At 33.4% G+C, this 131,166-nt stretch overlaps 6 protein-coding genes, 1 long non-coding RNA gene and 6 pseudogenes across 18 annotated transcripts; 11 read left to right on the forward strand and 2 right to left on the reverse strand.

Moving 5' to 3' along the window:
• Positions 1 to 5,011: 5,011 nt before the first annotated feature.
• Positions 5,012 to 6,743, forward strand: LOC144550948 (anthocyanidin 5,3-O-glucosyltransferase pseudogene; annotated as a pseudogene).
• Positions 6,744 to 13,368: 6,625 nt separating this feature from the next.
• LOC144550949 (anthocyanidin 5,3-O-glucosyltransferase pseudogene) lies at positions 13,369 to 15,081 on the forward strand (annotated as a pseudogene). Its single transcript, XR_013510729.1, has one exon. The product of XR_013510729.1 is annotated as an anthocyanidin 5,3-O-glucosyltransferase pseudogene (transcript).
• Positions 15,082 to 19,938: 4,857 nt separating this feature from the next.
• LOC144550950 (anthocyanidin 5,3-O-glucosyltransferase pseudogene) lies at positions 19,939 to 21,655 on the forward strand (annotated as a pseudogene).
• An 11,623-nt stretch (positions 21,656 to 33,278) lies between these two features.
• Positions 33,279 to 35,010, forward strand: LOC144550951 (anthocyanidin 5,3-O-glucosyltransferase pseudogene; annotated as a pseudogene). Its single transcript, XR_013510730.1, has one exon. The product of XR_013510730.1 is annotated as an anthocyanidin 5,3-O-glucosyltransferase pseudogene (transcript).
• A 6,626-nt stretch (positions 35,011 to 41,636) lies between these two features.
• Positions 41,637 to 43,317, forward strand: LOC144550952 (anthocyanidin 5,3-O-glucosyltransferase pseudogene; annotated as a pseudogene). The gene has a single exon (XR_013510731.1). The product of XR_013510731.1 is annotated as an anthocyanidin 5,3-O-glucosyltransferase pseudogene (transcript).
• Positions 43,318 to 50,003: 6,686 nt separating this feature from the next.
• On the forward strand, positions 50,004 to 51,558 carry LOC144550953 (anthocyanidin 5,3-O-glucosyltransferase pseudogene; annotated as a pseudogene). Its single transcript, XR_013510732.1, has one exon. The product of XR_013510732.1 is annotated as an anthocyanidin 5,3-O-glucosyltransferase pseudogene (transcript).
• Positions 51,559 to 58,248: 6,690 nt separating this feature from the next.
• Positions 58,249 to 61,694, forward strand: LOC144550966 (Glutathione S-transferase family protein). Its single transcript, XM_078298724.1, has 6 exons — positions 58,249 to 58,658; positions 58,911 to 59,045; positions 59,937 to 60,012; positions 60,097 to 60,191; positions 60,845 to 61,012; positions 61,377 to 61,694. Exons 1-6 carry the CDS (start codon positions 58,355 to 58,357, stop codon positions 61,535 to 61,537), a joined length of 939 nt encoding a protein of 312 aa, XP_078154850.1. The 5' UTR covers positions 58,249 to 58,354; the 3' UTR covers positions 61,538 to 61,694.
• Positions 61,695 to 65,364: 3,670 nt separating this feature from the next.
• Positions 65,365 to 70,610, forward strand: EMB2444 (RNA-binding (RRM/RBD/RNP motifs) family protein). The gene is made up of 9 exons (XM_078298725.1): positions 65,365 to 65,613; positions 67,402 to 67,450; positions 67,563 to 67,651; positions 67,755 to 67,811; positions 68,188 to 68,250; positions 68,730 to 68,795; positions 69,047 to 69,133; positions 69,355 to 69,448; positions 69,843 to 70,610. The coding sequence occupies exons 1-9, from the start codon at positions 65,509 to 65,511 to the stop codon at positions 70,301 to 70,303; spliced, it is 1,071 nt and encodes a 356-aa protein (XP_078154851.1). The 5' UTR covers positions 65,365 to 65,508; the 3' UTR covers positions 70,304 to 70,610.
• Positions 70,611 to 80,645: 10,035 nt separating this feature from the next.
• On the forward strand, positions 80,646 to 85,484 carry LOC144550970 (potassium transporter 5-like). Its single transcript, XM_078298730.1, has 9 exons — positions 80,646 to 80,923; positions 81,342 to 81,564; positions 81,857 to 82,105; positions 82,601 to 82,651; positions 82,752 to 83,012; positions 83,104 to 83,156; positions 83,276 to 83,390; positions 83,475 to 83,729; positions 84,307 to 85,484. The coding sequence occupies exons 1-9, from the start codon at positions 80,792 to 80,794 to the stop codon at positions 85,278 to 85,280; spliced, it is 2,313 nt and encodes a 770-aa protein (XP_078154856.1). The 5' UTR covers positions 80,646 to 80,791; the 3' UTR covers positions 85,281 to 85,484.
• Positions 85,485 to 87,338: 1,854 nt separating this feature from the next.
• Positions 87,339 to 89,136, reverse strand: LOC144552008 (uncharacterized). Of its 2 annotated transcripts, none has more exons than XR_013510917.1 (2): positions 88,824 to 89,136; positions 87,339 to 87,976 (listed from the first exon to the last, which is right to left on the reverse strand). It is a non-coding gene; the product is annotated as an uncharacterized LOC144552008 (long non-coding RNA). The 2 variants fall into 2 exon arrangements; XR_013510916.1 differs by having other exon boundaries at positions 87,339 to 88,019.
• A 17,904-nt stretch (positions 89,137 to 107,040) lies between these two features.
• On the forward strand, positions 107,041 to 111,533 carry LOC144550969 (potassium transporter 5-like). The gene is made up of 9 exons (XM_078298729.1): positions 107,041 to 107,272; positions 107,500 to 107,722; positions 107,990 to 108,238; positions 108,729 to 108,779; positions 108,880 to 109,140; positions 109,233 to 109,285; positions 109,405 to 109,519; positions 109,604 to 109,858; positions 110,266 to 111,533. Exons 1-9 carry the CDS (start codon positions 107,141 to 107,143, stop codon positions 111,267 to 111,269), a joined length of 2,343 nt encoding a protein of 780 aa, XP_078154855.1. The 5' UTR covers positions 107,041 to 107,140; the 3' UTR covers positions 111,270 to 111,533.
• A 1,504-nt stretch (positions 111,534 to 113,037) lies between these two features.
• On the reverse strand, positions 113,038 to 116,928 carry SNM1 (DNA repair metallo-beta-lactamase family protein). Of its 4 annotated transcripts, none has more exons than XR_013510733.1 (9): positions 116,505 to 116,928; positions 116,279 to 116,427; positions 115,983 to 116,163; positions 115,553 to 115,792; positions 115,079 to 115,223; positions 114,654 to 114,727; positions 114,430 to 114,496; positions 113,385 to 113,515; positions 113,038 to 113,264 (listed from the first exon to the last, which is right to left on the reverse strand). XR_013510733.1 is itself a non-coding variant. In XM_078298704.1 (9 exons), exons 1-9 carry the CDS (start codon positions 116,582 to 116,584, stop codon positions 113,166 to 113,168), a joined length of 1,230 nt encoding a protein of 409 aa, XP_078154830.1. In that variant the 5' UTR covers positions 116,585 to 116,927; the 3' UTR covers positions 113,038 to 113,165. The 4 variants fall into 4 exon arrangements, 3 of the variants coding, with proteins under 3 accessions (XP_078154830.1, XP_078154833.1, XP_078154831.1); XM_078298704.1 differs by having other exon boundaries at positions 114,590 to 114,727; positions 116,505 to 116,927; XM_078298707.1 differs by lacking the exon at positions 114,654 to 114,727.
• Positions 116,929 to 124,231: 7,303 nt separating this feature from the next.
• Positions 124,232 to 130,180, forward strand: LOC144550972 (magnesium transporter, putative (DUF803)). Of its 4 annotated transcripts, XM_078298734.1 has the most exons (15): positions 124,245 to 124,564; positions 125,216 to 125,457; positions 125,559 to 125,646; positions 125,800 to 125,861; positions 126,410 to 126,495; positions 126,860 to 126,933; positions 127,020 to 127,122; positions 127,309 to 127,437; positions 127,527 to 127,626; positions 127,885 to 128,004; positions 128,246 to 128,336; positions 128,773 to 128,830; positions 128,931 to 129,030; positions 129,182 to 129,295; positions 129,672 to 130,180. In XM_078298734.1, exons 2-14 carry the CDS (start codon positions 125,365 to 125,367, stop codon positions 129,290 to 129,292), a joined length of 1,215 nt encoding a protein of 404 aa, XP_078154860.1. In that variant the 5' UTR covers positions 124,245 to 124,564; positions 125,216 to 125,364; the 3' UTR covers positions 129,293 to 129,295; positions 129,672 to 130,180. The 4 variants fall into 4 exon arrangements, with proteins under 4 accessions (XP_078154858.1, XP_078154860.1, XP_078154861.1 ...); XM_078298732.1 differs by lacking the exon at positions 129,182 to 129,295 and having other exon boundaries at positions 124,232 to 124,564; XM_078298735.1 differs by lacking the exons at positions 129,182 to 129,295; positions 129,672 to 130,180 and adding an exon at positions 129,429 to 129,665.
• Positions 130,181 to 131,166: the final 986 nt, after the last annotated feature.

Consider the following 131,166-nt stretch of genomic DNA (forward strand, 5'->3'; position numbering starts at 1 on the left):
CCTCCGTCTCAGCATGTAGGCCTTGGCCTGTTGTAAATTGATGGGCTCCAGTTTTTGTCGATGAGCATTAGATTGAATCTATTTTATATTTTTTATTACTTGTGGTCCACAAGCCTCTTCATTCGTAACAAGTTTTACACCTTGTTTGGAATGGAGAGTAGAGGAAAGGAGAGAATGGAAATGAATAAAAACTTTTTATTAAATTGTGTTTGATTGATAAAATTATACCGGAGTGAAGAGTGCAACTGAGGGAGATTTTGATAATTTGAGATATAGTTATTAAAAGACAAATAATATTTTCAAAGTAAATTTATAAATATTTTATTGGAAATAATGGGTAGGCTATGTATCAAGTTTCATATAATTTAAGTATTATTTCATAAGGATTATTAATTTGTTGAAATTTTAAGTCACTTAATATACAGTAAAATATATAGGACCCTCATAATAGTTCTCGTACTGCAATTTCTGCATCATAACTATTATAATTGTTTGGGGTATCGTAAAAACTTCAGTGCTAATTTTTTTTCTCTAAAGTATTAATACTTATGCATGAAAGTATTTATACCTACAGTGCACATTATTATACCTATGATGTGAACAATTTTTATGTAAATTAATAATGGTCCTCCAACCAAATCCTCCAAACGTTCCTGCATTGTTCTCGCACCATAACTACCATATCCCTGCACCATAACTACTGTAACTGCCTGGAGAGACCGCAAAAACTCCAACGTTGAATTTTTTTTTTGTAAAGTATTAATACCTATGCACAAAAGTATTTATGCCTATGGTGAACATATTTATACTTATGAGGTGAATTTTTTTTTACATAATAATAATTTTTTCAACCAAATCACCAAACGTTCCTGCACCATAAATATATGTGGGAGACCACTCAAACTAAATGGGGGGGGGGGGGGGGGGGGGACCATACACGTTTATAAAAAAAATTAATATTGCCATAACTATTTGCAAAGACCGCAAAACTTGATATTTTTTACATACGGTGTTGGATGACGTCTGAAAGTATTAATATCAAGTATTGCAAGTACTTTACCTATGCACTGAAGTGTTTACATGTATATATATTATACAAAGTTTAATCTTCACACGTTCTATCATATCGAGTTACGCATCAAGTATTAATATCTTATGTTTATCTTATTTTGAAAGTATTTATACCTGCGCATTGAAGTATTTATTCCTATAAGGATAACTATATATTCCTACGATTGGGGAAGATTGATGCGGGGATACAAGATCCCCACTACTTTTATTAGAGGAAGGTTGACGCGGGAACTATTGGGGAATTGAAATAGAAATGATGATCATTACAAGTTACACATCAAAATATTAATATTTTATTTTTTAGTATTAATATCTTATCTTTCAAGTATTTATACATACCAACGTTGATGTGAGACGAGTGCATGACTGAAAAAGGAAAACCATATAATTACTGAGAGATCATAGTACAACTTTCCTCTAATATTGCTGCGAGAACATAGAGAAGACTGGAATGGGAAATTCATATAATTAGTCAAACATATATCAAATGCCATTGTCTTTTGTCAACAAGCATGTAGATTCTACATAAATAGATTATATCTATAATGTTGAATTTCAAACTTAATTTTTTTTAATCATTAAATATAGTTAAAATTGTCAATTATAATATCCTTGAACAATTTTCAAAACATTACGATGTTATAATAATTTGAAATCTTTGAGGTCAGCATTATTGCATCTGGAACTATTATCTTACTTTTTGTCGTTACTATGTCTTATCAAATATAAAAGAGTCTATTATTAGATTGTATTTATAATTATGGGACTAAATCAAGTGAAGACTGCTATCTAGTGCTACTTCAAAAAAGAAAGACAAAAAAAACTAAGTGAAGAACGAACATATATAGCAATCATTCAACTTTTGATGTGCATCCAAAATGAATTTCAATCCTAACTGCAGTAATTAATCCAACCTCGAAATTAAAGATAACAGAATCTTCCACTACAAACTAAGTCAGCACTGCGGCATAAATGATTTGTGATTCACCACAAGCCCACAACCAAACAATGATTTTGGTTTTGTCTTTTCTCTTTTATATAGCACATACTGGTAGTGGTTGTTTCCTGTTCGCAACTCGCAATCGAGGTACATTCTTATCTGTACTTGACTAGTTGCATTTGTTGACGTCACAGCTGACATGCATGCCCACATTACCACATATGGCAAAAATTTTATTCATAGAAAAATTAAAAAAAAAGGAAAATAGAAAATGTTGAGTGAGAAATTGAAAAATAAAAAGGTAGGAAGGAGTTATGACGTCTCTGCGAAACGCCATAGCACTTTTCAAACAAGAAAAAAAAATAGACTGTCATGAATCATCCATACTTGTAGAGTTTTTACTTTATGAATTTTTTTACTTCTATTATTAAAGTCTATTATGTTTGTCATCCCTTTAATTAAATTTATGGATATGAATGGAACATGCATGGCAGTCTCTTTTTTATTTTCTTTTTTCCGGTTTAGATGAGTCATGGTGTTTAATGAGTAATTTTTTTTTTTCTAATTTGAGATGTCTTTTGGTACGCCATAACTCATTCCTATCTTTCTATTTTTGAATTTCCTACGCAACATTTTTTATTTTAAATTTTTTCTTTTTCATTTTCTTATAAATAAAAATTTCGGCTATATATGCATGTGGCCGTATAAAGTTCAAAGATTGTTTGTCCACATAAATATACGCAAGTTATACTTTCCCAAGTTGCACCCCATGACCTCAGGGTAAATTGATGGAAGATATAAACATCTCCTTTTTTCTTTTTTCTTTTTGGATGAAGTCATTTTAGTAAGAACGCGAATAAAATGAATATTATTTTTTAATTTATAAGGATGTAGAACAGTAGAGGTGTACATGAAATTTCTGTTATTGGATATATATAGTTCAATAAAAACACAAACATGTGTATTAAAATAGTTATTAATATCAAATTGATATACTTGTCTTAATATATCTTTTGCGGCTTTGTTATTTTTTTTCTTTTTGATTCACAAGTGACTAACCTTTTCAGTTTTCACCATCATTACTAAATTTAAGCTGGCTAGTTGCACGGAAATAAATCTACTGTAATTATAAAATCCTGTGATTCCAAATCCACCCCTTCATTTGTTGAAACGTACGAATCTCAAAATCACATATTTTAAAAACACGAATTTCTAACCAGATGAATGAATAGATATGAAATAGCAGTCCTGTGATTCCAAAGAATCACAGCAGATTTGTACCTAGTTGCACAATTCAATTCTAACAAAATAAAATAGAGCAGGCTCAAGATTTACATTATAGTTTTGCACAATGTTATCAGAACCGGACCGGACATCAACTCGGAAAAGTTTCGGGTCAACGGTTTACTGGTCGGACCGGTGGGCCAACCGGTTCAATTGCTGGTTTAATTAAACATTGACATGGATATGAGATATGAGAATTATTATACAATGTATATTCAAATAATATAATACAAGGCTAAATTATAATATATATGTGTGTATATATATATATATATTTCAAACTTAATATTTAAATAATATAAAATACTAGTTTTTATTAGAGATGACTGAATATATTTTTTTTAAGGCGGAATAATTTAGCAAACAAAAAGTTTCATTTTTATTTGAATAGTACTAGGAATTTTATTTTGTAATAGCAATAAATTATATCCTAATGAAAATGAAAAAGGACTTCAATAAAAAAAATAACGACAATTAAAATACATAATATAATAATAATAATTGTTAGATTTCAAAAAAATATATACACACAAAATTTTATACGCATGATTGATACTTAAGAATATGTAAAATTTAAGGTTTAATGTGTAAATTTCATAAAAATAAATAAAATATGTGAAATGAATAAAGTTTAAACCTAGGCCACAGACTTGTGTACAGTACAGGCCTACTAGTCCTTTTTTTAGAAGAATACAGGTCTACTAGTCCTTTCATTTGGTACTATGTCGCATTTAATGCATGACAGTGTAAAAGATTGAACTTTGAACCGTTTAAATCGTTTTTTTCTTTAAAACCGAGTTGCTGGTTTTTGAAAAACCGGTCTATTAAACCGGATTTTATCGGTTCAACAGCAAAATCAGTCTTTAAAATGAACCAAACCAGAAAGGCATCCGGGTCCGTTTTTTTTTGGTTAAACCGCTGGTCCGGTCCGGTCCGGTTCTGATAACACTGGTTTTGCATGTATAAAAATTAAATTCCAAAATTAGCTACTAATTAATATTAGATAGTTTCAAGCTACCACACGGACCGATTAATTTCAAGGATAATGAGAATTTTGATTCAGAAGCTAATGCATTTCGTTCCTTCTTTATTTTTTAAATATTCAAATTGGCCAAGATTTGGTGTTGAAATTGGAGAATATATTCAATTTTATTTTGGCTGTTTCTTAAATTATAATCTACTATTTGTTTTTTTAATCCAAAGAATGACCTTTAAACTCTTTTCTTCTTTATACAAGACTTTATATAAATATATTTTTATTGAAGAAGCATCCAAGGTTTTATATTATTAGATGGACAAGACTCCCGAGTTATAAATCTAGCCTTCTCTAAGATTAACAACATTTTGTTACATAACTATATTTGAAATTAGTCATTATTAAACAATTCATCACAATTTTTTTAAATATGTGTAATCATTTTGGTATATTTTTAAGGTCAAACACTAAAGTTCTCGTTTGCTCTCATTATTAACTAATACATAATTGTGCAATCAATCATTAAATTAATCATATTTAAACAAATCGGTCAAAACAGACTTTCAATCCCCACGGCAATATGTGACCAGCACTTGACTAATTAAAAAAAAAAACTCTTGCATGTATGCAGCAGATTGCATATTCATGGTGTCTGACGATGGTAAGATTCGGAGATGAGAAGCAATTCCATGTATCCATTGTCTTCGTATCGTATTAATTGCGTGTGCAGCTATGCTTCTTTCCACTGACAGAAACAAATTCTTGGCCACAACAAATTGCTATAAGAGAAGCCCCAAACTTGCAAACTTTTCTCAAACCATAGTGTTACATAGCAAATCTCTTAATCAACCAATTATTGATGAAGAGCAAGAAGGTGGTTTTGTATCCCTCCATGGGTGCTGGTCACCTTGTGCCAATGGTAGAACTAGCCAAGCAGTTTGTTCGCCGCGGCATCTCTGTCTCCATACCGGTGATGACTGTCGGACCCGTATCAGACTTGGTCTCACAAATTTTCAATTCCAATCCAAGCATCTCATTTCACATCCTCCCACAGTCTCCTCCGACAAATCCGCACCCAGTACGAATTGTCAACTTATTCAACATGTTGAAACTCAACAATGACAGTCTTCGCTCGTTTCTGGTAGAGCAGTCTGAAACCTCACTGATCTCCGGTGTTGTTCTAGACATGTTTTGTGTCGATGCACTAGATGTGACTTCTGAGTTAGGCATTCCTGCCTATTTTTTCTTCACATGTGGTGCTGCAACCTTGGCTGTACTTTTGCAACTTCCGACGTATTTTGCCACAAGCTCTATTGGTGCTCTAAAGGACATTGGTAAAACCCCACTAATCTTCCCTGGTGTTCCACCATTACCAGCATCGCATCTCCCGAAAGAATTTTCTGACCCCGAAACAGAGCAGTATAAATTTATCATGCACCTCTGCGATCGATTGCCAGAGGGAAAGGGAATACTTATTAATTCATTTGAGTCATTGGAGCCTCGAGCTGTCATGGCTCTGAAAAATGGGCTCTGTTTGCCGAATCGTTCCCCACCATCTATTTATTGCATCGGCCCATTAGTTGCTGGTAGAGCAAAAAAGGAAGAGCAGCATCCGTGTCTGTCATGGCTGGATGCTCAACCAAATGAAAGCGTGGTATTTCTCTGCTTTGGCAGCATGGGTTCCTTTCCCGTAGAGCAACTCAAGGAGATTGCAATCGGGTTAGAGAATAGTGGCCAGAGATTCCTGTGGGTTGTGCGGAGCCCATCAAATCCTGACCCTGCCAAAATCTCCATACCAACCACTGACCCAGATCTCGATATACTGTTGCCAGAAGGGTTCTTGGACAGAACCAGAGATCAGGGCATGATTGTAAAACATTGGGCTCCACAGGTTGAGATTCTAAAACATGAATCAGTTGGTGGTTTTGTGAGTCACTGTGGTTGGAATTCCACACTGGAGGCAGTGAGTTTCGGTGTACCGATGATATGTTGGCCGTTGTATGCAGAGCAGAAGATGAATAAGGTGTTCTTGGTAGAAGAAATGAAGGCCGGCATCGAATTGAAGGGGTATGACGAAGATTTTGTGCGGGCGGATGAATTAGAAGCTAAAGTGAAATGGATCATCGAGTCACAGGGGGCTGTGGAACTCAGGAATCGGATGGTGGAGATGAAGGAGAGTGCAATTGAGGCCATGAAAGAAGGAGGTTCATCTTTCAGTGCTTTTGCTGAGTTCTTAGAATGTTTGAACTAAGAATAATACATCCATGTGATGTACCTGATATGAAATTATAGTGTTTCAATAGATTTTGGTTAAATTCACTTCAGTTGAAAATTTTAAATTAAGAATAGTTAGATGAATTATAAGGAGGTAAATAAGAAGTACTTTATTTTTGTATTTTTGTATTTTGTATCAGAATGAGGTTAGGAACTTTCACCTCATGGTATATATTGGAGTGAAAAATAATTATTTTATTATCATTCTCAAATAAAATAAAACTTCTTCTTTTTATGCCACAAAATAATTTTATTATTTTATTATCATGCAATGCAATGGGTTAAAAAGGAAGATAAGATTTGAAAATTCATGATCAAAGTGCTTTATATGCCACAAAATAATGGACTGTGCGAGTCATAATTTTTTCAAAAGTCATTAGAAGAGTGTATATACTACAATTTTGTCAATGTTTTATGATCTGAAAAATGAGAGATGACATCACGATTAGTTTATGGGATGAAGATTGGAGAGAAGGGATCCTTAAATTGCGGTTCAAGGGTTTATGTACATTTTCATGGAGCAAGGAAGTGTCTCTTACTCCAGACTGCAAACACAAGCAGCCTGTTCAGACCGATCACCACACAAAGGGCTCATTCTAAGTTTGAAGCATTTCATCAGATAATAGACCAGTGCTCAAGGTTAATATTGTCACAAGAAAATATAGACGATGCAATGTGGAAGAGTCAACCGGTTTGTTCACTGTCAAATCTGCTTATAATGTGCTAGAGAATGGACCAAGAATCAAAAGCAAATTGCACCGTCTTTGAAAGTTACCAGCATTACCATGGTTCAGATTTTTTTTTTTTTAAGGTTAATGGTTTTACCGGTAACGTTTGTATTGATAAAAACATTGATCACAAGTTCTAGGATTATATACACCTCATCAATATTGTAAGAAAACTATAAAAAACCTAAGTTTGCCGGAAGATAGAAAAAAGTTTATATCCAAAGTAAAAATGAAGCCCTCCAGACGTCAGAGTCAGCAAATTAAAGAGCATTCAATTATGCACATCCATCGTCGCCGCATTGATGGTGGTTCAGAAATTTTGCATGGTTATTATTGTTGAATAGTCTTGACCACAGAAAATTTAAATTAAAGGGGATTCAATCTGATCAGCATTTGCTACCTGTGCCGAGTGTCACAAGAAACTTCTATGCATCTATTTAGAGAATGTGTGTTCTCGAAGCTACTATACACTCGGATTTTCAATCTACTGTTTTCTCAAAATAGTGCACAATTCGCTGGAGATGAAAACTGTGAAGTAACGTTGCTTGATAACAAGAAACCTAAGAAATTGAGGGGATTATTAGTTTATTACTAATTGCAATATTTATAATATGGCGAGAGCGCTGTGTAAGACTGTTTAGAGAACAGTTTCAAATGATTGAAGATCTCGCAGAAGAAGTGATGATTTAGAAAATCAAACAATGCAGAGATTCCTTTTTGAGTTAATGCAGAGGATACGAATTCAATGATTTGTGGTTCGCCACAAGCCCACAACCAAACAATGATTTGTGGTTTGTCTTTATCTTTTATATAGCACACATACTGGTAGTGGTTGTTTCCTGTTCTTATCTGTACTGGAACAGTTGCATATGTTGACGTCTCAGCTGACATCCATGCCCATATATGCCAACATTTTTATTCATAGAAAAAATGAAAAAAAAAAACAAAAATTAAAAATAAGAAATGTTGTGTGGGAAATTGAAAAATAAAAAGGCAGGAATGAGTCATGGTGTTCTGTAGGAACGCCATAGTACTTCTCAAACAGGAGGGAAAAAAAAAACGGAGTTGTCATGATCCATCCATACCTACGGAGTTTTTACTTGTGTTACTAAAGTCTATCATATCTATCAGCATTTCAATTAAATCCGTAGTTATGGATGGATCATAGCGGTCAGTTTTTTTGTTTTTTTTTTTCCTTTTTTCTGGGTTGGATAAGTCATGGCATTCAATGATTTTTTTTTTCTTTCTTTTCTTTTCTTTATGATTTGAGATCTCTCGTGGCGTCTTTCAAGGATGCCATGGTCTTCCTACTCATTTTTAAATTTTCCACCCAACATTTTCTACTTTTATTTTTCTTATTTTTTCAGTTTTCTATTAATAAAAATTTCGGCCATATACACACTTGGCCATACAAAGTTCAAAGTTTGTTTGTCCACTCAAATATATGCGAGTTATACTTTCCCAAGTTGCACCTCAGGGTAAATTGATTGAAGATATGAACATCTCCTCTCTCTCTGTTTTATTTTTTGTTTTTTGGATGAAGTCATTTTAGTAAGAACCACGAATAAAATGAATATTATTTTTTAATTTATAATTAAGGATGTAGAACAGTAGAGGTGTACATGAAGTTTCTGTTGTTGGATATAGTTCAATAAAGATACAAACATGTGTATTAAAATAGTTATTAATATCAAATTGATATACTTGTCTTAATATATCTTCTGTGGCTCTGTTATTTTTTTTCTTTTTGATTCACAAATAACTAACCTTTTTAGTTTTCACCATCATTACTAAATTTAATAAAAATTAAGCATATTAAATTAAAGCTGGCTAGTTGCACAATTCAATTCTAACAAATAAAACAGAGAAGGCTCAAGATTCACATTATAGTTTTGCATGTATTTTTTTTTTTTTTGAAGAAAGTGGGTGTAATTCACCGATTTCATTAGAAACAATAGAACAGTTTATCTGAAAAGAGTTTCAAACAGCTAGAATTTTGTCATAATTATTACAAAACATAGATTCATTTCAAAACAACACCTAACCTAAACAAAAGCAAAAATGTCCAAGAACCAGCCTGGAAGAAACTCAAGACTGGTACACCTATTGGTTAGTAATTGTTGGGTTTTGAGGCTATCCAATGCCATTAGACTTAAACTGTGAAAAGAACATAAAATAAAAAAAAAATTACTTTTAACTTAAGCCGAGAATTAAAAAGGGGTATGTCGGAAAGCCAACCGAGAGTTCCTTCTCCAGTCTTTCATTACAATGACCATTTTAATCATTTATAGGTCTACTCCTTGATTGATTTTTAAAACTTTAATCTACTTACAAATTAAATAGATTAATATAACATTTCTACCTTGTTTCCAAATTTCAATTGCAATGTAGACCGACTCGCTTCGGAGCACCAGACATCTGATGCCTCTATCAGTTATCCACCAGGACTAACTAGAGAGCAGTTTATTTCTTTTGCCAGAATACCATAAACTGTGGAATTATGCAAAAACACTATTCACTAGAAAGGCGTAATAACACTATTCACGACCCGCAGTTATTCTAATTCACTAATAAGCAAAAACAGAAATACTGCGACTTTCGCAAAAATACTATTCACCGATCTCGTAAATACTATTCAACAACTCAAAATATTATACGTGAGTTATGTATAAGTTTCATTTCTAACCGAAATACTATTCACGAAAGAAACCGAGAAAGAGATAAAATAGATTACCGAACTGATCAGACATATTCGATATCTCAGAAATTAGTGATTTTCCCTCTACCCCTCTACCCCTCCACCCTTATTTATAGGCATATTTGGGATTGCCAAATTACCAAAATACCCTCATGAATAGTAAGGTGGTTCCAAAGTGAAAAGACCAAAATGCCCTCGGTGGATAAGGATGATGACATGTATGGATAAGGATGAAGTCAAAAGACCAAAATGCCCTCGGTCCAAATTCAATTAATATCCATATAATTATTCTGAACAATTATATTTCTTGCGTTGTTGTTTCGGTAACTTTTATACAACGTGCCGTGCATGCTTATAAATTAACCTTTCTTTTTGCTTGTCATTTTTATATGACATTTATAATTTAATTATATCACGTATAATTAATTATGACCATCTTATTATTAATCATAATTAATTTATAATTAATCAATAAGATTCTCCGATTACATCCTATACGGTGTGACCCAATAGGATCTGTGTTATGTTGGTAAATAGAATTAAAACTGTTTTAACTTCTACAAATCATAGGAGGCACCTGGCAGATGCATTATGACCATCCAATTACACAGATAATGCTGTACTGTACAATATCACGATCCAGTAAACTATTTACTTGTGTCAATTATTTTGTCTCATAGCTATCAGATCAGTTTCAAGGTAGGTGCGTGTCATCCTTGCAAACTTAATCTTTTTTTGATCCTGAGCAGATTAGCAAATATGATTACTCTTGTAATCATATCGTTAGCAGACAATTTTACTCTATCAAGAGGCCTAGTGATACTATTACTCGTATAGAAATACGGGGAACAATAGTACTTTTGGTAAACCATCTCTTCTCCGCATAAGTTATGTGTAATGAAGTGCTATTGTTATAGCTACTTTTTACGGATAGCATTAGACAATACTCACATACACATCTCTTATGTAGGAAAGATTAATAACTCATACTTTAGAACTTAACACTGAATGAAAACATTAATGACATGAACACAATTCCATTTAATGTTTTATTCGGGGTCTGTCAAATATCATGTTTTTGTAAAACTTAACCATCTTTATTTACATACTAACTTTATAGCAGTCAATTAGTGTTCCTGCTAATTACCCCGGTTAGAGATTTTTAAGAGTATATATCATCTAAATTCACATACTAATCCTCCTTGACTCCTATAGTCACTAAATTATGACAAGAAAGATCAACAACATCCAAAGGCATAAGTAATGATAACTTAAGTAATTGATTAGTTCCCAAAGACTTGCACTAGAATGTAGCTAAAGAGATAATTTTGACACCTACTGACACCTAATTGTTTCTTTCCAACTATATGGTCCAAATGATGGTTCCTCTAACTAATTCAACCATACATTTGTCTTTGAGGGGGATTAAAGTATCAATCAACCACAAATCAACAATATTAGCACACTCAAAATTAAAATTGTCACGAGTAGCGATCCAAGTCCAAATTGAACGAATAAAAAAACAATACATAAATAAGTGATCAGCAGATTCAAAATCTTTACAGAACAAACAACTAGCGTCTCCCGACAAACCTTTTTCACTAAGAACTTCCTTTGTTAACAATTTATTTCTTTTCAATAACCATAAGAAAACTTTAATCTTAAGAGAAATTTTTGATTCCCAAATGGAGTCATAGTCATAATTGGTCATTTCACCATACTCTAACTATTTTTGTAATAAGAATGGACAGAGAAAAGCCCGTGAATTAGACAATCTCCATTGAAGAGAGTCAAGGGCTGTGGGGTCAGGGGTAAGGGCTGTAAGTTTGGCATGTAGGTTTCAAGCTAGCACACAGACCGATTAATTCAAGGATAATGAGAATTTTGATTCAGAGGCTAATGCATTTCGTTCCTTCTTTGTTAAATATTTGATTTGGCTAAGATTTGGTGTTGAAATTGGAGAATATATCCAATTTGATTTTGGCTTTTTCATAAATTATAATGTACTATTTGTTTTTTTAATCCAAAAAATGATCTTTAAACTCTCAACTTCTTCATACAATACTTTATATAAAGAGTAAGACTTGGGTGCTATGGATAGCATAAAGTCATCCATGCTACGGCTTCAAAAATCTATCGTATAAACTCCGAACTTTGATTTAAGTAGCTATCTTAGCTATGGATAGCATAAGGTCATCCATACCCTACCCATACCCGTTAAAAATATGTCTTACTCTACCCTATCCATACCCGTTAAAACTAGTGGATAACGAAACGGTAGTAGACGAATAACAAAAAAAATATAAATATAATAGTTTTATTATTTTTTTACAAATAAACCATCGAAACTTGTCATGCCATTTATAAGCAATCACAATTACTAATATCAAATTAAAATACAAATATACAATCAATTCTAACTAATAGTTTTTTATGAAGCAAAAAAAAAATCACAAGTATCTTTTCTAACAAATTCAATTTGTTAAATAACAAAACATTCAAATAAAAAGTACAATGTTTAGCATAATATTATTCTTTCAATAAAATGCATACATTTTCTCATGATATAATTACCCGTGACGCAACGGGTACGAAATAGTCTTTATCTGTACCCATACTCGTTTATCTAACAAAAAAAAAATCCTTACCTATATTCATACCCAATCAATTAACGAAAAAAAATCTTACCCATACCCGTCTTATCGAATACGATACAAATAGGATAAATGGGTACACGGATGTCATTGACACCCCTAAATCAAAGTTCGAAATTTATACGATAGATTTTTAAAGCCGTAACACATATAATCTTATGCTATCTCTAACACCCAAGCCTTACTCTTATAGCCTTATATAAATATATTTTTTATTGAAGAAGCATCTAAGGTTTTATATTAGATAAACATGACTCCATATTTATATCACTGGCCTTCCCTAAGATTAACAATATTTTGTTACATAACTATATTTGAAATTAGTTATTATTAAACAATTCATCATAATTTTTTTTAAAATATGGGTAGTCATCTTGGTATATTTTTAGGATCAAACACTAAGGTTCTCGTTTGCTCTCATTATTGACTAATACATAATTGTGTAATCAATCATTAAATTAATTACATTTAAAGAAATAGATCAAAATAGACTTTCAATCCCCACGGCAATACATGTCTGGCACTTGACTAATTAAACAAAAAAACTCTTTTATGCTGCAGTTTGCATATTCATGGTGTCTAACGATGGTAAGATTCGGAGATGAGAAGCAATTCCATGTATCCATTTTCTTATTTTCTCAAACTTGTTCCACCCCAAATAGAAAAAACTGAACCAGAGTCTTCATATCGTATTAATTGCGTGTGTTGCTATGTTTCTTTCAACTCGAGAGAAGCAAATTCTGAGCCACAACAAATTACTATTAAAGAAGCCCTAGACGTGCAAGTTTTTCTCAAACCATACTGTCACATAGCAAATCCCTTAATCAATCAATTATTGATGAAGAGCAAGAAGGTGGTTTTGTATCCCTCCATGGGTGCTGGTCACCTTGTGCCAATGGTAGAACTAGCCAAGCAGTTTGTTCGCCGGGGCATCTCCGTCTCCATACCTGTGATGACTGTCGGACCCGCATCAGACTTGGTCTCAGAAATTTGCAATTCCAATCCAAACATCTCATTTCACATCCTCCCACAGTCTCCTCCGACAAATCCGCACCCAGTACGAATTGTCAACTTATTCAACATGTTGAAACTCAACAATGACAGTCTTCGCTCGTTTCTGGTAGAGCAGTCTGAAACCTCACCAATCTCTGGTGTTGTTCTAGACATGTTTTGTGTCGATGCACTAGATGTGACTTCTGAGTTTGGCATTCCTGCCTATTTTTTCTTCACATGTGGTGCTGCAACCTTGGCTGTATTTTTGCAACTTCCGACATATTTTGCCACGCGCTCTATTGGTGCTCTGAAGGACATTGGTAAAACCCCGCTACTCTTCCCTGGTGTTCCACCATTACCAGCATCGGATCTCCCAAAAGAATTTTCTGACCCCGAAACAGAGCAGTATAAATTTATGATGCACCTCTGTGATCGATTACCAGAGGGAAAGGGAATACTTATTAATTCATTTGAGTCGTTGGAGCCTCGAGCTGTCATGGCTCTGAAAAATGGGCTCTGTTTGCCGAATCGTTCCCCACCATCTATTTATTGCATCGGCCCATTAGTTGCTGGTAGAGCAAAAAAGGAAGAGCAGCATCCGTGTCTATCATGGCTGGATGCTCAACCAAATGAAAGCGTGGTATTTCTCTGCTTTGGCAGCATGGGTTCCTTTCCCGTAGAGCAACTCAAGGAGATTGCAATCGGGTTAGAGAATAGTGGCCAGAGATTCCTGTGGGTTGTGCGGAGCCCATCAAATCCTGACCCTGCCAAAATCTCCATACCAACCACTGACCCAGATCTCGATATACTGTTGCCAGAAGGGTTCTTGGACAGAACCAGAGATCGGGGCATGATTGTAAAACATTGGGCTCCACAGGTCGAGATTCTAAAACATGAATCAGTTGGTGGTTTTGTGAGTCACTGTGGTTGGAATTCCACACTGGAGGCGGTGAGTTTCGGTGTACCGATGATATGTTGGCCGTTGTATGCAGAGCAGAAGATGAATAAGGTGTTCTTGGTAGAAGAAATGAAGGCCGGCATCGAATTGAAGGGGTATGACGAAGATTTTGTGCGGGCGGATGAATTAGAAGCTAAAGTGAAATGGATGATCGAGTCACAGGGGGCTGTGGAACTCAGGAATCGGATGGTGGAGATGAAGGAGAGTGCAATTGAGGCCATGAAAGAAGGAGGTTCATCTTTCAGTGCTTTTGCTGAGTTCTTAGAATGTTTGAACTAAGAATAATACATCCATGTGATGTACCTGATATGAAATTACAGTGTTTCAATAGATTTTGGTTAAATTCACTTCCGTTGAAAATTTTAAATTAAGAATAGTTAGATGAATTATAAGGATGTAAATAAGAAGTACTTTATTTTTGTATTTTGTATTTTGTATCAGAATGAGGTTAGGAACTTTCACCTCATGGTATATATTAGAGTGAAAAATAATTATTTTATTATCATTCTCAAATAAAATAAAACTTCTTCTTTTAGGAAATCAAAGGAAAATACATGCAATTGGTAAACTGGAGCCTTGTTTGTACTCCAAAAAATCTGGGTGGCCCTGGAATGTTAGATCATAAAAATTTTGATCAAGCGATGTTAGCCAAATGAATTTGGCAATGGGTTAAAAAGGAAGATAAGATTTGAAAATTCATGATAAAAGTGCTTTATATGCCACAAAATAATGGGATGTGCGAGTCATAATTTTTTCAAAAGCCACTAGAAGAGTGTATATACTACAATTTTGTCAATGTTTTATGATCCGAAAAATGAGAGATGACATCACGATCAGTTTATGGGATGAAGATTGGAGAGAAGGGATCCTTAAATTGCGGTTCAAGGCTTTATATACATTTTCATGGAGCAAGGAAGTGTCTCTCAGTCATGTACTCCAGACTGCAAACACAAGCAGCCTGTTCAGACCGATCACCACACAAAGGGCTCATTCTAAGTTTGAAGCATTTCATCAGATAATAGACCAGTACTCAAGGTTAATATTGTCACAAGAAAATATAGACGATGCAATGTGGAAGAGTCAACCGGTTTGTTCACTGTCAAATCTGCTTATTATGTGCTAGAGAATGGACCAAGAATCAAAAGCAAATTGCACCGTCTTTGAAAGTTACCAGCATTACCACGGTTCATATTTTTTTTTTTTTTATTAAGGTTAATGGTTTTACCGTTAAGGTTTGTATTGATAAAAACATTGATCACAAGTTCTAGGATTATATACACCTCATCAATATTGTAAGAAAACTATAAAAAACCTAAGTTTGCCGGAAGATAGAAAAAAGTTTATATCCAAAGTAAAAAACAATGGGGCATTTTAACCCTACTCTAAATTTATATACAGATTACAACCGAATACGCATATGTGGTCACGTAGATCACATTTTATTACACTGATCCTGACAGCTTCTGTCATAGATTTTTCCAAAAAAAAAAAAAAAAAAAAAAAATAAACCTCCTCCCCTGAACTCTTATGATTGAGATTAGTATATGAATGTTCGAGGAAACAATGGGGAAATTGTCCTTGATTGTTTGCATTTTGATTATATATTAATTAGTATTTAGTGTGTTACTGAAAAAAAAAGTGTTTTTAGATAATAAAAAAATAAATACATATCCAAATAGCAAAGCATCAAATGCTCATTTGTATTTTTATATTTTTCTGGTGCAGCTAATAAACACAATATCAATTAAGGAAAATGTGATTGACTTTGACGAGATATTCAAAAGGAACTGAAATCTCCTGCCCACCTGAGGGTTCATCTATCCATTCATTTTATGTATATTTCAATCTGAACAGTCATAATTAATATGGCGAATAATTCAATTTTAAAAGACATAACTCATATTTTAATTATGACCGTTTATATCAGATCAGGTATGAAATAGATGAATGGGGAAACTCCGTGAGCAAGAGATTTAGTTCCTATTCAAAAAGGCCAATTAAAAGGAAAAAATATCAAGCATAAAGAAACGAAATCTAAATAAATCTTGCTGATGTTTTACCATATTTTGCAAACATCTATAATTTTTATTTTTTATTTTTATAAATAAGTTATAAGTCAGAGAAGATCATAGTTCAAGATTTGTAATTGTACAAGAGAATTATTCATTTCTTGAAGTCCTTGGATTCATTACATCCGTCTCAGCATGTAGGCCTTGGCCTGTTGTAAATTGATGGGCTCCATTTTTTGTCGATGAGCATTAGATTGAATCTATTTTATATTTTTATTACTTGTGGTCCACAGGCCTCTTCATTCGTAACAAGTTTTACAGGAGGTCTATATGCCTTTTACAACTGAGGGAGATTTTGATAATTTGAGATATAGTTTTTAAAAGACAAATAATATTTTCAAAGTAAATTTATAAATATTTTATTGGAAATAATGGGTAGGCTATGTATCAAGTTTCATATAATTTAAGTATTATTCCATAAGGATTATTAATTTTGGATCGTTGAAGTTTTAAGTCACTTGATATACAGTAAAATATATAGGACCCTCATAATAGTTCTCGTACTACAATTTCTGCATCATAACTATCATAACTGTTTGGGGTATCGTAAAATCTTCAGTGCTAAATTTTTTCTCTAAAGTATTAATACTTATGCATGAAAATATTTATACCTATGGTGCACATTATTATACCTATAATGTGAACAATTTTTATGTAAATAATGGTCCCCCAACCAAATCCTCCAAATGTTCCCGCATTGTTTCCGCATTGTTCCCGCACCATAACTACCATATCCCTGCACCATAACTGCCTGGAGAGACCGCAATAATGCTGACCGCAAAATCTGTTTAACTGCAATAACGAGACCTCAAATAATGCTGACCGCAAAATCTGTTTAACTGCCTGGAGAGACCTCAAAGAATTTTCAAAACATTAAGAATTTTCAAAGCATTATTGCATCTGGAACTGGAAAGAAGGTGAACTATTATCTTACTTTTTGTCGTTACTATGTCTTATATCAAATATAAAAGAGTCTATTATTAGATTGTATTTATAATTATGGGACTAAATCAAGTGAAGACTGCTATAGTGCTACTTAAAAAAAAAAAGAAAAAAAAAACCAAGTGAAGAACGACTATATAGCAATCATTCAACTTTTGATGTGCATCCAAAATGAATTTACAATCCTAACTGCAGTAATTAATCCAACCTCGAAGTGGAAGATTCTGTTATCTTTAATTAAAAAAAAAAATTAAAGATAACAGAATCTTCCACTACAAACTAAGTCAGCACTGCGGCATAATAAATGATTTGTGATTCACCACAAGCCCACAACCAAACAATGATTTTGGTTTGTCTTACATAATGGTAGTGGTTGTTTCCTGTTCGCAACTCGCAATCGAGGTACGTTTTTATCTGTACAGTTGAATTTGTTGACATCACAGCTGACATGCATGCCCACATATGGCGAAATTTTTATTCATAGAAAAATAAAAAAAAGGAAAATAGAAACTGTTGCATAGAAAATTTAAAAATAAAAAGTAGAAATAAGTTATGGCGTCCCTGCCTAAAATCGGAAAAAAAAAAATTGGACTGTCATGAACCATCCATACTTATAGAGTTTTTACTTTTTACCAAGTCTATCATATCTATCATCCCTTTAATTAAATCTGTGGATATGAATGGATCATAGCGGTTCCTTTTTTTTTTTTTTTTTCTGGTTTGGATGAATCATGGCATTCAATGAGTAATTTTTTTTTTTCTAATTTGAAATGTCTCATGGCACGCCATGACTCATTTCTGTCTTTTTATTTTTGAATTTTCTACCCAACATTTTATATTTTTAATTTTTTCTATTTTCATTTTCTTATAAATAAAAATTTCGGCCATATATGCATGTGGCCGTATAAAGTTCAAAAATTGTTTGCCACATAAATATATAAAAGTTATACTTTCCCAAGTTGCACCCCATGAGGCCATGACCTCAGGGTAAATTGATTGAAGATATGAACATCTCCTCTTTTTTTTTTTCTTTTTTCTTTTTGGATGAACTCATTTTAGTAAGAACACGAATAAAATGAATATTATTTTTTAATTTATAAGGATGTAGAACGGTAGAGGTGTACATGATATTTCTGTTATCGGATATATATAGTTCAATAAGAACACAAACATGTGTATTAAAATAGGTATTAATATCAAATTGATATACTTGTCTTAATATATCTTTTGCGGCTCAGTTATTTTTTTTTTCCTTTTGATTCACAAATGACTAACCTTTTTAGTTTTCACCATAATTACTAAATTTAAGCTGGCTAGTCACACAGAAATAAATCTGCTGTGATTATCAAAGAATCGCAGGATCCTGTGATTCCAAATACACCCGTTCATTGTTTGAAACGTATGAATCTCAAAATCACATATTTTTTATGTACGAATCTCTAACCAGATGAATGAATAGATATGGAATAGGAGAGTCCTGTAATTCCAAAGAATCACAGCAGATTTGTACCTAGTTGTACAATTCAATTCTAACAAAATAAAGTGAAGCAGGCTCAAGATTCACATTATAGTTTTGCATGTATAAAAATAAAATTCCAAAATTAGCTACTAATTAATATTAGATAGTTTCAAGCTACCACACGGACCGATTAATTTCAAGCATAATGAGAATTTTGATTCAGAAGCTAATGCATTTCGTTCCTTCTTTATTTGTTTCATATTCAAATTGGCCAAGATTTGGTGTTGAAATTGGAGAATACATCCAATTTGATTTTGGCTGTTTCATAAATTATAATGTACTATTTGTTTGTTTTAATCCAAAAAATGACCTTTAAACTCTTAACTTATTCATACAATACTTTATATAAATATATTTTTACTGAAAAAACATCCAAGGTTTAATAATAACTAATTTCAAATATAGTTATGTAAAAAAAATGTAGTTAATCTTAGAGAAAGCTAGTGTTACAACACTAGCTTTCTCTAAGATTAACTACATTTTATTACATAACTATATTTGAAATTAGTTATTATTAAACAATTCATCATAATTTTTTAAATATGTGTAATAATCTTGGAATATATTCAAACACTAAGGTTCTCGTTTACTTTCATTATTAACTAATACATAATTGTACAATCAATCATTAAATTAATTATATTTAAATAAATCGATCAAAACAGACTTTCAATCCCCATGATAATATGTGGCCGGCACTTGACTAATTAAACAAAAAAAACTCCTGTATGCAGTAGATTGCATATTCATGTTGTCTGAGACGATGGTAAGATTCGGAGATGAGAAGCAATTCCATGTATCCATTTTCTTCATATCGTATTAATTGGGTGTGCAGCTATGCTTCTTTCACTGACAGAAACAAATTCTTGGCCACAACAAATTACTATTAGAGAAGCCCCAGACTAGCAAGCTTTTCTCAAACCATACTGTTACATAGCAAATCTCTTAATCAACCAATTATTGATGAAGAGCAAGAAGGTGGTTTTGTATCCCTCCATGGGTGCAGGTCACCTTGTTCCAATGGTAGAACTAGCCAAGCAGTTTGTTCGCCGCGGCATCTCTGTCTCCATACCGGTGATGACTGTCGGACCCATATCAGACTTGGTCTCAGAAATTTTCAATTCCAATCCAAGCATCTCATTTCACATCCTCCCACAGTCTCCTCTGACAAACCCGCACCCGGAACCAGTTGTCAACTTATTCAACATGTTGAAAATCAACAATGACAGTCTTCGCTCGTTTCTGGTAGAGCAGTCTGAAACCTCACTGATCTCCGGTGTTGCTCTAGACATGTTTTGTGTCGATGCACTAGATGTGACTTCTGAGTTAGGCATTCCTGCCTATTTTTTCTTCACATGTAGTGCTGCAACCTTGGCTGTACTTTTGCAACTTCCGACATATTTTGCCACGCGCTCTATTGGTGCTCTAAAGGACATTGGTAAAACTCCGCTACTCTTCCCTGGTGTTCCACCATTACCAGCATCGGATCTCCCAAAAGAATTTTCTGACCCCAAAACAGAGCAGTATAAATTTATCATGCACCTCTGTGATCGATTGCCAGAGGGAAAGGGAATACTTATTAATTCATTTGAGTCGTTGGAGCCTCGAGCTGTCATGGCTCTGAAAAATGGGCTCTGTTTGCCGAATCGTTCCACACCATCTATTTATTGCATCGGCCCATTAGTTGCTGGTAGAGCAAAAAAGGAAGAGCAGCATCCGTGTCTATCATGGCTGGATGCTCAACCAAAGGCAAGCGTGATATTTCTCTGCTTTGGCAGCATGGGTTCTTTCCCCGTAGAGCAACTCAAGGAGATTGCAATTGGGTTAGAGAATAGTGGCCAGAATTCCTGTGGGTTGTGCAGAGCCCATCAAAGCCTGACCCGGCCAAATTCTTCAAACCAACCACTGAGCCAGATCTCGATATACTGTTCCCAGAAGGGTTCTTGGACAGAACCAGAGATCGGGGCATGATTGTAAAACATTGGGCTCCACAGGTCGAGATTCTAAAACATGAAGCAGTTGGTGGTTTTGTGAGTCACTGTGGTTGGAATTCCACACTGGAGGCGGTGAGTTTCGGTGTACCGATGATATGTTGGCCGTTGTATGCAGAGCAGAAGATGAATAAGGTGTTCTTGGTAGAAGAAATGAAGGTCGGCATCGAATTGAAGGGGTATGACGAAGATTTTGTGCGGGCGGATGAATTAGAAGCTAAAGTGAAATGGATCATTGAGTCACAGGGGGCTGTGGAACTCAGGAATCGGATGATGAAGATGAAGGAGAGTGCAATTGAGGCCATGAAAGAAGGAGGGTCATCTTTCATTGCTTTTGCTGAGTTCTTAGAATGTTTGAACTAAGAATATATAATACATCCGTGTGATGTACTTGATGTGAAATTATAGTGTTTTAATAGATTTTGGTTAAATTCACATCAGGTTAAAATTTTTAAATTAAGAATAGTTAGATGAATTTTAAGGAGGTAAATAAGTACTTTATTTGTGTATTTTGTATCAGAAATTCAGAATGAGGTCAAGAACTTTCAGCTCATGGCATATATTGGAGTGAGAAATAATTATTTTATTATCATTCTCAAATAAAATAAAACTTGTTCTTGTAGGAAATCAAAGAAAAATAGCATAGAAGGAAATATCGGCCGATATTGATCCGGATCGGCCGATACGTATCTGTATCGGCCGGGACCAATCCAATACCTTGCCGATTAACGCGGATTTTGTGTTTTTCGTCAAATTTCTGCCATTCTAGTCCGATTCTGGTCATTATTCGTCTGAAATTAAACTTGAACTCGTGATTGATTAAATAGAGTATAAACTATGAATATGCTGAAAACTCGTCATATTCATTGATTAAATAGAGTATCAAGTATCAACTATGGTGAAATAGAGAACTATGAACCCATGACTAAAACTCATCACATTCATTGATTAAATAGAGTATTAACTATGAACCCGTGATTGATTAAATAGAATATCAACAATATTCTCATTTTTATCATAATACAGACGACGATGAAGTGATTCAGCCAGCACGACATAGTTTCTGGCAGTGAAAGAGTTTGTTTAATGCTTGTATTATATTGTATTAGTGGATTATTTTATTGTAATCATTTATCTAAACATAAATTATTGACAAAATATTTTTTTTATCAATTGTTTCCTATTTTTTAGTGTAAAATAAGGTTATGACTAAAAAGTCTTATTTTTCGAACCGAATCAGCCGATCCACCGATCCCGAATCGGTATTGGCCGGGACCAATCTCGATATCGATACCGATATTTCCTTCTATGGAAAATACATTTGGTAAACCGTAGCCTTGTTTGTACTCCAAAAAAGCTGGGCGGCCTTGGAGTGTTAGATTTCAAAAGCCATTTGAAGAGTGTGCTACAATTTTGTCAATGTTTTATGATCCGAAAAATGGGAGATGGCATCACGATCAGATTATGGGATGAAGATTGGGGAGAAGGGATCTCTAAATTGTGGTTCAAGGCTTTATATACATTTTTATGAAGCAAGGAAGTGTCTATCAGTCAGGTACTCCAGACTGCAAACACAAGCAGCCTGTTCAAACCGATCACCACACAAAGGGCTCATTCTGAGTTTGAAGCATTTCATCAGATAATAGACCAGTCAAGTCTAATGTTGTCACAAGAAAATATACATAGGCAATGCGTTGTGGAAGGGTCACTCAACCGGTTTTGTTCATTGTCAAATCTGCTTATTATGTGCTAAAGAATGGACCAAGTATCAAAAACAAATTGCACCGTTTTTGAAAGTTACCAGCACCACCACAGTTCAGATTTTTTTTTTTTTTTTTTAAAAAGGTTAACAGTTTTACCGTTAACGTTTGTATTGATAAAAAAAATTGATTACAAGTCCTAAGATTATATTCACCTCATCAATATTGCAAGAAAACTATATATAAAAAACCTAAGTTTGCCAGAAGATAGCAAAAGGTTTGTATACAAAGTAAAAATGAAGCCCTCCAGCCGTCAGAGTCAGCAAAAGAGCATCCAATATGTACATGCATCGTCGCCGCATTGATGGGGGTTCAGAATTTATGGATGGTTAATTATTATTGTGGAATAGTCTTGAACACAGAAAATTTAAATAAAAGGGGATTCAATTAGGGGTGTCAATGACACCCGTTTACCTGTTTACCCGTTTACCCTACCAGTATCGTATTCGATAAGACGGGTATGGGTAAAGTTTTTTTTTCGTTAGTTTATTGGGTATGGATATGGGTAAAGATTTTTTTTCGTTAGATAAACGGGTATGGGTACGGCTAAAGGTTATTTCGTACCCGTTGAGTAATGGGTAATTATATGAATATAAAATATATTATATATAAATATATATCAATATTATATCCAATTTTTTTTCTTTTCTTTTTATATTGGTGTATGCCTGTATCAATGCTAGAGACATATATATCAACGAATTCATTTCCTTGTTTTTTTCCTTATTCATTGTTATTGTCTTTTTCTCAATTCTACAAATGAAAATATTCCATGTTTCAAAGAAAATATATCCTCACCTTATTTTCTAGCAATAATATATTGTTTGGTCCAAATGAGTAATTTATTAATATCAGCTCAGGTGTTAGCGTCTGAATTTTGCATCACATGTTAGCTTTCTCAAGGTTTATACTATGAATATGTATATTTAATAATTGAACAAGATGAAATGAAATGTTAGATGAAAGAATATAACAAGTGACAAAATTGACTCTATGCTGTCCGAACCATTATATTAGTATTTTCGTTATTTGCCCACTACCGTTTCGTTACCCGTTAATCATAACAGGTATGGGTAGGATAGGGTAAGACAAATTCTTAACGGGTATGGGTAGGATATGGGTAAGATCAATTCTTAGTGGGTATGGGTATGAAAATGGTTCCACCCTCCCCGTATCGTACCCATTGACACCCCTAGATTCAATCTGGTCAGCATATTATCAGCACGACTCCTAGACTTTATAAGAATTGTAATTTAGTCCTTTGTTATCACTTTTTAGTCCCTTTTTGTGTTTCACAAAAGAGTTGGTTAAAAGATATTAGAATTCTCTCACCAGACTTCGCTCCAAAAAATTAATATCTAGTTCAGATTAATTAAGTTTTATAATTATATTTTTCAGAAAACTCTCACAGTCAAATAATTTTGGACATCAATAAATATTTCTTTATAACTCTAGATATACATCGGTGTCAATGAGTACGGTAAGGATCGAATAGAAGCATTTTCATATCTGTATCCATTACAAATTGTCCTTATCCGTCCTCTATTTTTATCCGTTATGAATAACTTTATTTGTAACCTATCCTTATTCGTTATAGTTGCCGGATAACTAAACGGTAGCGGGTAAATAACGGGTTTACTAAAATAATACATTAAAACACATTCATTTCACAAATATATATACGTGTTTAAAGATCTAAATTTTATTTGGATTTGCTGAAATTTATTTTACGTGTTTTAATGGTTAATTAAGCGTAACACAACTATCAACAATAGTTAGAGAATTAATATTCACTGCTCATTAATATATATGTGTGTGTGTGTAATTACCCGATCGGGTAACGGATACGAAATAGACTTTATATGTACCCTTACTCGTTTAGATAAAAAAATACTTATACCCATACGCGGTAAGTTTACGAAAAAAAAAAAAAATACTTATACCCATCTTATCGAATATAATACGGGTCAGGTGAACGGATAAAAGGGTACCATTGACACCCCTACATTAACATCGTGAAATCTTCTAAAAGAAATAGGAATATATGTTATCTTTTAAAAGATGAGGAAAAAGAATAAAAAAAATATGAACCCGTTGATCATATTAAACAAGGAAGGTGAGTAGAATCGAATGGATCATGAGGGTGTTTATAATGTGGAAATAAATCTGTCGTGATTCCAATGAAATAACAGGTTCTGTTATTCCGATCTCAACAATTCGAAGTTTTTTCATTCGCGAATTTCAATGAAAAAACTTTGAGTGAGTCTATGGTACTATGCATATCACTGGTTGTTACCGTGCTACGGCTTTATATTCGAGTTTTCAAATCCTAACGGTCGATCTGAATCGTTCATCTTGTTTTCCATATTAATATGTATTTGGAGACCAAATTTTACATTTTTTGAAATTTTTTTACTAATTTTTTAGATTTATTGAAAATCACTTGATCTGAAAATTCTAGACCATCCAAAAACAGTGATTTTCAATAAATCTAAAAAAATAGTAAAAAAATTTCAAAAAATGTAAAATTTGGTCTCCAAACACATATTAATATAGAGAACAAGATGAACGGTTTGGGTCGACCGTTAGAATTTGAAAACTTGAATATAGAGCCGTAGCATGATGCCAAATCGTAATATGCATAGTACCATAGACTCACTCCAAAACTTCTGTATACACGAATCTCAAGAAAGTTAAACGGTTGAGATCATAATAACAGGATCCTGTTATTCCATTGGAATCACATCAGATTTATTTCCTATGACATAAGAAAAAAAAAATATGAAACTTAACTTTTATTTCTGAAAAATATATTTGTCTGAGTTCTCGTTCTCTGTCGAATGGTGCACTAACAATTATATTTATTTTGAGTTTTGATCCGGACCATCAGAGCTGCTCTAATACGAAAAAAAATAAAAATATGTGATGGCGTTCCACCACGGACTAAATTGACCCAAATTTCTTATCGGGTGATCCAGATCAAAACTAAAAAAAATATTTTATGGGATACGGACTAATTTGTATTAAGTATGAATCATGTATAATTTTAATGGAATAATTTTATAAATTTTTCTGTCATTGAATTCTGCATCATGACCAATATTATTAAATACAATTTTTATGCAGTATGCGGAACGTCATCGCATACCGCATATGCAATATGCGGCCATATATGCAGATTTTTATGTGGACTTATATATGCGAATTTTTAAAATAAGAATTCATATATATATATATATATATATATATAAACAAGTATGCAGTAATATGCGGCAATATGCGGTATGCGGTAATATGTAGTAATATGTGGTAATATGCGATATCATACAAACAAGCATGCGATCATATACAGTAATAATATGCGGTACTAATATATGGTTGAATATGCGGCTGCATATGCGGAACCGCATATAAATTTATATACAGATTACAACCGAATACGCATATGTGCTCACATAGATCACATTTTATTACACTGATCCTGACAGCTTCTGTCATAGATATTTCAAAAAAAAAAAAAAAAAAAAAAGGAGAGAATCAACTTCCTCCCCTGGACTCTTATGAATGAGATTAGTATATGAATGTTCGAGGAAACAATGGGAAAATTGTCCTTGATTGTTTGCATTTTGATTATATATTAATTAGTATTTAGTGTGTTACTGAAAAAAAAAGTGTTTTTAGATAATAAAAAAATAAATACATATCCAGATAGCAAAACATCAAATGCTCATTTGTATTTTTATATTTTTCTGGTGCAGCTAAATAAACACAATATCAATTAAGGAAAATGTGGTTGACTTTGACGAGATATTCAAATGGAACTGAAATCTCCTGCCCACCTGAGGGTTCATCTATCCATTCATTTTATGTGTATTTCAATCTGAACAGTCATAATTAATATGGCGAATAATTCAATTTTAAAAGACATAACTCATATTTTAATTATGACCGTTTATATCAGATCAGGTATGAAATAGATGAATGGAGAAACTCTCTGAGCAAGAGATTTAGTTCCTATTCAAAAAGGCCAATTAAAAGGAAAAAAAATATCAAGCATAAAGAAACGAAATCTAAATAAATCTTGCTGATGTTTTACCATATTTTGCAAACATCTATAATTTTTTATTTTTATTTTTATAAATAAGTTATAAGTCAGAGAAGATCATAGTTCAAGATTTGTAATTTTACAAGAGAATTATTCATTTCTTGAAGTCCTTGGATTCATTACCTCCCGATTTTTTTATTTATATCCAAAATAAAATATAAATTTAAAAAACTAACCAACTAGCTAATGAAATTGCAAAACTATCCAAACCGGTTAACCATTAACCGGACTCAAATCAAATTTCCGGTTATTGGTTTCCCGGATCCATTGAAATAGTCCGGTTAACCATTAACCGGAAATTTGATTTGAGTCCGGTTAATGGTTAACCGGATTTGTGAATTTTTTTTTTTTTTTTTTTTTTTTTGAAAACAGAAAATTTTTATTTTAGTATTAAAATATTAGAAATGTTGAATATATTTCTTTGAAAATAAATGGAATACAATATAATTTGATTTATTAGAAAGACTGCAACTAATAACCCTGATCAATATTTTTCAGGCCGGATTTTTCGCGGCTGTACGAAAAATTAATATATTTCTTTATGTGCTATTGGAAAAAAATAAAAATGCTTAGATTCTGAGTTATTGATCCCGGTTCAAAAGTCACTTCTATGCAATCTAGAAAATATTGTGATCCTTCTAGGACATTTAATTTATAAAAAGTTGTATCTATTTTGAGAATTCTTTTTAAAAACAATTATTAAATTAATTAAAGTTTTTGTTTTTTTTTTCAAAAATAGAAACAACTTTTCATAAATTAAATGTCCTAGAAGGATCACAATATTTTCTAGATTGCATAGAAGTGACTTTTGAACCGGGATCAATAACTCAGAATCTAAGCATTTTTATTTTTTTCCAATAGCACATAAAAAATATATATTAATTTTTCGTACAGCCGCGAAAAATCCGGCCTGAAAAATATTGATCCGGGTTATTAGTTGCAGTCTTTCTAATAAATCAAATTATATTGTATTCCATTTATTTTCAAAGAAATATATTCAACATTTCTAATATTTTAATACAAAAATAAAATAAAATAAAAAATTTCTGTTTTCAAAAAAAAAAAAAAAAAAAAAAAGGAAAATTCACAAATCCGGTTAACCATTAACTGGACTCAAATCAAATTTCCGGTTAATGGTTAACCGGACTATTTCAATGGATCCGGGAAACCAATAACCGGAAATTTGATTTGAGTCCGGTTAATGGTTAACCGGTTTGGATAGTTTTGCAATTTCATTAGCTAGTTGGTTAGTTTTTTAAATTTATATTTTATTTTGGATATAAATAAAAAAATCGGCATTACCTCCGTCTCAGCATGTAGGCCTTGGCCTGTTGTAAATTGATGGGCTCCAGTTTTTGTCGATGAGCATTAGATTGAATCTATTTTATATTTTTTATTACTTGTGGTCCACAAGCCTCTTCATTCGTAACAAGTTTTACACCTTGTTTGGAATGGAGAGTAGAGGAAAGGAGAGAATGGAAATGAATAAAAACTTTTTATTAAATTGTGTTTGATTGATAAAATTATACCGGAGTGAAGAGTGCAACTGAGGGAGATTTTGATAATTTGAGATATAGTTATTAAAAGACAAATAATATTTTCAAAGTAAATTTATAAATATTTTATTGGAAATAATGGGTAGGCTATGTATCAAGTTTCATATAATTTAAGTATTATTTCATAAGGATTATTAATTTGTTGAAATTTTAAGTCACTTAATATACAGTAAAATATATAGGACCCTCATAATAGTTCTCGTACTGCAATTTCTGCATCATAACTATTATAATTGTTTGGGGTATCGTAAAAACTTCAGTGCTAATTTTTTTTCTCTAAAGTATTAATACTTATGCATGAAAGTATTTATACCTACAGTGCACATTATTATACCTATGATGTGAACAATTTTTATGTAAATTAATAATGGTCCTCCAACCAAATCCTCCAAACGTTCCTGCATTGTTCTCGCACCATAACTACCATATCCCTGCACCATAACTACTGTAACTGCCTGGAGAGACCGCAAAAACTCCAACGTTGAATTTTTTTTTTGTAAAGTATTAATACCTATGCACAAAAGTATTTATGCCTATGGTGAACATATTTATACTTATGAGGTGAATTTTTTTTTACATAATAATAATTTTTTCAACCAAATCACCAAACGTTCCTGCACCATAAATATATGTGGGAGACCACTCAAACTAAATGGGGGGGGGGGGGGGGGGGGGGGGGACCATACACGTTTATAAAAAAAATTAATATTGCCATAACTATTTGCAAAGACCGCAAAACTTGATATTTTTTACATACGGTGTTGGATGACGTCTGAAAGTATTAATATCAAGTATTGCAAGTACTTTACCTATGCACTGAAGTGTTTACATGTATATATATTATACAAAGTTTAATCTTCACACGTTCTATCATATCGAGTTACGCATCAAGTATTAATATCTTATGTTTATCTTATTTTGAAAGTATTTATACCTGCGCATTGAAGTATTTATTCCTATAAGGATAACTATATATTCCTACGATTGGGGAAGATTGATGCGGGGATACAAGATCCCCACTACTTTTATTAGAGGAAGGTTGACGCGGGAACTATTGGGGAATTGAAATAGAAATGATGATCATTACAAGTTACACATCAAAATATTAATATTTTATTTTTTAGTATTAATATCTTATCTTTCAAGTATTTATACATACCAACGTTGATGTGAGACGAGTGCATGACTGAAAAAGGAAAACCATATAATTACTGAGAGATCATAGTACAACTTTCCTCTAATATTGCTGCGAGAACATAGAGAAGACTGGAATGGGAAATTCATATAATTAGTCAAACATATATCAAATGCCATTGTCTTTTGTCAACAAGCATGTAGATTCTACATAAATAGATTATATCTATAATGTTGAATTTCAAACTTAATTTTTTTTAATCATTAAATATAGTTAAAATTGTCAATTATAATATCCTTGAACAATTTTCAAAACATTACGATGTTATAATAATTTGAAATCTTTGAGGTCAGCATTATTGCATCTGGAACTATTATCTTACTTTTTGTCGTTACTATGTCTTATCAAATATAAAAGAGTCTATTATTAGATTGTATTTATAATTATGGGACTAAATCAAGTGAAGACTGCTATCTAGTGCTACTTCAAAAAAGAAAGACAAAAAAAACTAAGTGAAGAACGAACATATATAGCAATCATTCAACTTTTGATGTGCATCCAAAATGAATTTCAATCCTAACTGCAGTAATTAATCCAACCTCGAAATTAAAGATAACAGAATCTTCCACTACAAACTAAGTCAGCACTGCGGCATAAATGATTTGTGATTCACCACAAGCCCACAACCAAACAATGATTTTGGTTTTGTCTTTTCTCTTTTATATAGCACATACTGGTAGTGGTTGTTTCCTGTTCGCAACTCGCAATCGAGGTACATTCTTATCTGTACTTGACTAGTTGCATTTGTTGACGTCACAGCTGACATGCATGCCCACATTACCACATATGGCAAAAATTTTATTCATAGAAAAATTAAAAAAAAAGGAAAATAGAAAATGTTGAGTGAGAAATTGAAAAATAAAAAGGTAGGAAGGAGTTATGACGTCTCTGCGAAACGCCATAGCACTTTTCAAACAAGAAAAAAAAATAGACTGTCATGAATCATCCATACTTGTAGAGTTTTTACTTTATGAATTTTTTTACTTCTATTATTAAAGTCTATTATGTTTGTCATCCCTTTAATTAAATTTATGGATATGAATGGAACATGCATGGCAGTCTCTTTTTTATTTTCTTTTTTCCGGTTTAGATGAGTCATGGTGTTTAATGAGTAATTTTTTTTTTTCTAATTTGAGATGTCTTTTGGTACGCCATAACTCATTCCTATCTTTCTATTTTTGAATTTCCTACGCAACATTTTTTATTTTAAATTTTTTCTTTTTCATTTTCTTATAAATAAAAATTTCGGCTATATATGCATGTGGCCGTATAAAGTTCAAAGATTGTTTGTCCACATAAATATACGCAAGTTATACTTTCCCAAGTTGCACCCCATGACCTCAGGGTAAATTGATGGAAGATATAAACATCTCCTTTTTTCTTTTTTCTTTTTGGATGAAGTCATTTTAGTAAGAACGCGAATAAAATGAATATTATTTTTTAATTTATAAGGATGTAGAACAGTAGAGGTGTACATGAAATTTCTGTTATTGGATATATATAGTTCAATAAAAACACAAACATGTGTATTAAAATAGTTATTAATATCAAATTGATATACTTGTCTTAATATATCTTTTGCGGCTTTGTTATTTTTTTTCTTTTTGATTCACAAGTGACTAACCTTTTCAGTTTTCACCATCATTACTAAATTTAAGCTGGCTAGTTGCACGGAAATAAATCTACTGTAATTATAAAATCCTGTGATTCCAAATCCACCCCTTCATTTGTTGAAACGTACGAATCTCAAAATCACATATTTTAAAAACACGAATTTCTAACCAGATGAATGAATAGATATGAAATAGCAGTCCTGTGATTCCAAAGAATCACAGCAGATTTGTACCTAGTTGCACAATTCAATTCTAACAAAATAAAATAGAGCAGGCTCAAGATTTACATTATAGTTTTGCACAATGTTATCAGAACCGGACCGGACATCAACTCGGAAAAGTTTCGGGTCAACGGTTTACTGGTCGGACCGGTGGGCCAACCGGTTCAATTGCTGGTTTAATTAAACATTGACATGGATATGAGATATGAGAATTATTATACAATGTATATTCAAATAATATAATACAAGGCTAAATTATAATATATATGTGTGTGTATATATATATATATTTCAAACTTAATATTTAAATAATATAAAATACTAGTTTTTATTAGAGATGACTGAATATATTTTTTTTAAGGCGGAATAATTTAGCAAACAAAAAGTTTCATTTTTATTTGAATAGTACTAGGAATTTTATTTTGTAATAGCAATAAATTATATCCTAATGAAAATGAAAAAGGACTTCAATAAAAAAAATAACGACAATTAAAATACATAATATAATAATAATAATTGTTAGATTTCAAAAAAATATATACACACAAAATTTTATACGCATGATTGATACTTAAGAATATGTAAAATTTAAGGTTTAATGTGTAAATTTCATAAAAATAAATAAAATATGTGAAATGAATAAAGTTTAAACCTAGGCCACAGACTTGTGTACAGTACAGGCCTACTAGTCCTTTTTTTAGAAGAATACAGGTCTACTAGTCCTTTCATTTGGTACTATGTCGCATTTAATGCATGACAGTGTAAAAGATTGAACTTTGAACCGTTTAAATCGTTTTTTTCTTTAAAACCGAGTTGCTGGTTTTTGAAAAACCGGTCTATTAAACCGGATTTTATCGGTTCAACAGCAAAATCAGTCTTTAAAATGAACCAAACCAGAAAGGCATCCGGGTCCGTTTTTTTTTGGTTAAACCGCTGGTCCGGTCCGGTCCGGTTCTGATAACACTGGTTTTGCATGTATAAAAATTAAATTCCAAAATTAGCTACTAATTAATATTAGATAGTTTCAAGCTACCACACGGACCGATTAATTTCAAGGATAATGAGAATTTTGATTCAGAAGCTAATGCATTTCGTTCCTTCTTTATTTTTTAAATATTCAAATTGGCCAAGATTTGGTGTTGAAATTGGAGAATATATTCAATTTTATTTTGGCTGTTTCTTAAATTATAATCTACTATTTGTTTTTTTAATCCAAAGAATGACCTTTAAACTCTTTTCTTCTTTATACAAGACTTTATATAAATATATTTTTATTGAAGAAGCATCCAAGGTTTTATATTATTAGATGGACAAGACTCCCGAGTTATAAATCTAGCCTTCTCTAAGATTAACAACATTTTGTTACATAACTATATTTGAAATTAGTCATTATTAAACAATTCATCACAATTTTTTTAAATATGTGTAATCATTTTGGTATATTTTTAAGGTCAAACACTAAAGTTCTCGTTTGCTCTCATTATTAACTAATACATAATTGTGCAATCAATCATTAAATTAATCATATTTAAACAAATCGGTCAAAACAGACTTTCAATCCCCACGGCAATATGTGACCAGCACTTGACTAATTAAAAAAAAAAACTCTTGCATGTATGCAGCAGATTGCATATTCATGGTGTCTGACGATGGTAAGATTCGGAGATGAGAAGCAATTCCATGTATCCATTGTCTTCGTATCGTATTAATTGCGTGTGCAGCTATGCTTCTTTCCACTGACAGAAACAAATTCTTGGCCACAACAAATTGCTATAAGAGAAGCCCCAAACTTGCAAACTTTTCTCAAACCATAGTGTTACATAGCAAATCTCTTAATCAACCAATTATTGATGAAGAGCAAGAAGGTGGTTTTGTATCCCTCCATGGGTGCTGGTCACCTTGTGCCAATGGTAGAACTAGCCAAGCAGTTTGTTCGCCGCGGCATCTCTGTCTCCATACCGGTGATGACTGTCGGACCCGTATCAGACTTGGTCTCACAAATTTTCAATTCCAATCCAAGCATCTCATTTCACATCCTCCCACAGTCTCCTCCGACAAATCCGCACCCAGTACGAATTGTCAACTTATTCAACATGTTGAAACTCAACAATGACAGTCTTCGCTCGTTTCTGGTAGAGCAGTCTGAAACCTCACTGATCTCCGGTGTTGTTCTAGACATGTTTTGTGTCGATGCACTAGATGTGACTTCTGAGTTAGGCATTCCTGCCTATTTTTTCTTCACATGTGGTGCTGCAACCTTGGCTGTACTTTTGCAACTTCCGACGTATTTTGCCACAAGCTCTATTGGTGCTCTAAAGGACATTGGTAAAACCCCACTAATCTTCCCTGGTGTTCCACCATTACCAGCATCGCATCTCCCGAAAGAATTTTCTGACCCCGAAACAGAGCAGTATAAATTTATCATGCACCTCTGCGATCGATTGCCAGAGGGAAAGGGAATACTTATTAATTCATTTGAGTCATTGGAGCCTCGAGCTGTCATGGCTCTGAAAAATGGGCTCTGTTTGCCGAATCGTTCCCCACCATCTATTTATTGCATCGGCCCATTAGTTGCTGGTAGAGCAAAAAAGGAAGAGCAGCATCCGTGTCTGTCATGGCTGGATGCTCAACCAAATGAAAGCGTGGTATTTCTCTGCTTTGGCAGCATGGGTTCCTTTCCCGTAGAGCAACTCAAGGAGATTGCAATCGGGTTAGAGAATAGTGGCCAGAGATTCCTGTGGGTTGTGCGGAGCCCATCAAATCCTGACCCTGCCAAAATCTCCATACCAACCACTGACCCAGATCTCGATATACTGTTGCCAGAAGGGTTCTTGGACAGAACCAGAGATCAGGGCATGATTGTAAAACATTGGGCTCCACAGGTTGAGATTCTAAAACATGAATCAGTTGGTGGTTTTGTGAGTCACTGTGGTTGGAATTCCACACTGGAGGCAGTGAGTTTCGGTGTACCGATGATATGTTGGCCGTTGTATGCAGAGCAGAAGATGAATAAGGTGTTCTTGGTAGAAGAAATGAAGGCCGGCATCGAATTGAAGGGGTATGACGAAGATTTTGTGCGGGCGGATGAATTAGAAGCTAAAGTGAAATGGATCATCGAGTCACAGGGGGCTGTGGAACTCAGGAATCGGATGGTGGAGATGAAGGAGAGTGCAATTGAGGCCATGAAAGAAGGAGGTTCATCTTTCAGTGCTTTTGCTGAGTTCTTAGAATGTTTGAACTAAGAATAATACATCCATGTGATGTACCTGATATGAAATTATAGTGTTTCAATAGATTTTGGTTAAATTCACTTCAGTTGAAAATTTTAAATTAAGAATAGTTAGATGAATTATAAGGAGGTAAATAAGAAGTACTTTATTTTTGTATTTTTGTATTTTGTATCAGAATGAGGTTAGGAACTTTCACCTCATGGTATATATTGGAGTGAAAAATAATTATTTTATTATCATTCTCAAATAAAATAAAACTTCTTCTTTTTATGCCACAAAATAATTTTATTATTTTATTATCATGCAATGCAATGGGTTAAAAAGGAAGATAAGATTTGAAAATTCATGATCAAAGTGCTTTATATGCCACAAAATAATGGACTGTGCGAGTCATAATTTTTTCAAAAGTCATTAGAAGAGTGTATATACTACAATTTTGTCAATGTTTTATGATATGAAAAATGAGAGATGACATCACGATTAGTTTATGGGATGAAGATTGGAGAGAAGGGATCCTTAAATTGCGGTTCAAGGGTTTATATACATTTTCATGGAGCAAGGAAGTGTCTCTTACTCCAGACTGCAAACACAAGCAGCCTGTTCAGACCGATCACCACACAAAGGGCTCATTCTAAGTTTGAAGCATTTCATCAGATAATAGACCAGTGCTCAAGGTTAATATTGTCACAAGAAAATATAGACGATGCAATGTGGAAGAGTCAACCGGTTTGTTCACTGTCAAATCTGCTTATAATGTGCTAGAGAATGGACCAAGAATCAAAAGCAAATTGCACCGTCTTTGAAAGTTACCAGCATTACCATGGTTCAGATTTTTTTTTTTTTAAGGTTAATGGTTTTACCGGTAACGTTTGTATTGATAAAAACATTGATCACAAGTTCTAGGATTATATACACCTCATCAATATTGTAAGAAAACTATAAAAAACCTAAGTTTGCCGGAAGATAGAAAAAAATTTATATCCAAAGTAAAAATGAAGCCCTCCAGACGTCAGAGTCAGCAAATTAAAGAGCATTCAATTATGCACATCCATCGTCGCCGCATTGATGGTGGTTCAGAAATTTTGCATGGTTATTATTGTTGAATAGTCTTGACCACAGAAAATTTAAATTAAAGGGGATTCAATCTGATCAGCATTTGCTACCTGTGCCGAGTGTCACAAGAAACTTCTATGCATCTATTTAGAGAATGTGTGTTCTCGAAGCTACTATACACTCGGATTTTCAATCTACTGTTTTCTCAAAATAGTGCACAATTCGCTGGAGATGAAAACTGTGAAGTAACGTTGCTTGATAACAAGAAACCTAAGAAATTGAGGGGATTATTAGTTTATTACTAATTGCAATATTTATAATATGGCGAGAGCGCTGTGTAAGACTGTTTAGAGAACAGTTTCAAATGATTGAAGATCTCGCAGAAGAAGTGATGATTTAGAAAATCAAACAATGCAGAGATTCCTTTTTGAGTTAATGCAGAGGATACGAATTCAATGATTTGTGGTTCGCCACAAGCCCACAACCAAACAATGATTTGTGGTTTGTCTTTATCTTTTATATAGCACACATACTGGTAGTGGTTGTTTCCTGTTCTTATCTGTACTGGAACAGTTGCATATGTTGACGTCTCAGCTGACATCCATGCCCATATATGCCAACATTTTTATTCATAGAAAAAATGAAAAAAAAAAACAAAAATTAAAAATAAGAAATGTTGTGTGGGAAATTGAAAAATAAAAAGGCAGGAATGAGTCATGGTGTTCTGTAGGAACGCCATAGTACTTCTCAAACAGGAGGGAAAAAAAAAACGGAGTTGTCATGATCCATCCATACCTACGGAGTTTTTACTTGTGTTACTAAAGTCTATCATATCTATCAGCATTTCAATTAAATCCGTAGTTATGGATGGATCATAGCGGTCAGTTTTTTTGTTTTTTTTTTTCCTTTTTTCTGGGTTGGATAAGTCATGGCATTCAATGATTTTTTTTTTCTTTCTTTTCTTTTCTTTATGATTTGAGATCTCTCGTGGCGTCTTTCAAGGATGCCATGGTCTTCCTACTCATTTTTAAATTTTCCACCCAACATTTTCTACTTTTATTTTTCTTATTTTTTCAGTTTTCTATTAATAAAAATTTCGGCCATATACACACTTGGCCATACAAAGTTCAAAGTTTGTTTGTCCACTCAAATATATGCGAGTTATACTTTCCCAAGTTGCACCTCAGGGTAAATTGATTGAAGATATGAACATCTCCTCTCTCTCTGTTTTATTTTTTGTTTTTTGGATGAAGTCATTTTAGTAAGAACCACGAATAAAATGAATATTATTTTTTAATTTATAATTAAGGATGTAGAACAGTAGAGGTGTACATGAAGTTTCTGTTGTTGGATATAGTTCAATAAAGATACAAACATGTGTATTAAAATAGTTATTAATATCAAATTGATATACTTGTCTTAATATATCTTCTGTGGCTCTGTTATTTTTTTTCTTTTTGATTCACAAATAACTAACCTTTTTAGTTTTCACCATCATTACTAAATTTAATAAAAATTAAGCATATTAAATTAAAGCTGGCTAGTTGCACAATTCAATTCTAACAAATAAAACAGAGAAGGCTCAAGATTCACATTATAGTTTTGCATGTATTTTTTTTTTTTTTGAAGAAAGTGGGTGTAATTCACCGATTTCATTAGAAACAATAGAACAGTTTATCTGAAAAGAGTTTCAAACAGCTAGAATTTTGTCATAATTATTACAAAACATAGATTCATTTCAAAACAACACCTAACCTAAACAAAAGCAAAAATGTCCAAGAACCAGCCTGGAAGAAACTCAAGACTGGTACACCTATTGGTTAGTAACTGTTGGGTTTTGAGGCTATCCAATGCCATTAGACTTAAACTGTGAAAAGAACATAAAATAAAAAAAAAAATTACTTTTAACTTAAGCCGAGAATTAAAAAGGGGTATGTCGGAAAGCCAACCGAGAGTTCCTTCTCCAGTCTTTCATTACAATGACCATTTTAATCATTTATAGGTCTACTCCTTGATTGATTTTTAAAACTTTAATCTACTTACAAATTAAATAGATTAATATAACATTTCTACCTTGTTTCCAAATTTCAATTGCAATGTAGACCGACTCGCTTCGGAGCACCAGACATCTGATGCCTCTATCAGTTATCCACCAGGACTAACTAGAGAGCAGTTTATTTCTTTTGCCAGAATACCATAAACTGTGGAATTATGCAAAAACACTATTCACTAGAAAGGCGTAATAACACTATTCACGACCCGCAGTTATTCTAATTCACTAATAAGCAAAAACAGAAATACTGCGACTTTCGCAAAAATACTATTCACCGATCTCGTAAATACTATTCAACAACTCAAAATATTATACGTGAGTTATGTATAAGTTTCATTTCTAACCGAAATACTATTCACGAAAGAAACCGAGAAAGAGATAAAATAGATTACCGAACTGATCAGACATATTCGATATCTCAGAAATTAGTGATTTTCCCTCTACCCCTCTACCCCTCCACCCTTATTTATAGGCATATTTGGGATTGCCAAATTACCAAAATACCCTCATGAATAGTAAGGTGGTTCCAAAGTGAAAAGACCAAAATGCCCTCGGTGGATAAGGATGATGACATGTATGGATAAGGATGAAGTCAAAAGACCAAAATGCCCTCGGTCCAAATTCAATTAATATCCATATAATTATTCTGAACAATTATATTTCTTGCGTTGTTGTTTCGGTAACTTTTATACAACGTGCCGTGCATGCTTATAAATTAACCTTTCTTTTTGCTTGTCATTTTTATATGACATTTATAATTTAATTATATCACGTATAATTAATTATGACCATCTTATTATTAATCATAATTAATTTATAATTAATCAATAAGATTCTCCGATTACATCCTATACGGTGTGACCCAATAGGATCTGTGTTATGTTGGTAAATAGAATTAAAACTGTTTTAACTTCTACAAATCATAGGAGGCACCTGGCAGATGCATTATGACCATCCAATTACACAGATAATGCTGTACTGTACAATATCACGATCCAGTAAACTATTTACTTGTGTCAATTATTTTGTCTCATAGCTATCAGATCAGTTTCAAGGTAGGTGCGTGTCATCCTTGCAAACTTAATCTTTTTTTGATCCTGAGCAGATTAGCAAATATGATTACTCTTGTAATCATATCGTTAGCAGACAATTTTACTCTATCAAGAGGCCTAGTGATACTATTACTCGTATAGAAATACGGGGAACAATAGTACTTTTGGTAAACCATCTCTTCTCCGCATAAGTTATGTGTAATGAAGTGCTATTGTTATAGCTACTTTTTACGGATAGCATTAGACAATACTCACATACACATCTCTTATGTAGGAAAGATTAATAACTCATACTTTAGAACTTAACACTGAATGAAAACATTAATGACATGAACACAATTCCATTTAATGTTTTATTCGGGGTCTGTCAAATATCATGTTTTTGTAAAACTTAACCATCTTTATTTACATACTAACTTTATAGCAGTCAATTAGTGTTCCTGCTAATTACCCCGGTTAGAGATTTTTAAGAGTATATATCATCTAAATTCACATACTAATCCTCCTTGACTCCTATAGTCACTAAATTATGACAAGAAAGATCAACAACATCCAAAGGCATAAGTAATGATAACTTAAGTAATTGATTAGTTCCCAAAGACTTGCACTAGAATGTAGCTAAAGAGATAATTTTGACACCTACTGACACCTAATTGTTTCTTTCCAACTATATGGTCCAAATGATGGTTCCTCTAACTAATTCAACCATACATTTGTCTTTGAGGGGGATTAAAGTATCAATCAACCACAAATCAACAATATTAGCACACTCAAAATTAAAATTGTCACGAGTAGCGATCCAAGTCCAAATTGAACGAATAAAAAAACAATACATAAATAAGTGATCAGCAGATTCAAAATCTTTACAGAACAAACAACTAGCGTCTCCCGACAAACCTTTTTCACTAAGAACTTCCTTTGTTAACAATTTATTTCTTTTCAATAACCATAAGAAAACTTTAATCTTAAGAGAAATTTTTGATTCCCAAATGGAGTCATAGTCATAATTGGTCATTTCACCATACTCTAACTATTTTTGTAATAAGAATGGACAGAGAAAAGCCCGTGAATTAGACAATCTCCATTGAAGAGAGTCAAGGGCTGTGGGGTCAGGGGTAAGGGCTGTAAGTTTGGCATGTAGGTTTCAAGCTAGCACACAGACCGATTAATTCAAGGATAATGAGAATTTTGATTCAGAGGCTAATGCATTTCGTTCCTTCTTTGTTAAATATTTGATTTGGCTAAGATTTGGTGTTGAAATTGGAGAATATATCCAATTTGATTTTGGCTTTTTCATAAATTATAATGTACTATTTGTTTTTTTAATCCAAAAAATGATCTTTAAACTCTCAACTTCTTCATACAATACTTTATATAAAGAGTAAGACTTGGGTGCTATGGATAGCATAAAGTCATCCATGCTACGGCTTCAAAAATCTATCGTATAAACTCCGAACTTTGATTTAAGTAGCTATCTTAGCTATGGATAGCATAAGGTCATCCATACCCTACCCATACCCGTTAAAAATATGTCTTACTCTACCCTATCCATACCCGTTAAAACTAGTGGATAACGAAACGGTAGTAGACGAATAACAAAAAAAATATAAATATAATAGTTTTATTATTTTTTTACAAATAAACCATCGAAACTTGTCATGCCATTTATAAGCAATCACAATTACTAATATCAAATTAAAATACAAATATACAATCAATTCTAACTAATAGTTTTTTATGAAGCAAAAAAAAAATCACAAGTATCTTTTCTAACAAATTCAATTTGTTAAATAACAAAACATTCAAATAAAAAGTACAATGTTTAGCATAATATTATTCTTTCAATAAAATGCATACATTTTCTCATGATATAATTACCCGTGACGCAACGGGTACGAAATAGTCTTTATCTGTACCCATACTCGTTTATCTAACAAAAAAAAAATCCTTACCTATATTCATACCCAATCAATTAACGAAAAAAAATCTTACCCATACCCGTCTTATCGAATACGATACAAATAGGATAAATGGGTACACGGATGTCATTGACACCCCTAAATCAAAGTTCGAAATTTATACGATAGATTTTTAAAGCCGTAACACATATAATCTTATGCTATCTCTAACACCCAAGCCTTACTCTTATAGCCTTATATAAATATATTTTTTATTGAAGAAGCATCTAAGGTTTTATATTAGATAAACATGACTCCATATTTATATCACTGGCCTTCCCTAAGATTAACAATATTTTGTTACATAACTATATTTGAAATTAGTTATTATTAAACAATTCATCATAATTTTTTTTAAAATATGGGTAGTCATCTTGGTATATTTTTAGGATCAAACACTAAGGTTCTCGTTTGCTCTCATTATTGACTAATACATAATTGTGTAATCAATCATTAAATTAATTACATTTAAAGAAATAGATCAAAATAGACTTTCAATCCCCACGGCAATACATGTCTGGCACTTGACTAATTAAACAAAAAAACTCTTTTATGCTGCAGTTTGCATATTCATGGTGTCTAACGATGGTAAGATTCGGAGATGAGAAGCAATTCCATGTATCCATTTTCTTATTTTCTCAAACTTGTTCCACCCCAAATAGAAAAAACTGAACCAGAGTCTTCATATCGTATTAATTGCGTGTGTTGCTATGTTTCTTTCAACTCGAGAGAAGCAAATTCTGAGCCACAACAAATTACTATTAAAGAAGCCCTAGACGTGCAAGTTTTTCTCAAACCATACTGTCACATAGCAAATCCCTTAATCAATCAATTATTGATGAAGAGCAAGAAGGTGGTTTTGTATCCCTCCATGGGTGCTGGTCACCTTGTGCCAATGGTAGAACTAGCCAAGCAGTTTGTTCGCCGGGGCATCTCCGTCTCCATACCTGTGATGACTGTCGGACCCGCATCAGACTTGGTCTCAGAAATTTGCAATTCCAATCCAAACATCTCATTTCACATCCTCCCACAGTCTCCTCCGACAAATCCGCACCCAGTACGAATTGTCAACTTATTCAACATGTTGAAACTCAACAATGACAGTCTTCGCTCGTTTCTGGTAGAGCAGTCTGAAACCTCACCAATCTCTGGTGTTGTTCTAGACATGTTTTGTGTCGATGCACTAGATGTGACTTCTGAGTTTGGCATTCCTGCCTATTTTTTCTTCACATGTGGTGCTGCAACCTTGGCTGTATTTTTGCAACTTCCGACATATTTTGCCACGCGCTCTATTGGTGCTCTGAAGGACATTGGTAAAACCCCGCTACTCTTCCCTGGTGTTCCACCATTACCAGCATCGGATCTCCCAAAAGAATTTTCTGACCCCGAAACAGAGCAGTATAAATTTATGATGCACCTCTGTGATCGATTACCAGAGGGAAAGGGAATACTTATTAATTCATTTGAGTCGTTGGAGCCTCGAGCTGTCATGGCTCTGAAAAATGGGCTCTGTTTGCCGAATCGTTCCCCACCATCTATTTATTGCATCGGCCCATTAGTTGCTGGTAGAGCAAAAAAGGAAGAGCAGCATCCGTGTCTATCATGGCTGGATGCTCAACCAAATGAAAGCGTGGTATTTCTCTGCTTTGGCAGCATGGGTTCCTTTCCCGTAGAGCAACTCAAGGAGATTGCAATCGGGTTAGAGAATAGTGGCCAGAGATTCCTGTGGGTTGTGCGGAGCCCATCAAATCCTGACCCTGCCAAAATCTCCATACCAACCACTGACCCAGATCTCGATATACTGTTGCCAGAAGGGTTCTTGGACAGAACCAGAGATCGGGGCATGATTGTAAAACATTGGGCTCCACAGGTCGAGATTCTAAAACATGAATCAGTTGGTGGTTTTGTGAGTCACTGTGGTTGGAATTCCACACTGGAGGCGGTGAGTTTCGGTGTACCGATGATATGTTGGCCGTTGTATGCAGAGCAGAAGATGAATAAGGTGTTCTTGGTAGAAGAAATGAAGGCCGGCATCGAATTGAAGGGGTATGACGAAGATTTTGTGCGGGCGGATGAATTAGAAGCTAAAGTGAAATGGATGATCGAGTCACAGGGGGCTGTGGAACTCAGGAATCGGATGGTGGAGATGAAGGAGAGTGCAATTGAGGCCATGAAAGAAGGAGGTTCATCTTTCAGTGCTTTTGCTGAGTTCTTAGAATGTTTGAACTAAGAATAATACATCCATGTGATGTACCTGATATGAAATTATAGTGTTTCAATAGATTTTGGTTAAATTCACTTCAGTTGAAAATTTTAAATTAAGAATAGTTAGATGAATTATAAGGAGGTAAATAAGAAGTACTTTATTTTTGTATTTTGTATTTTGTATCAGAATGAGGTTAGGAACTTTCACCTCATGGTATATATTGGAGTGAAAAATAATTATTTTATTATCATTCTCAAATAAAATAAAACTTCTTCTTTTTATGCCACAAAATAATTTTATTATTTTATTATCATGCAATGCAATGGGTTAAAAAGGAAGATAAGATTTGAAAATTCATGATCAAAGTGCCATAAAATAAAACTTCTTCTTTATATGCCACAAAATAATGGACTGTGCGAGTCATAATTTTTTCAAAAGTCATTAGAAGAGTGTATATACTACAATTTTGTCAATGTTTTATGATATGAAAAATGAGAGATGACATCACGATTAGTTTATGGGATGAAGATTGGAGAGAAGGGATCCTTAAATTGCGGTTCAAGGGTTTATATACATTTTCATGGAGCAAGGAAGTGTCTCTTACTCCAGACTGCAAACACAAGCAGCCTGTTCAGACCGATCACCACACAAAGGGCTCATTCTAAGTTTGAAGCATTTCATCAGATAATAGACCAGTAGTCAAGGTTAATATTCTCACAAGAAAATATAGACCATGCAATGTGGAAGAGTCAACCGGTTTGTTCATTGTCAAATCTGCTTATTATGTGCTAGAGAATGGACCAAGAATCAAAAGCAAATTGCACCGTCTTTGAAAGTTACCAGCATTACCACGGTTCAGATTTTTTTTTTTTTTAAGGTTAATGGTTTTACCGTTAACGTTTGTATTGATAAAAACATTGATCACAAGTTCTAGGATTATATACACCTCATCAATATTGTAAGAAAACTATAAAAAACCTAAGTTTGCCGGAAGATAGAAAAAAGTTTATATCCAAAGTAAAAATGAAGCCCTCCAGACGTCAGAGTCAGCAAATTAAAGAGCATTCAATTATGCACATCCATCGTCGCCGCATTGATGGTGGTTCAGAAATTTTGCATGGTTATTATTGTTGAATAGTCTTGACCACAGAAAATTTAAATTAAAGGGGATTCAATCTGATCAGCATTTGCTACCTGTGCCGAGTGTCACAAGAAACTTCTATGCATCTATTTAGAGAATGTGTGTTCTCGAAGCTACTATACACTCGGATTTTCAATCTACTGTTGTCTCAAAATAGTGCACAATTCGCTGGAGATGAAAACTGTGAAGTAACGTTGCTTGATAACAAGAAGCCTAAGAAATTGAGGGGATTATTAGTTTATTACTAATTGCAATATTTATAATATGGCGAGAGCGCTGTGTAAGACTGTTTAGAGAACAGTTTCAAACGATTGAAGATCTCGCAGAAGAAGTGATGATTTAGAAAATCAAACAATGCAGAGATTCCTTTTTGAGTTAATGCAGAGGATACGAATTCAATGATTTGTGATTCGCCACAAGCCCACAACCAAACAATGATTTTTGGTTTGTCTTTATCTTTTATATAGCACACATACTGGTAGTGGTTGTTTCCTGTTCGCAACTCGCAATCGAGGTACATTCTTATCTGTACTGGAACAGTTGCATTTGTTGACGTCTCAGCTGACATCCATGCCCATATATGCCAACATTTTTATTCATAGAAAAAATGAAAAAAAAAACAAAAATTAAAAATAAGAAATGTTGTGTGGAAAATTGAAAAATAAAAAGGCAGGAATGAGTCATGGTGTTCTGTAGGAACGCCATAGTACTTCTCAAACAGGAGGAAAAAAAAAAAAAAACTGAGTTGTCATGATCCATCCATACCTACGGAGTTTTTACTTGTGTTACTCAAGTCTATCATATCTATCAGCATTTCAATTAAATCCGTAGTTATGGATGGATCATAGCGGTCAGTTTTTTTTTTTTTTCCTTTTTTCTGGGTTGGATAAGTCATGGCATTCAATGATTTTTTTTTCTTTTCTTTTCTTTATGATTTGAGATCTCTCGTGGCGTCCTGCAAGGACGCCATGGTCTTCCTACTCATTTTTAAATTTTCTACCCAACATTTTCTATTTTTATTTTTCTTATTTTTTAGTTTTTCTATTAATAAAAATTTCGGCCATATACACATTTGGCCATACAAAGTTCAAAGTTTGTTTGTCCACTCAAATATATGCGAGTTATACTTTCCCAAGTTGCACCTCAGGGTAAATTGATTGAAGATATGAACATCTCCTCTCTCTCTGTTTTTTTTTTTTTTTTTTGGATGAAGTCATTTTAGTAAGAACCACGAATAAAATGAATATTATTTTTTAATTTATAATTAAGGATGTAGAACAGTAGAGGTGTACATGAAGTTTCTGTTGTTGGATATAGTTCAATAAAGATACAAACATGTGTATTAAAATAGTTATTAATATCAAATTGATATACTTGTCTTAATATATCTTCTGTGGCTCTGTTATTTTTTTTCTTTTTGATTCACAAATAACTAACCTTTTTAGTTTTCACCATCATTACTAAATTTAATAAAAATTAAGCATATTAAATTAAAGCTGGCTAGTTGCACAATTCAATTCTAACAAATAAAACAGAGAAGGCTCAAGATTCACATTATAGTTTTGCATGTATTTTTTTTTTTTTGAAGAAAGTGGGTGTAATTCACCGATTTCATTAGAAACAATAGAACAGTTTATCTGAAAAGAGTTTCAAACAGCTAGAATTTTGTCATAATTATTACAAAACATAGATTCATTTCAAAACAACACCTAACCTAAACAAAAGCAAAAATGTCCAAGAACCAGCCTGGAAGAAACTCAAGACTGGTACACCTATTGGTTAGTAACTGTTGGGTTTTGAGGCTATCCAATGCCATTAGACTTAAACTGTGAAAAGATCATAAAATAAAAAAAAATTACTTTTAACTTAAGCCGAGAATTAAAAAGGGGTATGTCGGAAAGCCAACCGAGAGTTCCTTCTCCAGTCTTTCATTACAATGACCATTTTAATCATTTATAGATCTACTCCTTGATTGATTTTTAAAACTTTAATCTACTTACAAATTAAATAGATTAATATAACATTTCTACCTTGTTTCCAAATTTCAATTGCAATGTAGACCGACTCGCTTCGGAGCACCAGACATCTGATGCCTCTATCAGTTATCCACCAGGACTAACTAGAGAGCAGTTTATTTCTTTTGCCAGAATACCATAAACTGTGGAATTATGCAAAAACACTATTCACTAGAAAGGCGTAATAACACTATTCACGACCCGCAGTTATTCTAATTCACTAATAAGCAAAAACAGAAATACTGCGACTTTCGCAAAAATACTATTCACCGATCTCGTAAATACTATTCAACAACTCAAAATATTATACGTGAGTTATGTATAAGTTTCATTTCTAACCGAAATACTATTCACGAAAGAAACCGAGAAAGAGATAAAATAGATTACCGAACTGATCAGACATATTCGATATCTCAGAAATTAGTGATTTTCCCTCTACCCCTCTACCCCTCCACCCTTATTTATAGGCATATTTGGGATTGCCAAATTACCAAAATACCCTCATGAATAGTAAGGTGGTTCCAAAGTGAAAAGACCAAAATGCCCTCGGTGGATAAGGATGATGACATGTATGGATAAGGATGAAGTCAAAAGACCAAAATGCCCTCGGTCCAAATTCAATTAATATCCATATAATTATTCTGAACAATTATATTTCTTGCGTTGTTGTTTCGGTAACTTTTATACAACGTGCCGTGCATGCTTATAAATTAACCTTTCTTTTTGCTTGTCATTTTTATATGACATTTATAATTTAATTATATCACGTATAATTAATTATGACCATCTTATTATTAATCATAATTAATTTATAATTAATCAATAAGATTCTCCGATTACATCCTATACGGTGTGACCCAATAGGATCTGTGTTATGTTGGTAAATAGAATTAAAACTGTTTTAACTTCTACAAATCATAGGAGGCACCTGGCAGATGCATTATGACCATCCAATTACACAGATAATGCTGTACTGTACAATATCACGATCCAGTAAACTATTTACTTGTGTCAATTATTTTGTCTCATAGCTATCAGATCAGTTTCAAGGTAGGTGCGTGTCATCCTTGCAAACTTAATCTTTTTTTGATCCTGAGCAGATTAGCAAATATGATTACTCTTGTAATCATATCGTTAGCAGACAATTTTACTCTATCAAGAGGCCTAGTGATACTATTACTCGTATAGAAATACGGGGAACAATAGTACTTTTGGTAAACCATCTCTTCTCCGCATAAGTTATGTGTAATGAAGTGCTATTGTTATAGCTACTTTTTACGGATAGCATTAGACAATACTCACATACACATCTCTTATGTAGGAAAGATTAATAACTCATACTTTAGAACTTAACACTGAATGAAAACATTAATGACATGAACACAATTCCATTTAATGTTTTATTCGGGGTCTGTCAAATATCATGTTTTTGTAAAACTTAACCATCTTTATTTACATACTAACTTTATAGCAGTCAATTAGTGTTCCTGCTAATTACCCCGGTTAGAGATTTTTAAGAGTATATATCATCTAAATTCACATACTAATCCTCCTTGACTCCTATAGTCACTAAATTATGACAAGAAAGATCAACAACATCCAAAGGCATAAGTAATGATAACTTAAGTAATTGATTAGTTCCCAAAGACTTGCACTAGAATGTAGCTAAAGAGATAATTTTGACACCTACTGACACCTAATTGTTTCTTTCCAACTATATGGTCCAAATGATGGTTCCTCTAACTAATTCAACCATACATTTGTCTTTGAGGGGGATTAAAGTATCAATCAACCACAAATCAACAATATTAGCACACTCAAAATTAAAATTGTCACGAGTAGCGATCCAAGTCCAAATTGAACGAATAAAAAAACAATACATAAATAAGTGATCAGCAGATTCAAAATCTTTACAGAACAAACAACTAGCGTCTCCCGACAAACCTTTTTCACTAAGAACTTCCTTTGTTAACAATTTATTTCTTTTCAATAACCATAAGAAAACTTTAATCTTAAGAGAAATTTTTGATTCCCAAATGGAGTCATAGTCATAATTGGTCATTTCACCATACTCTAACTATTTTTGTAATAAGAATGGACAGAGAAAAGCCCGTGAATTAGACAATCTCCATTGAAGAGAGTCAAGGGCTGTGGGGTCAGGGGTAAGGGCTGTAAGTTTGGCATGTAGGTTTCAAGCTAGCACACAGACCGATTAATTCAAGGATAATGAGAATTTTGATTCAGAGGCTAATGCATTTCGTTCCTTCTTTGTTAAATATTTGATTTGGCTAAGATTTGGTGTTGAAATTGGAGAATATATCCAATTTGATTTTGGCTTTTTCATAAATTATAATGTACTATTTGTTTTTTTAATCCAAAAAATGATCTTTAAACTCTCAACTTCTTCATACAATACTTTATATAAAGAGTAAGACTTGGGTGCTATGGATAGCATAAAGTCATCCATGCTACGGCTTCAAAAATCTATCGTATAAACTCCGAACTTTGATTTAAGTAGCTATCTTAGCTATGGATAGCATAAGGTCATCCATACCCTACCCATACCCGTTAAAAATATGTCTTACTCTACCCTATCCATACCCGTTAAAACTAGTGGATAACGAAACGGTAGTAGACGAATAACAAAAAAAATATAAATATAATAGTTTTATTATTTTTTTACAAATAAACCATCGAAACTTGTCATGCCATTTATAAGCAATCACAATTACTAATATCAAATTAAAATACAAATATACAATCAATTCTAACTAATAGTTTTTTATGAAGCAAAAAAAAAATCACAAGTATCTTTTCTAACAAATTCAATTTGTTAAATAACAAAACATTCAAATAAAAAGTACAATGTTTAGCATAATATTATTCTTTCAATAAAATGCATACATTTTCTCATGATATAATTACCCGTGACGCAACGGGTACGAAATAGTCTTTATCTGTACCCATACTCGTTTATCTAACAAAAAAAAAATCCTTACCTATATTCATACCCAATCAATTAACGAAAAAAAATCTTACCCATACCCGTCTTATCGAATACGATACAAATAGGATAAATGGGTACACGGATGTCATTGACACCCCTAAATCAAAGTTCGAAATTTATACGATAGATTTTTAAAGCCGTAACACATATAATCTTATGCTATCTCTAACACCCAAGCCTTACTCTTATAGCCTTATATAAATATATTTTTTATTGAAGAAGCATCTAAGGTTTTATATTAGATAAACATGACTCCATATTTATATCACTGGCCTTCCCTAAGATTAACAATATTTTGTTACATAACTATATTTGAAATTAGTTATTATTAAACAATTCATCATAATTTTTTTTAAAATATGGGTAGTCATCTTGGTATATTTTTAGGATCAAACACTAAGGTTCTCGTTTGCTCTCATTATTGACTAATACATAATTGTGTAATCAATCATTAAATTAATTACATTTAAAGAAATAGATCAAAATAGACTTTCAATCCCCACGGCAATACATGTCTGGCACTTGACTAATTAAACAAAAAAACTCTTTTATGCTGCAGTTTGCATATTCATGGTGTCTAACGATGGTAAGATTCGGAGATGAGAAGCAATTCCATGTATCCATTTTCTTATTTTCTCAAACTTGTTCCACCCCAAATAGAAAAAACTGAACCAGAGTCTTCATATCGTATTAATTGCGTGTGTTGCTATGTTTCTTTCAACTCGAGAGAAGCAAATTCTGAGCCACAACAAATTACTATTAAAGAAGCCCTAGACGTGCAAGTTTTTCTCAAACCATACTGTCACATAGCAAATCCCTTAATCAATCAATTATTGATGAAGAGCAAGAAGGTGGTTTTGTATCCCTCCATGGGTGCTGGTCACCTTGTGCCAATGGTAGAACTAGCCAAGCAGTTTGTTCGCCGGGGCATCTCCGTCTCCATACCTGTGATGACTGTCGGACCCGCATCAGACTTGGTCTCAGAAATTTGCAATTCCAATCCAAACATCTCATTTCACATCCTCCCACAGTCTCCTCCGACAAATCCGCACCCAGTACGAATTGTCAACTTATTCAACATGTTGAAACTCAACAATGACAGTCTTCGCTCGTTTCTGGTAGAGCAGTCTGAAACCTCACCAATCTCTGGTGTTGTTCTAGACATGTTTTGTGTCGATGCACTAGATGTGACTTCTGAGTTTGGCATTCCTGCCTATTTTTTCTTCACATGTGGTGCTGCAACCTTGGCTGTATTTTTGCAACTTCCGACATATTTTGCCACGCGCTCTATTGGTGCTCTGAAGGACATTGGTAAAACCCCGCTACTCTTCCCTGGTGTTCCACCATTACCAGCATCGGATCTCCCAAAAGAATTTTCTGACCCCGAAACAGAGCAGTATAAATTTATGATGCACCTCTGTGATCGATTACCAGAGGGAAAGGGAATACTTATTAATTCATTTGAGTCGTTGGAGCCTCGAGCTGTCATGGCTCTGAAAAATGGGCTCTGTTTGCCGAATCGTTCCCCACCATCTATTTATTGCATCGGCCCATTAGTTGCTGGTAGAGAAAAAAAGGAAGAGCAGCATCCGTGTCTATCATGGCTGGATGCTCAACCAAATGAAAGTGTGGTATTTCTCTGCTTTGGCAGCATGGGTTCCTTTCCCGTAGAGCAACTCAAGGAGATTGCAATCGGGTTAGAGAATAGTGGCCAGAGATTCCTGTGGGTTGTGCGGAGCCCATCAAATCCTGACCCTGCCAAAATCTCCATACCAACCACTGACCCAGATCTCGATATACTGTTGCCAGAAGGGTTCTTGGACAGAACCAGAGATCGGGGCATGATTGTAAAACATTGGGCTCCACAGGTCGAGATTCTAAAACATGAATCAGTTGGTGGTTTTGTGAGTCACAGTGGTTGGAATTCCACACTGGAGGCGGTGAGTTTTGGTGTACCGATGATATGTTGGCCGTTGTATGCAGAGCAGAAGATGAATAAGGTGTTCTTGGTAGAAGAAATGAAGGCCGGCATCGAATTGAAGGGGTATGACGAAGATTTTGTGCGGGCGGATGAATTAGAAGCTAAAGTGAAATGGATCATTGAGTCACAGGGGGCTGTGGAACTCAGGAATCGGATGATGAAGATGAAGGAGAGTGCAATTGAGGCCATGAAAGAAGGAGGTTCATCTTTCGGTGCTTTTGCTGAGTTCTTAGAATGCTTGAACTAAGAATAATACATCCGTGTGATGTACTTGATATGAAATTATAGTGTTTCAATAGATTTTGGTTAAATTCACTTCAGTTGAAAATTTTAAATTAAGAATAGTTAGATGAATTATGAGGAGGTAAATAAGTACTTTATTAATTTTTGTATTTTGTTTCAGAATGAGGTCAGGAACTTTCACCTCATGGTATATATTGGAGTGAAAAAATAATTATTGTTATCATTCTCAAAAGAGCGCCATGTAGTCTATAAATTGAGATGTTGTCATTTGTAATTTGTAGGAGAGTAAGGGAGTAAAAGAATATTGATAATTGAAGTTAAATTTGTGTTCTTCCTTTCACAAATCACTATTAAATATATTAAGTTCTTATCAAATACTAACAATATATATATACAAGTTACAACCATTTATAAGGTATCACGCTTCAACAAAAATGATAATTGAACTACATAACTGTAGTCAGTATGATAACAAAGAGAAATTTTATCAAGTAAATCTTTAAGCTCATGTGTATCGTGCTTTTGTTGAGTTCTTAGAATGTTTGATCTAGGAATATAGTGTGCAAGCTATTTTTATTTTTGGGTAAAATAAGTGCTTCTGGCTTATCTTAAAATGTCTTTTCTGACACCTCTAAATCCAGTTTCATAAAATCTAATTTTACCTTAACAACCAAAGAAACAGCAGAAAAAAAAAATCATGATCTGGAAAGTTATCTTCAAGGATTATGAAACCGGCTTTCGATATTTCTACAGATTAATTGATTCAATTTATGCCAATTTGCTATCAAATGAACGGATCCTTTGCTGATATCGGGATTCCGGACTAGATATAAGTAGTTTCTGCAAACTGTGTTCGACTAAATTCGCAGTGATCAGATCAGATTCGCTAGCCAGAATCCAAAATAACAGCGAGTGACTGAGTGTGTTATTACTGTCTGATTTTCATCAGATAAGGCCCTCAAGGTTTCTTGTTCCTAAGAGGGTCTCTGTTTCAACATCTGTATTTTGATTCAGTTCAATTTAATTAACTGCACCTTAAATAATTATTTCCAAGTTCCTTAAAACTTTTATATATTAACAACGCACACACAAATTACTAATTCCTTATTAAGAAACACTTACATGGTCACATACAAAAAGAAAAGGAAAACAATGTAAATATGGAATCAATCACACACATATACGGACACGCACACACCAAAATACTAACACCAAATACACAACGTAAACATCGATCAACACGCACGCACGCGCGCACACACCAAATACTAACACCAAATACACAATATAAATATCGACCAACACGCACGCACGCACGTGCGCGCACACCAAATACTAACACCAAAGCAGGAAGAAAGGCTTGGCCTTCCCTTAGCCCAATTGACTTGCCTCCTTTTAATTAATACGCTAATTAATTGGAAATTCTACCCTATCCATCTCTTCTTCCTCTTGCTCCCGGTCCTTAAATCCGTTCCGATCATTGTGAGGAGTATTGGTTGAGATTGGAGAGATAGAGAGAGAGGAGCTATTAACCAAATAACATCCACCTTAACTACTTGCAACCATGAGAGCTCTCCATTTATAAGCAATACTCCACCGAGAGGATCATCGCAATAATGTATCGGGTAAGGATATTGACAGAGCTCTTTCATATTTATACAGCGCAATGGTATATATTTTTCATTTTGATTATATTGATAGTACTCTGCATAAAGTCAAAATACCTCTGTCAATACCCTTATCCAACGTATAGGCAATATATATGAGAAAAATAAAATATTATGTGCATTGAAAAGCCCTGTTGCACCAATAGTGGGTTCCGCCTATCTACTACTTTTTGCTTTGTTGATTACCCAAATTAACTTGATTATACTAATTATATGGGTAACACTGTCGGTCCCTTTCTAAGATGAGAACTAGTCTTCTGCAACGTTCTGTATATGGTTGTTCTATCTGAAATAATGGTTTCATTGTTAGCATAGTCACAAGATTTGTGAATTATTTGTAAATTAAACTCGAATAATTTGTTTTTTTTGGTGATGCCAAATCGAATGCCGAATTATTTGGTTGACCGGATTTTGACCTAATTAAACCCGAATAATTCGCGAATTTTCCGAATTATTCGTGATTTTTTTCCGAATTTTTCCCATAACATTTTTTTTTTGTTTTTTTTTTTTTTTTTTTGCCCTCTTACAGGACCGAGATCTCTGGTCCGAATAATTCAGAATCATTTTCGAATTATACCCGAATAATTTCCGAATTATGAATTTTTGACCTCGTCGAACTGAACCCGAATAATTCATTTGTCACTATATATGATTGTTACATAGTGACAAGACTCGCGAGGAATTTGCATTTTATTCGCGTATTATTCGTTTTTTTGACGTTATCGAACCAAACTTTGAATAAAATGCAATAAAACATATAATATGTTTTATTTATTCGCGAGAAAAATGTCAAAAAAAAAAATTATTTTGGGGATTTTTTTTGTTGCTTCTTTATTGTACTGAATTATACTCGAATCACAAATTTTTGACATTTCCGAACCAAACCCGACTATTCCTTTGTCACTATGATTGTTACCCGAGTGGCAAATGATGATCTCGTGCGAGCTGACGGGAATTGAAATCTATTATGCATCTAAAAAAATAACAAAGTTATGAGTAACTTGATAAAAAGGAAAAACCTTGTTTCTCATTTTAGGACTAAGAAATTTCGTTCTCTTGATTAATTGAATAGATTGATGTTCATTACATTAATATTCATGCTCACAATTAATACAACGATTTTGTAGCAAATTTAATGGGAAAAAAACATCGTGATGCATAATGTTCGCAAGGTATCAACAATAATTCGAATGAGAATTATTTGATTTTATTTAATGGGAACAATAATTACTTGCTATTTTATTTGTTAGTCAATTTATTGTAATTGAGAATCAGCTGCAATGCCCTCCATACAGAAGATCGCATGCATGTTCGAAAATTCAAATGAGGGAATCCCTTGTGGATATTAAATAGTTGGACATCGATGACTTAGCCTTTAAACTTTCACTATAAAATATTTAGTTTTAAAATACTAATGCTAAAAAAAATGGTAACATTGTTCATATATAATTTTCTTTTAACTTTTTTTTGCAATACAAATGACGTTGTTTTAATGTAAATTTGCAGTAAAAAGCTATGTTAAATTTAGAATCATATGTAAACTTTCATGCATATCAACTATAATTGTTTTCTTTTATAAACATCAACATTTGATCTAGTGGTAAAGACAATGCCCTCCATACGAGAAGTTACAAATTTTAAATTCAAACGAGATAATCATTTGTAGATATTAAGTAGTTGGGTGGCTTGATCTCTAATTTTTACTCAAAATAATAGTGCAAAGAATATAAGTAACATGTACAAACTAATCATGTCTCGCATAGAAGATAAATTAAGTTTATAAACACAAACAGTTGAGAACTTTTAAACCTAATTCTATTATGAGGAGGGTTCAAATGCCTCCATTTTTGTGCCTTCATTATGCCTCCATTTTTAAAAACTTAAATAACTCAAAATTTAAAACTTAAACATCAAAATAAAACCGTTAGATGTGATCTATGTTATTTTCTATATGTGGCTATAAAAAATTATCACATTTTGATTTTTCTTTTATATGAATCAATAAGTTGAAAAATCAAGGTCTATAAATTATCTACATTAGTATACATTTTTACAAGCTCAAGATGACAATCAAAACAAAGTTGAAATGCTATAATTTGTTTACACGTGCATAGATAAAATGATGTAGTTCGTATCTAATAGTTTTATGTTGACATTTAAGTTTTAAACTTTGAGTTATTTAAGTTTTTAAAAATGGAAGCATGATGGAGGCATTTGAACCCTCCTCTTCTATTATGTATATAAAAGAAATGTGTTTTATATGAAATATATCGCATGCTCGAAATTCAGATTTTTTTTTTTTAAGAATATTATTAATGATTGAGTCTCAGAAGAAACAAATATACATGCCACTTAATTTGCCACAGAGTAGGCAACCACAAGTAACCTGAAACCATAACCTCATAGAGAGAGAGAATAGTGAAAGGGGAGAGCGTGAGCCTGAAAAGCATGAAAAGCTAACAAGTTGGAAATATTTATTTCCAAAAGCAGAAGCACACTAGATTAGATTAGGCTAATAATTAATTCCGTTTTAGCAAGTGATCAGAGAAAGGCGATGGGAGATGTCAGTCTCTTATTGGATTTGAGAGATTTTCTATCCTTTTCTTTGAAAGATAATATTTTATTTACAATTGGAAGGTAAAAGTAAAGGGGAGTGTTATTTTCAGATAAACTTTTATAATATTCGGTGAGAGAATTTTTTTCACCAAATATTTATTTTACTCTTTACTCTCTCTTCATTATCTATCTCAATTAATTTAAAATTAACAAAAAAATAATTAATAAAATAAAGAACTTTAAAAAAAATTTTGTTCCAATTCTTTTAGTTACATGAAAAAAAAAACTAAAAAAAAAGAGTAAATAAGAAACAGTAGCTGAGATTTGAGATGTAACAAAATCAAAAATAAAATATTGCAACATTCATTTTGAAACGGCGTTTGTATAATTCATTGCTAAGTACCATCATCAATACTGGCTGGTAAATGGTAAATTTGCAAGTCAGCCCTCCAATTCTTTTATAGTTTGTCTTATTTCATTTTGAAATTGAGTGTTTAATACATGCTCATCACCAGAGCATACTAGCACATTGGAATAACCATGCATCTGAACTGATTGTGTATATTATTTGTAGAGATACAATAGTTCTGATAAAGTGCTTGATCTGATTTTTATTTTACCATCTTAAAAAAAACTACTTAATCTTTTTATTTTCTTTCTGAAAAATATCATTTTTTACCAAAATCGTAGTTTGAAACTACGCTCCTATTGCTTGTACTGCAGTTTCAAATGACGAATCCAAATAAATACCACAGTTTGATCCTATTGTCGTGTACGGCAGTTTCAAACGGTCACCCCAAATAAGTAGTACCAACCTTTTTGTTGTTCTAAAATTTGAACAAAACAGTGGACCTCATGTTCAATCTAAAGTTCTAAACGCAAAAATTAAATAACTTGTTTTTATTGTGTAGCTTCTCGTAGCAATAAACTTTTTCTTTAGTACAAAATTTTAAAGCTGCCCATTAAACTGCGCTATTTTTTGTTGTAGTGAATTAGTGATCCACATCACGTCTGGACGATTTTTTTTTAAATAGTATTTCTTTAAATTATTTCAACGGAACAAGTCTTTTTTGGACGGATTTTCGAAAACTAGCCTCCACCGAGGGATCGAAGAGCGAAGCGAAGAAGGTACGCAACTGGAGAATAGAGCGTGGGACTGGAGAAGAGTAAAGGTCCAATTTTGACGGGACAACGTTTAATTAAATCTGAGCCGCAGGACCACACGACAGAGAAATTTTCTTCTCCAAACTGTAAACCTACACCGGTCCACAAGACCGATGGAGATGTTTTTTGAAGCTACACCGATCCTGTGGATCGGTGTAGGTTTTGGTGCAACATATCGGTAGCGGGGTAAATGTTGGCTCCACCAGTCCCTAGGACCGGTGTAGGTGGGGTTTTTTTGCTCCACCGATTCTAGAGATCGGTGGAGTCTAGTTTTCGAAAATCTGTTCAAAGAAGACTTGTTCCGTTGAAATAATTTAAAGAAATACTATTTAAAAAAAAAAAATCCGTCTGGACTCTGGAGTAGGGGAGTGATCTAGGGATAACGGGTCCGGATCCTTAAAAAGTAATGTAAAGTTTTAAGTTTGAATCCGGACATTGCGATCATAATCCGAATCAATTCGGATGGAGAATAATTTGAGATCGATGTCCATTGGACCGAGTCTGATGGATACTGTATGCTAATTAGTTCAGCATGTTAAAAAAAAAAAATGTTTCTTAGAGTCCATTATCTGCCTTATAAACCAGCCCAATAATAGTTTTATTTTTGTGTAATCAGCCCAATAATAGCTGACCTTTCTTTTGTGGCGTTTGTCCAAACGAAGTGTTACACGGTCAGCCATATGCAGTCCGTTCTGCTATTCCTCATCTGTTACTAAAACCATATTTCTCTTCTCAGTTCGAGTGCTTTGAGATTCGAAAATGGCCATTAAATTGATTGTCTTGTATTATTTCAGGGGATATCACACCCTTAAACTACACTCTTCGTCGTGCTTAACAAGCCACCAAATCACGTGGGGTTTAAAAGAATTCTTTTCGAGGATCCGGTCCATTCGTACATAACAAGGGTTGAGACAATGACTAGGCAGTAATAGCCTAATAGGTAGGGGTGTTTAAACGATTTCAAACTGAAGTAAAATGATTAATTCAAACTTTTTATTTTTATTTTTGAAAATAGAATCAAACCAAACTAATTAAACCTATCAACCAATTAAGAACCGAACCGAACAAATTTCAGTTTGTTCAATTCAAACTGAAATAAATCTATCATTATTAACGAATTGAATACATTGTCATACATAATAATTGAAGTTCGGTTTAGTTTAATAAAATTATTATAATACTTAAAAAATTAGAGTTAAACCAATAAAAATCGATCAGTTTGATTTGATCATTTTTGAAAAATCTAAATCGAATCCATCCATTTATACCAAAATTTTCCAGTTAAATTAAAAATCGAACCGTTTGAACAGCCTAGTAAAGGATCTACATTTTGCATCAATCTGCGAACTGCGCCAACCATTCTGTACACCAAACCTAGGCAGTATTTTCCTTCCAGGGTTTTAACTAGTCTAGCTGTCTAGGCGCTTCTTTTCATTTTGAGAGCTCGCGAGTCGCGACTGGAAGGAGAAATCGAGAGAAAAATGAGAACAGCGAGAGCAGCACAGGGTCTAATCTCGCGCGCACTTTTCTTGCCTCGAGGGATCCCTTCGTCGTTTGCTGGAGCTTCCACTGCGGCGCTAGCAGCGGAGCGGCGAAATCGATGGTGGTTCCCTCCCAATGCGGCCACTGTTAAATCGGTTCCGGTAGGAATCGCGGGAGCGGTGTCTTTTTCTTTGACTTTTTCTACTGTGGCAGAGGCAAAGGAGCGACCGCCAACGGATCGATTGCCTAAGGAGGTTGTGTTGTATCAGTATCAGGCTTGTCCCTTTTGCAATAAGGTTAGAGGTATGAATTTCCATCTATTTCTTTGGAAGTATTGGAATTGTATAATACACTAATTTGACCAAGTGTATTCTCCAACTGAAAATGTTGGTAAAGGAAAAAAAAAAGAGCCACCTCTTGCATCACTATTTGCATTGGATGGGATCTGGATTTTTCATGTTTAGGCCAATCAACTATTATGATTTTGATAGTGTCCCAGTGATTATAGTTCTAATATTTTTTTCTATTGGCCTAATTAATACTTTGATGTATCAGCATTCCTGGATTATCATGATATACCTTACAAAGTAGTTGAAGTAAATCCTTTAAGCAAAAAGGAGATCAAGTGGTCTGATTACAAGAAAGTTCCTATTTTGGTCGTTGATGGTGAACAGCTGGTTGATTCTTCAGGTACGCTCTTTTTTTTGCATCATTTTCCGTCCTAAATCTTGAATCCTATTTTGTTTTGCTAGATTAGGATAATAATGCTTTATGAGGAGGAGATTTAATTGCAAAGGTTTTGATGCCAAATCATTTCCAATGAAACTAAATATCAAATTAATGAATTTTTTAACATTCATCCGAAAGAGCCAAGTGATCGGATGTGTTAGGCATATAATGTAGTATGCTTGCAAACACAAAATATTGCATCATTTTTTTCCTAAATTTGATAGGCATCAAATGCCCCAAAATTAATGGGCCAAAATATATCAGAGTTTCCAGCTCTTGATGCCATTTAAAGCTAACAATTTTTTATATGCATGTAGTTGAGATAATCCAACTGTTTGAATTTGCTGTTTCAAGCTTGAATGAAATTTTGGCATATGACGTTCTTGTAATATTGAACTTTTGAAAATAAGTTCGTTGGGATATACTGGTATCAGAAACAAGCTGGTTCTCAGCTTTTGTTACTTTAATTGCCTTTTTTTTCCTCTGTAATCTCTGGAATAAAAGCTAGTTGGTTTTGTTCTTGTAATGGTTGTATGGATGGAATTGGTTGTGTGCCTGGTGTATCACCCTACACAGTTCATAGGAACTGGTCCAGGGATTGAGATCCTCGGCAGTGTTGAGGATCACAATCCCTGGTACAATATTGCTGTTCATTTTTCTTTCATTTTCAATTGTGAGATAATTTATTACAATGCCCCAGATAGGTATATAAAAACAATTGCAATATGGGCAGAGGAAAGATATCACCTGCAAAAACTGTAATTAATATCCTAGACTGAAGATCAAATTGTCTTAACGTATACCAGCTCTTCTAGCATTAATTTCACACATGCTGCTATTTTACATTTGCAGAAATAATCAACAAATTGAATCATAGAATTAATCCCAATGATGCTGCTACTAATGAGGAAGAAGCAGAGTGGCGCAGGTATATTTAGCTTTGAAAATGCATATTTGGTGCTGAAATGATATTGTCATATTTCATAGCTGAACCTTGTTCTTTCTAATTTAGGTGGGTTGATGATCACCTGGTGCACATGTTATCTCCAAATATATATCGAACCACTGCCGAGGCTCTTGAATCTTTTGATTACTTTTCAAAAATTGGTAAGTTGGTAGCTCAGGTCACATCTGACCTTTTAATCTGTACTTTTGTTCTGATAAGATGTCTAAATTTGGACTGGCTTTCTTCTTGTTATTTCTATATTTTTTTTTATTGAAAAATATATGGTCTGATAGGTATTTACTATTTAAAGCCAACTTAAATGGATAGGTTCACATGCCAAATAATGGGTTCGACCTGGCCCGGCCAGGCCATATATAACAGCTGTTTAACTGTATGTTTTTTGTTGGCCTAGTGGTGGGTCAGGTGCTCAGAACTACATCTTTTTTGTAGAAAAATTCTCAGGCATGATATAATCTGATTTAGCCTGTTTCCAATTCATTAACCCTATACATTAGCCTGTTTTCTTTACCTTCTGGTGAGTCAGGGGGTCAGAATGGTTTTTTATTTTATTTCCTTTTAGAAAACATTAAGAATTTGACTGTTACCTATTCTACTTGTTATCCCTATTAAAATGTTTTGGTTGCTCATCTTTAATCCCATAGATTGGATTGATATGCAATTCAATGTAATGTTTAAGAATGGAAATTCTTGAAAGTACTCATTACCAAAAAGATGAAAACATCCCAGTCATTCCAGAAGATGTCTGGATGTGAAATAAAGAACGGATTGTATAAATACTTCTCTCTGTATGCAGGGAACTTTAGCTTCACGGAAAAGTTTGCGGTAAAATACATGGGTGCAGCTGCAATGTATATGGTGGCGAAAAAGTTGAAGAAGAAGTACAACATCACTGATGAGCGTGCTGCCTTGTATGATGCTGCCAATACTTGGACTGAAGTTCTTAATGGAAGAGATTTCTTAGGTACCTTCTTGTCTTATTGTTGTTCTTGTTGTTTTCATGGGATTCTTGATAGAATTGTGGCTCAAAGCTAAATGCATGGCTAGAGTGAAATTAATATGAAATGATGGTGGTGGAATTAAAGAAATTCATATGAAATATTTTTGCACTCCTGAGCTAACCGTTACACCTGTCTGTCTGCCTCTACACAACAATGATGAAAAAGATTGTAATTTTGAAGTTTTGGGAAAACCATAGACGAGAATATGTGCTGGCATGAAACCATTTTTTTTGTCATATTTTGCATATGTTCTTGCTTAGTTGGATGTCAAACTCCTGATATCTCTCTCTCTCTTTTTTTCTCTTTTTTTCGTTTTGTTTTGTACAGGTGGTTCAAAGCCAAACTTGGCAGATCTAGCAGTATTTGGTGTGCTAAGGCCTATACGATACTTACAAGCTGGTAGAGATTTAGTGGAAAATACTAAGATTGGTGAATGGTACGACAGAATGGATAGGGCTGTAGGGGATCCATCAAGAATCAACGCCTAGCATGAGATGTGAATCATGTGATGCCGTGTTTTTTATTTATTTTTGATTGAACATTTTAACTACAGAAGTTTCTCAATATCATGTGGTGTTATTCGTTAGTATTGCATTTTTGGTCTTATTTTTGGGGTTGGCAATAAATTATAATGGTTCGACAGTATGTTTGCTTTGTCTGAACAAAGAGGCTAACCAAATTATACATCTAAAAACAGAGCTGGTAATAATGTTTTGCCTGTTGGCTGGGTATTTGTATTTTTAGTTGTATGATATTTTTAGTTGTATGAAGATGCAACTTAAAAGGTTCTTCACTTCTTAGTATGAAAAAATAAATATATTTTTTACATTATGTGGTCATTTAATTGCTGGTGATTTATGGAGTTGGGATCTACTGAGGTAACTAAAATTTTGAGTTTGGATCTAGTTTGGCTGATCAGAATCCAGGCCAACTCAAAACAGATCGGATGGTTCCGATCTAAGCTCAAAATTTGAGTTACCTTGGTGATATGAATTGTGGTTCATGTCCACTTCATATTGTCTTGATTTAGTTTTGCGATATTGCAGATTACTGGATTATTTCTGCTAACATTGTACATATATCCTTTTTAGAGCTTAATTACATGATTGGAGACCCCATTATTATCTTCTGTCCAGCTTATTTTTCTAGTACAAAATTTGGACTTTGAAAACAAAGATATAAAATATGAGGTATGATGAGGTACGCAAAGGTTTATCTTTGTTTTTAAAGTCTAAATTGTTGATCCGAACCGTTCAATATGATATTTATACTAAAATATGTATGGAGATGAAATTTTATATTTTTTGAAAGTTTTTTACTTTTTTTCAAGATAGATACAAAATCACTGTTTTTGAACCGTTAAAAAAACAGTGATTTTCTACTCCATCTTAAAAAATAATAAATTTCTTTTCAAAAATTATAAAATTTCATCTCTAATCATATTTTAGTATAGATATTATGTTAAACGGTTTGGATAGATAATTTAGACTTTAAAAATGAAAATATAACATATAAGATATGATGAGATATAAAACGCATGAAGCATTGTAACTCTCCTCGTACAAAAATGAGGCATTGGAATCCTCCTCTTCTAGTATTCACAATCAAATATCAGACTTGACCGAATAAACTTTATAATTGATGTGTTGTCAACAAAAGAAAGAATTTCATGTACCGACGAGAATAAAATGCTACAAATCTAAGAAAAGAAGAAAAAAAAAAATTAACGTCCGATAACCAGAAACCAAAATTTCAATTAAAAACTCTTAAAACTACTATACGTAGAAACAATACTTGCTCAAATATTTCTAATCTTGAGCCCCTTCACATCACCACAATGTGTACCATAGCTAGCAGTGCCGCGTTGAGAAGGGGGGGAACTAGAATTTAAATTTGGAGGGCCGAGCCGCCGAAAGACGAAAGAATAACCGCATGGGGGATGCCAATCGGTATGCATATGTAAAAAACCATATAAAAAAAACCATCCCAATAAGCAACTTCCGATTTTATAGGGGGTGCCTGGCCGCCCTTCGATTGTACCTAGTTCCGCCCCTGGCGTTGAGTCGGCCACAACAACAAACACACACCACAAATGTATTATAAATATATTCCGACATAATTTTCTACATAATATTCTACTTTGATTCTGTATTCATAATTTTATATACCTGAAAAATACATGAGTTTGAATTTACTTATCAGTTTGATAATTTCATAACTTCAGCCTAAATTAAAAAAATAACATGAACTAATACACACAAAATCACTGTAAATTCGTTGTGGCAGAATATTCATCACATATTTATTGCATCTGTTTATTATAGCAAGAAATTTTTTATACATGGATAAATGGAATAGTGTTTGGTTAAATATATTATGCATTATATATGTTTAGTTATATTAATTATTTGTATAAATACAATGCTTCCAATCTGCATACATAAAAAGTACATAATTTGGTTTTTGATTGAACCCCAAATTGATTTGACTATTTTTAGATTAGTAAAAAAAGAAATTGAAATTTTATTTGTTGGTGGTGCCTAGATTCTCAGAGGGAATCCTATTTCAAAATTTTCATGTGCACATTGCACACAGTAGATTGAAAGAAATTTTTCAAGTGCTCTCAGAGGAAATTCCATTTGTCGATAAGATTAAGCATCTTGGCATTTAAAAAAAAATGAGATAAGATTAAGCATCTTGATTGATATTTGAATTTCGTTAATCTTGTATTTTGAAGAAATTTAATTGGAACTTAAAGAAAGTAAATTACGTCAGAGAAAGAAAGGAGATGGTGGCAGTGAGGGATCGACAGAGCTTGGAAGCTTGGCTGGTTCGGTGGTGGGCATGGCGGAGGGAGCAACTGCAGTGGCAAAAGAGGGGAAGGAGAAAGAACTATGGTAACTTCATTCACGGGAGGAAATCAAAAGCAATCTCATTGAGATGGAGAGGACAAATAGGTTCCAATTTTCTGCCTAATTTGTTTACGAGTGAGTCTATGGTACTATGCATATCACGGGTTGTTACCGTACTACGGCTCTATATTTGAGTTTTCAAATCATAATGGTCGATCCAAACCGTTTATCTTGTTCTCCATATTAATGTGTTTGGAGACCAAATTTTACATTTTTTGAAATTTTTTTACTATTTTTTTAGATATTTAGAAAATCACTTGATCTGAAAATTCTGGACCATCCAAAAACAGTGATTTTCAATAAATCTAAAAAAATAGTAAAAAAATTTCAAAAAATGTAAAATTTGGTCTCCAAACACATATTAATATAGAGAACAAGATGAACGGTTCGGATTGACCGTTAGGATTTGAAAACTCAAATATAGAGCCGTAGCACAGTAACAAATCGTAATATGCACAGTACCATAGACTCACTCTTTGTTTACTAGAGAAAAAAGAAAATACTTGAGTGCGCATTTTTAGAAATGAAGATTGAAGAGTCGGAGGCAAATTAGAATTTGAAGCGTAATTTGGAGCAAAATTATTTGAACCCTCCTTTTGTTTTAATTAGCACGGATATATTTTTGCAAATGTAGAAGATAGAAGTTAAAGAGTTTATATGTTAGTTTTTGCCTTTTTGGTGATTAATCATAAACGTTGCATAAATTATTTAAAAACATCAAAAAACTCAAAACAACACACTGTAAATGCAATTAAGAAGAATTTAGTACGGATGACATTATATATGGGCTTAAATGGATCTTACGACTACAAGCGTGGATTAGTTTATATGGGCTTAAATGGATCTTTCTGAGCCTAGTAAGAAAAGCCCAACACCAAAGGCCGCGGCATGACTCGACTCTTAACTGGAAAGTGGAAACCTTATGAGTCCTGACATTGAGTCCGGTTTAGTCGATTTTGAACCGGACCGAATTAGTTTGAAACTTTGTTTGAACTAAACAGTTCGATTTTTTTGTTTTAATGGTTCAGTTTGATTTATTTTTTAAAACTGAATTATAATTTTGACTCGGTTCAGTTTAAAAATTTTGAAAATCGAAATAATCAAACTGATCGAACTTTTATATATTATAAATTTGGTCTGGATCTTGCCGGTTTATTTCTTAATCAATTGCTTTAAATATTTCGATTTATTTCTTAATATATTTTGATTTATTAAAAATTAATTGCTTAAATAAAAAAATTAACATATTTCAGTTTGAAACGAACAAATCGAAATAAAACTTTGGTTCGATCGGTTTAGTTGCAATGCTACATCGATTTGATTCGGTTCTTATTTTTGAAACCGAACCGAACCGAATCGATGAACACCCACTATACGTCTATACGACTATACGACCATAGTCTATACCTCCCCCAGTGATTTGCGGGTTGTTCTCTTCCCTCCAGCCTCCATTTTTGAGTGCAAGCTTGGCGGTTGGGCGGGGTTAGAGAGAAAGAAAGAGTGACGAATAAAGGTAGAGAGACTAATTAGGCTTTAGGTGAGCGGAAATGACGACGCGAATAGCGCCGGGAGTGGGAGCGAATCTGTTAGGGCAGCATTCGGCGGAGAGGAACCAAGACGCAACCGTCTACGTCGGTAACCTCGACCCTCAGGTTCTCTCTCTCTTTCACTTTTCGCTGTTATAGTTGCTTGTTTCAGTCATTGTCTAGGGTTTTCTTTTTACTTTTGTCAATAGTTGTCAGAACTAAGAAAAAAAGAGAGTACTGTAATAATTATGGTAATTTCTGAACTTAACTGTTGCTCACCCATGAGGAAATGATCAGGTAACTCTAGAAATTTTTAGTTAAAATAGTGCAATTTGCATTCAAGAAACCAGATCATAAGGGACTGGTACCAAACCTCTGGTATCACCCGTACATGTTTTTTACATACCATGATAAAGCAAATACAAGAGGTATACTGTGCCCATAGAAGCTACCATATTACGACTATCTGCACACCTAGCATAAAGCAAAACACACCTGCCAACAGTTCAAACATCAAACACTTACCAGTTCACAAAAATAAGCAACAATCAAGAAAAAACTAAAGACAGTAAGACCTAAAATACTTCATCCTGTTCTTCAAATGTCAGACTGGAGCCCTAAGCTTACTGTCTCCATTTTCCACCCATTCTATGCCAAACATGGAGTTCATGTTACTGGATGAAATTTAGTTTTAATATATGGAAGCTGTGATCTTTGCTCTTTGACATCCTTGAGCTTTTTGATATTATGTAGAGATTTAAGCTGTTTGTGTGGCAACTCGGAATTCAGGGAATGATTAGTTCCTTCTCAAATCACATTTTAGTGTACTGAGTTCAGAGAAAACAGGTTTCTGGAAATATTTTTATTTTACTCAAAAGATGTTTAACTTAAGGGTAAAGAAAGAAGTCCATGGTTTTTCAAGGAAAGTCCATATTTACGTAATATATTTGGAAGTTGGAGATAAAAATTTTGGCCTGCTTTCCCTTTCTTATTATTTTGGTACCTAAACTCAAATCCTTAAATGCAAGTAGCAACGAATTTTCCCTAATGCACTCATCTTGTTGTACAGACAGCAGATTTTGATTATTTAGTTTTTGTTCTGGTGCTCGACATATCCCATAATGAGACACCAGCTTTAGTTGAAATACTAAAACTCTGATTGGAACCAAGAAGCACAAATTTTCAATTCAATTCAATTCAATAGAGATGACTTCAATAGAAATGAATTAGAATTGTAATTTTCAGATTGGAAATAATGTTTTCACCGATGGAATTCATTTGGTGAAAATCAAAGACATTTAATTCTTATAATTTACCATCCATACCATCAACTAGGGTTTATGGCTTTGGCAGAAATAACAGAAAGAAAAAAAAAAATAGAACGAAAGAGAGTTCACGTAGAGGAGGAAGAGTAATCTAGTCGGCTATTTTGATTCTCCTCTAACAACAATGGTACCCTAAACAGCCTAGCAGAGAAGAAAAGTCCTGTCATTTTATTCCGTACGATTCTCACCCAAATTCCATCAATATGTGGAGGATTTTGTCAAGCGATTTGGTCTCCCTGAAATCCCATTGACTGAAATCATTTCTCGTTGCTTTTCTGCTTCGAATCAGCCACTCACTGCGAATTCCATTTCTAAATTTGATTTCATCATTTTCTTCCACGTTCCGATTGGAGCCCAAATACATTCCCTCTTTCACATTGAAAGTCGGACACTTCAGGATATTTCTCTATAGGGAGTTGATTCACTTTAAATTAAATCTTTATTGTTTTTACTATTTTGTCAAATCTGAAGTGCTGCAGTCTTTTTATTTGAACTTTCTGTATGAAATACCATAATTGTTTACCTACAATTCTACTTGTATTTTGTTCGTTCTTTTTTATGTTCCTAATAGTCTTATTCTATATTTTAGGTCGGCGAGGAGCTTCTGTGGGAGCTATTTGTACAAGCAGGCCCTGTTGGTAAGTTGTTTATCCCTCCTTTCTATGATCACCTTTTGTTTTCATACTGTCCTCGTGTTGTTTTGTGCTTATAGATTCTTTCACCTAATATTTTATTTTTTTTATCTTACAGTAAATGTGTATGTTCCAAAGGATAGGGTGACAAATCTACACCAGGGATATGGCTTCGTTGAGTTTCGTAGCGAGGAAGATGCAGACTATGTAAGTACTGATATAGTGATATTTACTTGATTTTCTGGTAATTATTTACGGTTGGTGTATTTATGTAATTTTTTTTGTTTATGTTGATGCTTAACATGTGCAGGCGATTAAGATTTTGAACATGATCAAGCTTTATGGAAAGCCTATAAGGGTGAACAAGGTCAGTTAATGCTAAATTGTTATTTCGGAATTCAGCGTAGTTTGGCACATTGAAAATTTGAATACTAAATTGTTGAGAACTTGAGATGTAAAAAGCTTTGGGTGCCTGAATGGCATTGGTCTTGACGTGTTAATTTTAGCTATCATATGGATTTTTATAGGGCTTTAATGGTCAGTTACTTATTTTGAAAATTGATCGCCTGTAAAATTGTTAGGGTAGTAAGCATGTTTCTCTCATGCTGGTACAGTACCACTGTACCAGTACTGGAGTTAAACTCAACTGTGGAGATGGGTGCTTTAATCCCCATTTATTATTGTGTGTTTCTGAATTGTCTATATTATTTTTGGTAAAATTTATATAACTTCCTCGTTTTTAGGCTTCCCAAGATAAGAAGAGCTTGGATGTAGGGGCAAACCTCTTCATAGGCAACCTTGATCCAGTAAGTATAGGGCATCATGATAAGCTTTATTTAATTTTCTTTTTCACAGAAGCAATTTAAGTAATTTTGAGCTTGTTTTCTTCTAAACGGAGGATATCAATTTGGTGTTGTACTTTGTCCGGTGCTTACTGGACTTCCTGTGTATGATACATTTCGTATTGTACAAGTTAGTGTGTTTTTTTCATAGCGTGCTTTGTTTTTTCTTGCTACTGAAGTAATATAATAATATGATAGTAAAAGGTTAAAAAAAAGATTAAAAAAGGCATCTGATTATTATTTACCCAGTGCATATTATGAGGTCTTAACCCAAAAAGGCATATGATTATTGTTTATAATCTTCTCTTGCAACAAGGGGTACAAGGCCTTTCTGATGAATATATTAAGGAACTTTTACTTTTCAGTTTTCACTGTTCTGTATGCTTGTAATCAGTTTACTTGCTGACAACTTTTCTGAGTAATATTTGTTTGAATTAAACCAGGATGTAGATGAGAAGCTTCTCTATGACACTTTCAGTGCTTTTGGAGTTATCGTAACTAATCCAAAGGTGATTTTCTAGCAATACTCTTCATTATTATTATTATTACAACTACTAATGGAATGCTGCATGTGTTGAGTAAATTCATTGTCCACCTTCATTTCCGACTAGCAGGTTTATTGTATGGTTAATTATAGTCGTTACCAGCATTTATTGGATAGGAAATGCTGAAATTAATACAATAATTGTATTTTATCTTGAACCATATCTCTATTTGCATTCTATGACATAAGCTTTAAATCTTTGCTTGTCATCTGCAGATAATGCGTGATCCTGAATCTGGTAACTCGAGAGGATTTGGCTTTGTTAGTTATGATTCTTTTGACTCGTCTGATGCCGCAATTGAGGTAATTCTGACTTCTAATAATTTCATTGGGGACCTATAGGTGATAATAAAAGTTTAACCAGCAAACTGCCTTCTTAACTGCAGCCATTTAATCTTTCTTTGTTTTTCTCATCAGCTGAACTGGTAATGTGGCTACTAAGTTTTTCTCGGGGTTTCATTAAGAGGCAAAAAAAATTTGATTTGGCGATTGAACTACTAAGAATATATTTGTTTTATTTTCAGGCCATGAACGGTCAATATTTGTGCAATCGTCAGATTACAGTCTCGTATGCATATAAAAAAGACACGAAAGGAGAGCGTCATGGCACACCAGCCGGTGAGTCTTCCGTCTTTCATGAAGTTAGGGTTTCATAACAGATATAGTGAATTAAAAGGAAAGAGCATGAAAAATGTAATTTTGCTTCTGGTAATGCAAGTATTGCAATACCAACAAATACTTTTGACTCTATTCAACATTCTTGCTTAGTCTTGCCTGGATCTGTGCACTACCTGGTAAATTAAAATATAATAATTGAATATCAGAAATTATTAACATGAAGAACTTTTTATTAAATTAACAAAAGGGCATTCATAACCATACATGCCCTCTACCTGGGACCAGGTACCAGTTCAGTCTGATGTGTACAGCTTGTGTACCAGTACTAGTCATGACAGTCAGATATTTGTAGTATGGCATCTCCCAATAACATAATTCGGTTATCTTTATCCAGAGAGAGTACTGGCAGGGAGCAACCCAGCAGTCCAGAAGAACCGACCCCACACATTATTTGCTAGCGGGCCTCCAAGTCTATCTAATGGGCCACCGCAACACACTTCTCTCCCACCTAGGCCTTTCACAAACGGCTCTGTGCCACCTCCCCCAGTTCCAGTCCAATCCATGCAGGGCCCACCTCTAGTCGGGGCCGGCCAATACCCTCATCCAATGCAGATGGGGGGACCACCGTCTTGGCCTCCGCCGCATGGTCATATGCAGCCGGGCCAGAACATGCCACCTCAAGGGATGCGACCACCTGTCCAGTTTGGCAGACCTATGACACAAGGCATGCCTCCACCACCTCCTAATGCTGGCATGATGAGACCAGGTGTTCAACCGCCTCCACCTCCTATGTGGCGACACCCGCCTCCGCCAAATCAGATGATGCCACCACCCCCTGCTGGGATGAATCAATGAGTGTTGAGAGCCTCTAGTTCTTGTTTAAAGACCTTAGGTTGAAATTGATGCATGAATACCTAGTTACTATTTATGCCCCTTTAGGATTCCATTTTTCTGGTCCATGTTTAATTAGATGCCAAGTATGAAAAATCATTTCAGTTCATCTGTTCAAAAGATGTAACCCTTTTTGTTTGGCGAGTTCTTGAATGAAAATTGTTGCGTGGGAAATTTTGATTGGGACGAGTCAGATTCCTCTCTACTATTGAGTGAACTTCATCTGTTTAATACCAGGCTAGCGACTGCTAATAGCTAGCCATTACTGCTGTAGGCTGATAATTTGTTTTAGTGTATGCTATGATTGTAAAGCTGATGCAAAACAAAATTTTGTTTGCTTGTGTGTTGTTTAAGTTCAGTTAGGGTTGGGCCAGTGTTTTGTGCTTCTTTTGTTGTGTTTGATCAGGGTGTTTGGGACTTGTATTGAGGGTGAGGAGGCATCACATTTTTTAGCAGAATAATATATGCACCCTGCAGTAGTCGTACAAATAAATAGTACTATCCGTAATTTTCAATGTTAAAATAAAATAAAATGTTTTGCGTAGTTAACTAGAAAGTAATATAACCTTTAATTAATTAATCCGTGCAAAATAAGAGAAAACGAAGACACGTAAAGAGCAAATCTTTGTTTAACTGCGCATGTGCTTTGATTCGGTTCGGTCATTTTTTTTAATACCCAAAATAAAAAATAAATTTACCAAACTAACCAATCTTTTGATTTTTTTTTTTTATTTCTACCCAGACCGCCTGGCATACTGGCGGTCCAGATCTGTAGTGAACCGCCAGGTGGTGGGGCGGTCCACTAGGAGACCTGACCGCCCACAGCCCGTGCGGTCCACTATGCATCAATTAAATCTGAACCGATTAAAATCCACTATGCCCATGTTATAGATTCATATCTCTATTTTTAAAATTCAAACAGTTAACAATCTGAACTATTAAACATGATATCCATAAGAAAATAGACTTCGAAATCAAATTTTACATTTTTCAATTGATAGGGCCCTGAGCCATGGACTCGTGACAAGGGCCTCCGAACCGGTCCACCAAACAAGTCAAGAACATTAGGGGGCAAACATAAGGAATTGAGCCACCAAAGCCTAAGTGCTAAGGGCCTACAGAAGACCAACAAGAGGCCTTCGAGATCTCGAGAAGGCCCAACCCAGATTCGAGATCACTCATATGGAGTGATCTCTATGACAGGCTTCGTACGGTCTGTCTCGCTCGCCAGACAGAACTGTCAGGCCCTCCAGGTCGGTGCTCTACACAACAGCAAAGGTCCGACCTATATAAGGCCCAAAGCTGAGCCTAAAAGGGGGTTCACAATTTTACACAGACACAGTATTAGAGGTTAGAGTCCGAATACCTTACACACGCACTCGAGTCCAACTCGAGAACCACGTCTAGTCGCCTAGGGGGCTAGTACATATCATCCGTTTTTTTTACTATTTCTTTTAGATAGAAAAATAGAAAATTATTATTTTTGAATGGTCCAGAATATTTGAACCAAATTTTCAAAATGCGTTTTATGACTTTATCTATGGTTGACAAATCATCATTTCGGTTCACATCTTCTAGTACGGAACCATATTTATTCAAGGATAACACGGGAGGAAAGTAGGCTGGCAAATGTCACACCTAATACCAAACTATTTGTGTTGCCTTCTTTATCCTCTTTGGTCTCTAATCTCTAATTCTCTATATTCTCACCTACCGTTACATGTTTAACTGCATAACACTAGACAAGAGAAACGTGAAGAGTCACTGATCTCATAATCAATTTTTTTTTTATTATTTAGAAAAAGAAAAGTGGGGGAGTGATTTTCAAAAAATAATATTGTACTCGTTGACACTCTTAGTTTCACCACACTATTAATACAGTGTGATATTAGCTGCGGAGCCAGACTTTCGAATTATGAGATCAAACACACAATAAGAATTAATTATATAAAAATTTTCTCATAGAGAATCAATTTTAACAATAAAAAAATAAAAAAATATAGAAAATTATACCTAAATACATAATTAAAAAAATAAAAAATAAAATAAAAATCAGTTGACTCCCATTTCCTTCACTTGAGTTCGCCTCTGTGTGATACCAATATTGGTGCAGTTGGTGTGTTCCTTGATCCAACTACAAATGCATCACGCTTTGCTAAACCAAGGAACACCCAATTTAATCAAGTAAATATAAATATTACAAGAAAATGTATAGTTGTAAATATTATTACAATATTGTTGCATTATGCAAATATCATTACAACTTAACCTGACACTACATGGTCGGTAACAAATATTGTAACAGTATACAAATTTGATTACGCAAACAATGAATATGACTTATAATTACCCCATAAAATCTCTGCTCACACACTAATAACAGTAGAAAAAAGTGGCTCTTTTGTTTTTATATACATTCAACGACGACTTTTACTAAAACAAAAATGAGAAAAATATCGTTTTCTTTCATTATCTGTCGCGTATTTTTAAACCAGAGCATTTCTTTCTTGACATTTCTTTACCGCAAAATCCTTTCTTTTCATAACCTACACACATTTCATATAGACATTTTTCACGTTTAGTTTGTTCTTTTGCACTTCAAAATCTCATTCATTTCTACTCATCTTCCCCCCTTTTGCTTTCGGACTCGGACAATAACGTTTCCGTCTCTATCTTCTTTTTGTTCGTTTTTGTTTTTCTGTAATAATAATATAATATCTGATGTACTAATATAAACTTATGTTTTAGTAGTATAAACATTTAATTAAAAAGTATGAATATCAAATTAATTTTTTTTAACATTTTTTTAAAATATTTCACTTTCATAAATATAATTAATAGTTGTGGTATAATATATGAACTTAACATTTTTAACGAGGTAAAGTGCATGTTAATTGATTATTTTACATCAATTATTGGTGCATATTTTATTGAATCCTAAACAAGATTCCTATTAATCGAATCTAATGCCGCGTATCAAATAATTTAATGGCAGTATTGCATATAATTTAAAGTGCCACTTAAAAATTTTCAACATCAGCTACTTGATTTTGGACTAAATTTGTGAGAGCGAGTGTTAAGAGAACAACCGTTTTAAATTTTATTTTATTTTTCTTAAGAAAGATGGGAGGTTTAATTTTCAAATTTTAAAGTCCACAAGGACTCCATTCATTTTATGAACCCACGATCTCTCAATTTATAATACACAACGATTCAATCTATAATACATAAAAAAATATATAGCCTACCAACTTTTATTTAATGTTCATAAAAGATTTTTCATCGGAGTTGAGTTTGAACCCACGACCTCCTAGTATGCATGTTAAAAATATATAAACTTTTTATTTTAGAAATATTAAACAAAATTTGAAACTTAAGAGGGCCGGAATTGCAAATTTTGGTCTAAACACACTTTTTTCTAACACAAACTTTTCTATGAATGAATTTTCAACTTCTTATCTTTATACCTGTCCGAATTAAAATTCTATTCATGAAAGGAACTTTTTATCCTATCCTTAGAAAAGTAAAATACCGAAGTTTCAAATCTCCACCCTTAAAAGTCAGATTTTCATATCCCAATCATAGTCGTAGAAAACGTCCGTTTAGGCCGATTAATTGGCCGATTAGTTATTGGAGGTGACCAAATCGTCATAAATTTTCCTGACTAATTCGTTGATTTATTTCCGATTATGACGGATTATTTTTTATTATTCTCAATTAATCTCTTGACGATACCCTGTTCGTTCGACAACTGCATACCGTTATTTACAACACTGATCCCAACCTTTGAGTTCTATTTTTTTTTTCAATTGAATATGTGGACTGTGTAACCTCTTTTTATGACCTTTCCAAATTCTCTAATTCTTTTATTATTTTTTAGATAATTAATTTAAAATTTTATATTACTTTAATAAAAAAAACTCGGAATTAAACCTTTGATGCATAATCATTTGAAAATTTATTTGCCACCGTTCTTGTTACCTTTTTGTTTATGACAGTTGAATTGGTAAAATAAGCACCACATCCAAGAAACCTGTCATCGTCCAAGGAGGCTTGACTTTACAATTCAACGAAAACTTATAAATCATGTTTAAACCTTATTTTTCCGATTTTTTTATTTATATCCATAAAATAAAAGAAATTTAAAAAAATAACCAAACGGGTTATAAAAATCAAAAAGTATCCGAACCGGTTAACTGAATTTAAAAAAATAACCAAACGGGTTATAAAAATCGAAAAGTATCCAAACCGGTTAACAGTTAACCGGACTCGAATCAAATTTCCGGTTAACCATTAACTGGATTCATTGAAATAATTCGGTTAACCATTAACCGTTTTGGGGATTTTAGTTATTGAGTCATATGTTGAGTCCATCTCATCCGTCCATTTTGAGATGCAAAGCCGGGATTGAGGAGTCAAAGTGGGATTTGACTGGGTCCCACACACACAAGGCCTTATGATTGGTCTCCAGCCGTAAAACCCGCAAAACTTTAGCATTGAAAAATGAATATTTAAATCAACAATTAAAAGGAGTACCCACCCTCATCTACTTTTATTTTATGGATATAAATAAAAAAATCGGCTTATTTTTTGTTCAGGTGAAATATAGCTACGCAAAAGATATGAATAACAAGAGAATTAAGTCAATTAAATATGAAACAATACGTATATATGATAGAGAAATTAAGAGTTTCTTATTAATTTTTTGTTTGATATGATACTACAGTATTGGTTGTTACTATGATTCCTACTAATAAGAAATATGTTCTTTTGACATTTTTTTTTAACGCAATTAATTTCCTAAATTGATGATTGGAGCTGGATCAAGAAGCGTTTCCACCATTAAGGAGCTTTCAAATTTCATGTAATTTAGAATTATTTTAATACTAGAAATAACCATTAAAATTATATCAAAATTTTTATTTTTTTTCATGTGTATTTTGTGTATTATGGGGGAGTAAAACTATGGTGTTTCTAAGCTCATCGGTGTTGTTCGCTAAGGAGAGATTAAGTCTCTTTAATACTCTTTTAGCCTTTTTAGTTGCTTAATTCTGCCGAACATTGGTTTTTAGTGCGGATTAAGATCACCTCATTTAGTCTCCTTTTACCTGGAGCTTAATCTCTATCTGGGTTTTAAGGCACCTCTACCATTTTCTCAAGTTTTTTTTAGCTTTAACCCACAGAGTAAGACAATCGAACATCGGTTCCTTAGTACGGATTAAGATTTAATCCTAATTGTGTTGCTGAACAGCTCTGATTCTATTGGTGATCATAATTTTAAAGTTTATCGAATTGGTTTCGGACGACGAATCCAAACTATTGAAACCAATCTAGTTAGTGAGTGATATGTTTGTATGCAAAATATATAAAATTTTCAATTAATTTAGTATACAGTCAAGTGGTGAAAAAAAAAACTCATAAATTAATTTTAATGCTTTTATTTTTATTATTTTGACCAGACTTTATAATAAATTAATTCAAAAATTATAAATTTTTATGTAAACACTCACTCTGAAAGAGTTGAAGCAGATTGATTTCAACTGTTTGATTTTGTTGTTTGAAATATAATTTTATGTTCACCAAAAAATTTGGGAAATTTAAGAACACTTCGCTTGAGATATTAAAGTATATACAAAATGGTGGTATTTGAAACTCCTCATTAAAATAATAAATTATTCAGAAGGTTTTTAATATTGTTAGTTAATTTATTATGGATGGATCTCGAGTTTTCTTTTCTGTATCTTCTATGAGTAACAACCAGCCGTGTGAAGCCATTAGTTAAGACTTAAGAGTCTAAAGGTAGAAAGTCTAAAGGAAGATAGAAAGTCCGCATTGGTACACTGAGGCCATTAGTTAAGACTTAATTAAATTTGACATTTATTTACCTACTAGAAAAAGTATATGTGCAAAGTTCTAAGATGGATAATGACACCCAATAGACTTTTTTAATCAATGCCTTCTGTTAGTTCGGATTTCACACGGTTTTGGTTCGAGTCCACACGGTTTTGATTCAGTTCACATAGTTTTTGGTGCGGTTTACACGGTTTCGTCCGGTTTAGTTCGGTTTTGTCACTATACGGATTGCTACGGTCTAGTCCAGATCTAGTGAAAAAAACCGGCCAGGAATCGTGCTAGGTTTGAATTTAACAACGGTCCAGTCCACTATAGATTTGAATCTCGGTCTAAGCTGGTCCAGATCAGGTCCACAGTTCGTCCAATCTAATTCTAAACCGGCCGGTTTTTTTCAATACACTATTGTCAAGTGTCAACCGCACCAAAAACAATTTTTTTCCAATTAATTGCATGCGTGGCTACACATGGCTAATTGTTACTCGTAGAGTAAAAGATATGATAAAACGGCTGGAGATTCATCAATAATAAATTACCTAATAATATTGAAAACCTTCCCAAAAAAAATATTATTTTGATATTCCAATATTTGAATATAATCTATATTTTGTACACATAATAGATAATACACTTGAAAATATTAAATTTTGATACAATTTCAATGGCCATATTTAATGGTGGTTTATATTATAAAAATAAAATCTGAATTGTATGAAATTAATGTGTAACGAATTATAAAATGGGTAAAATGTTTCTAATTTTTTTTGTTATTATTATTTTTAATTAAAGTTAGAAAACATTGTAAAAATTCTCAATTGAGAACGACTAAAGATATCTTAGTCAATTTGCTTGGCTAAATCCCAAGGGATAACATTTGGTAGCCAAAATTTATTATGAAAATATTGAGGGTTTCAGTTACAATATATCTTGGCCGTTGATACATTACGATAATACTACTTATTGTATTAATAATTATATTTTTTTTTAAAGACAAAAATGAGTCGTTGATATTTTATATTACAACCAAGGATATTTCTAAGAGTTTATAAATTTTATAGTTTATTAGTACAAGATCAATGTCACAAAAATTCAACAGTTCGTTGCAACTAATTTTGTGCCATGATTTTTTTCACCTCTATATTATTTTTATTAATAAACTCACATTTTATAAAAGCTTATGAACATATTTTTGTTATAATAGAACGGGATAAATAGTTCATTGTTGATTTTATGGAATTTAAACTTTTGTTAAAAAGAATTGTATGTTGATCCCTTTCACAAATTGTCCTAGTAATCTTATATTTGTTAAAAGAGAAATGTTTTGATACACCGAGCCATCATATCGAGCACGTCATCCCAAGCAGTTTAACAGAAAAAACTTTCAATGTTGTCTAACTTCCATTTTCAGTGCTAATATCCAAATATTTAAAGCTATGTTTATAACATTTTACAATGCTACTCGCAAGCATATAAACCTCTATCTGAAAGCATTAAAATTCTAAATCTTTATAGTTTTAACTCCTAACTACTTTTGTCTTCAAGCCAAAAACGGAAAGATTCCTTTCACCAACTTTTTTTTTTACTTTTTTCTCTGACCATTATAATTTATTTTTCCGATGATCTGTGATGAATTTTAGGAATCTAAAAATACGAACGTTTTCTATTCGATTTTATCTTTCAAATAAGATCCATGAAAAAAATACTTTTGAGTAATTTTAAAGTCATTTGTTTTTTTTTAAAGTAAAACTCATGAGCCCTTTTAAATTTTAAAGTTTTTAAATCTCAGTCTACAACAATTAAAATTTTCAAGACTTTGTACATGAGGTTTATATGCTTTGTAAATGTAGTGTTATGGTTGAGGTTTATATGCTTTGAAGTGTTATTGTTGAGGTTTAAATTCTTTGTACATGAGATTTATATGTTTTATTCTAGAGATTTAAAGTGTTATTAATGAGGTTTATATGCTTGTAAACGGATGTTTAAATTATTTTGAAGCAAAATTTTAAAAAAATTGAAAGTTACAAAGATTTAAAGTGGTAAAAAAAATTATGATACAAATATAACTCGAAAGTTATTCTTCACGGATCTCATTTGAAAGTGAAAATCGGATAAAAAACGTTCATATTTTCATATTTGCAAAATTCATCACGGATCGTTGAGAAAATGGATGAGAATAATTGGAGAGAAAATTAAAAAATGTGGATGAGAATAATATTTAAGAGTCATTTGAATTATAGACGGTGACCGGATTAGCGTCATAGTTATAGCTTTTGTCTATTTTTGAATTATTTTTCTAGTTTTGTTCATTTTTTAATTTTTATCTTCTTATTTTTTATTAATAACAAAATCGGTATCTTTAGATATTGCTCACTGAAGTTTTTAAAATGAACAAAAAAAAACAAGCACACAAACATATTAAGAGAGAGATGGAGAATAAGATAATAAGATAATTAAGAGTGTAGATGAGTGGAGTGTAGAGCTGTCAACTGAGCTGGTTCGCCAAATTCATGCATACTAAATTCACACAAATTCATATTTAGATCGAGCTGACTCGTCAGCTTGCGAGCGAGTTAGGTCTCAGCTTAAACTTGTTAATTTTAGATCGAGCTAGTGGTGAGCTGGCTCGTTAGCAACTCGGTCCACTAACGAACGAGTTGTTAGCGAGCGAGTCAGATACGAGTTATGATCGATCTACGAGCTACAAGTTTTTTTGCCACCCCTAGTGGAATGAGAAAAATATAGTAGTATAAAGATATTGATGAAAATAAATTAATAGATTGATGAATAGTTGACTCATTATAAATATATTTTTTATTAATTAAATTATTAGTAGGTATTTAAAACCACTAATTTAAAAAAATATAATAAAAAAATATTTCTGACTTCAACGGAGGATTAACGGTACTGAAAAAAGTCAACAATAATTAATGACAAATATCAACACCACGTACGGAGAGAATTAATTTAAAGAAAATCAACAAACTTCAATTAATTTACGTGTGAAGCACTCCAACAACTGCGCTCGAATCTTTGAATAGAAAAAAAAGAATCTTGGTTGTTTTTCTCTTAGGTATTTCTTTTAGAAAAAAAAAATGGCACTCGGATCATAACAAATGCTCTTTAAAATTGCAACTGTAAAAGATATATGAGCATGTATTTAACAAAAAGACAGAAATTCAAAGAAAATGCTTCGTTGTAGTTTTATTGCTAAATATTAGGATTATAATTTACTGAAAATATATAATTAACTAGAAGAATCTTTGAAAGAGTATGTGCTTGCAATTTGCCACCAATATTATCAAATTTAACATATAAAGATCTTTCACAGAGAACATAAAATAATTCAAAAATATCTAATTGCATAGCTTATACATTGTCAGAGCTGTTAACTTCTAATTAATAACTCAATTATTGATTCAATTATGTCTTAAGATATGACTTCCCCTTGCAAACCATGATTAGCCTTGACAGTTTAGATGCTTAAAGTAGAATAAAATTAAATGATTTTTTGTTAATAAGCCCTATAATCCGTTTCTAGCTATTAGGTACTTAGCTATTATCAAAGAATTTACATAATTTCCCCAACGTGTTGGTTTATCAAAACATGTCATGCTTGCTTTATCAATATGTCATGCTTGCTTTATCAAAACATACATATGATCGATATACAACTAATACCTGAACGGATTTGGTCATGTCGTGAGTTTTTTAAATCCTTATCTTCTTTTTCTGCTCTAATTCGTCAGGAGAAAAAAATTGTACTATTGTTAGTATTTTATGACTACTCCTGATCGGAATCGTGGATCCACCCCTGACTATATATGACATATCATTTCAACAATCTGATTGAAATCATACATTCTTATCATTTGGTGATTTTTTTTTAATTAATGATGTTTTGGAATTTGTGCGATTTGGATCAAATGGCTTAGATTGTATTTTGTAGTTGTGTAAATGCAATTATGGTAGCAGAATGAACGTCCCAAATTCATTTTCACATCTGTATCAGAATCCTCAAAATGTCTCAAGAAATTTCTTATTTTCTACAAATTAGTTTGACATGATGTAGAAGAAATATTTGTGGATCAAATTCACGCATAATGCAAAAAACTTTCAGTTGTTGAGAAAACTGACTTTGAATTGTGCGCTTGCGTATCTTGACTTGCAAGCTGATACCATGTACAAAGTGCATTTATATGGTATATGGCTATGTGAATGCTGTGTGTGTTTGTGTACAGAAGTTAGCACCTTTCATTTTCTATTCCTCGTTCTCTGTTATCTTGCTCTACTATAATATTACTACAAACTTCTTTGGGGGAATTTCACGTATACCCCTTAAAAACATCAAAATTACGTATTTTGTTGATTAAATTAAAGGTTACAATAAATAATCAAGTTAAGATCAATAATTGAATTAAAAATTTGGATCCATTGACCAAGCTAGTACTGGACAACCTTAACACTAATGTGTCTATAAATATCAAATTCAAACACACAAATTGCATGTTGTCTACAGTGAGAGCTCCATTCTCTCATTTGTAAACTTATACAGGGAAGAGTACATTTTCATATCTCCGAAAGAGGAGCTTCTATCGCTCGAAAATGTCAACTGAAGTTGAGACGATGGAGTCGGTGCCAGTGTCAAGAAAACAATTGAAGACAAGGCTACCTCGGCTCGACTCATTTTTCTATGATGCAGAGAAAGTTACTTATGCAGAACACCACGGAGTCAATGTATGATAGTTTTCTCTGTTATGATTTTAGTTTTGATTGTGTACAAATGTTTAGGAAAAAAAGAACAAAATCCATGAGGATATAAAGGTATATTAATTGTAGTTATGTATTGAGCAAAACAAAAAGAACAAAATCATAGTAATCAGAGCAAATGGCCTAACAGCCCAAGTAGTGAACTTTAATTAAGATGACTACAAGACGTTATCGGTTCAAGTTCTCAGCTTTTCCTTAAAACACATTAATACAGGAATAGCGAACTTGTGAAAAAAAAGTATACCAAAGGAGAAAAAAATTGGAACTAGATCAATTAACACAACAATTTCCGGGCCAATTACCAGTACTAAGGCTATATCAATTTGTCTTCATCAATTTCCTTTATTATTAGGCTGTTTATATTTTTTTTCTATCTGCAAAATAGGATAATTGGGTGAGAACACTAAGTCTGGCATTCCAGTCTATCGGTATTGTGTATGGAGATATTGGCACATCACCTCTATATGTGTATGCAAGTACTTTTACCGATGGAATCAAACATAATGACGACATCTTAGGAGTTTTATCCCTAATTATCTACAGTCTTATTCTCCTTCCTTTGTTGAAGTATTGCTTCATAGTTTTATGGGCTAACGACAATGGTGACGGTAAGGCTTTCTTTACCAACAATTAATTCATTCATTCTTTTTAATTTCTACTGTATAATCAAATTATTTAATAAAAAAGGTAGACAGAAAGATAAATATAAGCTGTTAAGTTTTACACCAGTAAATTATGATTGAGAAAAGAATGTTCCATGAGTATACAAGTATTTCTTCATACAAACCATTAACAAGTTATACATGGGCATCAAATATATCATTAAAACGGTTCCATCAATGGAAGGTTTTACTTTTTCTTCATTAATAAAGAAGCATGGAAAATAAACAACTTTTGTAGGTGGCACATTTGCATTATACTCGCTGATCTCAAGGTACACAAAGATCAGCCTGGTACCAAACCAACAAGCAGAAGATGCGCTGGTATCGAATTATCATTTGGAAGGGCTCACACCAGAACTAAAGAGGGCACACTGGCTCAAGCAAAAGCTAGAGAATAGCACAGTAGCAAAGATCTTGATTTTCACCTGCACAATATTCGCCACTGCCATGGTTATGGGTGATGGTGTACTAACCCCTCTTATCTCTGGTAATTAAACTTTTTTTAAAATCACGATCTTGAAATTTTGGTAGGAACATGTCCCAAAATGGCTTGTATTTAATACTTCCTTTTGTTAGTAGTGAGTTAATTTTTCTCATCCGACCATCGGTATTTCATCCATAGAAACATGTCCCTAAATGGTTTCTTTTCACTATTACTTCTACATGTCCCTAAATGGTTCATTTAAGCCATAGGTGTTAATTATAATTTACCTTGGAGCTCTTACTGATGTTCAGTGTTTACTTTCATCACACCCATAGCCGCATGGGAAACAAATTCTTCATTAATACGTATATGTTCCTGAATATATGTGTTTCCTTTCACTTCTGTGCATCTGTAGACAACACAGATGCATTCTCATTTAAGTTTTCTGATAGAGGCCAATATAAACAGATGATGAGTATTAGACAGCAGAACAAGATATATTAAATTAACAGTTTATTACCTCATTGCTTCAATTAATGAATATATTTATTTTTGCAGTTATATCTGCTGTAGGCGGTGGGCTGACTGAGAAAGTTAATTTAACAACAAGTATGACAGTGGAGTTCCAATCTTTTTAAAATTTATTATGTTGATATTGATTTTAAAAATCATTGTAATGACTTCTATTCCTTAAAATATTTGAACACAGATCAAATAGACTGGATTTCTGCGGCCATATTTGTAATCCTTTTTGCAGCACAGAGATTTGGTACAGACAAAGTTGGTTACGCGTTTGCTCCTATAGTTTCCTTGTACTTTCTTTTTATTGGTGGCATCGGATTATATAACCTTATACATTATGATATTGGAGTTTTACGGGCATTCAATCCGAAGTACATTGTAGACTATTTCAGTAGAAATGGAAAGCAAGGATGGATCTCGCTTGGAGGTGTTCTCCTATGCTATACAGGTAATAAATACTTAATCATAAAGAGCAAGTTAAGCTTAATTTACTCAATATGAAGGGTCTTTTTTAAGCTAATAGAGTGTTTTGAGTGCAGGAACGGAGGCTATGTTTGCTGATTTAGGCCACTTTAGTGTCCGAGCTGTCCAGGTAATATATTTATTCTCTTATGTTAATATTCCCAAAATCCACATTTTATTCATTTCTTTCGTTCTTCTATTTCTGACACTATGTATCATTGACACTGTTCATTTTGAATTGAAATGCAGATTGGCTTCGGCTGTGCTTTATTTCCAGCTGTATCATTGGCTTATATAGGCCAAGCTGCTTATCTCAGAAAACACCCAGAAGACGTTGCCACTATTTACTACAAATCTATTCCAAGTAAGATGCATATGCAAATTAAGTTTCAAATTAAAAAACATAAACCTTTGCTTAACCCCCATCATTTTTCATATGTATACCCAGGTCCACTGTACTGGCCAACCTTTGTAGTATCAGTAGGAGCTGCAATTATTGCAAGCCAAGCCATGATTTCTGGAGCATTTGCAATCATATCACAGTCACAGACTTTGGGGTGCTTCCCTCGGGTGAAGGTATTACGCACTTCGAAGAAATATGAAGGACAAGTATACATCCCCGAAGTGAACTTTGTGCTTGGACTTCTTTGTGTCATATTGACCTTCGCATACAAGGACACCGCCAAGATTGGCAATGCTTATGGTACAAAAAAATAATAATATTTTTATTCATACGCATGTACATGCACAGAAAATGGAGCCGCAAGTTTACTTAAAATTTGGCGGAAAAATCAAGTTATAGGTTTCCGGCTAGTTCGAGGCCATAAACATATGGTTGGTTTAGTGTAGCACGTTCTTTAAGCCATCAGTTTATTATAATAGGCTTATTGTTTTAGATATAAATTAATGCACTTATATATGATGCCATGAATTTTGGAAGACCAATCTAATACAGGTTATTTATTGAATTTTCATCTATATATAGAAGAATGACATTTAATCATTTCACAATTTATTTACTGACAATTATGTAATGACATACAACATGTTAACTACTAGAGCTGTTATAGAGCTCAATATCTGACTCCATTTCAAATCAATCAGCTTAAGTTCTAATGTATTGAAAGTTGAAAGATCTTGTTCTTTTCCAGGTCATGAACCAAAAAAAAGATAACTGAAACATGAGTTTAATTTTTTTTTCTGATTTTTGCAGTTTAGAGACTAAAACTTGCAATGTAACATGAGATGTTTCTTATCCTTTTTTTTTTATCTTTTCGCAGGACTTGCAGTTACTACTGTTATGTTCGTTACAACCATCTTTCTATCATTAGTAATGCTTCTGATCTGGAAAATATCTATTTTCTGGATCATATTATTCTTCACAATATTCGGCACAGCAGAACTCATCTTTCTCTCTTCCGCCTGTTACAAATTCAAAGAGGGAGGCTACTTTCCTATAGCTGTTGCTGCCGTCTTGATGGCACTCATGGGAATTTGGCATTACGTGCACGTAAAAAGATACTGGTACGAGCTAAATCACATGGTATCCAAGGACAAACTAGAAGAATTAACCACAAGGCGCTGCAGAGGGAGAATACCTGGAATCGGGTTTCTGTACTCTGAACTTGTACAAGGTGTACCGCCGATATTTGCTCATCTCGTGGAGAAAGTACCTTACATCCATTCAGTTCTCGTATTTGTCTCAGTAAAGACCTTGCCAATCCCTTATGTGAGTAGTGCAGAGAGGTTTATTTTTAGACAAGCCGAACCAAAAGAACAAAGGCTGTTCCGGTGCATTGCGAGGTATGGGTACAATGATAAAAAGGAGGATGCAAATGCATTTGCTTCTTCCCTGATAGAACAGCTGAAATCATTTGTGCATGATGAAAGTCTGTTCGCACAAACAACCCAATCGCAGCTGAACAATGAAAATATTAGATTGAGGCCAGGGGCACAATCTGCAGTACATGTTGAAGAAAAACTTGAGCAGATCAGTGGAACACAAGCTGAGCAGATCAATGAACCGCAGCACATACAAGACGACAAGCAGATATATGAACAGGAGTTGGCGAATGGAGTGGTGTACCTGCTGGGTGAGACCGAAGTGAGAGCGGAGCCTAACTCCAGTATCTTCAAGAAGATAATTGTGAATTATGTTTACAATTTTATAAAGAAGAACTCTAGGCAAGGAGAGAAGGCGTTGCTTATACCGAGGGACCAAATTCTGAAAATCGGCATGACATATGAAATTTGAGAACTTGTGATTCTGACTGCATGTATGCATGTGTGTTGAGCAATAATGCTCCGAATTATATTTTGTTTGTGTGTTATAGAAAGAATGAAACAATCTTGCAAAGTTTCTTCTTTACTATCTTTTTGATGGTTTGAGCTAACCTAGAATTTTGTGTGAATGTAATCCTTTTGTTTGTAAATGTAAAGTTAATATATATTGTCTAAAGTCCAAGCTATTCTAATGGGAATAGGTGTAGGTTCGATGCCCATCGGAACCAAGATCTACTGTAGGATCTCATCTCTCATTCAAATCTAATTAAAGGGTCCGAAGAAATAATGGAGCTTCTCAAAACGAATTTAGTCCATTAAAAAATTTAAACCCGATCGAGAGATGAAATCATGAAACCCACACCGCATCGCCTGCTTCCTCTCACTCTCTCTCGCGCGCAACTTCGCCGACTTCTCTGGTGCACGCAACCCCACCGGATCTCTGTCTCTCTTTCGCACAACTCCGCCTTGCCTCTCTCTCGCACCGCGCGATTCGGGGTCTGGTTATAAGGTATATGCCTCGCGACCTAGAAATCGATCAATTTTTTATGCTTATCTCGCCTTTCTCTCTTGATTTTCTGAAATTTCTGTTTTTTTTAATCTTAAGCTGTGGTGGTGTGAAAAACAAACAAGTCACTGGTAAGTGAGGATGTACGGAGAGCGCCACTGGTAATTTAGTATCAGTTTTGCGAGCTATTTATTTATAAAATTATCCATCTATATAGTGGTTATTTACAGTGATTTTGTTAAAATTACTTGTTCGTTTCTGGCCTCCTAATTAAGGGTAAGCTGAGGCTAAAAGATTTAATTGGGGTGCAACTGAATTTAGATGACAGTAATCAAGATCGCAAATAATCGATTAATAATTGAGAGTTACTGGATACTTAACTGAGAAGTTATGCTTAGTATGGGCATATTACCTAATTGGTGCTATAATTGGCCTCAGTTGCATATGTGAAGCTTACCTTGTTGTGAAACTCATAATTTATATATTTTAGTTGTAGATACATCAAACTGGTGAACAAGATGTCAGGTTCTACATTTCTTCCCATTTGCAAAGATTCTCTCTGTGCCATCTATGTATTTTTTTATATTTTGTTTTTAATCAAAGAGAAACAAGAATTACACAAATCATAGATGATGAAACAACCTCAGTATAATCCCTCATTGTATATATTTTTTAATTGTTATTATGGATAGAACGATGGGCATGAACATCCATTTCAGATCCATACTAATATTTCAGAACAATGGGCATGAACAATGTTAGTATAATCCCTTTATATAGAACGATGGGCATGAACATCTATTTCAGATCCATACTAATATTTCAGAACAATGGGCATGAACAATGTTAGTATAATCCCTTTATCATACTATCATGTTGTGTTGATAATGAAGCGTTTGAGTTTGCAATGTATGGAATTATGTTGTGTTGATTCTTCTTTGCAAGAGATGCCAAATCTATAATGTTGTGAAAGTGGCATAAACTACAAAGAGCTAGGATTGATTATATATAGTTTACTTTTTATGTTGTTGTTTAATCGCATGTAATATTGATTGACCTTCATTTTGTTATTGATGTATAGAATCCTTATTTCAAATTGTGATAATAATATTGCTTATGCTGTAATATTTTATTTTTATGACAACAATACTCTTGAAAATAACTCTTATGTGTCTTTGTGATGTTATGCAAGTATTTTTTCTCATGCTTGTATTTATATTTCTATTTTTTGTCATGCTTGATATTAAAATGGTTGAATCTTTACCGACATTGGTACTAATGCTCAATATTTGAGTTGCACTAACTTTATAACTTAGAAGAGTTGAAAACTTGTAATCTTATAGAAAAATCATCCAGAAAAAAGAATATTATGTGTTGGTTTAGCTCCACGACAGCATAATGGATATGCATATATGAGCAACTACAACTAGCAAGCATAACATCACAACAATAATTAATTATCAAGAATAATATTCTAGCAACAATTACCTAGCAAATAAAATTAAAAAAAACAACAGACAACCATAACATCACAATGTCAAATTTATAAACATAAGTTTACATACATGAAGGATACACATTCTTAGCATAACATCACAACTAAATTTATAAACAAGAGCTTGAATACAGAAAAAAAAATCATACACATTAGGAATTATAATTTCCAACAAAAATTACATCACATAAATATTATCTCTGGCTCTTTAATCCTGTCTTCTATTATTTTGTACCATCTCATCTCTAATTATCTCTGAGTGTCTCATACCAGTCTGTACCAGTAAAGATAGTGGATCCACTCTATAATAGTCGATCGACAAATAACAGAAAGACTAAAGAACCATTTCATAGTTACAAGTCAATTAAAAATATTAAAAAAACATGTTAATTACTGTGAAAAATCAATTATACATACAAGCTATAAGAAACACACATTGCAGATCAAGAAGAAACTTCTTCTATAACAAATTTGAAACCAAATCCATGAGCAATTAGTGATTTACCAAATTCTGAAAATCAAATCCATGGTCAATTAGTGATTTACCAAATTAACTTGGTTTTAAAAAATTGCTCAATGGTTCGCTGGAGAGATAGACGTAGAGAAGAGCCATAGTTAAAAATTGCTCAATTGGCAGCAAGAATTGTAGCCCAACTTCAAGTAAAAGCTAAGAGATAAAGCAAAACTATTTCACGTGCCATCATAATTATCTGAGAAAATAACATTATTTATTCATTAAAAATGAATATTTCTAAAGTTACACCATAGTTAAACTTTATGCAAATTAACTCAAAATTATTTTTTTAATTAAGGAAGTCTACAGGACCTTAACTTACCAACAGATGCCTGATTATGTGGTTCATCCGTTTCTTTTTGTATTTTTTACTTGATTCCTCAAAAAAAGTTTAGCCAAGTAAATTATTGGTGGAAGCTTATGATACCAAAGCAGTTTTAGGTTACCCTTTTGGACGTGTAGTGGTAGTACATAACAAATCCTAAATACAGATTGCTTGTGTGGAAAATACAAATAAAAAAGTAGTGCAATAACAAAATTCAACAATATGACTATGTTTAGACCTCAAAGAAATGCTAACAAATTCACAAATAAAACAAAATTCAACAGTATAGCTATGTTTATACCACAAATAAAATAATTATGCAGGGTAAATTTTTTGGAGACTGTCTTTATATGAGGTTAGTTAACTAACTTTTCAATACATATACGTACATCCTGGTGCTCAATTTGTAATTGGCTTAGTTTATTTTATAAACTTGTGCAAAGTATGGTCTAAACATAGCCATAGTCTTTAACAATTATCTAAACAAAATCCTAACAAATTTGAAATCCCCACTCAATTCTACTAAACAGCCATAAAATCTACATTGGTCCGTCCATTTTTTTCAAACATATTCATAAAAAGTATAAGATAATGATCGGCATTAAACTTGATTTCAAATTATCAGTAATTGAATTATCAATAATTGAAAAGGAGAGGTTAAGGTTTTAAGCATACCTCGGAATTAGGAACGATTGATTGGAGCTTTATAATTGGAGCGAGAGAGGCAAAAGAGAAGAGAAGAGGTTTAGGCCTGAGTCGATATGGCAAAGTGCGGTGAGCTTTCACCCCTCAATCTGAGTCGCGCGGTGCGTGCAAGAGAGAGTCGGTGGCCTGAGTCGCGCTCCCCACCACCGTTGCTTCTGCCACCTCCTCTTGAACCTCTCGTATTCTGCCAGTCGTTCGCGAAGTTTGGAGGAGGTCGACGCGGCGTGGGAGAGGAGGCGACGCTGCCTGCGAATGGGAAAGAGCGAGGAGAGAAGTTCAGAGTTTTGATAATTAACGGGTTGGACAATTGAAAAATATCAAATCCGTTTTAGATTAATTCGTTAAGTCGTCAAATTTTTAGATCAAATTTTGATGAAATCTACGGTGATGATGCCCATCGGAACCAAACTAGGTCCGATGCTACACTGATTCCATTCTAATGAAGTTGATTATGTACCTCTACTATTCATTATTTCTGCAAGCATTGGCAATATATATATGATTAAAAACTGTTGATTGGTCAAACAATTAAAATTAATTATTAACAAGTACAGATATATATACATTTCAAACCTATTATTAACAAGTACAGATCATTAATATTCATATATTCACCAACCTATTAAAAAAAAAAGGAAATTAATGGTCATATTAAATGGTATGCTTCAACTGGCTAAGGGTCAGCATTGACCTGAATAGCTAATTGCTAGATAGCAAGCTTATGAATTCCATTTCACCGTCATATATATAGTTGTAAAGATGGCATATATTATTGGAACCGATCCGGTTTGTTAATTATTTGATGCATAATTAAAAAAAAATGTTTCTGAAAAATCACAATTAATGTGATTTGGCACTTCTAAAATTATATCGTAGGAATTGCAGTTACTACCGTCATGTTCATCACAACCATCTTTTTCGCATTAGTAATGCTTCTGATCTGAAAAATATCTATTTTCGAGATCATATTATTCTTCACAATATTCGGTGCAATAATTCTAATTTTCGCTATACGGAAAATGGCAAAAAAAACGTATGCAAAGTACTCACTTTTTCGAATTATTCACCGCAAACGTGTTTTTAAGCTATTTTGACAGATTTTGGAGAAAGTTGCGAATTTAAGCTGAAATCAGAGCAAAAATGTCATATTTAGGCCTATTCCGAAGAAAGCGTCAAAATAGAGTATAAACCCAGTACCGCACAGGCACACGGATTGGATCCGTGGACTGTCTAGTTCTGATGAAATCTCTGCCGTTAAGCAGCAACCTTCTAGAAGAACGAATCTCCAAATGTGGCAAGCCTTGCTAAGCATTGAAATCTATTTTTAGCGCTCCAAATAAAGCATGAAAAGCTATATTTGACACTCATGTTCTCCATGACTCCACACATTTAGGAAGACTATATAAACCCCTCATGTAATAGGAATTAGTGTGCATATTTTAGTTTTGTAAGTCCATAGTTTAGAGCAGAATATTGCATGTAATTTCTAGAGTTTGAGAAGAAGAGGCGCTCGAAGTCAAAGGTGGAAGAAGAAGACGTCATCTAAGAAAGATGTGTTCTAAATTTTAGGTTATGTCTTTCTTTTATTACTTCTTTTATTTTGTCATGGCTTTGAGTAGCTAAGATTCCCCTCTCTAGGGTTTGGATGTAATGAATTCTATTTTATCTCTTTACTATAATATTTATTTTTCTTTTATGTCTATTTGAGATTTCGTTATACTTTGAATGTTATTGAAAAATGTCATTGCATACATAGTTCTGTGTATTATATGCCAATGTCCTCCACATACCAATAGGTGTTAAGTCATTGTACCTCGGTGTGAGAGGGGATACAAGTACTATAAACACTTCGGCTAACGAGGCTTGGCAACGGTTCAAAGACTAGGGTTAGAACCTAGTGGGCTCCTTTGGCAGGAATAGGGTTTAGGGTTATTACTTAGCGAGTAATAGGGAAATATAATTAATTAGGTTAGTGTAAGTGATTTAATTACATTATATCCTATGATAATCTGAATTGTCCCCCACAAGCCAACCTGAGAGTCGGAGAACCTTTCAAGTACGCATAGAACCGAACCCAATCATCCGTAGGGAATAATAGTACCGGTATGCGGCTCTGCTCTGCGAGGTGGTCTATACCGTATGCGGTAGTGACAGTACCGTATACTGGTCTGTATGCGACAGTGACAGAAGGCTGTATGAGGGTAGACATGAGTATCATAAATATGTATTGAGATAATTAGAAGGATTTCATCTAAAACCCTAGAGGCTCTCTAAACTTGGTTTACAGCAATTAGCATCTCTACTTATAAATTCACCATAGTAAACTGTAAAATCACCATGTATCTTTATTTTATTATTTATTTTATTTAGTATACACGCTACTCAATTAAACCGAAGAACCTAGACTAGTGCTAAATTGTTAAACTACTTAAGATCTATCCCTGTGGATCGACACTCGGCACTACTACACGGTAGGATTATGCACTTGTAATCCGACAAAGTAGCATTAGAGTAAGTATATATTTATACATACTAAAAATTAGTAGTCTCATTTAGAGTCATCATTGATATAGAACTAGATGAATATATAGTTCATTGTTGATTTTATGGAATTTAAACTTTAGTTATTAGATGCAGTAAAAAATATTATCGATCTGTTAAAAAGAATTGTATGTTGATCCCTTTCACAAATTGTCCTAGTAATCTTATATTTGTTAAAAAAATTATGTTTAATTAATTTTCATATATGATGTTAGAGGCACTAATTGCTTGTGCTTAATAGACAAACACGTGTATGCATTACATGATTTTTAACATACAGTATCAAATCTTTTTTTAAGTATCATTACAACAAAGTAGACACTTTTTGCGAGGGAAAAAGTGCATTTATGACGGTCGTCCGTCGCAAAAAGAAAAAGCTGAACAATGAGAGTAGTTCGTCGCAAAAAGTCACTTTTTTATCCTCGCGAAAATTGTCTCATTCTTGTCGTACGTACTCAGTTCCGTATATAATTAATCAATCATTAATTGACTTCACATTCATTATTATTATCGCATGATTGTGATGGCAGAGAGCCGTCGGTTTCTGTTTAGTCAAATGAAAAATTCACATGTATCAGAGTGCCGTCTGATTTATGTTCAATAATTCGCGTCAAATGAAAAATTCACATGTATCATGCGATGGCAGAGAGCCGTCCGATTTCTGTTCAATAATTCGCGTCAAATGAAAAATTCACATGTATCATGCAATGACAGAGAGCCGTCCGGTTTCTGTTCAATAATTCGCGTCGAATGAAAAATTCACATGTATTAGAGCATCAACATGTATGGTATTATTAGAGTTTTTAATCTGATTTGACAGTTTCTAATTCAGTTTCAAAGATGTGGAAGAGTTTATTATTCATAAACTATGTAGTAAATTTTCTTATTAAGAAAATGTTTATAAACTCTATGCTGGTCAAATGATTGGCTCAAATTGTTTCTCCTTTTTAATTTGTTGCTGACATGACTTAATAAAAACTCTAAAATTAATTTCAGAAATGTGAGAGTTATAAATTTTAGTGGTCTTAATTTCTAAAAAACGGTTAACAATTATTTAGAAACTCATTTGAGTTGCTGAGATGCAAATGCTCTAAAGAACTTACGAAATATTGATAGCAACAAGATATGATCAATAATACAATAACAGTTGAGAATCTGAATTGCGACTACTTCAAGTTATATCATTAAAGGAAAGGAAAGAGAAATGAGGAATGCGAGAGTCTGACTGCGTGTTTGATCGATACTAGTTATTTCAGAATTGAAATTTTAAAGGAGAGCAGAAGAAGCAGAGATAGAGTTGTATATATAACTTAACGATTTTGTTCACCACTAATTTGAGGTGTCAAAAGGATGACTTCTCTCATTTCTAAAGCATAGTCAAAGAGTAAAACCAATCCACATCTATTTTATTCTAAATTAGAATCATTAAGGTGTGCTTCACAACTAAGAGATGAAATAACATTAATGAGAAAGAAGGGGAAGGAGACGCTAACTATTCCACCTCTTCTATACTCTGATTTGAAGGTGAAATGATGACTGAGTTTTGTTTTAAAATTTTGTATAGATTTCACCTCCGTTCTCCTTCTCATTCTTTTTCTCACCTCTGAATTTGACTGTTTTAGAACAAGAAAAAGACCACGGGTAGATGCACTCACGTGCTATTTCACCTCCGCTCTCTTCCTCTCTCTCCGCGTATCTCCTTATGGAGCTGAGTCAGGAAACTCAAGTTTATTATTGTCTCCTTTAAATTTACATATTATAGAAAAAAAATATATATATATATACAAAATAGACAATCGAACGGATCCAAAAGTAAATCATATGTATCACGACATAATCGAAATGATTTTTAAACATTGAAGAGATGAATTCAAAATTCATTAAGACGGCTCAAATATGAGTCATCTTTAATTGTACAGATTTTACTAAAATATTTTAAAAAATATTTGAATTGTTCATTTTAGATCGAGCAGAATTTATCAAGTATAACTCTATATTAATAAGATTAATTAGACAAATAAAGAACAGAGATGAATCATAATCAATCTAAATTATGCCATCTAAAATGAACGGCCACAACTTTTATGAAACTCTTCAATAAATTTATACACCCGAAGATGAACTATTTCCGAAACCATTCCTTTATAACCAAAAAAAAAAAAAAATCAATATTTGAGTAGAACTAGGGTGTTCTTCACCAAGCTTCTTGGTGAACTCAAATCTAAAACTCATCGAATCGGCTTTAAATGACAAATTTGAATAATTGAAACATACCTATCTTACGAGTGATGTGTTTAACATGTGAAACTTTTAAACACTCAAATTAATTTAGTATAAAGTCAAGCGATCAAAATTAGAAGGTTGATAAATTAATTTTAATGCATTCATTTTTTGAACATTATTTTGACCACTTGACTCTATGCAAAATAAATTTTAAAATTTAATTTTTTTATATGTAGGCCCATCACTCGTAAGATAGACGGATTTCAACAGTTCAGACTCGTAGCTTGAATCCGATTCGATGGGTTTTAGACTTGAGTTAGTGGATTGCTCTCGGGTAGGGTACGGGTACCTCAGGTACGGGTAGGACGGGTAGTCGGGTAGAACGGGTACGGGTAAGTCCGGTAATTTTTTTAAAAAGTGTACCCTACCCGTTTCATACCCGTGTCCGTCTCGGGTAACGGGTACCTCGAGTAGGGTACGGTTTTTTTTTTTGGTTTTTAATACTGTTTTTTCTTTCTTTTTTCGGTTTTTTTTAATTTTTTTTTAGTTTTTTTTTTCTGTTTTTTTTTTCCGTTTTTTTTTTCTGTTTTTTTTTTCTTTATTTTATGTTTTGTTGATAATTTAAAAAAAAAATCGGAATTTGACCCGGGTGGATCCGGTTGGGTTTGATTTGACCGGTCCAGACCCGGTTTGTTTGAACCGAGGCAAAACAAATTTAAATTTTGAATTTTAAAAAAAAACGGGTAAACGGGTAAACGGGTAAACGGGTAAAGGAGTAAAGGGTAAAGGGTAAAGGGTAAACGGGTAAAGTGTAAACGGATAAACGGGTAAAGTTGTTCGAGTAAATGGGTGCGGGTACGGGTACAACGGGTGCGGGTAGGCAGGTTTCGAGTACGGGTAAGACGGGTATGAGTTGGGCAGGTTTTTTTCTCAAATATTGGTACCCTACCCGTGTACCCGTTTACCCGCCTATACCCGAGCATGGGTACGGATACCTCGGGTAACGGGTACGGGCCGGACAAAACGGGTACTACCCGTTCGGGTTTTAGCAAATATCTAACTTGAGTTCACCAATAAACTTGGTGAACTTAAGAACACCCTAGTTCTACTCTGAATATTTATTGGCTTAGGTGATTATAATGTTGGTGGATTGACATAGAATTGTGAGAGTGACAACATAAGGAGCTTCTGACGATTTTTATATTCAGACATTAAAAAAGAAATAAAATAAAATCACAGCATTTTTTTGTAAAAAAAAAAAAATGAAATGTTATTGGCCGAATTTTTTATTGATAGGAAATCATAAAAACTAATAATTAAAAATAAGATCAGTAGAAATATTTTTTTTAAAATAAAAAAAAAGCCGTAGGCTATGACGTTCTTTAATACTCATCTACGGAGAAAAGGAAAAAACGAAATTAATCATCTGTTAACAATTTTGTTGTAATGATATGTTGATTATAAACTTAGTGAATTAAGTGAATTTTTTTAGTAATGATATGCTGATTTATAACAAATGAATATTTAATTTTTAGTTGGTTAAATTAAATTAGTAATGATATTTAATTTTAATTCCTTTGTTTATCTTGCATGGCACGTGAAAATACGACTTATTAAACCGTGTTGTATTGTTAAATGTGTTGTGTTTATCTCTGGTATTATGCAGATGATACGTTTAGAAATTTTAACGTGTTGGCACGGCAGATGTTTCGAACGTGTCGTGTCATATTCTGATCACGTAAAAACATGACACACATTCGAAGTATAGCACAATACGATACATGTTCCCAGCACAGCTAAACACGACACACGTGACGTGTATCGTGTTTCGGACTTGATGCTCAGATTTCCGAGTTGGAATCTAGACGCCACAGACTATGTCCTCTAGAACTTTTTTTTTGTTGTTTTTGTTGTTGGTAGACTCTATTATCTATATGATGTTTCTAACCATTATCTATGATGTTTAGAGAGCGCCATAGTTATAGCCTTTTGTCTAATTTTGGATAATTTTTCAGTTTTGTTCATTTTAATTTTAATTTCTAATTTTTTTTATTAATAACAAAATTGATATCTTTAGATATTGCTCACTGAAGTTCTTAAAATGAAAAAAAAAACACACACAAACATATTAAGAGAGAAATGGAGTATAAGATAATAAGATGATTAAGAGTGTAGATGAGTAGAATGAGAAAATTATAGTAGTACAGAGATATTGATGAAAATAAATTAGTAGATTTAGGAATAGTTGATTCATTATAAATACATTTTTTATCAATTAAATTATTAGTAGATATTTAAAACCAATAATAATAATAATAAAAAAAAAAAAAAGATGTATGACATCAACGGAGAATTAACGGTACTGGAAAAAGTCAACAATAATTAATCACAAATATCAACACTATGTACGGAGAGAATTAATTTAAAGAAAATTAACGAACTTCAATTAATTTACGTGTGAAGCACTCGGATCATTATAAATGCTCTTTAAAATTGCAACTGTAAAAGATATATGAGCATGTATTTAACAAAAAGACAGAAATTCAAAGAAAATGCTTTGTTGACTGTTGTAGTTTTATTGCTAAATATTAGGATTATAATTTACTGAAAATATATAATTAACTAGAAGAATCTTTGAAAGAGTATGTGATTGCAATTTGCCACCAATATTATCAAATTTAACATATAAAGATCTTTCACAGAGAACATAAAATAATTCAAAAATATCTAATTGCATAGCTTATACATTGTCAGAGCTGTTAACTTCTAATTAATAACTCAATTATTGATTCAATTATGTCTTAAGATATGACTTCCCCTTGCAAACCATGATTAGCCTTGACAGTTTAGATGCTTAAAGTAGAATAAAATTAAATGATTTTTTGTTAATAAGCCCTATAATCCGTTTCTAGCTATTAGGTACTTAGCTATTATCAAAGAATTTACATAATTTCCCCAAAGCAAATTATTTTTGCATTGAAGAAATTATCTTATCAATATGTCATGCTTGCTTTATCAAAACATGTTGGTTTGAAGACAATTAACGCCGATTTTTTTATAAATATCCAAAAAAAATAATTAAATTTAAAAAACTAACCAAAGTTGTGCAACATTTCGAAATTTACCCTAACTGCAAAAAAATTTTGCGGTAATTCAGTCTAAAACTGCAAAAAAAATTGCGGTTTTAGAATTCCAAAACCACGGTTTATAAAAAAAATAAAAATAAAAAACCGCAAAATTTTTTTTGCGGTTTTAGAATTTCAAAACCAGCGTTTTAAAAAAAACAAAGAAAAACTGCAAAAAAAATTTGTGGTTTCAATATTTTTTTATTTTTCAGTTTTTTTATTTAAATAGAAATATTATAAATATTTAATATATTTCTTTGAAAATAAATGAAATACTATATAATTTGATTTATTAGAAAGACTGCTACAAATAATCCGGATCAACATTTTTTGTGCCGGATTTTTTGCGACTGTAAGAAAAATTAATATATTTCTTTATGTGTTATTGGAAAAAAATAAAAATACTTGAATTCTCAGTTATTGATCCCGGTTCAAAAGTCACTTCTAAGTAAATACAGAAAATATTGTGATCCTTCTAGTGCATTTAATTTCTAAAAAGTTGTATCTATTTTTGAAAAAAAAATTAAGTTATTTAATGATTGTTATTAAAAAGAATTCTTAAAATAAATATAACTTTTTATAAATTAAATGTACTAGAAGGATCACAATATTTTATGTATTACCTAGAAGTGACTTTTAAACCGGCATCAATAACTCAAAATCTAAGCATTTTTTTTTTCAATAACTCATACAGAAATATATTAATTTTTTCTTACAGCCGCATAAAATCCGGCATGAAAACTGTTGATCCGGGTTATTTGTAGCATTCTTTCTAATAAATCAAATTATAGGATCGAGCAAGGATTAGTGTAAGAATAGCGTGTCACACCCCGGAATAGGGGATCGCGCAGTTTTGTTTTAAAATGCGGTTTTGTTCATGCATGCGGAAGACCACTGCATACCGCATATGCGGTATGCGGACGCATATGCGGATTTATATATATATTGTTATGTTTATGTATGTGGGCCTGATTTTAGGAGTATGCGGGGGGTGGCAGGGGGGCGGCAGCCCCCTGCGAGTGTTGTCTGAGGTTACGAAGCCGGAAAATTTTATTTCGGAGAAGTCAAATTCCATGAAAATCCTTTAACCGACGGCCCAGATTAGTCAAATTATCATATGATTTGATTTAAAACAAGTTTGGTTCAAATCCGATTTAATTTGGCTAAGTTATACCCAAAACAGCATTTTTCAGAACCCATTGCGGCCCGCAACAAATTCCAAAATTTCCAGCCTCTGCAAATCGCCTCTGCCTCCATTCATTGCGGCCCGCAATGACCTGGTTGGCCTCTGCATCCATTCATTGCGGCCCGCAATGAATTTATTGCGGCCCGCAATAAGGTTATTGCGGCCCGCAATAAGGGTACTGTTTTTCATTCCTTTGCCCATTTTCGTGAAATTTCACCCCGTTTTCAAACCCGATCAAATCCCCGTATAATTAAACAATTATTCCCCATTCACTAGAAATTTTAATGACATTTAAGATGCAATTTCAACATTTAAGTCATAACAACAATTAAAAACATACCGTTAGGGTTTTATAACATAATACGGTTCGATAATAACCTATACATCAAAATAACCGACTACGGGTTCAACTACACATTCAAAATGGGCATAAAGGGTTTGGCATAACCTATTAGCTCAGCCTATACTCACGCGTCGAGCCCGAGTCCCACTTCACTCGCGTTTACCTACACATATCAATTCAAAGGGAAAAATTCCCCGAGGGGAGGGGGTGAGAAAAACCTGTCATCCGTTTTCTCAGTGCGGAATTTAAAAGGGTGACTGGATTTGTGAGAAATCCATCACCAGAACTAAATACACTAGCAATAGGGCATCTATTTATTTACTCACCAATAATAATAAATGCACATGTACCGGGAATAGATTCAAACGGATTTCAATTCACATCTCATCAACATCAATCAACGAATTTCCAGAAAGATTTGGTTTCACAGATATAATATATATAAGTCTGGTTATGAGGTACAGATATCAACTATCGATCACCTCCGGCTTAACAGTTCTATTTTCTGGTTTCAAGTCATACAATCTCATCAATTCATCACTTAATATATACACGGGCATATTCCGCGAATATGCAACAGAATATCACTTTTCTCAAAAAGAAATCATTGACACTTTCACTGAATCACTGAACCACAGTTCTACCTAAAATTACACTGCACTTCCCTTACCCAACCGGTACTGGGTTCACTAGGGCCATTCTCCAGATGCGCGTAAGGGTCCTGGATGAAAGTCTAGTAGCTAGCTAGACTTTCCACTATGATACACTGTTCACTTCACACAATCAATCCAAGTCATACTGTGGTTCCACTCACTTATTCAAAACGACAGATCAACAATCGATAAACCGTACCAACATGAGAATCATAACAGTTATACAATTCAATTACACTAATATCACAATTAATGCAATGCGGCAACAAATGCTTTCAATCAGAGATTCAACATGCTATGCACAGTTTATTTAAATCAAGCAATCAACATAAATATAATAATATGCACCGTTATTTAGTTCTACGAATAAACCCCAAAACAGATCCCGTGAACCCCCGCACCTGGTTACGTAGGGCACGTAGAGGGTCCGCGATCTCGCGACTCGGTAAGCTCGTCAATCCCGCTAGCCGTGCTCGTTAGGATCTATACATAGGTCAATTTATTAAATTCCGGCACTTTTACAATTTAAACCCTAATCAATTTTTGGGAAAATCCGTAAATTGGAAATTTGGTTGCACTTTGGAACACGGAATCAATCAATTTACACTATAGAAACAACAAAGGCACGGAATAATCAGTTTGGTACGATTCTACGGGTTTTCACCGAAACCCTAAAAACACGGAATCAAGAAATGAGAGAGAAATAGAAAGGGGAATTACCAATGGAACGGATGGATGTGCGAGGTTTGAGCTCCTCTTCCTAAATCTCCGTTTTCGGGCAATATGGTCACCGGGGGTTGTCTCTCTCTCACTCTCTCGTTGTCTTTCTCTCTTGGCGGAAACAAAGGAAAAGAGAGAAGGGGTGGGGGCGCAGGAAAGGAAAGGAAGGAGGGAAAGAGGAAAGAATAACAAGGGCCCCCACTTGTAAGTGGTCTTTTTGCAAAATAAACCCTCCACTTGTTCGATATTGATTAAATGATTTATATAACACCTATTGCTCCTCTTTCTTAACACAATTAATCGTATAATTATTGTTCACCATCCACGTCACTAATTTCGTATATACGTATATATATATTATTCGATTTAACCACTTATTATTTTAATTAAATCTGAATTTTAAAGTTCACAGTGTTACATAGCAATTTTTGGGTTAGTGGTTGAGAATAGTGCTAATCCGAATGGTTTGAGAATAGCACTAACTTTGGACTATTCGGGTTAGTAAAAATGTCGTTTGGATTGGATGTTTGGAATAGCGATGGAGAGAATAAATAAAATAGTGATTAATCTAATATAATATTTAAACTAATATTATATTACATTTAATATCTAAACTAATATTTTATTTCATTTAATATTTAGACTAACATTATATTACATTTAAATTAATATTTTTTAATACTAATCAAATATTTTATTTAATATTAATCTATTTAAATATTATATTATATTTATTTATTGCTAATTTAATATTTTATTTAATACTAATCTAATATTTGAACTAATATTATATTACATTTATCATTTAAATTAATATTATATTATATTTAATCTAATATTTTATTTAATAATAAACTACAATTTAAAGTAATATTATATTACATTTAATATTTAAATTAATATTATATTAAATTAAAATTTAAAGTAATATGATATTTTATATTTTATTTATATTAATATTTAAAGTAATATTATATATTATATTTTATTTAATACTAATATAATATTTAAAGTAATATTATATTACATTTAATATTTAAACTAATTTTATATTATATTTTATAATATTTTATTTAATAATAATCTAATCTTATCATATATTATATTTATTTAATACTAATCTAATATTTAAACTTAATATTATATTACATTAAATATTTAAATTAATATTATGTTATATTTAATATTAATCTAATTTTATATTATAGTTATTTAATACTAATTTAATATTTAAATTAATATTATATTACATTTAACATTTAAACTAATATTATATTACATTTAATCTAACATTTTATTTAATATTAATCTAATTTAATATTATATTTATTTAATACTAATCTACATTTTAAAATAATATTATATTTAATTTAATATTTAAACTAATAGTTTATTTAATACTAATCTAATATGATATTATATTATATTTAATACTAATCAGATGTTTTATTTAATACTAATTTAATATTTAAACTAATTCTAATTGAGATGAATCAAATATTTTATTAATATCACTAACCCCACAAACTCTATTCTTGCTAACCCAACATTTTTATGGGTTAGTAGAATAGAGCTATTCTTGAGCTAACCCAAATTGCTAATTTATGTTTGGATCAACAAGAATTGAGAATAGTGAAGCTAACTCAAGATTAGCTCTATTCTTGGTTGATCCAAACGCAACCATAGTATTTCATCTATTTTCAAAGAAATATATTAAATATTTCTAATATTTCAATACAAAAAATAAATAAATTATAAATATTTCTATTTAAATAAAAAATTCTGAAAAATGAAAAAAAATTGAAACTGCAATTTTTTTTTGCAGTTTTTCTTTTTCTTTTTTTACACTGCTAGTTTTGGAATTCCAAAACCGCAAATTTTTTTTGCGGTTTTAGACTGAGTTACCACAAAAAATATTTGCAATTTGAGTAGATTTCAAAATAGTGTCTAATTTTGATTAGTTTTTGAAATTTAATTATTTTTTTAGATATTTATAAAAAAATCGGCAATTAACGGGTTCAGTTCGTTTGTGCTGCACCGATGGTATTTGATTATCTTTACTATCGGTATCAAGGCTGCACCGATGGTATTTGATATTTCTACTCTCGGTCAAAAAGAATTCAAACCGATGGTATGTGAGATAGGTATTTGATATCTCACGCATCAAAGTATTAATATCTTTTTAAGTATTAATGAGCGGCTCATTCTAAACTTGGTAGCAATAATTATATTAATCTTTTACGATATATCATCCATGGGGCTCGGCTCTAGGAATTCAGATCGATCCAATCAGGTACCTGGTAGAATGGGATCCGTACCATTTATTTTTACCTGGAATGAATCTTAAAGACCTTCCATACATCTAAATTCTAATGAGATTTTCTCAGATACATGCGATATTTGAGGAGATACACAGGCTCTGACCCGTAATTTGTTGAGATGTAATTTGTCGGGCTTAAGGTTCACTATTGAGGTTGAAAAGGCCATAAATTCAAATTTTCATCACAAATCTTATCCACATCCGGCTCTTTTCTTCACACCTAAAAATTGAAATTTTTTCTGTTACATTCTTAATTTAGTTTGGACCTTGTCCAATCTTAAATCGTCCATTTTTTTTTTTCAAATAAACAAAAGAGTACCTCAATAATAGTAATGTTTAAAATGAAGGATGTTTTTGTCAATTTAAAATTTAAAATTACTAAATAAAATATTAAATAAATTATAGGGGATGGAAGAAAAAAATAGTAAGTTTTTATAGGAATATAGGATATTATGATGTTTACATGAAAATATTGACTATTTTAAAAGTTCATGTGGGTACACTAAAAAATTTCTCTATTTTTTAACATCTTCATTTTCAGATTTGCATCTATAGCATGCACCAGTTGTTTTAGTATGTACTATGTAGACTCTTTCTCTTATTTTCTAGAAAAGAAAACTAGTCATGTTGTTACTAATCAAATCATGTTAGGTGTGTTGATCACGTGACATGATGTCACACCCCGCGGCCACGGGTCGTAACAGTCCCCCGCCGTAAGCATACAACGCCGTGTATGCTTACAAGGCTACTCACATTTCAAACCAAACAACAAGCAATTCAAACAAGTTTCTAATATATATATCAGAGTACACAGTCTGGTCAGCATATAATACAACAAAAGTATCTCATCCGGATACCAACCACGAGGCCTACCCTAAATCTATACAACAAAAGATATCTAGGGTCATATACTGGTAAGCTACTAAGGCCTACTACTCTCGTGCCTCTCCGGAATCAGTCGCACCAATACCTGTAAAATAACGGGGAAGGTGGGGGTGAGAATAAATTCTCAGTGCGAATTTGCCACATTTGAATTATTGGACTTGCAATCAAACTCTATATTCAATAATGAAACCCAAACAACAACAATGCAAACAGTTATATAAGAAAACATAAATAACAGAATGCCACTACTCGACAACAGTTAATCAACCTGAAACACAGTTTACGGAATTTCCAAGATGAATCTCAAACACAACATATATTTTGGCTTAACTCGATTCCTAACTCAGTTCAGTAGGGCTTGTAGCAATTACAGATGTTCTTTCGAGCTGAACCTTTATCAAACCCACATCTGTAGGGTTACTGACACCTACAGATGGCCAACCGCTGGACCCTTTATCTGACACCCATCTGCAACCGCTTGGCTTAACAGTTTATTAAGGTCTGGTTCAAATCATGTAAAGAAAATCCACTTTAGAATCGTTTCCAATATTCGTCATATTCAATCGACCGTTCAAATGCATTAACACGTAGGAAAATGCTACCGAGCCATAGACGTTACACAAGTCAACCACGATTTCCAATCACACATCTCATAACATAATCACCCTCCCTCGTCCCAACCGGTACTGGGAATATCGAGGGCCGTTCACCTAAGGCCATTTAGGATCCTGGGAATCCAAGTCAGCATACAGCCCGACTTGGCAAATTAATTGGATCCAAGTGCTTAACTTCGTAAATCCATTCACACACATATCAATTCCACTCGTGGTGACTTTAAATCAAAATCAGATCACAATAGATCGACATAACCTATAACCATACCAGTATGCAAATCATTCAATTCAGATCAATTCGAGTTTAATTTGATTGGGCTATGCAAATGCTCTACGCAATTCAGTGATGCAATCAATGATATTCAACATGACAAACGAAAACACAGTTTAATTCCTGAAAATAAAGTATCAAACAAGTCCAAGAATCCCGCACCTGTTTGACGAGCGTACCGCTTAAGCTAAGGATCGGACGTCTCGTATGGTCTCGCAAGTTCTTGCTCGACCGAGCCTACACCTATATCATACGTATACTTGGTTTAATTCGGGTTCAGTGGTCTATACGTTTACTTAGGGCTTGTACAGTCCTAAATCAGTTCTCATGGTTTGGTATCGATTCTTTTCGGTTCCTTCTTTCTTACCAAAATCTCACCAAACGGTACACAATTCCTTCTAGGCCCTCTAGCCTTATACTATTTCACTTTGGTAACCATCAATCACCGCTTTACTACTTTGGTTCTCGGTTCATTTCAATTTACCGTTTGGTTAACCCTAATTTGGTCAAAATCTCAAATCAGTCGTTAAATGTTCTAGAAATTCACGATCAGGAGGCAACCCTACCGATTACAAGTCTAATTGGTCGGGTTAAGCAAATCAAATCACGATTAGGCCAACTTTCAATTTTGGCACGAAACCCTAGAAATCAGATTTCATAAATCGGAAGAAATCGGGAAAAAGAATGACAAACAAACTAGTAAGAAGTGTAGAGGAACTAGTCCTCGAGCAATTCGAGCACAAATCTCGGGTTTAAAACGAGAATCTGAGAAATCGAGAAAATTCGAGGTTTCGAAAGCAAAAAGGAGAGAAAGAAATACCAAATAGAAGGGTTCGGAGAGATCCTCGGCTGCTTTCTCGGTTCCAGACTCGATTTCTCGCAACAATCGGGAGTCTGAAAGAAACGGAAACTCACGGGATCTTTTCCTTCTCTCTTAACCGAAAATAACTTAGAAATGGGGATAATGGTGAAGTGAGAGAGAGAGAAGGTTTAATTTGGGTTTTAGGGTTAAAATTACCCTGAATGCGGATTAGCCAATCCGCACTGCGGGTTACCTAATCCGCACTCGAGACTTAGTCGGTTGTCAGCCGAATCCAGGAAAAGTTCGAGCCTACTGCGGATGAACCTGATCCGCACTGCGGTTCAACCTCATCCGCACTCACTACTTAGCCGATTTCAGGAAAATTCAGTGCAATACAGAAATTCATGAGTGCGGCTAAACTAATCCGCACTGCGGATCCCTCACCCGCACTCACTACTTAGTCGATTTCAGGAAAATTCAGTGCAATACAGAAATTCATGAGTGCGGCTAAACTAATCCGCACTGCGGATCCCTCACCCGCACTCACTACTTAGTCGATTTCAGGAAAATTCAGTGCAATACAGAAATTCATGAGTGCGGCTAAACTAATCCGCACTGCGGATCCCTCACCCGCACTCACTACTTAGTTATATTTTTGTCAAAATTCCAGAAAAATCCTGAGCCACTGCGGATGAGGTTGATCCGCACTGCGGTCAATCTAATCCGCACTGAGCCCATAAGGTTCCGAAATCTCGAAATTTCGACGCGGTTTCAATTCACAATTAACTTACTTATTTAGGGAAACCTTAATTAAGGTTTAAACTTCCATTTTATTAACACAATTTATCGGTTCTTCCTTTTAAATCATTTCAATTTAATTGTAAAAATTTCGTAACGTAACACATGACGTGTCTGTCTTTCACTATTTTAATCACGTCACGTAACACGTTATGCGATTAATTTTTTCAACATTATTTATTAATTATAATTTATTTTATAATGATTTCTTATTCTTTAGTATATTTATTACTATTTTTATTAATATAAAACTTGAAAATAATAATTAAACATAATCAGTCAAATTTTACCATTTGCATTATATTTTTTTTTAAAAAGGCATAAACGCCCATTGCATTAGCAACAATTGTCTGTTAATTACATTGCATCCAAACAGTTTCCAAACTCACAGGATCCATACATCCAACAACAAACTCACATAATCCATACATCCATCAACAGCCATCAAAGTTTTAGAAAGAAACTCTAGTGTCTTCAAGACTTATTAAACCATGTAGCTGTTACTTCCAAACAAAATAAAAAAAACCCCAGTTATAACAATCCCTGTCTAATTTGCTTTTGCCTGACTACCTCATCCTGTGATCGAGTCATCTTCTGTCTCCATGAGGTGGGTGCTGCCGCCCCATTCACGAAGTGGTATTTCATCGACATCAGCCGGTATCCATCCCGTAAGCTCCTGAGCTATTTCTTCCTTGGTATTACCTGCCCAATAATAAATGAGAGCAATTATATGAAAAATCATGGACCTATTTGACTTAATTTCCAACCCCGTAAAACAAATTAACCTTGTTTCTGTGCTTCCAAATCAACCAACAAATAGCACTTAATACAATAGTTGCAGCAATTTTCTTATTGGCTGGTAAGGTTTGACTTAATAAAAGCTAAAATTTTCCTAAGAGGTTGTTCGGCAACAAAGGATTAAGAATGAAGGATTAAGAACTTAAGGAGCACTAAGAAACCGATGTTCGGTTGTCAATCCGTAAATGAAAACTAAGGAAGCTAAAGGAAGGGGTAGAGATGCCTTAATTAAGGTCCGGACAAAAGATTAAGATTCGGATAAAAGGAAGCTAAAGAAAGTGTTCTTAATCCGCGCTAAGGAATCAATGTTCGACAGGATTAAGCGGCTAAGGAAGCTAAAGGAAGTGGATTAAGTATTAAGAAGGCTTAATCCCTTGTTGCCGAACGGCCCCTAAGAGTTCTCCATTCATGCGATATATTTTGAAATTGTCCCATCCAAAATCATATTATTACTTTTGCAAACCTACAAGTAACAAATAGATGACTTAACCATTTGCGTTATTTAGTAACGTCATGTCACGTTTTTCCTTTGCTATCTCAAAAACACATGTAAGCATGCAAAAAAATGAAAAATGAAAAAACTAAAACCGCTTCAGTATAAAGTGATAATAAAATGGAGAAGAAAAATGTAAAACATACTTCTAAAATAATCTAGGAAGACCATTTGCAACCGGGGCCAAGCCCAACCAGTATTTAGGAGGCCTGGGGGGCGGGGGGGGGGAGGTGTGCTAGGACCCCCTCCATGCCTTGGCAAGTTCTATTGGCAAAGGAAGCAACTTCCCGTGACTACTTTTTTTTTTTTTTTTTTCCCTTCTTCTTCTTCTTTGGAGTCCTCCCGTGACCACTTAAATGCTTTCATTCATTTCCTGTGTCTATAAATATCTAATTCAAACATGTACACAAGTTGCATGTCGTCTACAGTGAGGGCTCTATTCTCTAATCTGTAAAACTTATACAGGGAAAGTTACATTTTCATATCTCTGAAAGAGGAGCTTCTATCGCTCGAAAATGTCAACTGAAGTTGAGACGATCGAGTCTGTGCCAGTGTCAAGAAAACAATCAAAGAGAAGTCTACCTCGACTCGACTCATTTTTCCATGATGCAGAGAAAGCTACAAGTGCAGGACACCATGGCGCCAATGTATGATAGTTTTCTCTGTCAAGACTTCTAGTTTTGATTGTGTAAGAAATATATCAAAGGAGCAAAATGGGAACTGTGATTAACACTACAATTTCTGATGAGATTGGTAAATGCCAAAGATTATTGAATCATCCATGCCAATTACCAGTACTAAGGCTATAACAATTTACTTCAGTAATTTCCTTTATTATTAGGTTATTTATATTTTTTTTCTATCTGCAAAATAGGATAATTGGGTGAGAACACTAAGTCTGGCGTTCCAGTCTATCGGTATTGTGTACGGAGATATTGGCACATCACCTCTTTATGTGTATGCAAGTACTTTTACCGATGGAATCAAACATAATGACGACATCTTAGGAGTTTTATCCCTAATTATCTACAGTCTTATTCTCCTTCCTTTGTTGAAGTATTGCTTCATAGTTTTATGGGCTAACGACAATGGTGACGGTAAGGCTTTCTTTACCAACAATTAATAAATTCATTCTTTTTCATTTCTACTGTATAATCAAATTATTTAATAAAAAGGGTAAACAGAAAGATAAATATAAGCTGTTAAGTTCTACACCAGTAAATTATGATTGAGAAAAGAATGTTCCATGAGTATACAAGTATTTCTTCATACAAACCATTAGCATCATTAAAACGGTTCCATCAAAGGAAGGTTTACTTTTTCTTCATGAATAAAGAAGCATGAAAAATAAACAACTTTTGTAGGTGGCACATTTGCATTATACTCGCTGATCTCAAGGTACGCAAAGATCAGCTTGGTACCAAACCAACAGGCAGAAGATGCGCTGGTATCAAATTATCATTTGGAAGGGCTCACACCAGAACTAAAGAGGGCACACTGGCTCAAGCAAAAGCTAGAGAATAGCACAGTCGCAAAAATCTTGATTTTCACCTGTACAATATTCGCCACCGCCATGGTTATGGGTGATGGTGTACTAACCCCTCTTATCTCTGGTAATTAAACTCTTTTGAATCATGATCTTGAAATTCTGGTAGGAACATGTCCCTAAATGGCTTGTATGTAATACTTCCTTTTGTTAGTAGTGAGTTAATTTTTCTCATCCGACCATCAGAATTTCATCCATAGAAACATGTCCCTAAATGGTTCATTTCTATATAGTTTCTTTTCAATATTACTTCTACATGTCCTTGAGTGGTTCATTTAAGCTATAGGTGTTAATTATAATTTACCTTGGAGCTCTTACTGATGTTCAGTGTTTACTTTCATCACACCCATAGCCGCATGGGAAACAAATTCTTCATCAATATATGTGTTTCCTTTCACTTTTTTGCATCTTTAGACAACACAGAAACATTCTCATTTAAGTTTTCTGATAGAGGCCAATATAAACAGATCCTGATTATTAGACAGTAGAACAAGATATATCAAATTAACAGTTTATTACCTTATTGCTTCAATTAATGAATATCTTTATTTTTGCAGTTATATCTGCCGTAGGCGGTGGGCTGACTGAGAAAGTTAATTTAACAACAAGTATGACAGTGGAGTTCCAATCTTTTTAAAATTTATTATGTCGATATTGATTTTTAAAATCATTTTAATGACTTCTATTCCTTAAAATATTTGAACACAGATCAAATAGACTGGATTTCTGCTGCTGTATTTGTATTCATTTTCGCAGCACAGAGATTTGGTACAGACAAAGTTGGTTACGCGTTTGCTCCTATAGTTTCCTTGTACTTTCTTTTTATTGGTGGCATCGGGTTATATAACCTTATACATTATGATATCGGAGTTTTACGGGCATTCAATCCGAAGTACATTGTAGACTACTTCAGCAGAAATGGAAAGCAAGGATGGATCTCGCTTGGAGGTGTTCTCCTATGCTATACAGGTAATAAATACTTAATCATAAAGAGCAAGTTTAGCATAATTTACTCAATATAAAGGGTCTTTTTTAAGCTAATAGTGTGTTTTTGAGTGCAGGAACGGAGGCAATGTTTGCTGATTTAGGCCACTTTAGTGTCCGAGCTGTCCAGGTAATATATTTATTCTCTTATGTTAATATTCCCAAAATCCACATTTTATTCATTTCTTTCGTTCTTCTATTTCTGACACTATGTACCATTGACACTGTTCATTTTGAATTGAAATGCAGATTGGCTTCAGCTGTGCTTTATTTCCAGCTGTATCATTGGCTTATATAGGCCAAGCTGCTTATCTCAGAAAACACCCAGAAGACGTCGCCAGTACTTACTACAAATCTATTCCAAGTAAGATTGATATGCAAATTAAATTTCAAATTAAAAAACATAAACCTTTGCTTAACCCCCATCATTTTTCATATCTATACCCAGGTCCACTATACTGGCCAACCTTTGTAGTATCAGTAGGAGCTGCAATTATTGCAAGCCAAGCCATGATTTCTGGAGCATTTGCAATCATATCACAGTCACAGACTTTGGGGTGCTTCCCTCGGGTGAAAGTATTACGCACTTCGAAGAAATATGAAGGACAAGTATACATCCCCGAAGTAAACTTTATGCTTGGACTTCTTTGTGTCATATTGACCTTCGCATACAAGGACACCACCAAGATTGGCAATGCTTATGGTACAAAGAAAAATAATAATATTTTTATTCATACGCATGTACATGCACAGAAAATTAATTCTTACTCGAGAAAGACCAATCTAATACAGGTTATTTATTGAATTTTCATCTATCTATAGAAGAATGACATTTAATCATTTCACATTTTATTTACTGACAATTATGTAATGACCTACAACATGTCAACTACTAGAGCTGTTATAGAACTCAATATCTGTCTCCATCTCGAATCAATCAGCTTCAGTTCTAATGTATTGAAATTTGAAAGATCTTGTTCTTTTCCAGGCCATGAACCAAAAAAAAAACTGAAACATGAGTTTTTTTGCTTATTTTTGCAGTTTAGAGACTAAAACATGCAATGTAACATGAGATGTTTCTTATCCTTTTTTCTTTTAATCTTTTCACAGGAATTGCAGTTACTACTGTCATGTTCGTCACAACCATCTTTCTATCATTAGTAATGCTTCTGATCTGGAAAATATCTATTTTCTGGATCATATTATTTTTCACAATATTCGGCACAGCAGAACTCATCTTTCTCTCTTCCGCATGTTACAAATTCAAAGAGGGAGGCTACTTTCCTATAGCTGTTGCAGCCTTCTTGATGGCACTCATGGCAATTTGGCATTACGTGCACGTAAAAAGATACTGGTACGAGCTAAAACACATGGTTTCCAAGGACAAACTAGAAGAATTAACCACAAGGCGCTGCAGAGGGAGAATACCTGGAATCGGGTTTCTGTACTCTGAACTTGTACAAGGTGTACCGCCAATATTTGCTCATCTCGTGGAGAAAATACCTTACATCCATTCAGTTCTCGTGTTTGTTTCAGTAAAGACCTTGCCAATCCCTTATGTGAGTAGTGCAGAGAGGTTTATTTTTAGACAAGCCGAACCAAAAGAACAAAGGCTGTTCCGGTGCATTGCGAGGTATGGATACAATGATAAAAAGGAGGATGCAAATGCATTTACTTCTTCCCTGATAGAACAGCTGAAATCATTTGTGCATGATGAAAGTCTGTTCGCACAAACAACCCAATCGCCGCTGAACGATGAAAATATTAGATTGAGGCCAGGGGCACAATCTGCAGTACACGTTGAAGAAAAACTTGAGCAAATCAGTGGAACACAAGCTGAGCAGATCAATGAACCTCAGCACATACAAGAGCAGATCAATGAACCTCAGCACATACAAGACGACAAGCAGATATATGAACAGGAGTTGGCGAATGGAGTGGTGTTCCTGCTGGGTGAGACCGAAGTGAGAGCGGAGCGTAACTCCAGTATCTTCAAGAAGATAATTGTGAATTATGTTTACAATTTTATAAAGAAGAACTCTAGGCAAGGAGAGAAGGCGTTGCTTATCCCGAGGGACCAAATTCTGAAAATCGGTATGACATATGAAATCTGAGAACTTGTGATTCTGACTACATGTATGCATGTTGAGCAATAATGCTCCGAATTATATTTTGTTTGTGTGTTATAGAAAGAATGAAACAATCTTTCAAAGTTTCTTCTTTACTATCTTTTGGTTGGTTTGAGCTGAAGGTTAATATAGTTTTGCAATTTAATTCATTTTTGGTTGGGTGGCCTTCAGCCTAGCTATTTGTGGGATGGACATGCGTAGAAGTTTGTTTGAATGTAATCCTTATGTTTGTTAATTTAAGATCAATATTTGCCACTGGACCAAAAGCTGATTCTTATGTCATTCCAATATTATTGTTCCGTTTGCCTTGACAGTGAGTTCTCCACAAAGATTGCATTTGTTGCCTGTTGGGGTAAATCATGTGCCAAATATTTCCTGTTTGCCTGAAGGGAGGAGGTTGAGAGTAGCATGCAAAATTCCCATGTTCCATTCACAACTTATCCCAACTCGCTAAGGTGTTTTTTTCCCAAAATTTATCAGCATGAAAATAAAACTCAAGACTATAAGTGATAATCTCCTGTGTCTAAAGCAAGAGGTGGAAGAGCATAGCCGAGACATTATTGACCAATTTCTTGACCAAGTATTTCTGTATTTCTCTAACAGGTACTTGTATTACCAACATGAAGACTGAAAAACAATCTTAGTACAAAAAAAAGGGTTAGTTTTTCTATATATAATAAGAAATATCCAGTGGCACTAGGGGTGGCAACGAATCAAAATAAATAGAACTTACTCTACTTTGAGTTTGAGTTTGAATAAGATTCGAATCGAACTGGGTTAGATTTGTTTCTAATCGAACTAATTTCAAATTGAATTAATTGCAAACTACACATTTTTTGAATTGAAGTCAATCGAATTACGAACTACAATTTTTTTTACAGCCCTAATTATACCGATAGTTTATGCATTAGTTTTTTTCTTACAAAACAAAATTCACACAGTTTCCTTTTACCTTTCATGAATTTACACTAATGAATTATGGGTCAATTCAAGATTTCTTTACACCTTTTACGTTGTTGGATTGATTAAAATCATGACATGAACCTAGTCAAATGAAACTTATTCCATTGTTAATTTGTTACACTGCTGAAACATTTTTCCTATTATAAGTTACCATTATATTAACAATTTTGAGCTGTAATATAAGTTTGGTTCATGCATTATTAAAGATTAATGATTGAATCCATTAGTTGTATTATTTGAGATTCGAACCTAAATAATTCGCGAATCAATTTCGAACGAATTATATCCGGTTTGAGTTTGATTTGAATAAGATTCAAACTGAACTAGTTTGATTTGTTTCATAACGAACTAATTTCGAATCGAACTAAACTCAAATTGAATCATGAATTACGAATTTTTTTGCCACCCCTAAGTGGGACACATGTTAGTACAACTATGCTGATGTGTAAATTTGTCAGCATCAAATTTTAAAAATAGCTTGCCATGTAGAGAAACTGATCAGCTCATAGCCAAATAACCATAGCAAGATAAAATTAACTCGCGGAAGTAATTTGATGATTTAATTTTTTTTAGAGCTTCATTTCACATGCTCCTTTTTCTCATTGAAAGAAAAAATACCACCTCATATTAAAAAATAAGAAAATGGAGAAGAAAAATGTAAAACATAATTCCAAAATAAATTTAGGTAGACCAAAATTTTTACAATTGCAATCAGATCCAAGCCCAGCCAATTTAGGAAAAAGGAAAAAAAAAAGTGTATGCTAGGACTACATACCTCCAATGCCCTGCCCTGTTGAGTAGTCCTGTGGCCACTTAAATGCTTCCATTCTTTTTCCACCAGTATTACCTTTTTTGAGTTTTACTGAATTAAAGATCTATCTACCCAGTTCACATTAACACCTTTTACAAGCTCCTTGATTAAGAGTTCAACCAATTATTAAAGAGAGCTTGCATTTTATCACGGCTCCCGCTGCTGCTGACATTCACAGTAGGTATTATTTTCTCAGGCCTGAGGAACTGATAGAAGGATAAAATGTTCAACATAAAACATACCAGGTTCAGTGTTTCAAATTGGAATAAACACATACCAGGTTCAGTGTTTCACTGGAAGGATAAAATGTTCAAAATAAAACATACCTTCACAAAGTCTCTGAGCTCATTGAAACTCGAGTGCTCGCTATAGGGAACACCAAAAATCGTAACGCTGCCTCTAGAAGTTGGTTTGATCATATCAAGTTTACTTCCAGTAGCCTCCGAGAAAGTCCAACCTACCAAATAACATGAAAGCAGTGTCCTAAAGAGCATTTTACTTAATATCCCCCCTTCCATCAAATAATTTTAAAAAAAAAGAAAAAGAAAACTATAACTGTAACCAATAGTCCATACAGTTCCATCATTTGTTTATCACATCCCTATCTATCAGCTTAATCGTTTTGGTCCTGGTCAGAATGCCAAATTTGTTTCTCTTCTAGTTCTATCATACTGATATTTTCAACTAATGTGCTTCAATTTACCATATTTCCTCTCGCCCTCTCCCCCTTTTCTTCCAGGATATAATAAACATATAATAAAACATGCCCAGAACATAATTCTGCTCTCTTTAATTTTTCTTGTAGATCAAAATTTACACAAGAATGATTCTGAATATATTGCAAACCTACAGTAACATATTATCGAGGTCCTTTTAATTCAAATTATTTTAATTAAATTTTACATAAAACTAATGACAGCCTCCTACAACAAATAATGCACGTGTTCTTTATGGTAAAAGACTGATGTCATGAATATTTATTTTTGTAATGTAAATCGCATTATACTCTTTGTGTTGTCCTAATTTTAGTGTCTTTTCTAGCTTCTTTGACTAAAGCAATTAAAGCATGCTGATTGCTGACTATCATACGGATAATTTTTTCCATTAGTATGCATGGGTAAAAGCTTGTTTCCATGTAAGGAAACTATGAAATACAACCATCATATAGACACTTCTTCAGCAGAATGACAGATTTAGAATTTTAATAATTTGTGAATAGTATACGTCTTCTCGGTTAATTAAGGTCATAATAGTGCACGTTATGTAAAGTATAGAATTCAAACAATTAATAAAAACAATTAACTGATGATCCTTGATTATTAAGTTGCCAATTCTTAACAGCAAGCAAACAATGCAGTTATCCAGAAGTACCTGTTGGACGAAAGGCCAAAACTGCATTGAATCTTTGGTTAAGCGTCTGCAAGTATTTATTAAGGTTCTGCAAAGCACCAAAAAGTTTCTGTTACTAAAGATGAATTGTGTGCATCATTAAACTAAAGCTAAGAAAATATATGGTACCAAAATTCTAGACCTCTAGACTCAAGAAAGATAGAGGGAGAACATGGAGAGGAGAGCTATGACGAGAATTAGAGAACCTGCCGGATAACTCAGACCAACCAAATGACTCCAGTATTTTTCTCCTTGATGCATCCGTGTATATTGGTAGTATCTAAGATTATAAAATGACTCCAGAATTATTAAATAAGGTTCCAATGAAGTGAAGCATCTAAGATTATCAAACTTTAGCTGGATGATTGAACTAATTAGGTTGGCAGGTATTTAGTATGATTTTAAAACTAATGGATGACAGTATCGGATTTCACTGTATAGTACTCATAATAAAAGCTGGCAATTTCTAAAACGGCATGGGATAACAATAATTCCTTATTCAATATTTTGGATTATTTTAGCATTTATTCAATCAGGATATTGTGAATGGATAGATAGTAGGTACACTTTGTCATTAATAAGAATAATTATGTGGAATGGTAGAACTTTACTCAGATTTTAAAATAAGCACCTGCAGAGATTGAGAAATTGCAAGATAAACCCTCTCTTTCCCAATGCTGTATGCTCCCACAACTATTAGAGTTTTTGGCTGCTTCTGCAAGTACTTGCGTGTTGTTCTCACAACAAAATCAATTACTTCCTCCTTAGATGGAAACCTGAATTTCGCTTTAATTATTAATGGAAATTATGGTATACACAAGAAAATATTGCAAATCTGATCCAACTGTTTTTCATATTCGATATACATCAAATTTTACAACTTTTTAACCTTCAAGATAACTGCCTCGGCCATTTTGCACATTTTATGAACGTAAGCTGCATATCATTTGCAATATAGCAAAGGCAGTAAAGTTCGATACTTCAGCGTGTGATTTGCAAACAAAAGACCAACATATTTTAGTAAAAACCACAATCCAGATAGGAGACACAAAAAGCGTAATCTAGACCAGAGAATAAATTAAAAACATGGACAACTTGACTTTACCTATATTTGGGGTTGCAGTATGTTGTATCAAGGTAGAGGACATTTACATGGTAACTGAGTAGAATAGGATGAGATTGCATGGATTTGGATGCTCTAAAATCACCCGTATGAAGATAAGTTCTCCCATCCCTTAACCGAAGGTGTATCAATGCCGCCCCAGGGCAATGATTTGCCTCTATTAACATTACCTTAACTCCTCCAACCTCGTACTCCTTGTCAAGCTCCAGTGCACATATATAACTACACGGTACAATTGATAACATTAGGGAGAATTTGATTTGCTGTCCAGGTTACCCATTTTGGATTTTCTCATAAAATATACAGAGTACTTTCACCCATTTGAAATCAAGATAAAACAAGTGATGTTCCATTACTTTCCAACTCCGCTCTTCACAAAAACTGAGAAGGATAAACTGATGGGATTCTATACCGTTTGTTCACAGAGAGACAAATGTTGAGTAGACGAGCAGTGATTGAGGTGCAATAAATGGGACCATGGCACCACCTCTTGCCCAAACCACCATAGTGGTCAGAGTGAAAATGGCTCAGAAAATAAGCAGAGCACCCTTCTATTGCACCGTAGCGAAATGCATCTACTGTGAAAGGCGTCCCTGGAAAGAATATGACTTTAGCAACAATAATGCACGCTATCGCTATGGCTATTAACCAAATAAGGTATTTTAAAGTAAAATTAGTTACAGATAAAATGTGAAATTAGAAACTTACCAGGGATTTTCTTGTAAAAAGGACAACTACGTGACTGCACAATTGCTGGTTTTTTTCCCTTCTCAATTTCTTTCTGGTTTAATCCAAAAAAAGCCCCTTGCTCCTTTTCATTTTCACTCTTTTTTCTCTTTCTAGTCTCCATGGAAATCCTAGATTCGGATGAATCTGCAGGCCCCGATTTTTCAATCCCCCACATTTGCAATAGATTCTTTTGTACAAGTAAAACCCTAGATTCGGATGAATCTGCAGCCCCCGATTTTTCAATCCCCCACATTTGCAATAGATTCTTTTGTACAAGTAATCCATTGTTCTTCATATTCCCCATCAAGCTCGAATAATCGGATCCACCTGAATAAAACTCTGAAGCAAATTCGCTCAACATATTGGGTCGATCGTTACCTGATCGCGGTTCGGATGTGGATTCTGCTTCATCGGATGAGGAACCATTGAGCAATCCTTTTTCGTCCCCATCTTCGCAGAAGAAGGGAGAATCCTCCGCGGAAATCTCAAGGTCCATCGGATGGGTTCGGAACTTCGGATGATTGGCGCCGTGCTGGTTGACTACGATTTGAAAGGAACGGCGGGAAAGGGCACAGGAAGGAGAACCGAGGAAATGTTGATATATGGACTCGGTGTATTACAAGTATTTGGACATAATTAATGAATAAGAAGGGTATGGGTCCCTCTTTATGGTACAAATGGGACCCGATGTAAGAGGATTTGATGTTTCAAACTACATCATTCCGAGCGTAGTTGACAAGTACGACTTCGTTTCCCGAAACTTTTGTAGTTAGCATTTAAAAATAATAAAAACACAAAGTTAGCGTCGCCGTGATTTTTATTAATAGGAAAATGGAAAAACAAAATATTAAAAACGAGAATGGGTCCGTAGAAATTTGAAAAACAAGAAGGCGTATGTGGTCCATGGCGTCCCTGAGGGACGCCATACCAAACTCCAGTCCGACGGAAAAAAAAAAAAAAATTATCATGTCATGGGACGCCATGCCTCAACTTAGGTCCGTTTAATAAAAACCGATTTCGGTTATCTCCCAGTTAGATTTAATAATATTTTGACCCATGGGACGCCATGACCAGTAACACCCCAAATCTTCCACTTTCAGTATGAATTAATTTGTTATATATTACGAGAACATCCAACCATCTGCCCGAGTAATATCAACAAAGTTCATTGAAATTGACACTGCCAAGTCAACATAGTGAAATTATTCAAGGAATCACTTCAAAAATATAAAATAGTATTAAGTTTGATATTTGAACTAATTTAATGGTGCTAATTTGGTACTGTTATTGCTCTTCTGGTATACTCATTATATTTGGTAACATCACATGAACAAAAGGGACGCCATGCCCCAAATAAGGAATTGAGATGGGCTACAACCATGGCATGGCGTCCCATGGCATGGTAATTTTTTTTTTTTTTTCGTCGGATTGGAGTTTGGCATGGAGTCCCTCAGGGACGCCATGGGCCACATACGCCTTCTTGTTTTTCAAATTTCTATGGACTCATTCTCGTTTTTAATATTTTGTTTTTTAATTTTCCTATCCATAAAAATTTCGGTTAGCGTCGCTTCGTTAAAAGTTTTGGATGTAAATGTGGAATGCAGCATGAAGGCAGATCTAATTTCCGCATCATTAAGGGATTGGCAAAAAAAAAAAATAATAATAATTTCATGACTCGCTTAAGCTAGGGTTGTCAACGGGTATGGTACGGATCGGATGAAGGCATTTTCATATCCGTATCTATTATATAAAATTTTAAAAGTTTCGAATTCATTTGATACAAGATCAAGCGGTAAAAAAGTTGATGAAAAATAAATACATAAAACAACTTATAAAATAACTTATAAAAAAATTATTTTTTACTGTTTGATGTTATAGTAAATGAATTTGAAACTTCTAAAAATTTTCATGTACATGTATTACTGATGAAGTAAATAGATTTCAACGGTTTTGATTCGTTGTTTGAAGCCAATCCAATAGAGTTTTAGAATTGTGTTCACCAACTCCTCTTGGTTAGTACATCACACCCTAGCTTTGCTTCTGTTTATTTCTCTACTTGTGACATATACACAATGACATTTTAGCATACACTAGTGCGTTTGTCACAAGTAAAATAGATATATTTCTGTTTATTTCTCTACTTTTATAATTGATTAGTTAGAAGACAAAACATTTATCCTAAACTGACTACATATATATATTTTTTAACAAAGAGTAAAATAGATATTTTATAAATTTAAAATGAGTTTTAATAGAAAGTTCAATAAATTAGATAAATTTGTGAGTTTTTGAAATTTAGAAGTGTAAATATAATATTGTAAATTTTAGAGAGGGCAATACGTGATTTTGAAATTTTTTAGGGGTATACGTGAAATTTTCCCTTTATTTATTTGACAGTATTATATTGGTTTAGTGGTGATTATTATATGAAGATTGTTTATACAATTATTGTATAAAGTTGGTGTGTTTGTTTAAGATTTCATTGGGTCTTGTTAATTTCAAAAAAGCTTATGGACATTCAATTACTAAATACATTAGTGTATGAAGATTGTTTATTATTGCATTGTATAAAGTCGGTGTGTTTGTTTAAGATTTCAGTGGATTTTGTTAATTTTATTGGATCTGTCATTATGCTAACAATTAATTGTCTGAAAATTTTGAGAATCAGACTTTAATCTAGTGGTAAAGACAAATGCTCTCTGTATGAAGGTCACATGTTCGAATTCCAAAAAAAAAAAATTTAAAAATAAATAATTAGGTGACTTAATTTTTAACATTTAATTTTAAAAAATCAATTGTCTAAAAAATTTCACCCACAACTCGTCCAACAATGCATTCTATACAAATTAAATGTGGACCAATACAAATTATCCTAATAAGTGGAAATCCTATAAAATTTATATTTGTGAACTATTTACTCTTTTTTCCCTGTTATGCATTGGAATAAAATTTATATTGAGTGACGACCCCGAGCGATTTTTTCCATACAAGCAAAGTCATTTGCCCGCATATATATTACATCACGAAAAGGAATGTTTAAATACAGAAGGTGGGCGCCGGTCCCAGATGACTAAAATGGGTCGCAGATGACCCGGTCGTAGTTGCTGACGTCATCGGTCTCTGAAGGGTATGGCGTCGGTCGCAGATGACTTCTTCAGCGACCGATTAGATCCGTCACGAATGCGACACGCTGACGTGGCTAGAGACCTATCAGAGACCGGCTGGACCGGAGATGATCAGTGCGCCTTTTTTTTCGCGGGACAGGAGATGACCTAACCTGGGAGAGGAGAAGTATCAAGAGACCTTCTGGGACTGGGCCAAATCGGTCCAGAAGGGTGTGGGCGCCGGTCCTAGAAGGGTGTGGGCCAAATCCGTTCCCGGTGCTCTTTTTTTTTTCAAGGGATCTTTTGCGTCCGGCGAACAGACTGGTCCCAAATGAGTCATTTTGCTGTAGCGATATCTGAATAGTAGATATATACCATATAGTTTAATATATATTATGAAAATATGTATATATTTACGGATATGCAATATCCGATTCGTATCAGTACGTATGTAACGTATTCATATTCGAAAAATAAAAATAAATACAGATATGATTTTATCACTATCTGATTCGTATTTGATCCGTTTGCAGTCCCATCTGTGAGTGGAAGAACAAAATACAAATAGTATTACAAAAATTGCTCTACACAATTAATAATTTTGAAGCAATTATATGCATAGAAGTTAGCTATGTCAAAATTAGAGGATTTTTTATATCTTCGATTCATAAAATAATTAAACTAATTAAGCTTGTAGAGTCTGCATTATGTAGAGCCTATCATCAGCGAAATTAAAATTAGGATTAAAAAGATATTACCTAAGTAAACAATACTAATTTGTTTGCAAGATATATACATAAAGCATATATAATTATAATGAATTTTTAGAGAGAATTTCAGGTTTATCCCTAACAAATCTCAAAATCACATATTTCTACTTATAAAATTCGTAATATTATATTAACACTTTTTAATTTTAAAATCTCCAAATTTACCCAGTTTATAAAACTTATTTCATTGTTTCCTTTATTAAAAAAAATTAGCATGCGTAAAAAATATTCACCTATCCTACTCGTGCCACACACATTCACTGTGTATGTATCTGAAGTAGAGACATGAATCATTTGCCCTCACAAAATTAACCAATTAAAAATTTTACATATGGCATATTTTTTTTTTTATATAATAAAAGGTAAAATGGGTACATTCTAAATTAAAAATGAGCTTTAATAGAAAATATAACCAATTTAAATTTGTGAGTTTTTTTTAATTTAAAAGGGAAAATATGATGTTGTAATTTAAAAAGAAAAAAAAAATACAAAACTTCAGATTTTTTTTAGGGGTATACCTGAGATTCTCCCAATTTTTAAACACATCAATTGTTTTGTGAGTCTATGTATTTAATTAATATCGTGCATTTTTTCAAATAAAAAAATCGATTTCATTTGTTGTGCAGGCACTATATGAGTTGCTGATTGCATTATCGATCAGGACCCACCACATAAAATTAATTAATTTATTTATATTAGTTCTTAATATTTTGGGAGTTCTCAGCGAAAATACAAATTCCATACTTCACTTTTCAATATTCAATCAACACAAAGCTACCATTAAAAAAATATATTATATTAAATCAACACTGTAAATATAGAGTAGAACTAGGGTGCTGTTAAGCTCACCAAAGTGTTTAGTGAGCTTAACTTCAAAACTCATCAAATCGATTTCAAATGATAAATTTGAACTGTTGGAACCCGCCTACCTTACGAGTGATGCGTCTACATGTGAAAATTTTAAACATTTGAATTAATTTAGTATAAAGTAAATCGGTCAAAATTAGAAGGTTAATAAATTAATTTTAGTGCATTCATTTTTTGAACATTTTTTGACCGCTTGACTTTATACTAAATTAATTCGAATGTTTAAAATTTTCACATATAGACGCATCACTTGTAAGGTAGGTGGATTTCAACGGTTCGATCGAATTCGTCATTTGAAACCAATTTGATGAGTTTTGGAGTTAAGCTCACCAAACACTTTGATGAGCTTAAAAACACCCTAGTTCTACTCGTAAATATATATTCAATCAACACTTACAGGTTGTTTGGACTTTCAACCTTTGTTTCTTTCTGTATGCCAGAGAGGATGGTATAGTTACCAGAACATAATATATGTTCTTAAATTGATTTATTAAATTGCATATTCATACTAATAATTTATTAAATTACATATACATATATATTTTGATAAATAATATAACACTATGACATAATTAGTAATTAATATTTTAATAATATAAAATATATTTTGCAACTAACAAACATATTATAAAAACATTAAATTTAATTTATAAATGAAAATTTATATTTAAATGTTATTCTTTACTAAAATATACATTAGTAATTTATCTTTATTATCTGAATTATATTTATATCCTATCCGTATCTGTCCAATATCCGATCTGTATCCGAAACGTTTAATATCCAATCTGTATCCGTATCCAAAACTATCTGTATTTGTATCTGTATCCGAAAAAATATAATAGATAAGACCACTATCTAATCCGTATCGTATCCGACCGAGCTCGCATAAAGTAATTTTTTATATCAATTTTGTTGGATATGATTTTCAATTCTTAATCATTATTTTGATCAATTGTCAAATATTAGATTGTTCCTAATTTCAAGTCGTTTAGGAGGCGGTTGCTATCTCAATTCTCAAATTTCTCCGGTAAAAAGGTCGGAGAAAGCTTCTAGAAGACAATTGTCAAACGTAAGTTAAATAAAGTGCAAGAAGGCCAACAAAAGGTTGGAACTTGCAAAAAAGTGCCAATTTTTATTTTTCTTTATCATTATCTCATAAATAATTATATTATTTATTTAACAACAATAATGATATATAATATTTTTATACTATTTATATTATAATTTCATATCATTAATATAAAATATTATTATAATAATATATCATCACTCAATAGTCAATATACTATTTGTGTACTATAATAATATTTACTGCTCGTAATAAAATAGAAGATACAAAGTATTGTAGATTTTATGTAAAACAGATGTTAATTGAAAATTGTATATGTGTTTTAAAAATGCATTCACCAAATTTTGAAAGTTTACGTAACTGCATATTTATCCGTGCATAATTATTTCAAATAAATTTTACTTAGAATATATTTATCTAGACTAATCAATTAGATTTCAACCAATATAAAACTACTGACAACTTTTTCATATTGTAATATTTGGAAGTAAAATATTAAATATACCTTTTTTTCTTGTTATTTAGACAATATAGAATAAATAAATTATTTTTTCAACAATGAACTATTTATAATCACATTTCATAAGGTAACAATAAGTGATCTCAAAATCAAACAAACTATTTATTATTTATCATACAAATTACAGGTAAATTTTTGTAAACTCAATTTATTGAGAAAAAGTATAAATTCTATTTACAAACAAATTAAACAATAAGTTCTATTTTTACAAAAACAATCATTTCTTCGGATTCTCTTGACCTTGTTTGGATGGAGAGTAGGGAGGGAATGGAAAGAAAAGAAACATTTATGTTAAATTGTATTTGATTGACAAAATTATATCAAAGGTGAAGGGTACAAGAGGTGAAATGTTTACCTATGTATCATTATAATTAATAAAATCGGTTTCCCTTCCAATTTGAAGTGTAACAGATGGAAAAAAAATCTGATTGCAAATATTTTTAGAAAAAATAAAACAAATGCCCAACTCTATATCTACCTGTATAATTCTCATACAAGTTTTTTTTGTCACAATTCTACAACAATCACCGAATTTCTCATTAACTTTCTAAATTTTAATCAACCCAACAAAAATTAAAACGGAAAGAAAAATGAAATTTATTTTCCCTCATTAATCATCTAAACACAAAAAAATTAAATATATTAATTTTCTTTTCTACTCCACTTCATTCTCTTCTATTTTTCATCTCTTCTTCCTTTCTATGCTCTCCATCCAAACAGAGTGTTAGTTAATATCACACCGAGGTGTCTTTTTTTCCAACATAAAGATACCAAACATAAATTTCTTTGAAAAAGATATCTTCTTTCACATAAATTCGAGAAAAGGAGTATTCATTAATTAACAATAACACTAACATAATTTTATTATATATATGTGTGTGTATGGGATTTGGCTACGGTGCTATGGGTTGTATAGAGGACTACGGTGCTACGGCTCAATATTTGAGTTTTCAAAATTCTAACGGCCGATCTGAACCGTTCATCTTGTTCTCCATATTAATATGTGTTTGAAGACCGAATTTAACATTTTTTGAAAATTTTTTAAATTTTTTTTAGATTTATTGAATACCGCTTTTTTATGGTCCAGATTTGTCTGAAAAACAACGATTTTCAATAAATCTAAAAAAATAGTAAAAAAATTCCAAAAAATATAAAATTTGGTTTCCAAACACATTAATATGGAGAACAAGATGAATGGTTCAGATCGACCATTAGAATTTTGAAAACTCGAATATTGAGCCGTAGCACCGTAGCTCTCTATGAAACCCATAACACCATAGCCAAATCTTGTATGTATGTATAAATTATATATATTTTTCCTTTTGAGAAGTTGAGTGAGGCTTGAATTCTTCATGTTTGAATAATCACAGTTTAAAAAAAAAAAAAAATTAGCTAACTGTACTACCGCCATATAATTATATTTCAATTGTCAAATTCTAAAGTTATAAATTCCAACTAAATGAACTAATAAACTGACTGAAAGAAACAAAATAATTAAAATAGTAAACGGGGTTAACGAATTCAATAAAGACCTACGGCGCCAAAAAAGAAAATGTAAAGAAACAAAATTAAAGGAATAGAAGGCATAGAACGTAGCTAGATTCGCAAGCTGTCTTCTTTTACCGATTTTCTTTCTTTCTTTCTCCCTTCTCTCTCTCTCTTCCTTCCATTTCGCCATCACCCGCACGAATTTTGACGCTTCCAGACGGCGGTCGGTTGCTCTCTCTCTTTCTCCCCTCTTTCTTGTAGAGAGAAGCCAGGATATCTTTCTCTCCCCCTTTCAATTAATAAAGCATACTTCACCTACCTCCAATCTTTCTTCCGGTCATCAATCACATCCGACCTCGAAGAATCGGTTAGAAAATCAAATATGAAGACTAATCAGTCGCAAACAAGCTAGAAGGAAGGAAGAATCGGCGTTTAAATCGGACGGTGAGTCTCTTTCGAATCAAGTTCTTTCCCCCAAAACCAAAACGCATCCGGTTGGTTTGGAAATTTGTGAAAAAAATGGATCTCGTAGGCTGCCGATAGATTTTTCAAACCATGATGGCAGCAATGACTGTTTCTTGATATGGTAGAAGGTTCTAATTACAAGTTAAGGTAATAAAATAGGTGGGTTTGGGGGTGGAGAGAAAGGGAGGGAGGGGGGGGGGGGGGGGGGGGGGGGGGTTGAGGCCTCCCCTCACTCCGTTCCTGCCTTAATTTTAATTGCATGATGATAAATATTGAGCAACCTTGAGCTGTTGTCGAATAGGCAAGGACAATTTCTTATTAATATATTTCACAACAAATTTGCTTGTGTTGGGAACAAAATGCAACCTTCTTAATGAGTTCCCAAGTAAATCTATTACTACCTTCACTACTCTTTTGTAAGAACTAGTGAACTACCATTATTGTTTGTTCAGTAACTCAAGAGAGTTACAATAATTGCTACTTTAGGAATGAATTCATACAGAAACAAAAACAATTAATGTCTTGAAGCGAAGGCAAAAATAATGTGGGTGTCAGATTTGTAAAGCAACTGCTATCCTTTTATTTTAGTTTCCATTTGCTAACACTTGCTTATTCTCTGTAACAAAACAGGTTTTTCTGTCCTTAACGTTTACTGGGCTGCTGTAGCATAGAACTTGGATTGGCTATTTAAAATTAAGTTGTTTGTTCTGTGCTAGAAAAGCTTATGCAAAGGAGATTTACCAATTTTAAAAAAGAAATTCTAATAAACTTTCTATGCAATGGGAGAGTGGGTTGTTGGAGCTTTGATCAACATAGTTGGTAGCATTGCCATAAACTTTGGTACCAACCTTCTGAAACTGGGACATGATCAGGTAGCTTTTTGTACACTTTCTTTTTAACACCAGTGATTAACAGATCAGGAACTTTATGAGATTTAATTTTCTTGCGCGATCCATCTTTATTTTTTGGGCAGAGGGAAAAGCTTTCCACTCAGAGTATTGATGATGGCAATGGAAAACTTGCATTGAAACCAATAATGCATTTTCAGACTTGGAGAATAGGTGCTTCCTCTTTTTTTTTTTTTTTTTTTTTTTTTTTTCTTTTGGGTGTAAATTTGTAGAAGAGGTAAGCACTACCTTATGTTGAGACGGGCATTTTATTGAGCCAGATTGCAACAAATATTATGAGATTGAAATATACTATTGATGATGTAGGTATTCTATTTTTTGCACTGGGAAACTGCCTCAATTTCATCTCCTTTGGATATGCTGCACAGGTTTAGTTTCTTTATCATATAATTAGGCCATGTTTGGTTGTACAGTAAGAGGTGGAGTAAACCCCTCACTCCACACTTAAGCTACCAAATGAGAAGTAAAATAAAAGGAGTAAGATGGAGTAAGAGGTGAGTTAATCTAAAGCAAGTTATTCCACCTCTTTGGGCGGATTAACTTACTCCACACTAACTCTGTCAGTAGGGCCCACTATCATAGGTTGGGATTTATTCTCAACATCTTACTCCATATAGATTAATTTAAGCCATGACTTAAAGCAAACTTAATCCTCCTTAAATTTAATAAGTAGCAACCAAACATTACCTTACTCTCTAATTTTTTAGAAATGTAATTGCTAAATGTGTGGAAGTTGCATGATAAACTGTTAAAACTGCAAATTTTCTGTTCTCTTTAACAAAAACATCAAATAATGTTCGTTATCTTGGTTCTAAATTATAACTGTGTTGTATGAAATCAGGAAAAACCTATTAAATTTAATCAATATTTTACTATTTTCTTCACAATATAAATTATATTGTATGGTTTGTTGCAGTCTCTTCTTGCGGCTCTGGGATCTATTCAGTTTGTATCCAACATTGCATTTGCTTATTTTGTTTTAAACAAGACCGTGTCAATAAAGTATGCCATCACTTTTTATGCTGTTCAAATTTCCTGTTTGGTGGAAAATATCACGTGTACCCCTGCAAAGTATCATAATACCATACATGTACTTGCAAAACAATAAATATCCTGGGGTCAGCTGTCTTGATTTTTCGAAGAATTACCAAATGTTGTCTAGTGCAAAAAAAGAGAAAAGGAATGGTAGTTTGAATATAATCAAAGGGAAATTGGAAACTTGTTGTAATATGATCTTAGTTGTGTTTCTATTTTACTTGTTTGGCAAGTTCTTCCCAGTATATTGAGTATTTTCAGGGATACACATGAAATTAATGTGCATATACACCGCCATTTAGATAAATGATGCTTACCTTGAAATTTTCAGGGTCATGACGGCGACGACTTTCATAGTATGTGGAAACATATTCTTGGTTTCCTTTGGGAATCACCAATCACCTGGTATTGACTATTAATTGTACGACGCATGGCATCTTTATTTTCTTTTTTGTTTAGTCCAGTAATTCTTTTTTTTTTCCTCTGATCAGTATATACGCCAGAACAGTTGATTGCAAAATATAGCAACTTGGTTTTTGTTCTCTACTGTCTCTCTTTGGTTTTCATTGTTCTGCTCAACCTCTACCTCTACAGGTAAGCTATTTTGTTTGTGCCAAATTCAATCAATACTAGTGGACTGACTGTAGAAAAGATAGTAGTTTAGATCCAAAAGGTAAAAGAGAAAGAATTGCCTTTTAAATCAAAGAATCTGCTTTGTAAAAACAAAGGGCATCCTGTTTATGCATAAATTCAATGAGCAATCAGCTAAAACATATGCAGACAGGGAGAAGCTGTTGTGTCGGCTGGTGGGAATGAAATAAGTGCATATTGGCGTACAGTTCTACCTTTTTCATATGCTGTAGTATCTGGTGCTGTTGGCTCCTGCTCTGTTTTGTTTGCTAAGTCCTTGTAAGCTATACTCAACTACACAGAAAACACAAAACAGAAATAACTGAAAATTAATTTATTAATTGTCAATTCCTTTCTTCATAATGTAGATCAAATATGTTGAGATTGACAATGGGAAGTGGATATAGCCTCCAAAGCTGGTTCACTTATTCAATATTTTTGTTATTTTTGAGCACGGCAGGATTTTGGGTAGGTCGTCCTACGTTAAGTACATTGTTACAATTTTTTGTGTAACTTTACCATTTCTTCTTCTGCATTTAGCAATTTTGCTTTTCTAATTATGAGTACCTAACATATTGATAGATATATTATTTGAGGTGTGTTAAACATCACTACGCAGTAAATAATATAAAATTCGAGGATTGTGCTGTAACCGTTGTCAAATTTTATGGACATACTAAATTCTTTCTTCCTCGTGCATTCTTAAATGTACTCCTTTTGTGTCAGATGACAAGGCTGAATGAAGGGCTATCTCTATTTGATGCGATATTGATTGTACCAATGTTCCAAATTGCATGGACCTTCTTCTCTATTTGCACTGGATTTGTTTATTTTCAGGAATACCAGGTTTGTCTGTTTGTGTACATGTGTATAATACTTTGAATAAAGACCCTCAGCTGTAGTAGACCAACTCCTTATTAACCAATACAGTCCCTGATTGTCAATCCAATTTAGAAAGGAAAGCATGACACTCCAAAACTGGCTGTGAATCACCTGTTTTATATAGGTGCATTTCATTAAGACTAGGATTTTTGCAATATCTTCTTTTCTGTGATGTTCTAGACAAAATGTTTGAAACTTTTGACAGGTATTCAGTGCCCTTAGAGCAATAATGTTTGTACTTGGCATTTCATTTGTTTTTGTCGGGATCTCCTTGCTAGCGCCAGATGATGCCAAAGGTACACACATTATAGATTATACACATAGTTATTGTTGGAAAAATCAGAATTTTTTTGGGTATAATATCAAGTCTTCCTAATACTCAAAATTACCATAAGCAATCTTGTAAATGAGAGGTCATGCATGTATAGATCACAGACAAACTATTATGTGCATTTTACAAAACATAAAGTATATTTTCATCTCAGTACCTTCCAGCTGTTAGATTGGCAAAATATCACTGGGAAGAAAGGCTGTGCCTTGGCCATTTTTTTTTTTTTTAAAATTAGGAGATCAGGATATCGGAAATATTTTTCTACCAGGTGCAATGGTGCATGAGATTTATTTCATTTTTCATCCAAATGCTGGATGTTTTTAGGGTTTTTAGGCACAGAAATGAAATTTCTTTCTCATTTATATTAAAAAACACTACACTATATATGATTGGTTTATCAGTAAACGAGATCAAGGATTCTTCCATGGCTAATCAAGTTCCAGCAACTGATGTAAAAAGGTGATTATTTGACACTTTATGTTAAATAGTCTGTATAATACAGTGGATCTACAGGATGAGATGGCAGTAAAAAAAATAAAAATCTTATTATTGGTTGCAGGCTCTCTAAGCTTCTTACGGAGGAAACTGAAATACATGATTTGAAATCCTTAATGACTGCCGTAGCAGAGAAAGCACGATCTGTTTTATTCAAGGCGAAGGTGTTTTCTCTTTCCTTTGTTTTCTCTTTACAGTATTTCCTCAGAAGTCATTAGTATGTGTGTGCACCAAGAATTCTGGATTCTTTACATGAATGCTGTGTAGCTAGAAATTGTAGAATTTTATTGTAGAACATATATATATCTTGCACAGACAAAGTCAAGGTGCCACGACATGACACGCATACGAACTTTGCGACATGCCTATTTCAAAAGGTCCAGGACACGACAGACCTACACGTTGGGTGCTGACATCATTGTTTAATAGGTACATCATGGCTAAGATAATGTAGCAATATACCAAATGTATAGCATTTATGTAAAGAATCCTATAATGCTTGTGCGTGTACTTCTATGAACCATGAAAGATAACGACCCTGCCCCCTTTTTCTAACTCTTAGCCAACAACTGCTCCTCCCTCCTCACTTCTCTCAATGATGATGGAGAAATGAGGGTAAATTTGGGTATTTTTTGTAGAACATCAGAAGTACTCCATTCCTCACGGCTTAAAAAGGGTTATGTGCAACAAGTTTTGAGGTTTTGTTAAGAACAGAAAAGAAAATCCGATGAGAAACTTGCAATTTTTTCTTCTTTTTTTACATTTTCTGTTGGCATTAGTTTCATGACAATTCAATCTATTGCAGTCAACATGCTCGTTATCATTAGGGATGAGTGATGAGCCATTGGGTGCATCATCAGTACTTGTGATGCCTATGGTATCATCACGTACCACTGGATTCAGGGGTGCTACATTATTTGATCGATCTAAGTTTGTTCCTTTACGGGACTCTGAAGATTGGGGCCGTTTTTCCCTTGATGAAGATGACAGTGGAGATGATTTAGACAATTCAGAGAATAGATCCTTACTCCCATAGCAAGATCAGAATAATGAAGTGACATCATTTATTTATTTTCCCCCCATTTCTATTCTTTGGGGAGGGAACTCGACATTTAGTATAGATTCATTGTATAGAGGCAGTGTTCTGTTATACGGTATAGTGTAGGAATGCCATTCTTTTATTATATCATTGATGAAATGGCTGTGGGCAGGCCCATGTCTCTGTCATGGCCTTTGTGGTGTTGCACCAAAAATACTTGTATCTTGATAAAAAATATTATATGTTTCCTCATATAATTAATTTACTGAAGTGTACACGTGTATGGTTGTTCCATTTTGTATAACTTATGAAGTATGAACACTTGAATTAAGGGTAAAGATTCTACAATTTATAGAGGATAAGCCTCCATTTTTTTTTCCTAATATAGTTGCTTTATGCATTACATAATCAGTAGCTCAAATTTTGAATTAAGGATAAAGATTGCTTTTAGCATGAATGATGAAAGATAAATCGGATTTTGTTTACAAATAAGAGAACATATACTGAAATTATTGTTTATGCTGGTGACTGATATTTACTTGACTAACACTATTTTTTTAACTAATTCCGATGAGATCATTTTAATCGAATCGAATTGAGAAGAGTTCACACTTGAAGGATAGCAATAGACCCATCCCATTTTTCTATTCACTATTATGTTTGCCATGAACGAAAGGCATTCCTTCGGATCAGTGCATAGATTAGTGGAGATATGGTGCGAAGGAGAGGTGAGTCTGTGATATTTATTATTAGCCAATGTTGGATTGTACTTCAAATCCGGGAGTTGAACTAGGGTGTTCTAGTTTACCAAGCCCTTCAGTGAACTCAAGTTTAAAATCCGTTAAATTGATTTTAAATAACGAATCCGAACCGTTGAAGTCCACTTACCTTATGAGTGATACATCTACATTGAAATTTTTTAAATATTGGAATTAATTTAGTATAAAGTCAAGCTATCAAAAAATATTCAAAAAGTGAATGCATTATAATGAACTGCTAAAATAATGTTTGAATATTGGCCAAAAGAATAGTAGAAGAAATGAGTCTCTGGCTAAGGAACTGCTAAAATAATGTTTGAATCAGTGTACCTATACTGTACCACTGTTATTTCTATTGTACCGGTGTAGTGTAGGGAATATAGTGACAGTACAGGATTTGTTTTTATTTTACCAGTGCCGTATAGGCAGCTTGATATGAGTGCAGTTAGATGGTTGTAACACTTTGAAATCAATATATCTATGTGGCAGCTTCTGTCACATTT

The sequence above is a fragment of the Carex rostrata genome, chromosome 3 (genome assembly GCF_964058835.1).
Source record: "Carex rostrata chromosome 3, lpCarRost1.2, whole genome shotgun sequence".
Lineage (NCBI taxonomy): Eukaryota > Viridiplantae > Streptophyta > Magnoliopsida > Poales > Cyperaceae > Carex > Carex rostrata.

Excerpts from the sequence above, each read along its gene's own strand:
- LOC144550970 (XM_078298730.1), top strand. The coding sequence starts at position 80,792 with ATGTCAACTGAAGTTGAGACGATGGAGTCGGTGCCAGTGTCAAGAAAA. Across the intron at positions 80,924-81,341 it reads CAGAACACCACGGAGTCAAT|GATAATTGGGTGAGAACACT; the intron begins GTATGATAGTTT and ends TCTGCAAAATAG. Across the intron at positions 83,730-84,306 it reads CAAGATTGGCAATGCTTATG|GACTTGCAGTTACTACTGTT; the intron begins GTACAAAAAAAT and ends ATCTTTTCGCAG.
- LOC144550966 (XM_078298724.1), top strand. The coding sequence starts at position 58,355 with ATGAGAACAGCGAGAGCAGCACAGGGTCTAATCTCGCGCGCACTTTTC. Across the intron at positions 59,046-59,936 it reads ACAGCTGGTTGATTCTTCAG|AAATAATCAACAAATTGAAT; the intron begins GTACGCTCTTTT and ends TTACATTTGCAG. Across the intron at positions 60,192-60,844 it reads TGATTACTTTTCAAAAATTG|GGAACTTTAGCTTCACGGAA; the intron begins GTAAGTTGGTAG and ends CTCTGTATGCAG.
- LOC144550972 (XM_078298732.1), top strand. The coding sequence starts at position 125,365 with ATGGGAGAGTGGGTTGTTGGAGCTTTGATCAACATAGTTGGTAGCATT. Across the intron at positions 126,934-127,019 it reads TGGGAATCACCAATCACCTG|TATATACGCCAGAACAGTTG; the intron begins GTATTGACTATT and ends TCCTCTGATCAG. Across the intron at positions 128,831-128,930 it reads CCAGCAACTGATGTAAAAAG|GCTCTCTAAGCTTCTTACGG; the intron begins GTGATTATTTGA and ends TATTGGTTGCAG.
- EMB2444 (XM_078298725.1), top strand. The coding sequence starts at position 65,509 with ATGACGACGCGAATAGCGCCGGGAGTGGGAGCGAATCTGTTAGGGCAG. Across the intron at positions 67,652-67,754 it reads GCGAGGAAGATGCAGACTAT|GCGATTAAGATTTTGAACAT; the intron begins GTAAGTACTGAT and ends TAACATGTGCAG. Across the intron at positions 69,134-69,354 it reads CGTCTGATGCCGCAATTGAG|GCCATGAACGGTCAATATTT; the intron begins GTAATTCTGACT and ends TTTTATTTTCAG.
- LOC144550969 (XM_078298729.1), top strand. The coding sequence starts at position 107,141 with ATGTCAACTGAAGTTGAGACGATCGAGTCTGTGCCAGTGTCAAGAAAA. Across the intron at positions 108,239-108,728 it reads ACTAACCCCTCTTATCTCTG|TTATATCTGCCGTAGGCGGT; the intron begins GTAATTAAACTC and ends TTATTTTTGCAG. Across the intron at positions 109,859-110,265 it reads CAAGATTGGCAATGCTTATG|GAATTGCAGTTACTACTGTC; the intron begins GTACAAAGAAAA and ends ATCTTTTCACAG.
- SNM1 (XM_078298704.1), bottom strand. The coding sequence starts at position 116,584 with ATGGATTACTTGTACAAAAGAATCTATTGCAAATGTGGGGGATTGAAA. Across the intron at positions 116,428-116,504 it reads CAGATTCATCCGAATCTAGG|GATTTCCATGGAGACTAGAA; the intron begins GTTTTACTTGTA and ends ATCCGAATCTAG. Across the intron at positions 114,728-115,078 it reads CAATTTCTCAATCTCTGCAG|ATACTACCAATATACACGGA; the intron begins GTGCTTATTTTA and ends TTATAATCTTAG.